The sequence below is a fragment of the Simochromis diagramma genome, unplaced genomic scaffold (genome assembly GCF_900408965.1).
Source record: "Simochromis diagramma unplaced genomic scaffold, fSimDia1.1 OVJJ01000293.1, whole genome shotgun sequence".
NCBI classification, from domain to species: domain Eukaryota; kingdom Metazoa; phylum Chordata; class Actinopteri; order Cichliformes; family Cichlidae; genus Simochromis; species Simochromis diagramma.
In genome coordinates, this window is record NW_024386801.1 from 21,443,985 (window position 1) to 21,588,163 (window position 144,179).

The following is a 144,179-nucleotide window of genomic DNA, read 5'->3' on the forward strand; positions in this document are numbered from 1 at the left end:
CATTCATAAAACAGACTCATGAAAACCACCTCATTTGGTTGCTGCACATAGGGAGCACAAATAAAACAGAATGCACTGTTCTACAAAGAGCATTTAAGAAAAAATGAGGTAATCATCCCTATTCTTGTTTCAGTCTTCCTTTACATTGCTGTGTTCTTGTCTTTAAAAAACAATCTATACTAGTGTTGCAAAGATTTTGGTCAAATCCCCTTTTAGATTATCTGAAATCAAATAATAAAATAATTTTATTAAATTATACTATATACTATAGAACCAAAGAGAGCACCAGGCCATCCATGCAGATATCTGCAGAGATCTAATGTTATGTATAATGTCTACATGTGATCTACGGGTTAACTTGCCTTTTTTTAAAAATTGCAAAACATAAATACAAAATGACGATTTTATGTGTTAAAATATTAAGTGCAAAAAAAGCCAAAAAGCCAGCAACTATCATGGGAGGCATTGCTATACGGCTATACATACATACAGTTAAACTCCACATGACAGCAGTTGAGGAGATCTGAGCTTCTTGGTATCCAGCACCACATGGCCTCCTCTCACCTTTCACAGTATCCCAGAAATCTCTCCCCACAAAGAAAAGCAACTGCACGTCAGGAAATGAGTTGAGACACACAAGTTCAGACAGGACCTTTCAGTCTGTAACAGCTGTTTCAGTCCTATATACAAACATAGACAGATACTGTCGCGTTGGTCTGGAGCTTCCCATGCAAGTAAGGCTAAAGTATGGGAGGAATGTGGTAAACACTGAGAAAGGAAGAGGCCCTGAAGCACCGTCAGTAATGACCCTACAGAGCAAAGGATGACGGGATGGTGAGCAGGATAAGAGTAATTATGTGGTTGTTTGTTGGTAATTTGCTGGTTGCTGTGTGACCTTAAGTGAGGAGGCCCCTGTAATTGGGCTCCCATTACAGTTATTACTATCAGAGTCAGGGAAACCTACGTGAGGACTGCGTGCATTTAGAAGTAAGCTCATATGGATTTGAAAAGAAGTCAGAGTTGGAATTTGAAAGCAGATGTTATGCTAGTATGAAATATGCACCTTCAAATTCAACTTTCATTTTAGTTTCTCTTTTTTGCTTATCATAAAGGGTTCCCCAAGCAGCACTCTGAAGACTGTTAGGGTTTGGGCACACCTGTAAGCCTCCATGCACAGCATAAATAAATTCTGTCTCACTTCCTCCTAAGATCAACACTTTTAGAATAGAATAGAATAGAATAGAATTCAACTTTATTGTCATTGCACATGCACAGGTACAGGGCAACGAAATGCAGTTTGCATCCATCCAGAAGTGCTTTAGTGATATAGATATATTACAATATATATTAGCAATAATATAGATATGTGAGTATATTACAGAAATGGGTCTATTATGGAATGTTATAATGTACACGGTATGAAGTATGTTGTGAATATTCTATAACTATAAGTATGTACAGGCTGTAGTGAGTACAAGCTATGAACAGGCTATGAACAGGATATAAATATGAAAAACTATACAGAATATGAAATAAGTAACTTTACAGAATCTGAGATATACAGCTATACAGAAATGGGAACTATGCAAGTTGTAAACAGTTGTAGGATTAAAGATTATCGAATGTACAGAATGATTATTTACACAGAGCTATACAGTAGTGCAGTTAAGATAAGTGAGGGTGTAGATAGTTTCTACAGAGGCTATATAAAGTGCTGGTGGTTGTGAGTGGTGGTTCAGTCCATGTTATTATTGTGTGTTTGAGGGTACAGTTGTCCATTGTGTGTATGTTCAGTCCATGAGTTTAACGTGGGTCAGATGTCAGGAGGCAGAGTTCAGGAGTCTGACAGCTGTGGGGAAGAAGCTGTTCCGGTACCTGGTGGTCTTAGTCCGGAGGCTCCTGTAGCGCCTCCCAGAGGGCAGGAGGGTGAAGAGTCCATGTGATGGGTGACTGGGGTCTTTGATGATTTTCCCAGCCCTTTTCAGACACCGCTTCCTGTAGATGTCTTTTATGGCAGGAAGTGGTGCTCTGGCGATGCGCTGGGCAGTTTTCACGACCCTCTGCAACGCCTTCCGGTCCGAGGCAGAGCAGTTCCCGTACCAGACTGTTATACAGTTGGTCAGGATGCTCTCGATGGTGCAACGATAGAAGTTCACCAGGATGTCTGAGGACAGGTGGTTCTTCCTCAGAGTCCTCAAGAAGAAGAGGCGCTGGTGAGCCTTCTTGACCAGCTTGGAGCAGTTGGTCGTCCAGGTGAGATCCTTGGAGATGTGGACTCCCAGGAACTTGAAGCTGCTCACACGCTCCACAGCCGTCCCCTTAATGTGGATGGGTGGATGTGGGTCAGCATTCCTCCTGTAGTCCACGATGAGCTCCTTGGTCTTCTCGGTGTTAAGCAGCAGGTTGTTTCTGTCGCACCACTCAGCCAGACGATCCACCTCCTCCCTGTAGGCGGCCTCATCGTTGTCACTGATGAGGCCAATCACCGTGGTGTCATCTGCAAACTTAATGATGGTGTTGGAACCATCAGCAGGTCTGCAGTCGTGGGTGAAGAGGGAGTAGAGGAAAGGGCTCATCACACAGCCTTGTGGTACACCGGTGTTCATTGTGATGGTAGATGAGCAGTGGTTATCCAGCCGGACATGTTGGGGGCGGTTGGTCAGGAAGTCCAGTAACCATTTGCAGATGAGGGAACTGATGCCCAGGTCTGTCAGTTTCCTGATGAGTTGTGAGGGGTGGATTGTATTGAATGCTGAACTGAAGTCTATAAACAGCATTCTGGCGTAGGTGTTGTTGTTGTCCAGGTGTGAGAGGACAGAGTGCATTGCGATGGAGACTGCATCCTCTGTGCTCCTGTTCTGGCGGTATGCGAATTGGTGGGGGTCCAGGGTGGGGGGGAGACAGGATTTGAAGTGTGCTAGGACCAGTCGCTCTAAGCACTTAGTGATGATGGGGGTGAGTGCTACTGGGCGGTAATCATTGAGGCAAGATGGGTTGGAGTTTTTGGGTATCGGGACGATGGAGGTGGATTTGAAGCAGGCCGGTACCACAGCGTGGGCCAAGGACAGATTGAATATGTCTGTGAGCACTCCTGCAAGCTCCCCAGAACACGCTCTGAGAACACGCCCGGGGATGCCATCAGGGCCTGCAGCCTTGTGGACATTGATCCTGCTCAGCACCGCTCCTACATCGGTGGGGGAGAGAGTCAGAGGTTGGTGGTCTGGCGTCATGTCTGCTTTGGTTGTGGTTGTGGGGTTCCCTCGCTCAAAACGAGCATAAAAGTTTTAATATTTCAGTCAGCTTGGGATTTTTCAAATCCTATAATTATCATAAACCAGGTGTAACATTGTTTTTAATTTCGGTCTAATTCAATTTTGTTACAATATGAATTAATGTTGAATTTATTTATTTTAAATATTGTTTTATGACTTTCCACTACTGAGTTTGTTACTCAGTTAATTACTTCAACATACTTCTTTCTAATTTTATATGTAACATTTAAGTTACTTAACATAGTCCTTATAGCTGCTACCTGCAAGCTTTAATGGTGGTTAATGTTCTGAGTAACATGTGCATTAAGGAAAGCTGAGCACACACTCAGTGCACACGCACTGTCCTGTCGTGGTGGTGTTTTATTGACCCTTCTATTGTGTTGGACTCATTTTCAGTGTTTATCAAAATAAATTTTTTTTTAAAGATTTATTATTATTTCAGCCTGAGACTCCTTGTCTGTGGCTCTTAAAATAACATGTTGTCACTGACTTCAACCTGTAATGACACTTACCATCTGTCAGCTCCAAAACAAATCCTTAGAGGACAAAAAAGAGGAAAAAACACTATCACCCAGCATCCATAACCAACCACTAGTGACTGGATGTAATCTCCTGGAGCCAGATTAAGTTAGATGTTCAGCAGTTGAATATGGGTGTAATATTCAGGTGTCCACATATTTTGTGTCATGTAGCTTTCACAGAATGTGGATTTGACTTGCAAATCTGTAGTTTTGATTTCATTTTCAGCTCAGGCTCTGAGAAGAATAGTAGGTCTTTTGAAGCTGAATAATGTAAAATTTTCCCATGGCCAGGTTTGTTTTGGGTTTTTTTTAAATTCCTTTTCAGCACTCATCGTATGCCTGTCAGCTACAGGCGAGTGACGTCAAATTATACACAACATAGCCATTTGTTATAGTTTGATTTGCACAAGATCAATAACAAAAATTATGGCCTATTAATACTGGTTCATTGGGCTAAAGTAAGAGAATCGCCACAACAGAGCTGTCAGAATATGTATGCAAGATATGCAAGATATAAAGATCATTAGGAGTGGTGAACTAAACCTCTTTCAACACTACGTCGAGCTCCAGGATATCCAACTTAAAACTAATTTTTTGGACCTTTTGTGTATATGTGTACTCCCCTCTCACCCCTGTGGGCGGTCTATCCTTCAAGCTCGGGTCCTCTACCAGAGGCCTGGAAGCCTGAGGGTCCTGCGCAGTATCTTAGCTGTTCCTGGGACTGCGCTCTTCTGGACAGAGATCTCCGATGTTGTTCCTGGGATCTGCTGGAGCCACTCACCTATCTTGGGAGTCACCGCACCTAGTGCTCCGATTACCACTGGGACCACTGTTACCTTCACCCTCCACATCCTCTCCAGCTCTTCTCTGAGCCCTTGGTATTGGATGTTGCTGTCATTTGGAACTGCTACAATCGATCACTACGGCCGTCTTCTTCGGTTTGTCTACCACCACTATGTCCAGTTGGTTAGCCACCACCATTTTGTCCGTCTGTATCTGGAAGTCCCACAGGATCTCCCAGTTTGACCTCGGGACTTCCACGCTATACTCGGCACAGATGTTTCTGTATACTATGCCGGCCACTTGGTTATGGCGTTCAATTTATGCCCTGCCAGCTAGTATCTTGGACCCTGCTGTTATGTGCTGGATTGTCTCAGGGGTATCTTTACACAGCCTGCACCTGGGGTCTTTCCTGGTCTGATAGACTTCTTTCTTGGGTTTCTGCTGCATGGGGCATTCACTGAGCATGTGGTCGGTTGGGGCCATTTTCCTGATGTATTCGTGGATGTTCGCACCTCATCCTGGACTGTGGTGCTGACACTCACCAGTCTCCAGCCTCCTTCCTTCTGCTTAGCGTACAGCCTCAGGGTGCTGGATTTGGGGTGAAACCCTCCATGCATGATCAGGAGCTTCCTGGTCTTGATGTCAGTGGCTTCTATCTCCTCCTTTGGCCAACTTATTATCCCAGCAGGGTACCTGATCACAGGCAGGGTGTAGGTGTTGATAGCCTGGATCTTGTTCTTACCAAGGCTGTGAGTCTTTGCTTGGGGGTTTCCAGGGCCTCAGGTATGTACAGCTTGCTATATTTGTTAGGTACCTTCTTTTTCGCAACTTTCTGCAGCTCCAATAGTTGGCTAACTCCCTCCGTGCTTCTTTGATCTTGGTGTCTCCTTGTGGCTGTTCAACTTGTTCACAAAAACTGTAACTATTAGAGAATCAGATATTCACAACCTCAGATGTGCCATTAATTACAGCAACTTTAATAACTGCTGTTATTTACTTTTTCCTATTTATCTTTGAGTTAATTTCAATAATGCTTTCGTCTAAATTATCAATGTGCCTTTTAGACCCACTTAACAATTATTGCTTAAAGAAGTTAAAACATTAATTAATGCATCACATTTAAATATGATGAATCTCTCTTCAAACCACATACCACAGGCTTTTAAGGTGCTCATGATTAACCATTACTTAAAAAGCTCTTACTTGATCAGAAAGACAGAAAGAGAAAGAGCAAGCATGTGAATGTCTTAAGGCAGAGAGAGCAGGTAAATGGCCTGTATTTGTATAGCGCTTTTCTAGTCCCCAAGGACCCCAAAGCGTTTTAAACATCCAGTCATCCACCCATACATTCACACACTGGTGATGGCAAGCTACATTGTAGCCACAGCCACCCTGGGGCGCACTGACAGACACTGGCGACCAGTGTTGGTCAAGTTACTTGAAAAAAGTAATCAGTAACTAATTACTGATTACTTCCCCAAAAAAGTAATCCCGTTACTTTACTGATTACTTATTTTCAAAAGTAATTAATTACTTAGTTACTTAGTTACTTCTTAAAAACACGATTTACAACCTGAATAGGTGATAAAGCGATAGATCTTTCAGCCCAATTCTACTTTTTCTACATAATCCATCATACAAAATGTAATCAAATGGAAAAGTCCTCTTTTAAAACTTGTTTTATTAGTTTTAATCTTTTAACTTTATGCATCAAGCAAAAATTTAATTATATGCAACATTCTCTGACTGGAAGAAATTTGTTTAATATTTAAACCTATTTTCTGCACATTCCAGCACATAAAATAAAATATGTTTTGTGTTTACACTCAGTCTTTCAAATAGATGCAAGTAAAACACAGCAGAAAATAAATAAAGTCAAAGACTCAGCGGTCCTGTTGCTCTATTTTCACCTGTAAAGCAGGAGTACGGTAGGCGGAGATTTACCCTGGTGCAGGTGTGCCGCAGCGGTCAGTGGAAGAATCCGCTAGGTTTCTCTGTGAGTTTCCCATTATGTCGTAGCGCACTCAGTGCTTGCTTGGAAGTTTAGGGGTTTTTCTTTGGTGTAAAAAGAAGTTTTCTTCCCATGCACAACGGACACTAATGTTTTTGTCACTTTTTATGGAATCAAACTCAAAGTAAGGTCAGTACTTCTATGCTTTAAACGCAGCATGCTCATACTCTCTCCGCACTCGATATATTATCCATTGTTGATCTGCACACAGCTGTTGTCACCAATGTGGCACTGGCTTACGTCACTGTCATGAGACGTTCTCGCAAAAAAAATCACGGTTTTAGTAACGCAGCGTTCCTACGGGAAAGTAACGGTAATCTAATTACCGTTTTTGCAATAGTAATCCCTTACTTTACTTGAAAAAAGAAATCGGATTACAGTAACGCGTTACTGCCCATCTCTGCTGGCGACACCGGGCCCTCTGACCACCACCACCAGTAGGCTACAGGTGAAGTGTCTTGCCCAAGGACACAACGACCGAGACTGTCCAAGCCGGGGCTCAAACCGGCAATCTTCCGATTACAAGGCGAACACCCAACTCTTGAGCCACGATCGCCCGTGACTCAGCTGACATGAAGGTGAGTGAGAAAAGGAAATCATTGTTAAAAGCTGCATACAGTAAAACAAGAAGAGATCAGTTAGTCAAGGGCAACCCCAAAGCCCAGACACTCAAATATATGGTCTTGGTAGATTATACCAAGGCCATATATTCTATACTAGCATATGTGTTTTCACAACTAGTATGTGAAAAATCTTACACATGCTTCATATTTATATATTTCACAGTTGGCAAACTCCAGAGTGCACTCAACTGTCCAGTGACCCTTGACAAGAGTCTCAGGATGGTATTGGGTACTCTGCAAATATTAGCAAAAAAAGCAGGGGACTGCTCTGCAGACCAAAACAAGAACACACACACACCACCACCACCACCACCCACCCTTCCAGTGTAGTGCGGCTGTGGACCACCCAGACTGTCACACACACAGACATACACATACACTGGCTCACTATTGTTCAGATGTCTGGAGTCGATCCAGGAAAACAGGCCTCGCTCCACTCCACCTCCTTTGGAATAATTAGCACAAGGAATGGCCTTTGACCCACTGAGCAATAGGGAAGAACTGACCTTTGAGGGACACACAGGATCACGAAGCCCTGAATTGTACATGCTTCTGAAGATAAACAATAACTCGGGTTTTAAAGAAAGTGGTTAATTAGCTTCTGAAAAGTAAATGACTGATCTCCATTTAACTATATCAAAGAAGGCATTGGAATATTTTTAGTGAGAAGCTGAACTTTGAACAACTTGTTTTGGGAAATCTTTGTTCAAAAGACAGCAGTACTGTCAACAACTTTATTTATGAGGGTTATCATAAACTGTTCTTCGCTGTCATTTTGTGGTGGTATTAGTCTGCTGGTATGTTTAAGTTATTAACTACACGTTCTCAGTTAAATAATGTTTGAATGAAATAACACAAATTGTGAAAGTTTTTCATGAGTAATGTGAAGACTGCAATCTAAGATACTGAATAGTTTAAGTAAATAAATTGACCTTTGTCATTCTTTGCATAATATAATGTGGATTATCACACATATCAAGCATGAAAAGAGGAATTTAAAGAAACTTCACATTTGAAAACTATTTTAAAAATTAGGTTGGGTTCACCTTAGGCTGCACTTTCTATCACAGCTTGATAATGTGGAAATTAAAAACAAAACAAAACGGTAATAATATGGAAGTTTATCAGTGATGGATAAACCATTTTACTGGCAAAATGTATCTATTTTAAAAAAGCACCTTATGTGCTCAAGTGCTCTGGCTTAAAGATTCACCAGTTTGGCTTTGCGTCATTTTATCAGCTGAGACCTGCAGTATGGTCAGTTAAAATCAGCTGACAGGTTTTCTTTCAGTGCTTCACCAGCTGTGACAGTGACACAGAGTGACAGTGAGCAGACGGACGCTTTACGCAAAGAGCAGATAGCTGTTAGCCAACAGCCTGGGATACAGCGATTACCGCTGTCACTGCTCCACAACCTGGGCCACCAACTGTCACTATATTGAGCTACATCACACACAAGGCAAGGCGGCACGTGCCTAGTTACACATGCCAATCTGCAAAGACCTATGATATACAGCCCCTCGTTACATTCTTTACATTAAACCCAAACAGAGCATTTTTTCATATATTGTACCATATGGATGGAGAACATGTACCATATTCTTTAATCCAAGGACAGCCATGTACTTGATTTCCTCTCTACATCTTTTGATAAACACACTCCCACTCCTGTCCTCATCTGTGGTGCCGTCTGACCCAGCCATTCTTGATAATGATGATATAAACATGGAGCAAGTCAGTGTTGGTAATGCTGACAGACCAAGTCAGCACCCACACATCCAGTTGCTCACTTTACTCTCCACTTCGCAAATCCCAATACAAACTAACCCCCACCATAGCCAGCACTCCCTGGCTCCCTCAATCCCATCATCCCTGCGTAGGGCCGGCTGCCCACAGGTCTCGTGCATGGCTGTGCCGTCTTAAAGGATCTCCCTACCGTTAATGCCACTTAAGCACAAAGCACTTCAGCTGAGGAAGGCTCAGCGCCGACAGTGCCTCCCTGTAGATCAAACATCACCATCCCACAGCCGGCTGTGTGCTGGCTGGCCCTTTTCCGGCTCAGCATGCTACAGCAAGCTGCTGGAACAGGAAGGGTGGGGGTTACTGTACCACAGCCTGCAATGACTGTAAGGGCTGTGGGAGTTTGCCAGCAGGAGAAAGAACAAGGGAAAGACTGAAAGTTATTGGGATTTGATGTGACCACACAGAGATCACACAGAGGTCCACCTGCTTCTTTTGACTGATGTATATGCAACTTTAGACATTTCTGGAAATCACGTTAAATGCTGATTTAAGAATATGGTGGCTATGTAGTATTCGTTGTGACAGTGTTACACACAATGTCAGGTAATGCAGCCCAAGTAACTAGACATGTTACACAGAATATCAACTTAAAACAAATTTAAACGATATTATAAATAACCTGTAATATTACTCTGTTCTATTACAATACAATGGCAGATTAAGCCAGATATCCGCTGACTGGCTGATACCTCAGAGTTAGGTGTTAAATATTACTGTATGGCAGCTATCTAGCTGACATAATGTCAACATATCATGCATGTGCACTGTTTTAAAGCTAACAGCTTTCCAAGGTTTGTGCCATTGCTGCTCTGATTCAGTACAGCGATAAACGGGAGGAACAACTGGCTCACTGAGGTGGGAGAAGTGGACTGTCTGGAACAGCAAAGCAACTGTGTGGTTGCAAATGGCAGTGCCAGTCACACAGGAGCGCCTGCAAGTCACCATAGCAACAGGAACTGCATCTCTGAGGTATATCTGTGTACTGATTTTCAGTCATTACATTTTGTTAAATTTGGTTCATAAACTGGTGACATGATATTTAGCACCCTCCTTCAAACAGTTAAAAATGCTGTGTTCAAATGAAATTAGTGATTACAACATGTGGAATCTTGTACGCTAGCACTCAAATAAAAATTCTAAATTGTGAAGAGCTCAATAAATCAAAACCTAATGTTATAGCATAAGGAGCTTAATTTTAAAATGAATGTAGGTATTATTATATGTTCCTCTCCCAAAGTGATTTTGAGCAGTTGGTCCACGCTTTTATGCCAAGTAGACTACAGAATCACTATTCCTTCCGTTAGTTCATAAAGCTGATTCTGTCCCCAGAATTGAGGGAGTTTTCAATTACTGTGGATTCTCTGGAACAAGCTGTCTGCTGACCTGAGGTCAGATACAACAGTGTCTACATTCAAAAACAGACATGAAACCTTTTGAATCTCATAAGCCTACACTTATTTGCTAAGTGTGTATGTTATCTTGTATTTATTTGAAAAGTTTTTCCATTTTCATTATAAACCTAAATATGTTTTTGTCATCTGTGTTAAGCACATTAAACACACAGAGTTTGAGTACAATGAAATGTGCTATGTAAATAAAATTGCCATTGCAATGAGGTGGTAAAATAATTGTCCTCAGGTAAGCTAAGCTAAAAAAACAAACAAAAACAAATGGCCTGTATTTGTATAGCGCTTTTCTAGTCCCCAGGGACCCCAAAGCGCTTCACACAACCAGTCATCCACCCATTCACACACACATTCACACACTGGTGATGGCAAGCTACATTGTAGCCACAGCCACCCTGGGGCGCACTGACAGAGGCGATAGGCAAACTGTCCAGCTGCATGTCCATTAACCTGTCTTTTTGTTAGTGCCACTGTCTCCAAACAATACATCATAGCAGATCTGACTAACGTCTTATAAACTTTCCCTTTTCACACTTGCTGCTGTCTTTTTGTCACAAATCACCCCTTGTCTCCACCCACTCTACTCTGGCTGTACTCCCTTTTTCTTGGGTGGTTGACCCCAGGTATTTAAAGTCATCAACTACCTCTCTTCCTTGCAGCTTCACCGTTACACCTTTCTCTCATTCACATGCATGTATTCTGGCTTGCTTCTGCTGAGTTTTAATGCTGCTGTTTTTTTCCAACATGACAGCTGCACCTTCAAACTCCAAATGTTTTGACAAATTTCAAAGGTTACTCAGTGTTCCTCTGTGTTTTCAGGTCTGACACTTTCTCACAGCATGATAAAGAAGATATGGAAATCACTTCAGTTTGTCATCCAGTAAAAGTGAAATTCACTTCACTGACTGAATAAGAAATTTTACTGATACACAGCAAAAGAAGAGCAGCTGATCAGTTTTCTAATCTGTCTTCTAGTAGCAGCAATTTCATTAATATCAAACATTAGGAGCAAACATAAAAATGTTTATTTACATATATATTACACATAACATTATGAGTACTGATGTGTGAAGTGAAAAACAATGATTATCTCTTCAACATGGCACCTGTTAGTGGGTGGAATAGAATAACATGGAGGAAGTGAACATTTTGTCCTTAAAGTTGACGTGTTAAAAGCAGGACAATGGACAAGTAAAAGGTTTTCAGCAAGTTTGACAAGTTTCAAATTGTGATGGCTAGATGACATGTTTAGAATACCACCAAAATTGCAGCTCTTGTGGAGTGTACCCAGTCTGCAGTGGTCAGCATCTAATAAAAGTGATCCAAGGAAGAAACAGTGGTGAACCAACAACCGGTGGTGGGTGGCCAAAGCTCACTAATGCACGCGGACAGTGAAGGCTGGATCTTGTGGTCCAGTCCAACAGATTGGTTACTGTAGCTCAAATTGAAAAGGTTCATACTGGTTCTGGTAGAAAGGTGTCAGAAGACACAGTGCATCACAGTTTGTTGTGCATGGGGCTGCATAGCTGGAGACCATTCAAGGCCCCTGTGCTGACCACTGTCATGAATAAGGCGTGATCTGATGAATCATGTTTTATACCACGTCGTTGGCCGGGTGCGTTCATTGCTTACTTGGGGAACGCATGGCACCAGGAAGCACTATGGAAAGAAAGCAAGCCAGCGGAGATACTGAGACGCTTTGGGACAATCTTCTCTATTTCCATTTATTTAGTTGCGCTGCAGGCTGCATGATGTAACTTTGAAGATAAAGTTTGGGGCTTGGGTGGATATTCACAGTGACTAGAGCTCATCAGAACTGCTGTGAAAATTATTGTTACATGCTTGTCTTTATTTTTTTTGCCTCTTTATTTCGTTTATGTGAGCAAGCAGTTGTACAACTTGCTTCAAAAGTACAGAATCTTTAGTGTTTATGTAAAAAAAAACACTTCCTGCCTTCCTGGCGCCTGCTCCTGACTTAGCCACAACACAGCCCCCCCCCCTCACTGCTTAGGAAAACCGTCTGTGAGGTCATGGGGCTACAGTGTGTTTAGCAGAGGGGCAGTCCACAGAGACTTAACTGAGCACTTCTGATAGAGCATGACAAATTTTTCACAAGTTTAGATCCAATACTGCAAGCTAAAAATGAAAAATGAAAACTCTTATATGGACATAAAACAAGATTCCAAGAAAGAAGAACAATGTTGAACCACCTCTGAGTTCACAAAACAAGAAAATAATGACAATTTTAAAAGGTAAAAGGTGAAAGGTAAGGGGCGAGGCACAGCTGTTGATGGAATGGAGAGCAGACTTAATGAAATCAATCAGTTTACCAAAGAGGGATTCCCCTCTTTTAGTCACTACACTGATAGCTTTCCAAATGGGTGGAATCTGTTTTGTGCTATTAATCTCTGATTGATCTGTGGACCAGCTCTTTGAACTAAAGAACAAAGGCTTCCTATGGGGTTACACAGGTCAAGATTAATGATGCGTGAAATCAAGGCTTCAAAGCGGTAAACCAGGAGAAGACACTTATTATCCCATGGGAAGATTGATGTTTCTCCAATACATATCTGTCTACAAAATTTCTGTGGAATTTTGACAACCTTTTTGTCTAAAAATAATAGAAAATAATCAGGTAAAAACTGAACTTCAACGCAGAGTCCAAGGTTTAGGTTCCTCTGTTGTTGACTAAGCAAGAACAAAGGTTTTTCCTGCATATTTAGGGCACCTGACATTTACAACTTCAGTCATTAATCAGTACAGGAATTATACAGTAATATTTCTGACAACACAATTTGCTCCTTGCTTTCTGTTGTCTGTGACCACTTTCTTCTTGGTCACAGACAACAGAGGAGAGACACTGACAAATGGATGGAGAATAATTGGACGTAGAAGAGGGAGGGAAACAGGAGTGCAGAGTGGAGAGAGAAAGATGGACCCAGAGGGAAGGAAGCCACAAAAGAGACTATTTCAATTCAATTCAATTTATATAACACAAAATTGTAACTAAACAACCCTCACTTCCAGGCTGTTTAAATTGTATATTGTATGGTAAAGTCCATAATAATATTAGCATAAAACCCCAGTAGTCAGACGACTGCCTACATGCAAGAAAAAGGGGAAGGGAAAAACTCCCATTTAACAGGAAGAAACGTATTGAGGAGCAGCCATCTGCTGTAACCATCTCGGGGTTAGGGGAAAGTTAAGAGAGCAAAGAGAGACCGGACAAATATACATATATGGGAGAAAGCCAGAGTTTAATGTTAATTACAAATGATAAAATAGTGGTGTAAAAACATAAAGAAGGAATAGAGGTGAGTGAAGAAGAAAAACCCATAAGCTTCTTGGATAGATGAAGCTGTGTATCATCTGCATAGCAATGAAAATATACGCTTGGTTAAGTAAAGGCCTTTTAAGTGGTGGTTTAAACACTGCCACCTTAAAACCCTGTGGTACGTAGCCAAATATGTTGATGGAATTACTGAATACAAGTTAACTCAGAAAGATCAATTGGAGATAAAGAGTCTACATAAATATAAGTGGTTTTAAAGGTTGATGTGCATAATGGTGTGTTTGAGGAATGGCTGTGAAATTTTTTTCCACTCCTCTTAAAATTTTATTAAGGACGTCATTTAACTTCTTTAAAAAAAAATTAAACTAGTTATTGCTAGTTTAGGTTAAACTCAGCTCAACAGAGGTTTGACTCGATTCAGTGTGGCTACGGTGTTGAATTACACCCAGAGAAAATTATAAACTTTGACATTGTTTGGCAAAATTGCAAACTGACTCAACTGTGTGTCGTTACTGCTCAGATGAATTATGATCTTACCAAATCCACATTTATCCCTAGCCACCAGTTTCAGACCAGTGTCACCTGCTCTGGCCCCAGCAATATAATTAACTAGACAGATACCCTAGAGACACCCACTGGTGATATCTCTAGTTTCAGTTTTTTTGAGTCACCGGTGACCAGATTTTTGTCCTTGTAAGTAGTGTCACAAATGTGAACATATCAGTGGTGTATCGGGCACTTCAGTTTCAGTCAAGCCTCCTTTCACCAAGCTAGGTCTGGCTTCCCAGCTGCTTTCAAACATCTACAAGGGCCTAGCTACCTAGAGGGTTATTTTCAAAGGTGTGGAGCTGTGTCTCCAAAGAACTAAGCCTGGCCTCCAAATCTATAACCTGGCAACATTTATCACAAGTTCCATTAACATTAAAGGAGACAGAGGAGTAACTAAACATTTGACAACCTGAGCAGGAACATGCCGGTGAGACAGTTGCTTGTGCAATGCTGCGGGTGTTTCGATTAGGATCTAAGCTAATAGCTACGCTAAGCTAGTGAATCCCTAAAGACAAAATGAGTGAGTATGTATATAATTTGCTGGGGACTTAAAATAAAGTGAGCACTATTTAAAAGTTAGCAAGTTGTTTAGCAAGCTACACAAATTTCACTATTAAAGTAAAGTGTTTCCTACCGCATCAGGAAACACTTCCAATATAGTAGCGCAGTTAGAGCACCACCGAGCCACATTAGCAACTAAAAATGAAAATAGTGTTTCTTCTTGCAGGCAGTAGGGTAGTCTGCAGTGTGTGGGCCTTCACCAACACCTGGTAGGGATTAGATGAAGGATGATGGGTGGGACTAAAGGAAAGACTCTATTGTTTTGGCAGGTTGCAGATAAGTGTTTGTGGGGAAGAAGGGTTTTTCCAAAACACTTGCTTTGAAGTTTCTGTTTCTTAAATAAGATTTTCTTAACTTACTAAACCCCAAATGAACAAACACACTCACACCTATATCTATATGTGGGACTTAAACTTGAGTTTTATAGGGTTTAAGATATTTAGAAGAGAAAACCTTTCAAGTTTAAGCAGAAAATTAGGAGCAACTTTGCTATTTGACATTTAGTGAAAAGGTAAAAAGAAAACAGTGGCATGACACTAGGGCTTGCTTATTAAAATCTTTCCCTTGAGTATTTAACTCTGGCAAGCTAAATCACAGGGTGAAAAAACATGTATGGTGAGCTATAAAATTGTGTCCAACACTTGCATTTTTGCTTTTGTGCAGATGGTTTGTTATTCATGTGCAGCTGTTTCTCTAAGTTTTGTGCAATAGGGGAAAGGCTTTAATTGCAGGGCTGACAGCTAGTACGACAGGATTAAACTGCCTTATTCATTATTATAATAATTATTATTATTATTATTATTAATATTGTTGTTGTTATTGTTCTTGTTGTATTTTTAGTCATTATGAACTGTCAGCCTGAGTTTTACATTATGTAAAGTTCCCCAACATTGTGGGTTTTTGTTTGCCGTATTAACACACGTGAATCACATCCAGACCTTTTAAGAGAAAAGCTCTGACTGAGCAACGATGTCTATTTTCTTGGTTATGACAGTGTCAGGGATGTTTATAAATGTAAATCACTTCACCCTTATTTTTGTGTTAACCCATATTTATACTGTATGTAAGAGTATAGTGTAAGTGTAACAATGAACAGTAGCAAAAGTGGTGCATCAACAGCAGGTTGAAAGGCAGGCAGGTGCTCTGTAAATCCGGTGAGTAAATATAACGAGGATGGAAGGATAAGATAGGGTGAAAGGGATCAGAGGAGGAATGGAGTCAGGAGACACTATTGTCACGTACTAGGAAGTGGGCAACACAGTGGTGCATTGTGGGAGTTGACACAGAGGCTCAAAAACGCTGAATAAAGAGCTTTGGTTTGGTGCTGTGTTGAAAGCACTAGAATGTAAAAACAGGCCAGAAGCATCCATTCAGAATAAAAAAAAACTTTTACTCTGTCCTATTAAATGCTTTAATTTTGCACTCTTAAATCTTATTGACTGATTTTTCTGCCACTAAGTAAGCATGGAAATTTAAATAAAAGTGCATACATTACGATTATTTTGTTAATTATTGATGGTCTAAGATGATAACTTGCTAAAGTCTTAGCTGCTTCTCAAGATTGCTGAAAAACTGTATTTTTCTTAAAAGTTTTAGTGTAATTTGGGGGATATTTTTGAACATGTTTTCTACTGAGGATTTACATTTTGTACTGCAACCTTTTAGGTGATGTGTTTATGTATAATCACACTATCACTGTATGTTTAAATCAAAAATGATTGCCATTATACAGGAAACATTTGGCCTTAAATTTATTACAGGTTGGTACTATAGTAAATTTCCCCCACAAAATGTATTCCATTAGCTTTGATAAGAAACTTGTTGTAAATGATGAAATTTTAATTTCACCAAGCCACTTCAGTTGAAAGGTTTAAGTTGTGTTTTTCATGTACTTTCTTGCACTGTTTTGTCATGCCTCATGTTAACTTTCACACACTGAATCAAATGTGAAGCTTGAGAGAACTTGACCCAGTGTGACAGGGAATGTGGGATGTCCTGGCATCTTCAGGGCCCGGCTGTGACAACAGGCTTAGAGAAAACACTATTAACCAGGAAAGGATTCTTGAGTCGCGAGCCAAACACATGACTAAAGAGACACATGGAGAGCTGATGGGAAAGGAATAGTGACACAGTTACCACATGAAGAGAGCGTATCACACTTTCAGGATCTGCTAAGCTGTCTGTCAATCTCAAAGATAAAGACAACATGTGAGCTGTTTGCTTAAAAACTTAAAACAAGAAGCTTTTAATTACACTGGCAGTGTTAAAAATCTTGTCCTTTAACTTGTAATTCACAAGGTAATTAACTGCATAAGCATTGCTTCTACTATTCAGTTATGTCTGCCATATAAATAAATAAATATTACACTACCAAATCAGGAGTAACACAGACTGTGTTTTCTCTGGAAGATAGTAGCTAGCTGAAATGGCAAAGGGTGGAACAACCAAAATAATTGTAGAAACTCTGTGTGGTAAAACAATAGGGAAAAGATGAAGGAGGAGAGACCAAGTAAATCAAGAGTAAACCTCAGACAAGTATTCATTTGGAAGGAGCTTCAGATTCAAAAGCAACATTTGGTTTCTTATATTTAAATGTAACTCAGCCTACCTAGATAACTACAACTGGGTAACCGTCACAACTTTCTGTATTTGGCAGTGTTACAAGTACCAGCATGTTTGAGATTATCAATGGCAAGCTGCTAAGCATGTCTACCTGACCCGTTAAGCTTCTTATGACATCTGTCAGCTAACAGAAAGTGTTCCTGGAGTGCTGTAAATCACTAGTTTAGGGCTGCATGTGGGGATTCTTTTAACTATTAATATAATACGTCTTTCTTTCTTTTTTTAAGTAAAGCAAAAGTCAGAAAATCCTGAAAAATCCAGAACTAAAGATATATATACATATATATATATATATAGTTAGTCGCTGCTTAAGTGTGCTCACCTTCAAGAAAACTGCAAATCTGGCGATAAGTATAAGGTCTTTGAATATTCTTCTGAAACACTGACAAAGTGCAGTGCTTTTCAATAGGTGTGTTTTTCCTCATCAAAAACATCAATGTAGAGGTTGAGATATGAAAAAATTCCTGCCAGGAGGCTGAAAAAGTCAATCAATGTTGCATTTTTAAATCACTTTTATTAGTTTAGACATATGAGACGAGAAAGGGAGGAAGAAAAATCTACTACAGCTACAGTGTTGTTTCACTGAGATCAAACTGACATCAGCAGAATACATCATGGTGGAAATAAACTGTTACACTTGGCCACAGCAGCACTGGTAGATATTGGCAGGTATTATAGACATTTCAGGCTAATGATTCATGCAGAGAGGCAACATTGCCCATTTATGGTAAGATTGTGAGAGAGATTGTGTAAATTGAGTTTTGGCCCAGTCTGTGTTGGTCCCTTACATTGTGGTGTATCTAAATCAGCCTGTAAAAGACTAAACTCCTAATATACTGTATGGACCATTCCTCGCAAGGTGAATAACACAGCCAGAAAATTATTGTATTTAGTGTGTGTGTGAGTGTGTGTGTGTGAGTGTGTGTGTGTGTGTGTGTGTGTGTGTGAGAGAGAGAGAGAGAGAGAGAGAGAGAGAGAGAGAGAGAGAGAGAGGGGTTAATAGGATATAGCAGTCAGAGCTGCTACCCACAGCCCAGATGGCACTTCCCATAAATCTGTGTTCCTCTGCATGCGTGCGTACACACACACACACACACACACACACACACACACACACACACACACACACACACACACACACACACACACAGTTTGGAGCAAGTCGCTGCTTAAGTGTGCTCACCAGAACGATAAATAGTAAGTCAAAAGTCAAAGTGGTTTCAGATCAAATGTACTCTGGAGGCTCACCAAGTCGGTTGAGGCAAAGCAGGAAGGATGTGTGTCCCACTAGAATGACCTTCAACCCACATGGCCCAGGAGCAATAACACCCCATGATGTCAGGAAGTCCACCGCTTCCTTATCTGAGGAACTGAGACAACCTGTTCCCACATTGTGTCCCTTACTCCAAAGAAAAAAGAACCGGGGAAAAAAACCGCTGAAACGGAGCCACATCGGAAGTCCAGCAGGATTTGTGGGAAGGGAGTTAGAGAGATTTATATTCTGTTTTGTTTTATGTTTTTTTTTTCTTTTCGTTTTCTGGGAAGTCAAAAAAAAAAAAAGCTGAGTATGAGATTATCCTGATAAGGCAACTGTGAGGTATTCAGAGTCTTCATCTCAAATTATGATTCCTGTACTTTACAATGTTGAAAAAAACTTCCTTCGCACTGCCAGAAAGTAGATCTAACAAAATGATGTTAGTCCCGTGTTTTTACAGTCATGCACACACAATATTGAGATTAAGGTTGCATTTGGAAGTCATAGCTTTTTTTTTAATAGATGAAAACAAACGTTCTAAGCTGAAATATTCCTATAAAGTTTACTTCTTTTAATTTTGCATTATCAGCTATTTAAGAGAGCTGTTCCTCTTTTTAGCTGCACAATGTGTTTACAGGCAGAAAAAAAAGAAGGCAACTCCTGTTTAGCAGTTAAATTGAAAGTCTTAACCCAATCTGTGCAAGCAGGAAGCCTTAGGAAGTGCTTAAGACTTGATTATTATGTTTTTCTCTCAAAAACAGCCATAAGAGCTTTCATTATAATTGCATTATAAAAGCACTGTTGAAATAGTCACCTGTATTAAATATGGGATAAAAATATGTCATGTAAGCACAACTATTTAGGATTCGATACACGCTGTGCCCAGGATACAGGAAGTCTGAGGAGAAACAAATTCCATTTTATTGGCACACAAAGGGATGGAAAAGGCTGAACCTTGTGTACATGCATCTGCGCTTCTCGTAAGTGAAAAAGAGGAACAGGAAGGCTAAAGACAGACGGAGAGAAACTTAGCTTAGGGATCAAATGACAACAAACAGATCTACCAGGGCTACAGGTTGCTTTGAACCTTCTCAGTGCGGAAGTAAACTGTTTCTTTTTTTTCTTCTGAGCTCTCTTTTTTCATTACGTTTCTTTTTGCCCCCCTTTCTACCGGAGATAAGCTTTAACATGCTAAACCCTGTAAAAACAGGCCTAAGTGTTTAAGCTGAGACCATTCTGCAAAGGTATCCTAATTTGTGATGCTGCATAAAGCTGCTGTAGTGTGTGGCACAGGGGGGAGATTCCTAGTTGCATGGCAGATATAGACTGCAAATACATATGGCCTTGTTTTAAAAGATGACGGCCCCAAAGGTTGGAGCTCACACTGGAATTGCTATTATAATCAAATTTTACTTGTGGCTTTATTTCCATCATTCCAATGTCTCTGTTGTGACCTCCAGCGTAAGCAACCACTTAAGATAACTTCTTTGCGTATCTGTATTGCCAAGACGTATTCCCAAATATTTATGATTCCTTATAAATAAAATAATGAAAATAAACAATTAGTTAAGGTCAGTTCAGAGAATCTTTTCAACACTGTTTTTAAAAACATTTTTTTCATCTTCCTACCAGCAACATGTGTCCTCATTTTTAGATGCTGAACCAAAGGCAGTGATTAAGGGCTGTACAAGTGTCACATCATACAGTAAATGAAGTAGCATGAATATCTTTCTGTACATGTGCATCTTAAATAAAGTACAATCAGTAACTGTTAAAGCCATATGCTGAGACCAGTGAGAGCCAGTACTATACTGCAACTTAATAGGCGTGGGTGGAGGGCCCCCTTCTCCCCCGCAGTCTTTCTTCTTTTTCCCCTCCTTTCTCTTTTTTTTCTGGCCTCCATTTATCACCTCATCCACCTCGCGTGGGTTACCATGGAATGTCTGAAAAGACAATCCCATGTTTTTTTTTAGAAATGGTGTAGGAGCAGTAAAATAATAAGAGAAGTTGTTCAGTTGGGCACTAAAGGCGTTTGCTTTCCAGCTTGTGCTGGGTTTGGGGCAACAAGCAGGTTTACCAGGTGAAATAATATTACATGAAAAAAGGTTTGTGGCCAAGATTAGCATCTGAAAACAGAAGAGTTATTATAACAGCAGGGCATATTTTAAAGCAAAAACAGAATTATCTTCTTGACATTCTTGAAAAACCTGTGAAACACAGGTTTTCACACATTTGATCTGTTAAACTGCAGGAGAATTTTAAAAACTTTGTTCAACTTTGTGTTTTATTGTTTTTTCTTAATGTTAAAGAAAACAAGTGCAGTGAAAACTGTATGTTAGATGTTTCTTAATGTCAGCTTTCAGTGCTGTAAACCTAACGCCTCTGTTGTGCTGGGGTTGACAGTTTATCTCTTAAATTCTGCACAAATAAAGACACCAGCTTTTTTCTATTTTTCTTTTGGGGATTTGGGTTGACAGAACCTTAAAAAGATCAAATCTGAAGGATAAAGATTTACATCCCCGTTTTAAATGAGCTTTACATACTTTTTTTTTCTTGACCGGCCACCGTATTTACAGCAGACAAAGAAGAGCAGATAAGGCTCATTTAATAATATAGTCAATACTGGTTTGACAAGTCCTTCAAATAGGCATCAGAGCATTGCTTCCGCAAATAATTCCATGTTTAATTAACTGAAGGACATATGCGTACACACACACAATCATCATTCAGTAGTAAACTGTGACCGTGCAATTGCCTGGTGGTAAGTCCGGTTGTTACAGCTCCTTCCTCAATATAAACAGGAAGCCCCTCCTCTAGGAAGCTATTAACATGTTATGGGATCATGTTCACAATGCACTAACAACACACACAGCGCTTATGCTCACTCTAAAGCAAGTTCTGTGTGCACTTAACGAGATCTAAGTGGAAGTGAAGGGGGAAGCTGGTCATTAAATGTTTGCATGTGAGTCTCCTGCTTCAGTGCACAAAAGATTTTGTGACTGCGTTTGTTGGTTTGTGTGTTTTCACTTATACAAAGTAATGAGAGTTGCAGGCTGTGAGAGCAAATTTTAGCAAAGTGAAGTCATTTTCATCAGCCCTCTGGTTCAGTTTAGAGTTACATTCAGTGTTAGGCATCTGTTTAAGACCTAATGCATTTCAAAGGAATCACCACTCAAGAGCCACTTTCTTGCAGTTCAGGAGCTCTTGATCATATTTCACCGTCTTCATTTTCCATTTTTAGCCGTCATGAAACTGAAGATTATTTTAAAGGACTTAAACATTCATCTTCTTGATGAATCACACACTTTTCACAAATGTGTCAGTGAAGGAGATCGGTGAGTGTATAAATAGGGATTTTTACTGGTGAGTGCAAAAGGACATTTGAGAAATTTACAGGTGGATAAGTACTGAGCAAAACTGGAAGATTTTTCATGTAGAAGTCATTTTACTTCAGATTTCATCAGCACCTATGATACAACAGGATTGAACAACAGGATTTTGACCACTGCAACACTTCACTGTGCTTCAGGTAAAGTGGACCTGGGTTTCTCAGCAGCCTGAACCACGTTATGTAACTGGAAAGGAGAACAAGGAGCAGGAGGATGGACACCAATGAAGCCAAAGAGGAAGCCAAGGATGTGGTGGAGGGAGCAAATGGCAGCCTCTGATAGCTCCCTCTTTGTGTGGCTTTTTTTTTTTTTTTTTTTTTTTTTTACTGCTTCCTCCCGTCCCAGCCGCATCGCTCACCGCATGGCCTCCACTGGAACAACATAAACAGCTAGAGACCATAGACTGGGCGAGAGCAAGCCAGAACATTTCAGGCACAGTGGCACATAGAAACAAAATACAGGAAGGGCTTGCTGAACTGAAAGTAAATTATTTTTCAGATATAATTAATCAATTTTAACCTTGTAAGTATATAAATTCAAAAACTTTCAATAGTAAGAAAATATTAATATAAAAATCTTACTGGTTACATATAAATTATTGCTATTTAATATTTGGTAGTACTACGAATGCATGTAGTTGACGAGCCGGAAAGTTCTTAAGTGGCATACTTTTTGAGTAGTATGACTGTGTACAGTCTATAGCTGGTAAATATACATTTTAGTCAAGCTGTTAAAGATGTCTTGTGAAATTATATACTAATCCACCAATAGGCCAAATATCCCAGCTTTCCACTAACAATTGAATGCACCATGCATTTGAGGACTTGTTGCTAAGACAGTAAAGAATCAGCACAAATGTATCATCCATAGAGACATATCAAGTGCACCTACATTTCATGATGAAAACGAGAGGAACGATTAAAAAAAAAAAAAAAAAAAGTATGCACGGGAAGCATTTTTGAAAGTGAAACAATCAGTTTCTTTGACACATTTAAAATGTGCATCTAAACATTTATAGACTTTTATTTGCCTATGGAAAACAGTTTAACACATATCCCAACTGTCGGATATTTGAGTAGAGATTCAACTCAAAATTGAGCACATCATGTTATATTTTGGTCATCTCAGTTTTTATTTTTGACCATTTTGAGGTTCTCTCAGTACAAGGCTGTCTCCTTTTGTCTGGATACAGTAAGTAATAACCAATTAGTACACCCTGTTGCACTATCTATTCATAAAATTTAAATTTATATTACATGTATTTTAGGAAAAATGCACACAGCTTGGGGTTTAAAATGGCATGGCATAGCATTTACAATCAAAACAGATGTTATTCTTGAAGCAGTGAACTGCTAAAACACCTGCAAATGAACAGGGAAACACACACAGGCAGCGGTCATATAGCAGACAAGCACTTTTTTTTTTTTTTTTTTTAAATACATATATATATATTCAGCTGCAGCTCTTCTGTGCAGCTGGATGTCTTTAAGAGGTACCGAAAGGCATGGAAAAACTATGTTGGTACTACACACGTACAAGCACGCAGTCAGACACAAACTCACTGCAACCACTGATCGAATCCTGATTGACCCATGAGAAAGACCACCATGGAGGGCATTTAAATTGACACACACATCTGGCAGTCTGGGGGCTTAGCAGAACAACACACTTCATGTCTTTGTGCTGCTGTCTGAGACGAGGCAAAGTTGTCCTCAAGTGGAATGAACAGAAGATTCATCTGTCCCTTCACTCTCTGTCCTCCGCCTCGTTCTAGATGCTCGCAGGTCTTTCAGAATCTGAGACTGATGGCTTAGACACTCCTTCAACTTGTCCTCAGTCAGGGTGAGACGCTCTTCCAGCACTGAAACAGTCTGCATGAGGTGAAGCAATGGGGGTGGGAAAGCATGATAATTACAGAGAAGTCAGAGAATAATTATACATGTAGAAACTAAGCAGAGCAAAGTTCAGTCTGAAATCAATCCTTTCCCAATGTAGAAAAAAACAAAACAAAACACAAAAGTAAATGAGAAATCGTCATGGCTTTCAAATTATCATCATTATTATTATTATTATTCATTTTGGCCTTGATGCATGAGATAGTCGAGATAGTAGAGACGGCAGAAGTGATTTAAAATTAAATATTTATATTACAAAGATTATTTAATAGTTCATTAGGTGTCATTTGTTTCTGGGAATCAGAAAATGCACCAAATATTTCTTATAGATGATAATGTCTGTGAAACAAAGTACATTCAGCAGCACATTTTTTATTTCTGGAGACAATTCTCATAAAACTGCAGAACTGAAAATGTGTTCAATTTTTTTCTTCTCTGTCTGCAAATGTCATAAAACATAAAATGAGGAAATGTCTCTGTTCATCTAATGGTGACATTTCTCAAACAGACAAAGAAGCGGGCAGCTAAATCAAATATTCTCACTCCACCGTTTGCTTTTCTTTACCTTTTATTAGACCTGTGCAACATAGCAATGTTGAATAGTAAACAACCTGATGCTGGGCTTAAACACTTCAGAGGGAAAAAAATTGTCCTCCTTCAATGTTTTTCCACTGCTGTCGATATTGTGAGTTGATATATATAAGCTTTGCCTGATAACTGACCTGTGTGAGAATATCCAGCTGTTGAACAATGTGCCGCAGGGTAGAGCTCACACTTGATGGATGACCAGAGAGAACTTCCAGTGGGTGTGTCTGCGACATCTCTACTTCTTCCTCTCGTCTTCCTTTTCCTTCTTTTCTGTTAGCCCTCGTTTCATTCTCAGCAGTCGATTCTGCCCTACTTGCACTTCCACCCTCGACCCATCCGTCCAGTCTTGAATTGGCAACATGACATGCTGGCAAACCGTTATAGTGGTGACTGTTAGCAGCAGCAGACTGCATGGGTGTCAAGCGGGGCCAACTGTTTAAGAGCTGGAGATGAAAGCAGGAGAAAACGCAAACTGTGTGGATATTGTTTTGTTCCATTTATGTTCCAAATGCACTGTATCACACGAGAAACCCATATTAAATCAAATCACTCATTGTGACTCTCTGACATTTCATTCAGAACAGGCCACTGAAAACAAAGAACTCTTAAAAAAATTACAAGGTGTTTCCAAGTGCTTGCTTCAGCATCCTGCTGGAAAAGCAAAGGAGTCAGAAAGAAATAGAAAACAGTAGAAGAAACATCTGAATGACGTTAAATGTCAAACTGTTAAAGGAATTAAAGTTTCAGTTTGCAGTGAAATGACTGATTAAGTCACTTTTATTTTTAAGTCTGACATGTAAGCTGAAATCTACCCGATTTAAAAAAATAAAAAATAAAAAATAGGTTCAGGCTGAAATGAAAGTCTTGAAAAATAAAGGCTCGGCCTCCTGGAACTAATTTCATGTGGGAAATTAATTTTTAAGTTGAGAGTTGATAAGATACCTTTGTATCACTCAATCCTCATAGTAAGAATAAAGTTCAACCAGACAAACGTTTGTGGCACAGGGGATGGTTTAACATTAATTACAGTGGGCCTTATCTGGGATGCATCAGCGCACTCAAAGAATACTGTAAATCATGTCAGAATTACATTCTCTTCCATTATCTGACATCATACACAACGTGCCAAAAGGAGTGCTCTTTCAAGCAAATTAACATTTGGTCTTCGTTAGTCTTGGCAGTCCATGGAGCAGCTTCCCCTCCCTTATTTTTGTCTTTTCCAAACACTGTTGGTACCTGGCATCTTCTTAATGACGCTGAACTCATGACAAAAATCAACTGGAATATGAATTGAAGTATTGGATGTTACCAAAGTATCAACTGGAGTTTAATTGTAACTACTTTTTGAACTTAAAGTTCTACTATACTAGTAGATTACCGTGTTTGAAATATACATGTATCAAACAGTGACAGAAAGAATACATCAGAGGCTTTCATGATCCTGGATGATATGCAATCATAATACATAACACTATGCAGAGATAGCCAACATGCTTGCTATCTCACTGTTCTGTCAGTGAAGGAGGCCTTGAGCCTGTTGCAACTTGGCAGACTGAAGTAGGTGGATGACTCACACTACTGGATTACTGACTGAAAGGCAGACTTTGTGACCGCCTGACTACCTTGCTAGCTAAAGACAAGTTCATAGCCTGTTTGCACTGAAGAGCTAGAGACACAGAGCAAAGCAGAAAAAAAACGATTTTGTATTTAATGCGACCTTTGATTTTGTATGTAATGTTTGTTTTGTTTTTTCCTTTCACAAGAAGAACATAACAAGGGAAAGTGAACAATGGAACAATGAGAGAGAGAAAAGAAGGGGGGGGGGTCATTATATTCAGTGTAATCAGAGTTAGAGACAGTGCATTCATTACAGCAGAGGCATTTAACAAAGTAGCTATACAGCAGATAAATATCTATTCTAAAGAACCAATCATTGCTCAAGGACAACTATCCTAACTTTTAGGAGGTCGGGATTCAAACTAGCATGTTTTAGTTTTCAAAAACTTTTGCTTAAAAACCACCATAGCTCCGTAACCTCTTTCCAAACATTACTGTAATTCTGCAGATCACATGCCTTAAGGGGCTAGCAGTGACATTTAGTAACATCAAGTGATGACAGGCAAAATAGCCTGAAGTGAAGTGGGCAGGTCCCTAGTTACAAAATTCAGACGCAAACAACTGAAGCAAATACCAATTAGAACGAAGGATTATGTTAATTTGCCTCGTAACAATGAACCATCAGTGACCCGGGGCAAGCAAATCGTTTCCTGTTTGGATGATTATTCCATTATTTTTCAATAAATCAACTAATTTTAAATAAAATGTCCATACCTCAATCCATATTCTGAATCACTTATCTAGTTCAAGGTCACAGGGGGAATGAAGCCTATCCTACAAGTCATCAAGAAGAGGCTGATGTTACACCGTCAACAAGTTGCCAGTCTAACACAGGGCTTTAAAAAACAAACAAACAAACACAACACAACACCAACACCAACAACAACAAAAACCAATAGTTAAAGTTAAGTTCACTCCACAACTAAAACTACAGCAGTGGCATCTTAAAACTGTTTGGTCTTGACAACCAACAGCTTTGGCTAAATAAATATATGAACTGATTTGTTGTTGGTCCAAACAGTTATGTTGTAGAATGGTTATTGCTTAGCCAATCACATTATAATAAAAGAAAAACAATAATCCAGACAAAATGATGAGAAGTTAAATTGTACTCAATAATAATGTGATGCATGGGTTGCACCAAAGAGAACAAAAGGAGGGGGACGGGGAAGGCAAAGGGATAAATGAGAGATGTTTGAGGAAGATCAAGGCAGGCAGGAAGAGGAGGGTTAAGAGGAGGAGGAGGATGTCACACATTCCTAGCCTAATGCATGGAGCAATCGATTCCGGCTTACTTCCTGCATACTGTCCTCACTTCAAAGAGAGTATGGGGACGCAGGAGAGGGTGGAGGGAAGAGAGGAAGAATATACCAGGATGTCTAAAGAAAGAGAGGGTGGGTTAGGATCGACTGCTGGGAGGAGGTGAACATAGCTGTCAGTGTGTGGATGGTGAGTCTCGTGGAGTCTTGAACACCTTTTCACTCCTCGTTGATACATCTTGTCAACATCTGCTCAGCTCATTTACAGTTAACATCCCTCCACCCCCTCACCCACCAGGCAGTTTGGATACAATTAACGTTTAACAGGCAAGGCACTCCAGTGTGCCAGTCAAAACACACACACACACACACACACACACACACACACACACACACACACACACACACACAGGAAATTTCTTCTAACTATAATTTGTTAGAAGCATGTTAAAAGATGGTGCACGGCATTATCAGGTATATAAAAGATATACAAAATCACGGAAACATGGATTGTTTAATGTAGAGGGGTCAGTGGAGCTAAAAACTCACAGTTTACGATAAGGATAATTTCAGAGATTAAATCGTGTCTACTACGCTTTATGTCAGAGGTCAGTCATGGCAGGAATGTTGCAACAGTTCTGCTGGCAGTGTTTTTTGTTTGATAGGAGTAGCTGGTTGGGTTTGGTTGGTCAAGCCAAGCAGAGCAGGGGAAAAACTAGACACTATGATAATGAGGTGGCAGACTGTGTGAGCTGAGTGTGCTCAAGTGTCGATAGGAAGGCAAGAATATCAACGCAGCCTGTACTCAAAGTACATGTGCTTGTCCAATCTATGAAGTGCTTCCTAATTTGGCCACAGTTTACTCCACAAGTAATGAGATGCAATATAAAAGACACAAATGTGAGTGTCTAATGGCAAACCAGCACTATTAAATGCTAATCATTGATTATTCAACGATATTGTTGATAACTTGACTGCAGCAGATTTACTTAAAAAGGGAAGATCATTAAAACCACAATCCAGGTTAAAATGCTAACGGCGGCTGTGATGTTTACGATCAAAAGGATCCCCAGGAGAAAACAGATCACAAATAGCCTCACCTCCGCTTCTAAATCAAATCACAGATGTCTGATCAAAAACATCATTTCCATGAGCACCAGAATTAGCTGCGCTCTCTATTGTTGGCAGGAAACCTCGGGCATTGTGACCCTTGTATAACAAGCCATTTGATCTTAATTGGAGGGCCTCTCTGATGTTCCTGCCCTTACCACTTGTGAAGCCACACACGCATCTTCAAAACCTGCCTGATGTTTATTAATTAACATGGAAAATCCTCCTTATGAAGTAGGTAGGCAAAGGGTTCTCCAAAGCGGCACTGTAATTGTTTTACCAATATTCAATCCACCAGACAGTTTCATAATAGCTGGAAAAGCACTAGCTAACCTCTTCCTCATTAAGGCTCACCGCTGCATCGTCATCACACAGATGCAGGCATTTACACCTGCTGTTAAGGCGCAAGAAGCCGCTGCGTTATTCTCCTAAACGATAAGTGAAGCCACTCAGATAATATCGCAGCAAACGCCCGGATACGGAGGAGAAGACAAAACCAGAAGCCAAGACACTGAAAACATGATTTTTTTTTAAAGAACTTTGGAAATACAAAACAAAAAAAAAACAAAAAAAAAACAAACACTTGACAAACAGTTGCAACATCTCCCTCTGTGTCTGTGTCTGTCTCTAAGATGGTGGTAAAAACTGGCATAATCTTACACTCGTGTCTTCAATCCAGGTATGACAGGGGTTGCCGCAAAAATCCCCCCCCCAAAAAAACCAAGGAGGCGCACAACTGGCTGACGTGCCATAAAGATTGTGTCTCATGACACATGGATGTGAAAATTGTCAGGCAAGACCAGCGATGGACGAGCATAAAAACAACATTAGGATCCCGTTTAAGGCTCCATTCTTCAAATTTGCCAAGCATGACACATTCACTGGCATTAGTGCGCCTAACATCAATGCTGAATTTGTTGCACACGCATCAAGTTTTACAAGAGTTTCAACATCATCTGCATCTCTCTCATTAGTTTACGACTGCTGTTTTGCATGTACACACTCTCGTACTATATATATAGCATAACATGTGAAGTTGGGTTTTAAACTGACTGTACATTTGTAGTTATTAAAGCTTTTATCACCAAGCTGAGAAATTTTAGGAAAATTGTAGACAATGGGGAAAAGTTAAACTATACACAAAGCTTTTTGTCAGCCTTTACAAATCTTAAAGAAAAAAATACAAAGTCTTACTACGTGACATCCCACAGAGTACATCAGTACCCATCATGTAACATTGGCACGCCTTTCCTGTATCACACAGTTTATGCACCACCGATATTTTTCCTGTAATGGGAAGAGAACATTCTGTAGTCACAGGATGCCATGTAATGCAGTTAATAAAGCAGACTCCATGGCAGGAGGAAATCCTTAACCCCCCTCTTACCGTCCTCCACTCTGGTTTCACTTTTTTCACTTTCACACACAAGCAAATGTTTTGCCTCTGGATGCATTATAGGTGGCACGTACGCACATGTAGGCCAGCAACTGTTACCAACTCACGAAGATACAGTCACTCTCCAGAAGTCTTCCCTTGACTGTTAACGTTCCTGAAATCCTTGAAATGCAGTGGAGTTGGCACATTGCTATATGTAATCAGAATCCTGATTATGGTTTGATATACTCAAGACAGCTAAAAACAACACTATATATTGGGACCAAAGCCAAAACAAATGTACATCTTTTATTGTAGAATGATAAATGTTAATTGTGGTACAAATCCATGATTCAATGGACCGACTCAGTTTAAACGAAGAGGCTTTGTTTATTTTATCTTTTATTTTTTTGTGTCAGATTGCTGCTGGCCTGCATGTGGCCTTAGCCCTGTGTGAAAATCTCATCTTCTTCATTTGAATGAGGCCAGCACATTGACACAGTGAATGCCAAGGATGATTAGCTTTTTCAATAATGACGTGAAAATACACACACAAAATAACTCAGTGAAAGGGCGCTGAACTAGCTAATCAAATATGTGGAATTACTACAATTTTGGTTGTTCTTTAATGTGAAGGCTATATGAGTCCAAGACAACTGTGAAACCTCTTTCCAGTGATTTGGTTTCTAACAAGCCTTTAAAGTCAGACTAACGATAGTTATTGCATCAGATTTAGTACTGATTGCTGAAAGTGATATGAAATTATTGATTTTTTTCCCCCTCACAAAAAAGAAAACCACTTTTTTAGAGATTCCTCTAAAACTCTTCCCATCTGCCCCTAACATTTAACCTGGCAGGTCATCTGAAGCCTCCATTTCATGTTGGTCCTGCCAAGACACCACAGCAGACGACTCATTGTCCTTTCATCTCTGTCACCCCTAACTGTCATCTGACAAGGTGCTCTATACCACACCCACAAAACAAAATTGTGCCTCCTCAAACAAAATTAATGAAATGAATGAATGAAAAAAGAAAAAGAAAAAAACCCCACAACAGTTAAGTACGTTCACATCCATCTATGAACACACAGTGACGTGTCAAAAAACACACAGAGAAAATAGGCAAAGCACACAGTCACATGAATTAGCACAGATGTTTGTCAAAGGTGTGGCGACACTGATGTTTTTAAAGCACAGATGAGCAGGAAACAAGAGGACGTTCATGTGGCTTTGAGGAAGTGCATATATCCACTTGATTTCTCACCCTCCCCTCTCTCTCTCGCTCCTCTGTCTGCCTCGAACATCCGCACAGAAGCCACCCACACACAAACGAAAATATCCTGCTTGCCATTAGATGCAGTGTTTTCTGTCCACATCACACACGCATAAATGGAACTGTAAACACCTCAACCACAGCTAATAGAAAAACCGTAGCTTCCTGCCATGTTTCAGTGGCAGATGACCCAGACACAGAGAAGCTAAAAGCACTTGAACACACAAAGCGGGGTAATGTGAAGAAAAAAAGGAATAGTTATGCTGTTACAAATGAAAGCATAGTCATTCTCAGAAGACCACACACACAGAATAACATGGTTAGACCCATAACACCACACATAATGCACTAAACAGCAGCTTGAAACCTGCCTCACACCAACACATATCTTAAATAGAAATGTGTGATATACACACGGAAGTGATTCTTACAAGAAATGCTCCATGTCACAGCTCAAGCATACAGTACAAGAAACACACACACACACACACACACACACACACACACACACACACACACACACACACAGTGTTATTAAAACTGGTGCTGAAATGAATGTGTGCTGCTTTTAAATAAGGTGTGCAGTCCCTTCAAATGCAGAAGTGAGAAAAAAAAAAAAGGAAAGAAAAAAAACATCAGTAAGAGAAAAGGAAATAAAGTGAAACACACAAAAAAGGTGAACAGTTCTGGCTGAATGCTCCTGATAAAGAATAAACAGTTTAAGAGTAACCAGTATAAATAAAATGCTAGACTGGCTGAATTTATGATGTATTATTTATGGAATAGCAGAGTCCTTAATAGAGCTATCAAGATCTTTGAAGCTGCACAGACAGAACTGACATGGAGCAAGCAGTTCTGGGATCAGATTTCTCTCAGAACTTGATAGAGATCAAAACTGAACAAAAAAGGAGGATGGAAAAAAAAAAAAAAAGTAAAGGAGGATGAAAGGATCTCAGAAACATGGCACGACGTGTTGATATTGCTTCACTTCAGCTTACATACTCACAAAACCGTTAATAAGGCAATATTACAAAAACATTGCAACGAAAATGTATTGCAATGCCCACAGTGGACAAGAAAAACAAAAACAAAAACAGAGTTGAGCTAATTAAGAAAAAAACAAACAAACAAAAAAAAAAAAAAACTAACCTCACCAGCTCATGAAAATCTCACAAATATTATGCAATCCAAACCTTCTGTCACTTATAAGTTGTGGATAGGGTTTGAATAGGGTTCGAGAAGTTTTAGCTTTGTTAAATGTGAAATATGTAGGAGTTGCTTAATGGGTAAAGCACAGCACTCACATGAATAGTGTTTATAGGTTACCACTCATGCTAAAAGTGGATACAGTGGTATCAGAGGACTTTTCATGAAAGCCTCTACCAAAAAAGGTTGTTCAGTGTTCATTAAATATGGTCAAGCACTTGCAGCGTAGGTGTGGAAACAGGCTTTGCACATCATGAAGCAGATGGGTTTTTTTTTTTAAACCACAGCACAACAGCAGCTTTGTCACCTGATGTCTTCATTTTTAAGGGTAATGAGTCACACAGTAAAGCCCTCATTATCATTATCATTAGTCGTGTGGTTCGAACATAAATAACTAATTACTTGATGAATGGACTAAAAACCCTTGACTGGCTTTATTAAAGATGTGTCACAGCAGCAACTCAGAGACAACCTGCAATTTTGTGTTTCAGTGGCAATGGTTACATGTAATCCTTTGTCTGCCATGTTTTTAAAATATAGTGCTCAAAAACATATACATAGAGTAGCAAATGGGATTGTAAATCAGTTAATTACATTAACAGGTACACTAGAAAGGCAATGAGACAAGGAATGGTTTTACAGGAAGAGGCCACTGAGATTTTTTTCCTCTCCTCATTTTTTCTGATTGCTTTTTCCCCCCCCCACTAGTTTTACATTTGGCTAGGATCAGTATCACTACTGGCAGCGTAAGGCAATACTTGGAACCTACAGAAGTGTAAAAAACAGTCTAACTCATCCAGGATGGCACATCAATACATGCCATTGCCAGAAGGTTTGTCATGTGTCCCAGGAAAGTCTTCAGACCATGGAGATTGAAAGAGACAGACAGTTACTGTAGGAGAGTCTGACCAGGTCATTGAAGGATGAGCACAGCCAGATCCCATAAAAATGACCTCCAGCAGCCCACTGGTGTCAATGTTCCTGAACAAGCAGTAAGAACATGAGGGTGGCCTGAAGACCCGACATCCTCTAGTGGGCTCTGTCCTCACTGCGGAGCACCATTAAGGTTGACTGGCATTTGCCATAGATTACCAGAGTTGACATGTCTACCATTTGCGCACTGTGCTTTTTACAGGTGAGAATTTAATCTGACGTGAGACAGATGTGAAAGGGCCTGAAGAAGCCATGGCCACGTCACTGCTAGCTCCTTCCTGTGTGGGTCCTGTATGATTTTACAGTCACCATAATGTTCTTCTTGGCTTCTCCAGACCCTTTCACATCTGTTACATCTGCTCAGGGTGAACCTGCTATCATCAGTGAAAAACAAAGTGCGCCAGTAGTAGGTTTTGATGGTCTGGGAAAGCATATCCATACAGCGATGCTAAGACCTCTACAGGCTACGCAATGGTACCCTGCTTGACATTAGGGTTCAGGATGAAATCTTTGGACCCACTGTGGGACCCATTATGAGACTCAAGGCAGGCAGTTCCTGGAGGATGAATTAACTCATTCCACTGACTAACCCCAATGTTCACCTGACCTAAATCAAATACACACCTCTTGGACTGATCCCTGACTGTCTGGACATGGAACTACATCTCTCTGGTGGGGAAGGAACTCGGGCTAGTGTGTGAGATTAAGAGATACGAACTAGATATAGTCAATCTTACCTCAATGCGCATGTTGGGTAATGGGACCAGTGTCCTGGACAGGGGCTAGACTCTGTTCCAGTCTGGAGTTGCCCTCAGTAAGAGGCTGCGAGCAGGGGTGAGTATTATATCACCTCTGTTTGCTTCCTGTAAAACGACGCGTTTGCAGCTGAACCTGAGTGGTATTCTGTTACTGGATTTCTATGCAAACACTTTGTCCATAACAAACACCATGTTCGAATATAAGGATCTCCATAAGTGCACGTGGCACGAGGACACCCTAGGTTGTAGGATGATGATCAGTTTTGTAATTGTATCTTTGGATCTGTGGTTCTGGACATTTGGGTGACAAGTGGAGCTACAGGGAGTGCAGAATTATTAGGCAAGTTGTATTTTTGAGGAATAATTTTATTATTGAACAACAACCATGTTCTCAATGAACCCAAAAAACTCATTAATAACAAAACTGAATGTTTTTGGAAGTAGTTTTTAGTTTTAGCTATTTTAAGGGGATATCTGTGTGTGCAGCTGACTATTACTGTGCATAATTATTAGGCAACTTAACAAAAAACAAATATATACCCATTTCAATTATTTATTTTTACCAGTGAAACCAATATAACATCTCCACATTCACAAATATACATTTCTGACATTCAAAAACAAAACAAAAACAAATCAGCGACCAATATAGCCACCTTTCTTTGCAAAAGAAAAAGCCTCAAAAGCCTGCCATCCATGGATTCTGTCAGTGTTTTGATCTGTTCACCATCAACATTGCGTGCAGCAGCAACCACAGCCTCCCAGACACTGTTCAGAGAGGTGTACTGTTTTCCCTCCTTGTAAATCTCACATTTGATGATGGACCACAGGTTCTCAATGGGGTTCAGATCAGGTGAACAAGGTGGCCATGTCATTAGTTTTTCTTCTTTTATACCCTTTCTTGCCAGCCACACTGTGGAGTACTTGGACGCGTGTGATGGAGCATTGTCCTGCATGAAAATCACGTTTTTCTTGAAGGATGCAGACTTCTTCCTGTACCACTGCTTGAAGAAGGTGTCTTCCAGAAACTGGCAGTAGGACTGGGAGTTGAGCTTGACTCCATCCTCAACCTGAAAAGGCCCCACAAGCTCATCTTTGATGATACCAGCCCAAACCAGTACTCCACCTCCACCTTGCTGGCGTCTGAGTCGGACTGGAGCTCTCTGCCCTTTACCAATCCAGCCACGGGCCCATCCATCTGGCCCATCAAGACTCACTCTCATTTCATCAGTCCATAAAACCTTAGAAAAATCAGTCTTGAGATATTTCTTGGCCCAGTCTTGACGTTTCAGCTTGTGTGTCTTGTTCAGTGGTGGTCGTCTTTCAGCCTTTCTTACCTTGGCCATGTCTCTGAGTATTGCACACCTTGTGCTTTTGGGCACTCCAGTGATGTTGCAGCTCTGAAATATGGCCAAACTGGTGGCAAGTGGCATCTTGGCAGCTGCACGCTTGACTTTTCTCAGTTCATGGGCAGTTATTTTGCGCCTTGTTTTTTCCACACGCTTCTTGCGACCCTGTTGACTATTTTGAATGAAACGCTTGATTGTTCGATGATCACTCTTCAGAAGCTTTGCAATTTTGAGACTGCTGCATCCCTCTGCAAGATATCTCACTATTTTTGACTTTTCTGAGCCTGTCAAGTCCTTCTTTTGACCCATTTTGCCAAAGGAAAGGACGTTGCCTAATAATTATGCACACCTGATATAGGGTGTTGATGTCATTAGACCACACCCCTTCTCATTACAGAGATGCACATCACCTAATATGCTTAATTGGTAGTAGGCTTTCGAGCCTATAAAGCTTGGAGTAAGACAACATGCATGAAGAGGATGATGTGGACAAAATACTCATTTGCCTAATAATTCTGCACTCCCTGTATGCTGTCAACTGATCACCAGGTGGTGGGGATTTTGATCAGGTGGCACGATGAAGGATGCCAGACAGCCCTGGCACACCAAAATGTATTGTGAGGGTGTGCTGCAAAGCTCAGCCAATCTATCTCTCCCCTCTCCTCTGGTCATGAGCTCTGGGTAGTGACTGAAAGAATGAAATTACAACTACAAACAAATGAGCTTTCTCCAAAGAGTAGCTGGCATCTCCCTTAAAGATAAGGTGAGGAGCTCAGCACCTGAGAGGGGCTCAGAGTAGAGTCACTACTCCTCTACATCAAAAGGAGCTGGCTGACGTGGTTCAGGCATTTCATAAAAGCGACTCCTGGATGAGTTTTATCAGGCATGTCCCACTGGGGAAGACCCACGACAAGCTGTAGAGATGACATCTCTGGCTGGCCTGATAATGCCTTGGTGTTTCCAAGGCATTATCTGGACGAGGTGGCTGGGGAAAGGGAGGTCTGTGTCTTTGGTTAGGCTACAACACCTGTAGTAGCAGCCTCAGATAGGCTGAAGGATGGATGGACGGACGGAAGGATCTAGACAGTTTTGGTCATTGGTCATATTAGCTGTGGAACTTTAAACCATTAGTGACGCCATAGAATCATGCTGAAAGAAGCTGGTACTTATTCAGAGGCTGCCCATGAGCTGAAGCAATCCAAGTACCCTGACCTGGCAGCTGAGTGCAGGTAGGCCGGCTGTAATGCTGTAGTATTCCCAGTGGAACTGCGGTGTCGGGCTTCGTCAGCTTCTCAACTTCAAATCTACTCCACTTCACAGAAGCAGGACACAGAAGAGTAACCAAGGAACTGGCGGAGGAAGCAGGAAAAGCTAGTTTCTGGTTGTGTTTAAAGAGATGTGGGTACCAAAAAACCCCTAAGGCAGCAACAAGGGGTGCCAGGAAAAGATCCTGGTCATCACTCTACCACCAGGAGATGTACTGAGGTTAAAGCAAATCGTAATCGACTGGTGGTCCTCAGCTGATGACCCAATCAAGGCCCTATAGGTCTTTACCATGGCTCCCCCAGGGTAGTCCCGTCAAAGAGCACTGTTGGAGGTGCATCAGGTAGAAATGTCCAGCAGGCGTGACACCATCTTGTGTGTTGATCTGTTTGTATTTTCTATCTAGATATAAACAGCGATGTACCCAAATTTTGTCCTGTAATTAAAGGGTTTTTTTTGTTTTAATTGGTCTCATCTAATCAAAGTACACTGTTGTAGAGGTTTTGCGATTTGTTCAGAAGAAAATTTGAAATGCTAAGCCATGCTGTTCTATTTGGAGAGTGGCAGCTTTCTCCTGGATTTTTTTCACCTGGATTTTCCTGCAGTTTCTCCAAGCAATGTATGGTCTGACCTTGGGGTGAATTTCACACGACTGTATACAGTCGGTTATTTAATGAATGTATTTCAAAGATGAATGTATTCACCTGTCAAAGGAAAGAAATTCTTGTCATGTAACTGGTGTATGTGTGTGTTTGTCTGTGTCCATATTCTTGTCACCCATGTACCAGTAATACAAGGGTGGCATGCTGTGGCGGAAATAGACAAGCACGAGTGGCAGCCTGGCTACAATGCATGCGAGCAGGAAGCTATTAACATGGCATTACAAGACAACCAAGGGGCAGGAAATTAAATTTTGCTGCCTCTGAGAAGGTCATGTCCAAGCCCTCCCTTACTGTGGATAACTGATTATTAGTTAGTTTTCTATCCACAGCTGTTCTACCTCTATGTGTTTTTATGCATTCCTTTGAACATTCCAAGTTCCCTACATTTTTAATAAAATACCTATTCATCCTCAAGTTTTTAGTATAAAACAACTCTCGCTCTGTTTATGGTCTGTATTAAAAGGTTTCTACAAATTGAACAGTTAGCAAGCAGATAGTGTTAGTGTTACAGGTGTTACAGTGTAAATAATTTCACTTTCTAGTTGAATAGAGGTTTAAAAAAAATGTGTAAAAAGGAAAAAATATATAAGTGTAACATTAAATAGCACCACACTGCCCTAAAAACTGCTGGTCGAGTGGGCCTAATGGTTTCCCTGATGAAAACCCTTCCTACTGAGTAAATAATGTTTAACATGAATCTTGTTAATCATTAATGCCGAACACCATTTGGTTCCTGCCACGACTTTCTTCACACTAAGATAAGACGACAAAGTCAACATGTCCTCCACTCAACTGAATTATGACGGCAACAACAGAAGGGCACTAAAGGTTTTACACCAAACAGTGTTGATTTTAATCTACTGAGTCAAGGTCATAACAACATAAAAAACACTGGGTCTGTTTTGGTTTTGCGCTTGTGGAGACGACCTCCAATTTATGCTATGATAAAGGCAGGCAGGAACATGTTTTCTTGACATGGCTGTAATTCACTCTCAAATGCCCACACAGTAAACATGAATCTGAAATGAGCAGGACTCGCGCACCATTTGTGATGCTTTCAAAATTGAGGCATCAATGGACAGAATCATAAATGATCGCACCCATGCAAATACGCCCACACAGCATTTCAGTTCTTGTCTTCATGCCAGCAATTGTTGTTGCTGTCGGATATGAAGGCACTTTTTCACTTAATAAGTCCGTTTTTTTGTAATGGCTGAATAAGCTCACCCATTACATAACACCTGTAAACATGGTTGAGAGAATTTTTGTCAGTCCATGCATTGCCACTTGATGATGAGCAAACTAATCAGAGACTAAATATCAAATTAAGAGACCGACTGATAGCTATAATACAAAAAAAAACAAAAAAAACCTCCAAAATTGACAAGACAAGATAACAGTTTTAAGAAATAGAGTCACTGAGAGTTTAAATATATTAGTTGTATGAGCCCAAGTTTTCTATGAATCCCAATGAACCACAACTGAAGCTTCTAGATTACAACTGACGCTCAGTCAGTGGCCTTTCCGAGACCTCAATATTCATCTCTATTAATTCACCAAAGATCAATTAGTAATAAGTCGTTTTTTTTGTTTTCCCTAGCCGTTGCATACTGTTCTCATTTATGTCAATTTGAAAAGCAATCCTTTTTTGAAACTGCTTCCCCTCAGGAGATTTGAAGTAAGAGCACACAGCAGTACCCATGGGGGAAAAAAAATTTAAAAAAATAAAAATCACCACTTGGCTTAAGGACACTTCTGGAGGATGTTTACCATCATGAGGGCCTGAACATGAAACATAGCTCTCTGGGTTCACTTGTAGACAGACTTAATCAATGCTGCACATGCGGATATCATTAAACAGAGATCTTTTTGCCAAAACCTGAGCTAACAATGCATTGCCGGGCTGAACAGGAGGTACCAACATAACCCGAGGCACACTCATTTAACTAAATCAAATTACAAAAAACCCAAAAAAACCCCAAAACTATTTACGTCATTGATGTCGATGCCAGGGAACAAAGTCAGTTTTCTACTTTTGTTTTACTCCCAGTTCCTTACTTTTCATTGGGTCTTGTAGATCCTATGTATGGGGTGGAGGTGGGGGGGTTGTGTTGTTTTTCTTTCTTTTTTAAACTGGATTTCCTCTTTATACTTCCACTTTTCTCTCTGTTACGTGCCAAATGGCAGAGTCTCTGCTATCTGATTATATTGGTACACCCTGTACAAAGATCTGACTAAACAGTGCAGACACTAAAAAGGACCACAAACAGAAATAGTGAGCGCTGTCTGTTTTGACAGTTTCATTGCAGCAGTCAATGGTATCTTGAAAAATCTTTGTATGCTATGATTCATCACCATCTTAAGTTTTGAGTTTAGTCTAAACCTATATTATTTTAATGCCAAAAATAACATTAGATAAAAATAAAATAACAGATCTAGGAAAATCTCTTTGCAAACCAATCTGAAAACTTTCCATCCTGATGACATACACCTGCAGCTTTCATTTAAATGGCTTTGAATAGGTATACATCACAGCAAAGGTTCCTAAGAAAGACTCTTGTTAGAGAGGAAATTAGCCTTTCACTGAGAAGTTTAGAAACTCATATCCTAACCAGAGGATTGCCTTTGGTTTCTTTCCCACCAAAGTCTCAAGAGGAGGCGAGTGCTTTCACAGTGAGGAAGTGAATGAGCGTCATTGTGGCTTTGCTCAGGATTAGCCCATTTTAAAGCCCCTTAGTAAGATTTAACCACATTATTCACATTTTAATGGCCATTCCCACCCACACATACACATGCCGGCTAAAATCACAAATCCATAGGAATGAAATAAGAGCAGAGGTGTAATGCAAAGGAGGAAATACCAATGTTCATTGATCTTACTCAAGTGTAAGTATTGTGCAATTGAAATTAGAGCAGTGAAATTATCAAAATGGAGAGGTGTATAAATATTGCAACTACTTTAATCAGAAAGCATAACCATAACAAATGCAGAGTAAACACCAGAGCAATCATTCAGGAAGTGAGCGCAAATAAGGTCCTTGGTTAAACTGAATGACCTTCTACAATGGCAGACACCCTCCCCACATGCAGATGGCCTTTCCACAGAAATTCAAAGGATGTGACGTTCATGCTCTTGGCGCTCTTCTGCTCCCTTACAGTAATCCATTAACAGTCACAAATGACTGGCTGACGGCACAACAGAGATTCCACTCAAGAGTAAAAAGGACAAAAACTTAAACTGAATGTGGCTTCAAATAATACTGACAATAAAGTGTATTGTACTGGCAACAAAAAAATAAATAAAACAATAAAAATTTCATTAAAAATGCATCATGTTGAAAAACAGTTATTTAAAAAACCCTGACTTTAAGAAGTATAAAGCTCTGAGTTTATTTGTACATCCATGCTACATGGAACAGCTGCTGAACAGAAAAAAAAAAATCCTGCCCATTACCAGTAATGCAACTGATTACAGTTGCTTCAGTTACAATCACAGATGACAAAGCACAGGACAGTATTCAACAAGGCTATGCAAAGACTTGACATTCACCTGAAGTACTGCTATACTTCACTGAAGCAGCAGTGTTAGGTGAGGATATAAAATTTAATGGTGCTGTGAAAATAAAACCTAACGTAATCTAATATAGTTCAAAATATTGGGCTTGCTTATTGAAATGTCAACAATAATTCACATACAGCTCTAACACTATCTACACCCTCCAAAATGCCAACCTGTGGGAAACACTCATAGCAGGTGGCTAAATGAATGACAAGAAAGGCCAGCTGATTGTGCTGGAGAGGTCCTCAAAGAGGAAGCAGCTAGTGCTTCCATCAATGTGGAGCAACAGAGGGAGCACTCAAAGAAGGTGGTAGAGCTAGACTGTTTGACTGACTGCTGCAGCAGCAGGGGGTTAGAGGCCGTGCTGTGCCTCTGCCCTTAACGGTACAGGCAGGAGGGAGCAGAGCACTTCCCCCAGGCACCGGCAGCCACAGGTGGGCATTGTGGTTTGTCTTCATGAGCCCTGTAGCACCCAGCTGCCTGTCAACCCTCTATCAAAGAGACAAACAACAAGCAGGCCTTTTCTGTCCACACATGTGTCCATGTATTAGTCAGTGTGTGCATCTTCACAGCAGTCTTTCTTTAAAGATTAAAATTAGCTTCAGTTTTTAGGTAGATGCTCAATTTTTTGACAGTGCACCAGAAGATCAGCAGCTTTAAGACAACAAACCAGGATTTGAAAAGGTGGAGGAGGGACACATTAAGGTGAACACAGTAAGCAAATAGTGTATGTGTAAATTTGCCGTACATCTTCAGCTGTCTTTTCAGGCTAAAGTCCTTTGTAGACATATTTAGGCTGATTTTTGGCTCACACAAAAGCTACATGTTCCATACTGTTTCACTATTCATGTACAGTATATGGACTTATACAGGATCCTGTTCTAACCCTAACCCAATATGCTATACAAACATTAGCTATCTCATACAGCCATTCAGCTAACACAACGTTTAATAGGGAAAATGATTTTTGATTGTTTTAAAACCAACAACATTTGAAAGTAAACTGTGTTAGTTTGTAACATTTTCTATGTTCTTCAGCTTTAAGAACTTTTTACTAAAGTACTAAAACATTCAAGGTTTTTATTATTTAAAACAAGTTTAACAAAAAGTTATCAGACACCCTGTGACCTAAAATAAATAAATACTCACTTCCTGGAAAATATTAAACTTCAGATCCCAGTTCAAATAAAACTTCCTCCTCTTTAACAATATTTAATCTGATTAATTTGTCTGTAGTTTTTTAATGAAGCTCTGTCTGCCAGCTGGTAAGCCTGCATTATATGTGTTTTAAAAGGTTGCCAAATCACAGATTAGTAACTTGGTAGTGTTCCCAAAGCTGATTAAATTCAACAGCAAACATACTGCCTATTTTTCTAAGTAGAACATCGCTTCCGATTCCTCCAGCTACTCCAGACAAACTGAATGATATAAAACTCAAAACTTCCCAAGAAGTGAGCTATGTATTAATTTCTCAAAAGCAGGAGCAGTATCACAATTGTGTAGACAAATGTATAGGTGTGCTCCGAGTCGAACGGACCTTAATGTGGGTGGAGGAGGTGGGTGAGCAATAAGAATGTGCTTCTTGAATTTCTGAAGATGTGACAGGATTTGTTGGCAGCAGACATGCTTATTTAGTAACCCCAATGACATTCCTGGGTTCACCCAACTCCTCTTAACATCAAAGCCAGGTTTTTATGTAGGCGTCCAGTCTAAATACCAGAGCGGATGGTTACATCAGATTCTGTGTGTATTGCTAAAATGTCTCGTCCACTTCTGCCTATAAGGCCAGAACAAAAGGTTCTCAGGGTTAGCCTGGTTCTCTGCAAATTTAAGCCTTGGCAATTTCTAAATCACTATTTGATGAGAAATTAATCATTTGACCATTTAAAGTGTGAGTTTGTGAGTAATAATAACAATGTAATTTTTTTATTTTAGGAGGTACCAGTTATTCTGCCAGAAGGTACGCAAATGTAGGGCTTCATCCATTGCAGAGGAGTTAAATGACTCCAGAGGTAGGAACAGTAGGGACAAGGAAAAATTGTAGACAGTTGATCCTTTCTTGTGATTTTATTGTACCACCTCCACATGGGTCAAATGTTAATGTCAAACTAGCCAAACCTTTCAGCCCACTCTCTCCTGCGAAAGGTGATTGTGGAGACCATCAAGTGTTTCCTCCTGTGCAATCCCAAACACCAAAGCTATTGTGTTCTGCAGTGAGTGGTAGGAACAAAGGAAACATGGTGTATTGCCAAGTTAAAAAAAATAAAATCAAACAAAATCAAACTGCGTCAGGCAACGAAAAGCAGGAGAGATATTTTCAGAGAAGAAAAGGACAGGAGCAACGAATGGACTGATTTCTGCACTGCTGAGAGTGAACCCAAACGTGCCACAATTTCTCCATCCGTACAGTTTGTCCAGTCTAACTACGTAAAGCAGTTACTACAGTAAGAAGCCTGGATACCTTTACACAAATAACTCACAGCTATACTAGATAGTTTAACTTTGTAGTTTTGACTGAAGCAAAACCACAAAATCATTTTTCAAAAACAGTTAATCTTCTAACTGTAGATTAACAGACTTTATTCACAACCCCATCAATCCAACTACCCACGCTGCTGCCACTGTACCAGGCAGCAGTACTGACACCATAATTACTATCACTGCAACTGTGGTGCTGCTCAAAGATGGAGCGCACAAGTCACCAGATGTGTCTATACTGCATAAGTTTACCTGCTGCTGATGGTAGTTAACAAGCCTTAGAACATAAAACACACAACCCTACACAAATTCAAGCGAATTTGTAAAGCATTTTGTTTTTGAGGAGACTTCTTGTCAATTGGCTTCACATGAGCTTTTCCAAACATAGCTCCTGATGTGTGTCACAAGATGTTCTTGACAAGGGTCCTGGATGTCAGTTTAGACTGGGGCCTTTGAAGTGGTGCAGCATTGGGACTTTCTAAGAATAACTAACTGTGGAGAGGAAATAAATGGGCAACTTCCCTTCATTAGGCTCACTTATGAGTCCATATATAGCTGGTCACAAGGGGACTTGCAGCCAAAAAGGTGACATGTGGACAAAGTGAGGACATCTATGCTTTTGCTCAAATTAAACAGTTTTATAGACTCTTTTTAATACAGCATTTGTTCATAGATTATGAATTCTATGACACTGGAAGGATAAATTTGAGGATGTTATAAAAGCACACTGAAAAGCAGTTTTAAATTACTGCTATAAAAATGTGGAAACCATGACTCCATGAGTAATTTTAGATCCCAATTTTGTTGAATAACACACACTAAAAATAAATTATAGTTTGGATGTGCCTGCTGTTATGTCACAGAACCTGATTTCAACTATAAGACCACCTCACCATCCCAAGAGATTTTCATTTCTTCTCTCCCTTGCATTACTGAATCTCAGCAACAACAAAATCCCTGAAATATCACAGAAGGCAACTAAGTTGTCCCATTAATTTTGAACTTCTGAAAAAAAGGGGGGGGGGGGCACTTTTAAGAATTATAACAATGTTTGGACAAACAGTTTATGCAAACTTTTTGTAAAACCCCTTGAAATGATGCCCCAAAATCTGCACTTTAATCGCATATTGATTGTTTAATTTGGAATCTGCTGGAGCACAGAGAAAAACCAAAAACATTGGTACTGTGTCCCATAATTGCACTATAGACTATAATTTCAACAAGCAGCTCAGCAAGCAGTTAATTTAACATCTGTGTTATAGCTGAGAACATCAAACACTGGAATCTGAAAACACCAAAATGGATGAAAAGCCAAGTAAAAAGAAATATGAGAAAACTAAGAAACATTTTCTAAGACGCTTCATAGCATCACTTAAACTTCAGCAGTTACATATTGCTTGCATGTAATCATGACACATATCCCACTATATATCCTTTTACATCTTAGAAAGTCAACTATGCAGTTGAAAGTTAGAAACCCTGGAGCACTGAATGCTAAAAGCATCATACTGCTAAACACAATTCACACAACTATTACAACTGCCGTTTCAAAAGCTACAACTCTCACAGAAACAGCCTAAGCAGATGGATGTCCACGAGAAAGATTTGATTGAACTGCCTTGCCACATAAATGCCTGCTAATCAGCTTTAGCTCTTAAGCTAATACCAAAAGGACTGCAAAGCACCTGTGGGAAAGGCATTCGCCATTCAGAACAACCTCACAGCTAATTGCTCATAGTCTCGTTGTAAAACAATGCAACCTCTCAGACTATAGTGGCGACCTAACCTTTCCTATGTTCCCACACATACTGTGTGCTAAGCCTCCACAAAATACTTAAGCGTCTTTAACCAAAATCCCTGCATCTAAACTGTGGCAAACAATTAAAGAAAAATAATAAGATAAATAATACAGTAAAACACACAATTCAACAATATCACTAATAATCACTCTAAAGAAACCACACAGTCACAGCTTTTAGCACAAAAGCTTCATTATGTTTCCTTGCTGTTTGGGTTTAAATTTGATTAAGACATGACTTTCTCAAAGGATCAAACAGGTATCCCCCCAAAGTCTGGAGACAAAGAGCCAAACAATCATGTGCAACGTGACTGCTGCGAGTGAAAAATTTGTAGCAAAACGTGACCGGAACGGACGGCAGCAAAAGTTGAGTTAGAATCATCCTGATTACTGGACAAATCCCTGAACCATTTGTCTCTCTGAGGTTTTAATGGAAGTCTAATCCATTTCCATTTTTTTAACATGTTTTCTGAGTGAATTCTGGAGTCAGTGCTTGTTTTCCTAAAAACACCCACTATTTTGCACTGTAGTGTGCATGATTAAAGACATTCTACCTCACATTATTTGATTAGACAGAAGTGGGGAAAATAAATTAAATGTATAATGTGCGTGAAGATGACTTAAGAGGAAACTGGATTTACGCAACAGATGTGAATGCTCAATATATGAAATGTCCATGGAAGACTGAGAAAAAAACCGACATGTGCAGAACAGTAGTACATGGAATAGTTTATAACAGAAGTATTAAGATCTGAGATTAGGTCTGGAAAAGAAAGAGGAAGAGAAGGGTTACATCAAACAATAAAAGCCCATTATTGGCATCAGGGCAACTGTGGTCAGAGTAGGGGGATCCACTTATCCCTCTCCTGGGAGCAGAGAGATGAATGACTTCCTCACAGGTGGACTATGAGCTTAACAGGAGGGGGGTAGCAGTGAGAGATGGTGGGGTTTAACCTGGGAGTGACGAGGTATTGGGTTACAGCTGCACCTCCGGAGAGAAACCGTGACCAGTGGCTTTCTCATCTCACAGGAAATGGATTTATTTTCGGAGCCCTTTCCATTAATCCTCCCTTGCAGACATATGCATGGGTGTGCAAACAATTGCACAGGGGTTCGCACATACAGAGTAATGCGCATACACACCCATGTGTGAATAAAAGACTGGCGCACAGCCACTTTTACAAACATGTCATTCCAAGTTTTAGAACGTTTCCGAAGAACTAGTGACGTTTGTTAGGAATCACTACATTTCCACTGCAGGGATCAAGTTCCAGGTGAATTATTTTTTCCACCAAAAAGTCCTGAACTGAAAGTCCTTATGTGTAGGGCTGATTCTGAGTCGTGAAGTAGCCAGCTTACAACATTTTAGTCATTTCTGCAATAGCTGGTGAACACCAGTTTACTTACTGAGGTATACTGCATAATTGTCAGTTATTTTTTGTAAACACGGGATTCAAACTTGGGATGTCATATCAATGTATGTGTGTGAGAGAAACAGAGAGAAAGTTATAGTAGTAGAATGAGCAACTAAGTGATCTAAGGATGAGGCATTAATGAAAACAGAAAGGTACATAAGAAAATGTTCTACTGGTATATTTTATAAACCACCCTAGAAGGTACATTTGCTTTGAGATGGTTGTAAACAAAATCAGGCTTCACAAAAACACACCATACTGATTCAGTTAGAGCATTATTATTGGGTTTTATCTAAGCAGCCAGTGCCTAACACATTTAAAACTCAATTTCTTAGTCCATTCAAAGCACAGTCCTGTTTTAGCTAACCTTGCCCCTAGTCACTCAAGGTCGGCAGGTAGATGCCTCTCAATGGGAAGAAGGAAAAAAAAAAAAAAAAAAAAAAAAAAAAAAAGAATATAAAAAACGGTTCAGGAGAAGAAAAAAAAAAAAAAAAAAAATCAATGTCCACTTTTTCTGCAAGCCTAGATGAGTTATACAGAAATAGACTCGGCCAGCAGCAGAGCCATGAGGCGTCTGATCTGCCTACACAGTTCACCAGGCCACATCCTCTCTGCCTCCACTCAGGGAGAAAATAGCATCAACGTGCAACACAGCCAAACATTAAGGTAGCCTGTTATTTCCACAGACATATGCACTGGTTCTCTTGCTGCAGTTGAGTCCACCACTGTTAGATGAACTTAAATATATTAGATACATTTGTAGCCTGTATTTTCAGTTAAAGCAAATGTGTGAGTGCACATTAGATTCAAGTCAAAGTATATTTCCTTCCTTCTAAAAATCAGAAATTATTAAACTTTAAATCAATTTTAAATCAAAATACCGATACAATAATCACCTACAACATTAAAACTACCCACTTGATACATCTAGTGAAAAAACATTTTTCACTAGTCTGTGCATCAGCACATTGGTAGTGGATTGCTTGTTCCTCGCATTCCAGGGACACCTGACCGGATCAAGTGACAGCTGTATAGATTCCAGTTCATGGCCTTAAGTTTTTGTTAATTTCCCTAAAGCTGTTTTACAATGTCTTGCTGCTGCCATAGACAGTGTGCTGGTCAAAGCAATACCCGTGTCAAGGAAAATCCACATGAATGCCTGGACCCAAGGTTTCCCAGCAAAACACTGCACTGCAATGAAATATATTCAACAAACTGTGAATGAATCCTTCCTTATTTAGAATTAGCAAGTTTGGAATTATTAAAAAACAAACAAAAAATAAACATAAAGCCTAATAAAAAGTGTAATTAAAGTGCAACTAATGTTTCATGTTGTGTTTCCTTCTCCCTTCTGGCCAGATTCTCATTGGAAGGATGACATCATTATCAAATTTGTCCTTCTTTGTCTCATCCAAGTTCTATTTTTATCTCTCACCTTAGCCTCCATTTAATTCTCACAACAAGCAGGAAAATAAAATGCAACACATCTTTGCCTTTCAGGTGTCCTGGTAATACTTGTAATAGACCTCACAGTCTATTCTTAGCTTACTGCAAGGACCGACTGTCAGCACATTCCTACCAGTGGCACCTAAGGATACTGGTGTAACCTTCAGAGAGCATTAAGAGAGCAGAGAGTTAGTCAAACGTGAAGAACTGTTTGAGGTAGGTGGCAGAAAATAAGACGTTTCAAATGACAAAAATGAAAGTTCAGAAACAGTTGTATTGTCCTTGTGGAAAAATGACAATTATAGAATTACAGTTAATTTAATAATAGCAATTTGTACTACATGGATTCTACACAAAATCACCCTTGAAAACGATTATAGTGAGAGCAGATATAAACTAGCAATTTACAGATGTTGGCATTGGAAGTAACAGGTTTGTGCAGGGAGTCATCTTTTTAAAAATGGATCTATATCCAGGATGTAGTTGTGCTGTATTGGTATCATACCTTCATCATACAAATTCATCTTGAACAAAATTAGCCGCATAACACGGTGCACAACCATATTATGAGTTGTTTCATAGTTTGTCCACCAGAGGGCACTCTGCAATGTTCGTGTTGGCAAAAGGTTAAGAAAGCCACAAACAAAACAACCAGCTGATCCAAACAGTGTTGGCAAGTCACTGCCGTATGAGTCAACCCAGCGGTTACATTTCTTTGGAGGTGAACCTCAGGTTACGTAGAAGACAACGGCGTAGGGTACAGTGTTCCGGTTATAGTGCAAGTTACAACGTAGATCTGACACAGAAGTGAAAAAAATCCAATCAGAAGGACACCTTATTTAATTCAGATGATAAATAAATGATCTATAAGAAAAACCTTTTGCCCTGGTAAGAATCTGAAAAGTCAGTGCCTTGAAAAACAAAGAGAAACTGTCAATAAAATAAACCTAAAGTAAGTCTAAATACCAAGTAATCGATAATGTCCCAAGCAATATCTAACAATGAAATATCTTATGCAATTAGTAAGGCAGATATCAAACTTACTCACTAAACTCCAATGACACATACCGCAACTAAATGACCCATCCAATCAATGAAAAGCACACAGAGCTGAAAATTATCTGACGTAAGAGTACAAAGACATATATTTAAAAAAAAAGAAAAAAAAAAAAGAATGTCGATTTCTTCATCGAAACCTACAGGAGGCAAAGTGTCAAAAAAGTTCACATTGTAAGAGTAAAGTGTTAATGTCTGTACATGCTCCGCCACATAGACAGTGATTCACATAGTGCCACACTATCTGTCAAACTGTTCATGTTGGAAAACAACTGTTTGACAAACAGCAGTAAACTGATCATTACATAAGTAGACAGGTTTTAGAGAACGTCAAGCTAAAGCGTGAGCAGACCGTTTACACAGTGGCCTTTTTGACAAACGCATGTAAATGCTATCCGTAATTGTGGTTATGAAACATATTTAATCTAAGAAACAGAGAAGCAACACCATTTTTATACACAGCAATCAAGAGTTACAAAAAAATGTTTCTTTGTTTGGAGGACACCACAAAGTGCTTCCTGTAAGTCGGTGTTGCGCAAGGTTGAGATTAAAGGCAAGCAGAAAAAGGAAAGAGGGAGGAGGGAAAGAGGAGAGGAGGGGAAAAAGACAGATGTGAACCTGAAGAGAGAACCTTGTGAATTAGTAATAAGGCTTGCCCTTCTCTTGTATTTTTGATGAGGAGGATCAAGTTTTGGGACACTTACATGCAAGCATCGGATAGACTGGAAGCGCCATGGGGAGTCTCGCAGCATTATGTGACGTGTACAGTGTCTGAAGAAGGGGTTCCGCTGTGACTGCATGGAGTCGTCATATGCTCAGGAAGCCTTAAGTAATATTTCACTTGCACAGACTGTGCTCCACTCTGTGAGCTGCATTAGGGAAACTGCTGCCCATATTTGGCCTCTCAAGGCTAAATATGTGACTCCTTAATTTTATGACTATTAATGGTTTACTGACTAGAAGACAGAACAGCATTTAAAAACAAAACATAAAATTAATAAATAAAATAAATAAAAATTAATAAACACAAAACAGGTCAGTATACGATTTTAAATCTTTTTAGCTCATCTCTTAAGAGGAATGCTCCTGTATACATTATGTATTTAAAAACACTGGACACTGGTTTCATTTTAAACACAGTGCTAGTTTACATATCAATATTGCTTTGTAAAAATGTGAAAACTGCAACCTAAGGGGCAAAAATTTGCACACCTGTAAAGTTCTTAAATTACATAAAATCACACAAATCAAATAATCATTACATGTAAATTTATATTAGGTGCATAAATGTTCTATATTCCTGCATTTTTATCAGTATATCCCTTCATAACCATGTGAGTAAAAGACAGTGTGAACCAAACAGACTATGGGAGGATATAGTATGAATGAAAGTGCTTGGACCAAGTGTACAAGAGCACGTTTGCCCAAGTGCAGCAGTGTGTATTTGTGTGTGGGTATGTGTGAATGTGAGGCTGTTATGCAGCCTCTGGGAGTCTGTGTCCTGGTGGAAAGTGAACCCCTCCTCCACCCATTACTATCTTTAGCTCATTTCCGTCGTGTCTTGTCACTCGTGTTCTCCTCTACAGCACTTAAATCTGGTATCTAAACCTCCGGGCCATCCAATATCCTGTACTTCCCCTGCACAGAAAGCCAGAGAGGACTGTAGAGAGGCGGGGTCTTCTGTGTTCTATGCAATCACACAAATGCACATGGCCAACATGTTGAGAATTGACAGATGTTCCTTATAAATTAACATACTATCAATACTGCACACTTATTCACATAGAAGTGTACCATACATGGCTACAAAAGAGGCACATTCCCACACAGATGGTAGGAGGCCTGTTAGTAGAGGACACCTTGTCTGTTTAAACTGGTATTGCTAACGTCTGCAGGAACACTAGAATTGGCACAAGTAACCAAATCAAACCTTCTTCTTTTGATTAACTAATAATAGGGGTGGGGGGAAAAAATCGATACTGTGTAGTATCGTGATATTTTGTTTGCTAATAATGTATCGATACAGGGACAGCAGAAATCGATATTTTGTTACAAAAAAAGTTTTTGTGCTCTGACTTCAGAGCATGTTGATCAGCTCCTTTTTCTGAGCAAGAATCCTGACATTCCTTCACTGTCCAAATGTGTAACTTTTTTTTGGCAGCAATAAACATGACAGTTTACTTATTTTAATTTAAGACATGTTTTATTTTAATTAAGTTTAAAACTTTTTTATTTAATGTAAAATTAAATTTTGTTTTAATTTACTTTCAAATTCTTCAGTTGCTGAATGGGCTGCATAGTTTTCATAAATTGCATAGTTCAGAATAGCTATAATTGTACCAGATGGTTGCACTCAGTTAAGTTGGACTAGACTGTAATACAAACCGTTCAGTTTGTCAACAATAAAACTGACTGAAATGAGAGAAAGACTGAGTGCGAGACTTTGATATTAGATAAAATGAATATTGATAAAGTTTACCTTTATGTACAGAATCTGAATATCGCAGATATTTAAAAAAAAAAAAAAAAAAAAAAAAAAAAAAAATCGCAATAATATCGTATCGTGCATTAAGTATTGTGATAATATCGTATTGTGGGATGTATGGTGATTCCCACCTCTAACTAATAAAACATTTGCCATTCATTGTATTTCTTTTACTGCTGACTGGAATCTGTTCAATGGGATGGTAAAACTCTCCATGTAATATCTTGCGCTGTATTTCCACTTAACTATAAGAGACGCAAGGAGGGACTGTGCTACATTTAAAGAAACGTAGAAATATACAGCTGCACCATGCAAGGTAGTTGCAAGAGAAGTTCAAATAAACTGACAAGAATGGATAGCACAAATGAGTGGTTTTATTCAGCTGCATCATTCAGTTTCATTAGAGTTTCTAACTCCCACAGAGATGTTGTCACATTAACAAACAAGAGGCCATTAACAAACAAAACCAGAGGCCTCTTAGTGACCTCTGTGGTTTCCAGACAAATATGAGACCCAGTCCCTGAACAAATTCCACGTTTAGTCGGAAACGTAATGGATAAAGTTACCATGTTAGAAACAGAACTTTGAAACAAGATGTTCATACTTATAGCCTCCTCAATCATACAGAGACAACCAGCAGATGGCAGCTGATGGTGATTAGATACATCATTTTGTGAAACTGGTGTGTCTATCAAAGTTTTTTAATGTCAGCTGATAGTTGCTACAAAACAGAGAATGGCCCAGATTCTGACTGAATTTTTGCTCAAAACCTTATCCTGCTAGTGCTGCTAGCTCAGCGCTCAGAATTAGTCATGTAAAAGAGGAAGACGAAACAGCTGATGCCCCAGGAGAGTCATCATGTCATTACTGACACCTGCACTTCCATACAAACATCCTGAAGGTAATCATGCAGAATTGTATAGTTTTGTAAGCACTTTTGCAAAACTACAAACATTTTCACCAGTTAAAAAAAATATTTCGAAAGAGGGGAAAACAACAAAGTTATTCACACTTGAATGTTTGCAGCTCAGTCAGATTCTCTCCAGGGAACTAATACACACTCAGAATAAAAGCAAACCAAAGTGAATACTAGCAGGTTTAAAGGCCATTAGTCAAAAAAGCTAATAAAGCATAAGTGATAAGAGGAGATGGCCCTAAATTATAGACAGGGAGGTTACCAATGGCAGCAGGAAGGCCAGAGTATAGCAACCTTCCCATGGGGCCACCCATGTAGCCACCTCAGGCAACTTGCATGTCCCAGTCGTTTTCTCTCACTCTCTCTCTCTCGTTCTCTCTATTTTCGTTTTTACTTGGGCCCATTAGGGCGATGAAGGGGAAACATGGACACAGAGCGGAAGGGAAATCTCTCTGAGGACATCTACAACAGTGAGAGACCAAAGAAACTAACCAGAAGGGAAGACAAGAGGAAAAGAGGACAAGGCAGAGGGGGAGGAAAGATGAGGTTTCTAAGAGATGGCTATCAGGAGATGAGAGCTGACAGGAGGAGTAGCACTGAGGGCTCCCTGCTCTGAACCAATTTAAACAGGAATGACCCTCACACACATTACACACACACACACACACACACACACACACACACAGTACTAGTGACTCATGTCATGTACAAACCCCTGGAGCACGACCACAAACACACACAAACGACTGGGAAATCACTAGCACATTCACACACTGTAAATGCTCATTCAATGCTCATAAATATGCACATGCATTCATGCAAAGACAACCTGCAGAAGCCACTGAAAAGTGATGATATATTATAATAAGTCAGAAGCTGTGTCTGTGTGTGACATTCATTCATCTTGCCATTTTTGGCAACAATAAAACTGACGTACATGTATAAATTTTGGGTGACATCATGGTGCAGTGATTAAAACTAGTGCATAATAATGCATGCAATGGATTCTAGTCTAGAAATTAAATTTCCTGCCTTTAAACTATTCTGTTTGAAATCCACATCCAATTCTCACAATAATCTAAAGCCTCGATTTAAAATCAAGCACTGTGCAGTCTTTGACGTAACAGTGGATGAGGTATTTTGCCGCACAATCAAATCAAAATCAGTCGATATCAGTTCTCAGTGCATTACTACTCATCTTCATTAACATTTCTTGTTTATGAAGTAAGTGGATACCTTGATACATGATTTTCTACTCTAGTTCAAGGCTTGGTCAATGACCCACATGAGCCTCGAAACAACAATATATCACAGGACTAAAAACATGAAAAAATGAAGTGGGATTAACAAGAGAGGGGAAAAAAAACAAAACAAACACAAACAGGACAGCTGAAAAAGGTGGAGCGATACATATATGGTGGCAAAAAGTGCCCTGCAGTGGACAAAAATGTATCCACGTATCTGACAGAACCACTGAATGGCAAACACAGCTAGTGGCTGTATGTTATTAATGACAAAAATCCAAATTTGGATAACATTATTCTATTTTAAAGTCCCATCATTTATGAAGCAAACAGAATTGAGGAATCCTAAGACAAACATTAAAGAGGAGACTTTGGCCCATGATTTTCACGCTTATCAAACTGGTATGCATCCATCACAATCAGGAAGCCTCCATCTAATCTACAGTTTATTTTTAATCATGATATTAACCTACTTTGTCTACTTACAGTATTTGTGTACACTGCACCATTATACTACAGCCTGTTTATGAACAGTTTACAGTCATTCTAATCGTAAACACAAAGCAAAAATAAATAAAACAATGATATACATCACAGCATCCTTAACATCCGCTGAAGCAAGTTTTAGAAAAGTTTCAGGATTTCAAAACTAAACACTGGTCTGCACTGCCACCTGGTGGTGATATGCGCATCCCCTCCAAATGATACAAGTATGAATTAGTTTAAGTCGTCTATAAAATATTCTCATAGACACTATAAGAACATTTTTCATCAGTATCTTGAGTAGTAGTTAAATATTGTTGTTTCTGTATTTCAATATTTTTGCGTTTCAAGTCATTTTTATGCACACACTAAATAATAATCTACATAGACACCCGACTAAATATCCTACGGTTTAGATGTGTTGAAATCTGCATTAGCTTACCATGTTGCCATGGACAGACTGTCCCAGCTGTATGACATGTGGCTCAGTTGATCTGGTGTCTTTTACTGCTGGACTGACCTGGCAACAAAACAAGTAATTAAGCAGCAAGCACTGTGCCTTCCAAACAAAGTACGATCTTTAAATGTTTACATCTGCTGTTTATATCGAAATGGCAAATGCCTAAAAAAATGTTTAATAGCACAGAGTTTTGATGGTCTGTTAGTATTAATGAAGTGAAACAAGACTGACCTGAATGGCTGTAGGCTGTGGGTGATGCAGGTGTGGTCCCCTGGGATGAATGTCAGACAGGTGGGGTGGGGGATCTGGTGTCGACCTCTGGCTGTGTTGAAGTAAGACATCCTGATATGACCTGCTGTCAAAGTTAGTCTTCCACAGCAGCACCTAAGCAACCAAGATGCAACCACATGACCCAAATTCAGCACATTTTCCAACAGTGAAGATATGACCTCGAATGATTTGGGTAATTCATTGTTCAGTCATTGTGCAGAACCTGACTGTCAGCTCCTCCTGAGGCAAAGACATCTCCAGCCCTGGAAAAGGCCACAGTGATCACAGCACCCTAATAAAATATATTAAAGAATGTCAAAGACTACAATCAAACACTATGAAGAACTAATAAAATGGACATTTCTTTAAGCATCACCTTGTGCCCATGAAGAGTGTAGATCAGACGCCCTTCCAACAGGTCCAATATCTTAATAGTGCCATCATTCGAACCACTTATCACATAGTTGTTGGATGGGTGGAAGGAAAAACTGTTGATTCCTGCACTATGAACTGATCCAATTGTACAAAAAATAAGCCACAATCACAAAAATACACATATAAAATTGAATTTTAAATGAAAACCTAAATTAGGTGAATTAATTGTATACCTAGTAATCTAGGAATGCAATTAAAGTCTTAACTGTAGGATATTTTAGACACTTGTTTATACAAGATGAAAAAAAAAAAAAAAAGCATTATCGTACCACGATAATGCTGAATAAGCTTGTTGGTCCGTAAATCCCAGATTTTCAAAGTACTGTCAGCTCCTGACGATGCAATACAGGTACCACTGGAGTTGAAATCAACAAATGTCACTGATCTGGGGTTTAAAAAACAAAAACAAAAAAAGAAGTCAATCAGTGGCCATGAATAGGAGAGCAAAAATAGGCGAGTTAGTTTTCACATCAAATTACATTTAATGATGTTCTGGCCTTTCACCACTTTACAATCCAGCTTCTAAATTTTCAAACACAACCAGTATCCTCAAATCGGGATATCTCTTCATTAAGAAAAATATGCAGCTTAATACATTTTTGAAAAGTGTATGCGCAAAATTCGTCAAAGAGAAAATGTGACTGTATTAAAACAACAAATTGAATTTTGAATTTCAAGTAACTGATGCACAAAACTTATATGAAAAATACTGAGGAAAAAAGAACACTAGATCAGTTTTTGGAGAGATTTTACCCTCCACAGTCGGTCAAACAGTTGATGCAGTGTTTGGTAGATGTGTCCCAAAGCCGGACAGTCCGGTCATCCCCACAGGAAGCTATGATTCTGCCATCCGGAGAAAATCTACAGGAAATAAACACACAACGATAATACAGAAAAAGTCCAAATCCACTTTTTGCAGTACTGTGCTGTTTCACACTCATATAGTTACAAACACTCAGTTGATCAGTGAGTTGTTTATACAGTTATGATCAGACGTTTGCTCAATGTTTTTCCTCAATACTCTCAATTCTGGGTTTTTAATGTCTGCTTTGAACTATTCTTTTTCCAGGGTGGAATGATTGTACAGCAAACAGATTAAATTAAGGCAAAAAAAACAGAACTGGGTATACATTTATTTTGGATTCATTTTTAAGTGTACAGAAGTACACATACAGGCTTAAATATATACACCCAATCACTTAAATATTTTAATAAGGGGATGCTGAAGGTTCTACAATGTTTTCTAACTTAAAAAGACCAAAACCTATTAACTTACCTATTAACTACAACTGGACTTTTTTGACAGCACTTATTGAACTGATCAATATTAAGAACAATGGGAAAAGTCCAAGTTAAGATCCAATGAGAATGTCATGGATCCATTTCTACACAACTGCAGATTCCAAAATCCTCAGTTCAAACAATTTTGCACAAGCATGGTGGTGGTATCATCCTGCTATGGGGCCGTTTTGCTGCCGGTTGTACTCTTGGACTGCAAAAAGTAGATAAAAGTAAAAAATGAAGAAGGAGGGCTACCTCCAATTTCTGCAACTCCGCAATTAGGAATACCTAATTGCAACAAACATCAACAAACATCTTTGTTGATGACTACCAAAAATATCTGGTTGATGTGCAACTTTCTGAATGACATTCAAATAAATATTGGTCTTCTCTAACCCTGAGTGGATTGGGAAAAAGAACAGTTCAAAGAAATCACTAAAAGACTAAAAGGTTTGCTGAGATTTATGCCAATGAGCTGTATGTAAACTTTTAATCACAACTCTATGTAACATATTAACTTCTTTGACTATATTGGAAATTCAAACGAGCTCAAACATACAAACCAAATGTCAAGTAAGTTATAACACAACTGCATGAAAATAGACTATAGGGATTTATGTGCTCTTTGGTACCTAGCACAGCGCACCCAGTTAGTGTGCTGATTGAGGGAGTAGATGAAGCACTGCCGGTGAACACTCCACACTTTAACAGACTTGTCATCTGATGCTGTCACCAGTCTCTGGCCATCATGGGAGAAGGCAACACTGCGTACAGCAGCTGTGTGGGCTTTGAACACTGTCGACTCGCCTTTCCTATGAGATGCACAGAAAATAACTAAATACAGCCATTTTATTTTTGTTGCCAAATCTCTGCAAGACATTAATTTATACACCAAACTGCATGTTATTGGACCGAGTTTTAATTCACAGGTTAAACATGTCTTGGATAAAGTGACTGATGCTTACATTGAAGGTGTCCACAGTCTGACTGTTCTGTCCTTGGAAGAAGAAGCCACCAGATTGCCAGATGGAGAGAATTGCACCCCAGTGATCACATCCTGGTGCCCAACAAATTGAAAGGCCCTCGCTTTGGGAGCCAAATTCCATATCATCAAGTTTTTATCTAATGACCCTGAGGCTGGAGGGACAAAAGGTAACAAAGACACATGGAGACATTTCAAACAAAAAATAGATCATAAAACTCCCGTCAGTACAATCAGTACAGATGGCCTTTGTTAGAGAAATAATGCAAAAACATTGGAAAAATTGGACCCTTTCAGGTTAAACGTCCACCCATTAAAACAGCCCTTTTTGGAACACAGGATAGGTGGTTTCAGTATTACTTGCCTAGTTCTAAAAATAGCTTAAATCTGTTCATTTTAGTTCAAATATTATCAATAAAAATTTGAAATACCTAGCAATGTCAACATGCTCTTTCTCTTTTTTATAACGTTATTTCAAGGTCAAAAGAATGACACAAGACTAGAGCAAATATATGCATGATGTTAAAAGCATGTCTGCATTTGAAAAGTAAGGGTTACCCAGTTGTTTGCGGTTCGGATTGAAGTCTGCACAAGTGACAGCATCTTTGTGTCCCTTAAAGTGCCTCTCCAACGTAGGATCCTCCTTCAATTACAAAGCTCAATTAGTGTAGAAAAATCTGCGTGCAATGTTTAAAAAAATAATCTTGACAGGAAAGTAGGCTGTGTAAACAATAAATCAATTCTAACTTCTTCGAACTAGGAAAACTCAGCGATTATAGTAAAACATTTGACTTTGATTTTCGAATGACACTCTGGCGTTGCTCTGCTTCATGAACACTTTCACTCTTTTCGTGTCGTTAGGGACAACTTGCTCAGACTCAAGTCTACTGCTGGATAAGCGTGGTAGTCTTTTCTTCCCTGCTTTGCTGCGTGGTCGTCTAACACTACAAACATTACGCTTGGCGAAGCTGAAGAAAGGCAGGTGTAAGCGATGCTTTAATAAGTTAATATAGAGGACCCCGTGTGACAGCCCAATCAGTAAATCCTCTTAGCAGACGTAGCTAAAAGAAACTTGCCGACTCGGCTAATATTAGCGCCATATGACGTTATGTACACAAAGTTTCGCACATTTATTTTAACGCAAGTTTTAAAACAAATATACTTACCATAACAGACGCCATTGTGTGTGTTGAGTAAAAGTGCTAAAGTTGTCTGAAGGAAATTTGAACTAACCCGCTCATCTGCACCTCCATGACTGTCAACACAGCACTGCGCGTCCAGCAACTCGTTCAGACCTGGCTTATCGAACTCAGATATAATAGCGCAACACTTTTTTTCAGTAAGCTGAATTCACGTCGTACTTTATGGTTTCCGAGGTCAAAAATAAACAATGAGTTTCGTTAAACGCATAACAGAATTGCACCTTTCATCTGCAGCGTGAAACTAAAACGAAAACAAAAAACAACCCGTGTTCTGTAGCAAAGACTGGTGTTGCATTCATGACACATGTTAAAATGGTAAACGTAAACATCTTCACTGGAAACCATCTTTACAAGATAATACTTAAGCACAGAAACCATTCACAAATACAGAAAAATCACTCAAAGTGAACAAATGGTATTGCTATTATTACTGAATTATTCTATTCAAGCTCTGGTGTCATATTAAGGATTTAAGGGCTTACTGTAATTATGTGTCGTACAAATATAAAAAACGAGCATAGCATATTGTGTTAAACAACAAAGAGTAAAGACTGCGTAAAAATATCGGGTAGAACATACCAAATTCACAAACCACGGAAATATTCTGCAAACTGTAATTGTGTTGCGCTTTTAACCTAAAAAAAAAACGAGACCCGAACGCGCCATGTCATGGGTGGAGCGTCTTTGGCTGCTAAGCAACTAGCCAAACCACTATGTCGACAGAGCGCCAGAGTATAACCTTACCTGATTGGTCGGGGAAAAAACATTGACGAATCAAAACTGAGATTGTTAACCTTGAAACTGGACTTTTGATATTGCGGTTTAAAAAGATGTCGCTGAATCGGAGCATCGGCAACGCAGAGGTAATGTTGGGGAAGAAAAACAGCACTAGTTATTTTATTTACACGCTAAGTGGCATTACTGCACTGTCGAAAAATCCATTAACTTAATGCGGCTACAGCATGAGCAACAAAAACTAATGTGGCCCTTCCAAAGAGGTAGCTAGTCGGCTATATTGGTGTCAGTGTTACCATATCAACGGTAGCGCACCTGTTAAAATGACAGCATTAGCTAGATTTCTCACTACTATTGAAAAGGTGCTCTTTATTCTAGACTGTACGATTTGCGTTTAAGCTATCACAGCTAACGCTAACGTGTCGTTCTTTTCTCCCTGCAGTACATGAAGAAAAAGATACCGAAAAACGCAAAGTATGAGCATGTGAAAACGAGGCTTGACACAGGTACATGTGCAAGATTTACGTGACTGTGTGGCTTATTTTGACACACAGTTTGAATGCTCTTTAACTTCCTTATACATGTTAATGTCACGGTTTATTTCCCAGGATGTAGTCTCACGAAGTATATGGAAAGACTGGAGGAGATTAAAAAAAGTGAGTAACCTGTCTTTAAGAATTTCGTGCTTGCAGTATCCTTATAAGCGTTCTCATAACAGCAGTGTGCATCAATATTAAAAGCACTCTGAATGATTCCATATCAAAAGTGAAAACGTGGCTCAAATAAAACACCTTGGTAGAACTCTAAGATCCATGCACTTTCCTTAAGTGCACAAGACCTGTTTACTGTACATTCAAGGCAAGATTTCCCAACCTGGCATTCCCAATTTCTTAATGATCAATGGGTGTCTCCTTACTCTCTGTGTACTGTCAAAAGGTAAAAGAGTGAGCTGCTAACCTATTGATATATCCCAGTTTAATAAATCAAATTTGTAAATGGTAAATAAATGGTAAATGGCCTGCATTTGTATAGCGCTTTTCTAGTCCCTAAGGACCCCAAAGCGCTTCACACTACATTCAGTCATTCACCCATTCACACACTGGCGATGGCAAGCTACATTGTAGCCACAGCTGCCCTGGGGCGCACTGACAGAGGCGAGGCTGCCGGACACTGGCGCCACCGGGCCCTCTGACCACCACCAGTAGGCAAACACGGGGTTAGTATCTTGCCCAAGGATATTTGGCATGCAGCCAGGAGGCAGCCTGGGATCGAACCACCGACCTTCTGATTAGTGGCTGACCTGCTCTGCCACCTGAGCTACAGCCAGGTGGCAGAGCATTTTTTCCTTCTGATTTCTCAGGGATAAGAGACACTGATCCCTCCATTCTCTGAAGCAGATTGTACCACTGTTCACATTTTTTCCTCTGCGGGACTGAACCCAGTCTTAAGGGACATACTGGCAAGGTGCCAGCAAGGGTCTTTTGTCAGAGTGTGAATTACTGAGGTCTGAATGCTAATAATACCAGCATTAGCTGCACTGATAAAAACAGACTGAGCAGTTTGATTTGAGCGCTGGGGTGGTAGCTTTAGTGGTAAGGTAGAATGGGAACAGACGCGTTAGAGTTGTGGCTCTGGCTACGTCCACACTAATGCGTTTTTTTTTTTCATTTGAAAACGCATCATTTTCTCTCGTTTTGGCTTCCCGTCCACACTGAGACGGCGTTTTCGCTGAAGGAAAATGCAGCATTTTGAAAACGCTCTCGAAAACTCATACATTTGAAGACGGTGCTTTCGCGTCACAGCAAAAACGAAGACTTTTTGAAAACGATGACACATTTTAGTCATGTGATGCAGTCATGTGACCAATTAAACTAAGATAGCGGAGGGCAGATGCTTTGTTTGCTCTCAATTTTGACAGCCCTATTAAAGATTAATATCAGTCTGTACATGCTCCAGATAGCTTTTCTTCAAATTCTTTAACTCTCACTGGCTTTTACAACTTTGTACTTTTGTGTTACGCACAGCAACAACTCCACCTCATTGTTAGTCCATTGCTTTTCCTCAACATTTTGCCGCAACATTTCAAAGAGCCGCAAAGTAAATAAATGACAAACAGAAATGAGGCAGGCTGAATCGTCTTGCGTTTCACGCATGCGCAATACTGGAACGTAAGCGTTTTCGGCCGTTTCAATGTGGACGCACAACTCTGTGAAAACGACTGAAAACGCTAGTGTGGATGCGGGGCGTTTTCAAATCTATCCGGTCCAGTGTGGACATAGCCTCTGTGAAGCAATGGAAGGGGATAAAGAAATACAGGACCTGATAGACCCAGGTGAATTTGATCTACTAAGGCTGCACGCAGTGGCTAACTATTATACTCTTTGGTTCACACTTATCAATTACATTAGACTTCACAGGAAGCATTTACGTTCATCTTCAAGGGTTATTCAAAAAAAGCAGCTATCATCAAGACTGATGGTTTTCAGCGTTGCATATATATATTAGATTCATGCATTTGTTTTCTTTCCATTTAAGATTACAGGTATCGAAAAGATGAAATCTTCAAACGATTAAAAGTGACAACATTTGCACAACTGGTAAGCATGAAAATTGACTTTTTCCAGAACTGTAACATTCTGTAAGTTTGGTGTTGCAATCAGTGGAAAGTCTACCGACCAACTTGATCATAGATGGTGATTAAACAAATGGCTCTCTTTTTATTGAGATTTCTTCTTTTATTTTCCACAAGCTTCAGGATGTGTATTTCTTTTGTTACACTTTCATTTATAATTTTGTTTAAAAAAATTTCTTCTCCTTTATCTTCAAAATGTTCTTTTCCACACCAGATATTGCAGGTGGCCTCTGTTTCCGACCTGAATGAAAATGAAAAAGATAGTGAATCTCACAGTCCAGAAGGTAATACTTGCAGTCAGAATTACTTGTTCACTTAGCATGACTTACTGACAGTAGCTGACAGTGTATTGTAATGTATGGTTATTGATTTGTAGATGGTCTGCGGTTGGAGTCTGGAGGAGACTCAGAGTTCGCGTCTGAACACACCAATGGCTCTTTGCTGACATCAGTCCTGTCAGACTGTCAGGAGACAGGAGATGCCAATGAAGTCTGCTACACTGCTAGGTCAACTCTTCTAAGGTCATTTACAGCACTCCGTAAACCTTTACAGAGTATACCATACTATTTGTATTTGGACAGACAAACTTTATTATGACAAAATTTACTATTATTATTACTGTTTATATTAAAATGTATCCTAAGGCAACAGTAAATATCATTACATTGTATTTCCTTTTTAAAGATTTTGAAACTTTCTCGATGCAGTATCTGACTTCTATATGAAGTCAATTTTCTTTTTCCAGGAGTCTAATTTGTATTTGCAACTGCACTAGCAGATAGATCAGATCTGGATGGGTATTACATTGTGAGTTCACCCATTTCAAGATGTCTTTTGATATCTACCCACATGTATTTCATGGTTAATAGATGGCTTATAAAGTCTTGAGAATTGAACTTTCTATGGTGGCCTTGAGAGGTCAAATGGACTGCAACAAAACATTGAAAAAGCACACAAAACACAACATAAGTTGAATAAAACACAACGGAAGTAGAAAAAAAACCCAGCAAAAGTTGAATGAAACAACAGAAATAAAAAGAAAAATGCATCGAAAGCTAAAACATTCCAAAATAAAACTGATGTGTTTCTGGGGACACAATAAGGTGACGGATGAGATACAGAAATAGCAGAAACAAAAACATGCAAAGGATTACACTGACACATTTTTTTTAAAGTGATAGGTTTGTTGTCCTTGGATGCCTCCATTTTTTTTCTAAGTGATTTAAATATTGACTTATGTCGTTGTTTACATTTTGCACAACATCCCAAATTTTTCTTCTGGGAAGTGTTTTGTAGAACGATACAAAGAGAGTTTGTTGACAGCCAACCTGCGTTACATTATCAGCCTCTGTCACACCCAGCACATAACAATCGCTACATTAACCCCAAGCACACCTGAAATTTACACCCACTGTTCATTATCTGTTTACATACAACATGCTTTTTGCATCTAAGGGCATCTGTTTGTCCGAAAACCCTACATCCCTGTTTATTTCACACTTAATGACCTCCCTCACTCTGTTCTTAGCATCCTATACTCTCCAATCATTATCATCATTATCATCATCGTGCACTTTAAATAGGAATCCCACAGGTGTAATTCTATCGGTGGCCTCTCTGAAGGGGACAGACTGCCATTGTAATGGGAACCCTTTGGTGCATACGTCACCCTGTGCTTGGGGACAGATGGAGACAGAAATAAGGGCAGCACTGGGTTAAACTTGTGATGCGCTGTTTGACAAACTTTCATTAGGCCTTCTGTCCTTTATGAGACAAAGTGACTACTCTACTATATTGACTCAACACTGCTGTCACCAGGCTTTTATAGTCATATGTCAGGAGAAGTTAAATGAGTGGAAATGATTTGTAGCCCGTGTTAGACTAAAATTAACTGTAGAGGGTGTCGAGTGGGTGAACTGGGTGAATCGCATCAGGAAAAAAGTATAGTGTCAGTATCAGGTTTTAGTCTTTGCCTCAGTGTACAGATAATAATGTGCTCTGTCCGCACAATATATACCTCCGATCTTACAATTAAATTATCCGTTATTTTCATATGTTGGATACTCAGTTCTTTAGCATCCCTGAGTTATAAATGTGACAGTTGCCAGACTCAGAAAAACTACAATATAAAATGCAAGAAGCTGCAGACAGTCTGAGGCTCTCCAATCTTTGACCTTTCAGTGTCATTAGTGGTGTGGGAGAGCTGAATATAGACAGGAACAATCAAAAGATGGCAAGTGAGTTGGTGTCCAGCCCAGAGCCAACTGACAGGCCCTACACCGATTGCCCCTACCTGCTGCTGGATGTGAGAGATCGTGACGAGTATGACTGCTGCCACATCATTAGCGGTAGGTAAACATGAAGCTGGATCATTGAACTCCTTGTACAAAAAAATGACATTTTTAATTTCAATTGTCTGTCTTTCATGCAGCACACAGTTTTCCCATTGCCATGCTATCTCGGACAATGAACCCCTACACCAAAGAAGTGCTGGAATACGTATCCTTTTATAGTCACATCACAAATTTGGCAGCTGTTAATCTTTCATGTTACAAATGTGAATAGCAACACTTAACTACTGACTGTACCTTAACCCACCAGCGGTGTAGAAAAATGCCCCAGGGAAGATCATCATTGTATATGATGAGGATGAGAGAATAGCTAGCCAGGCAGCTACCACCATGTGTGAACGAGGGTTTGAGAATCTGTTTATGCTCAGTGGAGGTAAGCTCTAATATCACTGGAGCCTTTTAAAGTACTTTCTCTAGAAGTAATCTGTTTCATAGCGAACATGTGATATGTGTCCAGGTGTGAACCTGCCAAGCATATATGTTTTCCAATGAACTCAGAGACTGTGGCCAAAATGCACCGTTGCCCCTTTCTGCAGCAGCTCTGGGATGTAAACACTAACGTTTACAATTATTAAAAATAAGTTTTGTAAAACCAAGCCTTTGTCTTCATGTGTCTTGCCTTGCCAGGTCTCAGAGTAATCGCTCAGAAATTTCCAAGCGGTATGACAACAGGCTCCATCCCTGCCTCATGCCTGTCCTCTCCTACATCATCAAAAGGGAAAAAATGCAACGCGTCACATCATCCGGCACGAGCAGCAGAGAAGAGGTGGCGGTTCACATCAGACGAGCTGGCCAAGATCCAGGAACAGCTGGAGGAAATACTCATCCCCAGTAACTCTAACAGTAAGAAGACACTGTTAAAGATTTAAAATCCAACTGGAAATCCAATTTGTAGAACACAGCAGTTGGCAGTCACTTGCTGCATTTCCAGAATTTTCTCCTTTTAAACTATTAAAACAACGGCCTTTGTTCCTGTATTACAGTATTTAAAACCTTATGTCCCATATGCAGTATTTTCTATTTCATAGACTACTGAGGTTGAAGCTAAATACTTATTTGATTGTTCCAGTTGTTGTTGTTGTTGTTGTTGTTGTTGTTATTAATATCATTATTATTATTATTATTATTATTAACAATAAAAATAATACTATTACCATATTGCTTCCATAAAGTGATGCTATGGCCCATGTTTACTGCAGGTCGAATGTCCAGCCGAATGTCAACCAGCAGTGCCCGATCTACTGCATCAAGTCGTTACAGTTCGTCTACAAGTGGTAGAGGCACTGCGCGAGTTCAGAGCAGTAGATCCTGGAAATAACCCCACTCCTTTCTTAACCACAGATGTTAACAAATATACCTCTAAATAACAGTCCATGTCTTTCAGTTCAATCTAGCATTCAGCTGGATCCAGTATCATTTGTGGAAGAAACTAAATAACTAAATAAAAAGTCAGCTTTCCTCCAGAATGTTCTCTGAATGCTAACATTTCCCTTAAATATATTTCTGTATGTTGGAAATATCATGCTAATCACTTTACAACCAGCACACTAGTAAGACGTTCAAATCTAGATAGTTGTGTGACTCTGCATATGAAAAATATGTTAGGAACAACACAGATGTTTTATTTGAGACTCTGAACGGTTTCCAATTGATTTCTTAACAGTGCTTCAAAGGGAACCTGAGATCAAAGGACTTTTCTCACACGTATAACACTATTCATCAGTTTTCACCAGCTAATAAATCTGCACAAATAAATCTGTGCATGGTCTGGTCATATTTTGGTATTTCGGCTGGAGCCAGGAAAAAAAATAAATGTTAATATGACATGAAGCATATGCTGGAAATCTCTTTATGAAATGAAGTGTAATGTATTGCACAAGTGATGTTATAGAGTTTAATCCAGTTTGTTAGGTTTTGAAAAGTTGTGCTGTATTTTTGTAACTTTTGTCTTTCTATTATGACAGTTCACCAACAGTCTTTAACTGCAGTTTCAGCATTTTAGTGTATTTTTTTAATCTAAAGTACTGTGAAATGTTCACATTGTGTGATTAATGGAAACCTTCACACTGACATGCATGACACAGATCAGTCACTAAAGAAAATATATGAACGTGTTTGTCGTGGCCAGAGCATATTTATTACAAGCATTGCCTACATCTTAAGAGCAATATTGTGATTTGTGGCCTGTTGTTTGCATGTTAGTGACTTTACATGTGCTTTCCCTGTCAAGTGCATTTTTTCTAACCATCTTTTCATCATCTGTCTTAAATTGTTTACATGATTTTATTTGTAATGAATATCAAATAAAGGGTAAAATGGTTTTCCTGTATCTTTTTTGTTTGTTTTATTTGACCCACCACCTACTTTCACATAGGTACTTCTGTGGTTTCATCTGAGATGCATAAAATTACCTTTTGTATTTAAAATGTCACATACATTATATGTACTACTGCAGTGGTGAATGTTTATATTAAATATGGCCAAATGGCAATGACAACAAGGTTCAAGCGAGTCTTATTCCACACAGACAATAATGCATTCTTCACTTCAGCTTAATGCAATGTGTTCTTCTTGTGAATCTTCATGATGCCGGTGATTTCAGTGTTTGATATGACCATTTCAGGCACATGTCTGAACTTGAGCATAGTTTCTATTTGCAGCTGGTAGCCAATAACAAACAAAAGAAGTGATCCCACAGGTCCTACCTTGTAGGAATCCCTTGGGTAGAGCCTCGAGGGCAAGCATTAGGTGTTTGGGCCTTGGCCCATGGGGCCTGGCCGAGCTGAGCCTGAAGAAACTACTTGGGTCAGTCCTGCTGTGAGTCAACTACCCCAGAAGAGTGGACATAGGGGATCAGTGATTTGTGAATGGGGCGGCAGTCAGAGGTGGAAGTCCTGGGCCTCTGATCCCCAGTTTCCAAAATTGGCATGTGGCACATGGAACATCACCTCATACAACTAGCCTAGGTGACGTATTCTATTTTAACCTCGGGATTTCCAGGCCATACTCCTCACCGATGTTTCTGTGTACTATGCTAACCACTTGGCTAAAGTGCCTCATGTATGTCCTGCCTGCTAGCATCTTGCACCCTGCTGTTATGTGTTAAATTGTGTCCGGGCCATTGTTGCACACCCTGCACTCGGGGTCTTGGCCGATGTGGTAGAGCACAAACTCTATTCATCTTGTGCTTAGAGTTTGTTGCTGTGCTGCTATGATTAGTGCCTCTGTGTTGTCTTTCAGTCCAGCTTTGTCCAGCCACTGGTAGGAATGTCAACCACTCCTCCTATCTGACAGTGGTGCATACCGTGCAGGGTATGTACTCCTATCTGACTGTATTTTTGTGCCAAAAACTCTGACCAAGTAAAGATGATTATTTCTGTCTGAAATTGCAAAATGTGAACATGACCTTGCAAATATTAATTGCGATCATATTACATCAATAGATAATTTGGATCTGTGTTGTTATTCCACGATGACGTTTTGAGTGAAATAACAACTAAATATATACAAACAAAAAACATCAAATGCAAGCAAAGGGAGACAGCTTTACCATGGTTGAATAGTGAAGTACACAAATTTAAACAGAAACAAGATTTTGCTTTAAAAACAGCATTGATTACCGAAATCAACACTGATCACATGATATATAAAAGCCTGAGAAATAAAGTAGTCCTGAAATTATGTAAAGCTAAAGCTTTATATTGCACTACTCTTATAGAAAAAGCTAAAGATCATAATATTTCACTTTGGAATCACTTAAATAAGTTAATAAATAGATCATCGAGTCGGAAGGAAATTAAGGAAATAAATTTAAATGGTACAGTTATTACAGATAAAGGTTGTTTCATTAAAAGATACAGGAATTTACTGACATTTACAGCTTGAAAATTTGTCAGTTAGAAATAGAAGATGAAAATGAATGGAAAGGGGTATTAATTACTCCAGTTTTTAAAGGAGAGGACAATGATTTGATATGCAACTATGATCCAATTTCCATACTTCCTGTTCCGTCGAAGGTACTTGAGAAAAGTGTCGCTACATACAGTTGATCAATTAGAGACTAAGCGACATCTTCATCCAGTATAGTTTGGTTTTAGACTAAAATGTTTTACAGAAACTGCAAATTTCTACTTTGTTGAAAATGTTAAATAATTTTTAGATGATGATAGCGTTGTGGGGGCAGCGTTTCTTGACCTAAAAAGGCATCTGACGCTGTCAGCTATGACATACTTTTCTCTTAATTGTTTTTAATTTGATTTATCAAAACAAGCAGTTTATTGGATTGTGTAATATCATCACACAGGATAGCAGTGTTTGAAGGTTGACCAAGAGATGTCATCTTTGTTGGGAAATAAAATGGGTCTTCTCCAAGGATCACTCCTGCGCCCACTGGGGTGGGATTGTACTACTAGAAGGCAACATTGCAGACACTGAGGGGAGCTACAAGTATCTGGGAAGCCCACAGGCAAATAGGAACACTAAAGCAGCTATTGGGAAAGCTGCATCCACCAAATACCTCCAGAGAATAAGGGAAGTCCTGAGGAGTCAGTTGCATGCAAAGAACAAATTCTGGGCAATTAACACCTACACCCTGCTTGTCATCAGGTACTCTGCTGGGATGATAAGCTTGCCAAAGGAGGTGATGAAAGACATTTACATCAAGACGAGAAAGTCCTTATCATGTATGGAGGGTTTCACCCCAAATCCAGCATCATGAGACGACACTCACTAAGAACTAATGAGTGTCAGAACCACTGTCCAGGATCAGAAAAAAAAAAAGTACATCAGGAAGTTTGCCACAGCTGACCGTGTGCTTAGTGAACATCACAGGCAGCATAAACCTGAGAAACAAGAGGAGCAAAGGGGGGAACCATCATGGAAGACAGGTCCCTGCACAGTATGTACCACCGTAAGATAGGAGGAATGGCTGAAATCCAGAATTCCTACCAGTGGCTGGACAAAGCTGGACTGAAAGACAACACAGAGGCACTAATTATGGCAGCACAGGAACAAACTCTATAGCACAAGATGAACAGAGTCTGTGCTCTACCACATCGGTGTGCAACAATGGCCCAGAGACAGTTCAGCACATAACAGCAGGGTGCAAGATGCTAGCAGGCAGGACATACATGGACCTCCATAACTGGAGGCTGGCATAATATACAGGAACATCTGTGCCAAGTATGGTCTGGAAATCCCAAGGTCAGAATGGGATATACCCCCTAGCGTTGTTGAGAATGACCGAGCTAAGATCCTGTGGAACTTCCAGTTACAGACAAAATGGTGATGGCTAACTAACCGGACATAGTAGCAGTGCACAAATAATCAGCCTTAGTGATAAACTCGAGTTCAAAGGATATGACTATGTGGATTTTCATTTTTTTCCCCCTTAATATTAAACACCTTCATTTAGAAATTGCATTTTGTCTTTATTTGTGTTAACTTTGTCTAATATTTAAATTTGTTTGATGATCTGAAACAATAACGTGTGACAAACATACAAAAAATAGGAAATTGGAAAGGGGGCAAACACATTTTTTCACACCACTGTGAATGTAAAATGCAGTTTAAAAAAAAGGTTCAATAGTGCCTTTAGTAATTGTAAAAAAAAAAAAGAAGATAAATCTTGCATAAATATTTGTGCAATAGAACCTAAGTTAAATCATAATACATGGAAGTACCAATTTCAATGCATGATCATTTATTTCTTTGTAACTTTCACAATGGCTAAAAATCCACTGAATATAACAACTGTGATTTTAGTCTTGAAGATGATGCTTAAGTGGTTATATTTGTACACAGATCAGTATGGGTTCTTGAGGGTGTGATCCATGATGGTCATCAGAGCCAGCCAAGTCTCCTGAGCGGTGGGGATGATCTCAGATGCAGGGAGGAGGAAGCCATAGCGGCCGGTGTCCCTCAGCTCAAAGGTGTACGAGTACTTGATTCCCTGGTTGTAAGCCCAGTCAATGCTCCCACCACCGGCTTGGTCTACAAACAAGCAGTTTTACCGTAAGTACAAAACAGGGATTTTTTGATGGCTAAGTCACTAGTTTTCAATATCTAATAATTACTTTACATTTTGATTTTGATAGCAGTAGAACACAAGTAGTAGTAGTTTTGATTGGTAAGTGTTTTCCTTTCACCAGTCATATTGTAAGACAAAAGTGAGCAAGAAAAAAACAAATATTCAGTGTGGTCAAACATGTCTCCCTTTTAAGATGTTTTGCAGACACTTACAGATGGCGTTGATGATGCTACCAAATTTGTAGGAAGTACCATACAGGGACGCCAGATCAGTGACAGCCTTTTGTGCCAGGTTATCCTATATCAAGAGACTTCCATCAAACTTTTTCAAATTAATGTTATACATGTTTACATTACAGGCAAACACAAGGTCTAAGAGGTTAAATGACTGGTACTAGACCCAGTTTGATCATGAAAACATTTTTAAGGTTTTCTTTTCTTTATTTATTTTTTTACCAGCTCAGTATAGTCCTTGATCGGAGTCCTGGTGTAGCCATAGGGAAACATGAGCAACTGAGAATAGGAGTGGATGGAGATGAAGGCCTTAATGTTGTGAGAGTTCACAAATCTCACAATGGAATTGACCTCAGACTCAGACTGAGCTCTGGGTCCACGATAGGTCTGTGAACAGGGGTTGCCACTGGAACCAGGTCCTACACATGATGATAAAACAGAAACTATCTTAAAAACGTCTAAATTTGGGTCACATCCCAAGTTTAATGGGCTTTAAAACCTGGTATAGAATACTCTGCAAAAACACCAAAACTTAGACACATTTTCATCCATTAATAAATTCAGTGCCATTTTCATATTATAAATTATTTTAAAAAATGTTTTAATAAAATACTAAAACAAACCAATTGACTAACTAAATAAACAAATAAGTAACTATTCCCCCTGAAAAAAACAACAACAATGACAATGTCATCTCACATATTTTTCCCACAGTCATGAAGGAATTCAAATACATGCACTTCTTGACTCCTTTCCCTTTACTCTCTGGTCCAGCTCATCCCAAAAAGTTTCATATGGATTCACGTTAGGTGTTTTGTAAGGGCTAGCTCACATGATACAGTGCTGTTTCCTGCTGGTACTTTGGTCATAGAATTCAATGTTCAAGGTCTAAGTTTCCATTGGCCTAATTTTCTTTCTTGTATTTTTAGCTTAAGCAGCACTTGGTTCCCTCAGCTAGGATTTATTTGCGTGGCATGAATCACAAAAAGAAACTCTGAAAATCCTTATGTGTGCTCTAATCTGAGCTGGTCGTGCTTTTAATTGTAAAATTCTGGCTGATATTGCCACTGAACTTATCCTTTGCAACAGAGGTCAGCCTTGCCTTTTCCAGGGAGCCCCTCTTCAGAGCCAGTTTCATCATAGCATTCAAATAAGTGATAGGGCTTTACAAAATATATATATATATATTTAAAAAAATCTGATAAACAATATCTGAAACAGGAAGAAATCAAGCAAAGACCTGACATAGGACATGAGAGATGTACTTGACCTTTCAGTTCATAATTCATTAAAATCTCAGCAGAAATGGTCAAATTGGAAAGGTATATTGAAAACCCATTAAAAAATAGAAGCAGGAACTATTCCTCAAGACCACTTAAAGAAATTACAAGAAACTTTGGCTAAGAAATGTCATACTGTGTTAAACAGTGATGGCAGTCATACCAAATATTAATCTTTAAGCTGTTTTTACCATATATACAGTATGTCCGCATAGTGTGTGTTCAATAAATCACTGCACCTATTTCCCACTTTCCTACAAAAATATGAAGAATGAATTGCACAGTACTGTAGTACATACTGAACTATATGTTGTAATTTGCTGCAAAGACATTGTTGTTAATCAAAATAAAGAAAAAATTATATGCATTGTCCAAACATTTACTAGTACTCTATTATTTACGATACTTCATTATTTGTGTGTATTTGCTGATAATTTGTACAAAAAGACAAGAAAGACAAAACTAAGAAATACTTTTTAAAGTCACTTTCTCTTTGTCTGTGGGGTTTTACTAATGTATTGATTGATTTATTTCCATCTTGAGGCTGGAAAACAGATGATGTTACTAAAGTTCAAATTTTTTGAAGAACAATACTGAGGAAGTCAGGAATGCCTCGCTCTAAAATGTATTCACAGTAAAAGTAAAACTGCAATAACCTGTTACATGAAAACATGAATACATGCATATTTAGATAAAAGATATACCTCCAAAACCAGCTTTCCAGTTCCTGTTGGGATCAACACCAACACAAAGGGACCCGGGATTAGGTTTTCTGGTCTTACGCCACATACGGGACTGGAAACATCAAAGCATCCCAATATGTGTGGGTTATTAGTTTAATTGTTAGGTATATTTACGTTAAGCTTTGATTTAACTTTAAATAAACACATCCATTATCCATCCATTATCCATTCAGTCATCAACTACTATGGTGCAGTGGTTAAGACTCTTGCCTCACACACTCTAAAAAGTAATTCAGAGGCTTAGTAAATATCACTATAAATATAAGTTAGATGAGTCTGATAAAATCTATGAATATCCTTTTAGTAATTATTTGAGTTTGATAAGTTGAAATAAATGTCTAAAATGTTAACTTATATGTTTGTGTTAAATTAAGGTATTCATTTACATTTATCTCAGACAAAAATTCAGCATGTGGTTCACAGAATACCTTCTTTGCATGTACTTAATATTTTTGTTTAAAATTGAATCAAAATATGTGAGAAATGGGTATCTATACTCATCAGTATCTTGTACCAAAATCATTAATTATTCAAATCAATATTATTTATTGTCAGCAACTACAACTGAAAGGTGTAAGTAAAACACGATATCGTAGAATAATTGAGTACCATGAGCCTTTTTCATTGTTTTGTTCATTTTGTTTTTTAAATACTCTGAGCTTTTGTGTTTGCTCTCCTGGTTTGCCATTTATCCTTCAAGTATGTAAGGTTTTGAGCTAAAAGGGAAAAGGCTCTTGTCTTTTTAGTGCTTGTTTATTTCGAGTTATTGCCATGTTTATGAAAATTACATTTTCATTTGGAAAAATGTTTAACATGTGGTCATTTTTCATACATGTATTATGAAAAACACAACTACATATTAGGTTGTTTGGTTTTTTTTAGACTTAGACTACCAGTGAAATACAATAACATTCAAATATGAATGTTAGGGGGTGATCAAGAGTCGTCAAGAGATCGTGGCTCAAGAGTTGGCAGTTCGTCTTGTAATAGGAAGGTTGCCGGTTCAAGCCCTAGCACCGACAGTCTCGGTTGCCTACTGGTTGCCTACTGGTGGTGGTCAGAGGGCCTGGTGGCGCCACTGTCCGGCAGCCTCGCCTCTGTCAGTGTGCCCAGGGCAGCTGTAGCTGCAATGTAGCTTGCCATCACCAGTGTGTGAATGTGTGTGTGAATGACTGAATGATTCACACACACATTCAGGATGACTGAATGTAGTGTAAAGCGCTTTGGGGTCCATAGGGACTAAGTAAAGCGCTATACAAATACAGGCCATCTACCATATTTAATATTAAGTACAATTTTAATTACGTTCAGTTTACAATATTAAGTAAATGGAACAAAATTTCGGATTAACTGACCATCTCTATTTCAGTTACATTGACCAAGCATGTCAGTGTTATTTACTCAATTTTTTCATGTTTGTGTAACAACTACAATTATTCATTTCAACTTAACATGTTTAAGCTTTAGTTATTCAATTGATCAAGTATATTGAACAGATTTGACTGGTTTCGCAACTACTCGGTATTTTTAAGTGCAAAAGTGTTGCCTCAAAAATTTTAAGTAAATGTCAGTTTTAGTTTTTAGAGTGCACCAAGGACATTCCTTGTGTGAACTTTACAGGCAATGCTGTGTGGAATTTGTATGATCTCAACTTTCAACTTTTGCTGGTTTCTGCTCCAGTTTCCACCCAAAGACATGTTCATTTGTTTAACTGCAAATTCTAAAATCCTGTATATGTATATGTGGAGTGCGTTAGACAGGTAACACAGTAGCTGAGCCCCTCATGAATGACTGAGCTTCTCAGCCTATCACTAAGATAAATCTGCCCACGGTGGAAACATAGAGTGGCAGCCTCATTTTTAAGCTCAGCTCCTTCTACACCACAACAGATTGCACCAGTTCATATGTAAACCTCCCGCTTCACCCCACATCATAAGACCCCAAGATAGTTAAACTGTCCATATAAATTGTGAACAAAAACTGTGACAGAGGACAGCAGTGCTGGTGTCCAATATTGGCCAGGAATTGTTTTTTTTTTTTTTAAATTATTGCTGTATTACTGTCAATACAGACCAAGCTCTCACTGCGATTGTACAAATATATAGGATATTACACCTTCTGATAGTACAGAGTTAGGGTTAGAATCATTGTGATGTCCTGGACTTTACAGGGTTTAAACAGCTAGTTTTTGTTTGTTTGTTTGTTTCTTCTAATTATTATTTTTTATAGAAGATAATATTGTAAAAATGTAACAAATTCATGTCAGTCCCTGAAAATGAAACTATGATGTGAAAAGTCTAACTATGACAAACTCACATTGGTGTGGGTGAAGGCGTAGCCATCAGGGTTGGTCACAATCTCCAGAAAGATGTCCATCTGATTGAGGACTGCGGTGAGTTTAGGGTCACGTCCAAAATCAGTCACAATCTAACAATAAAAATCAAAAGGACACAATTTTGAGTGTAATCAGTTAGCTATTGGAATTGGAAGAGACATAGAAGATCAAACAACAACAAAAAAAGTATTGATGCTAATAGCCAGACTGCCAAAACACCTCCTGGGCAAACCATAGTCCGCTGGCCTGGGTGACCCATTCTCTTGAGTGGATTCCAGTATCAATCCAGATGGCAGGGCGGTTGGTTCCACCAGTGCTGAACTAAAACATGGGAAAGGAAAGCATGAGGTCCGTCCATCCATCCAGGCACCCAGCTAGCCATTCAATTCAGTTCAGTTCCATTTATATTTATATACTGCCAAAAAAACATCGACAGCAACCTCAAGGCGCTTTATATTATAAGGTAAATGCCCTACAATAATAATCCATCCATTTCTAAAGGCTAATAAATGTAAAGGTACTTGTTGTAATAACAGGGTGTTTGTTCTTTTTAAAGAGCATGCATTCATTGCCATGATGTTCATTCACTTCTTTTTCAATAGCAGGTTTACCTTGAGCACATTAAGGGGACGGTCCTCATAGCTCTGACCAATCACTATCTTGCTCACCAAGTTGGGGTTCTCAGCCACCAGCATGTCCTGAAAGGAGTAGATCTGAAAGACAAGTGAAGTCTTAATAGATAAGCACCAGGTAATTGTTATACAGTGGTCCCTTGTTTATCGCGGGAGATACGTTCTAAAATGACCCGCGAATGATAGGTGAAACCCGCGAAGTAGCCAACTTTATTATTATTATTATTTTATTTTTTTACATTTATTAGATGTTTTAAGGCTGTAAAACATGTCACTAGACACTTTATACACTTTTCTCAGACAGGCGTGAACATTTTCACACTTTTCTCTCCTGTTTAAACACTCTCAAAGTTCAAACCTTCATAGAAAAATAAGTCTAGTATTATAGAATGAAACCAAAGATCAAACCCTGTTTCCAGGTCCAGAACATGGGAATAGAGCAGCTGCGAGAGAATTCAATATTAATGAGTCAATGGTACGGAAGTAGAGGACGCAAGAAGAATGAGTTGAGTAAAGTTTGACTTATCTGACTGTTTGGTTTCGCTTAATTGGCCTTATAATCCGGTGTGCCTTATGGTCCTTCCTTTAGTATGTTCATAAGTCCAACTTTTTGTGCGATGGTTAGCATCTTCCTCTGTCTTTTGGGTGCTACCGCAGGTGCCTTTGACCGTGCAAAACGTTTCGTCGACAGTGTTATGTTTGTTGGGGAGAAAACTTACAAACATACAGTACAGCACTTCAGAGTCACACTGCTAGCGATCGAAGATTTATGCAAATTTGACAAGCTGAACGCATTCTGTACTGTACAGGAGACACGGCAGATTGATTGACAATGGTCTACAGCCGATCAGGATGCAGAACACAATGCACTGTAAAAACAAAACAAAAGCATGCAAAATTGCACAAAAAATCTGCGAAACAGCGAGGCCGCGAAAAGTGAACCACGTTGTAGCGAGGGACCGCTGTACATAGCTCAGCACTCAGAGACTCCACTCTGTGACTTTATGTGGTCTTTCACTTTGTGGCTGAGTTGCTATGGGTCCTAAATGCTTCCTCTTTACAATATTATCACTTATCACAACAGAGAATATCTAGGAGGAAAGACATTTTACAAACCCACAAATGTTTTAAAGGCAGACTGCACAGCTAGGCACTTGATTTAATACACTGGTGACCAGAGATGGGCAGTAACGCGTTACTGTAATCCGATTACTTTTTTCAAGTAACAAGTAAAGTAAGGGATTACTATTGCAAAAACGGTAATTAGATTACCGTTACTTTCCCGTAGGAACGCTGCGTTACTAAAACCGCGATTTTTTTTTTTTTTGCGAGAACGTCTCATGACAGTGACGTAAGCGAGTGCGACATTGGTGACAACAGCTGTGTGCAGATCAACAATGGATAATATATGAGTGCGGGAGCAGGCCCGGCCCTAACCAATCTGGCGCCCTAGGCAAGATTTTAGGTGGCGCCCCCCTACATCAGCAGTGTAGTGTATGTACTCACAAGAAACCGAATAGCTTTGTCTATGGCCTTTTTTTTTTTTTTTTTTTTTTTTTTTAACTTAAAGAAAGCAAATTCACAATCAGAATAATTAACAAGATAAAAAAAAATATATGAATAAATAAATGAATACAAAAAATAAAAAATGAATATATGAAATACAATAAATTTTACATACATAAACACAATAAAACGTGTCAACAAGTTGGATAAAATAAATTAAAAATACAATATAAATAAGGCAACAGGAACACCGCTTGATGCTGCTGCATCACTGGTGGGTTGTGCTGCTGATGCTGCATCACTGGTGGGTTGTGCTGCTGATGCTGCATCACTGGTGGGTTGTGCTGCTGATGCTGCATCACTGGTGGGTTGTGCTGCTGATGCTGCATCACTGGTGGGTTGTGCTGCTGATGCTGCATCACTGGTGGGTTGTGCTGCTAAAGTGGAGGCAGCAGCGGTAGATGTGGTAGATGGCCCAGGGGTGGGATTTAGAAACTTCAACAGTGCATCTGAAGAGAGGAGTATGTGACACCACTGAGTATTAAAGTCTAATAATAAAAACATATGATTCCAGGAATAAAATGAAATGATATAATATAAATGAAAAACCAAAGAGATATAGGTATTGTTACGACCCGGCTCAAAAGCCGCAACATAAAAAAAGGAGATGAACAACAGAGTGTGGGTGAGAAGAGGTTTCATCCTAAAATGGAAAACCAGGTTGGCTAAAATGGCTGGTGCCACCAAGGCAAAGACTAGTGCACTGCCGGAAAGCTTGCCTCAGGTATGCTTTTAATCCACACCTGACTAGGTGTGGCCAATTAGCACCAGCTGAAAACACTGAGATGATTAGAAGCTGCAGAGGGACGTAACACCTCCTCCCTTAAAAGGGTTCCTCTAGGACCCTTAAATTTATTAAAAGCCCCTCTGAAGCCTTCAGTTCCTTGACCCACAAACCTGGAATAAAAGTTAAAGCTAACAGAAGCACAGTGTTCACATTGTAGTTGGCATCTCTAAGCATGGATGGGCATGAGGATTTGAAGTTGCCACACTGAACAGACAAAAAGTAACATGTGACCAACACAAAGGAGCACAACAGTCAAACCCAAAATGATTACCTGATCTGCTACAACACAAAACCACAAGTAGCAACAAATGATCACAAGTGATCTGTTGTCTCCACCACACAAACAGTCACATTCAAGTGGCCCTATACCACAACAAGTTACTTTAATCCAAAAAGTTCAGTAAATCAAGCACACTAGTGACCAACCACAAAACTGGAGAGCTATGGCCACACAATGATCACATCAAGGGTGGCTCAGCACCCCACAGTGTTATTTCCATCACCTGGCCAACAACACTCACAAGTGATCCAACAAAATAGCCATATTCCCCACAACACTAAAAGGTCACATCACAAAACACTCACCTCACAAGGATCTCATTAGCATCCATCAACACTGACATATGCACACACATGGTGTACACACAATGCCAACTTAAAAACAGCCTACCTGCCTCAACTACAGACCATAATCATGAATGGTCTCAAACCTCCTACCGAGTTTGGTGCCACAGATTTACTATGTGCAACTCCCAGCCTAAAACACTAAAAACAACAAAACCCTTACTTTTCCTAGCCTAGTCTTCAGTGGTGTACCAGGCTCGAGGCAACTTTAAACGCGAACTCGAGAGCAGGCAGCAGACCAGAGATATAGTCTCCTACCAAACTCTGAAGCGTACCCCCACCCAGGATAGCCACCAAACACAATAAACTAAAACAATAAAGCAAAACAACAAACAAGTGCTTCGATGGAAGGGCAGCACAGCCACCCAGCTGAAACACACTTACTAAAGGGAGTTTGCTCAATTACAGTGAACACCATCACTCACCCACTTAAAAGCAAAACAAACTGACATTCAGTCTCCACTAAAATGTCCAAATATCCCGGACGAGCCCCCACTTATGTTACGACCTGGCTCAAAAGCCGCAACATTAAAAAAAGGAGATGAACAACAGAGTGTGGGTGAGAAGAGGTTTCATCCTAAAATGGAAAACCAGGTTGGCTAAAATGGCTGGTGCCACCAAGGCAAAAACTAGTGCACTGCCGGAAAGCTTGCCTCAGGTATGCTTTTAATCCACACCTGACTAGGTGTGGCCAATTAGCACCAGCTGAAAACACTGAGACGATTAGAAGCTGCAGAGGGACGTAACAGGTATGTATGATGTTAACTGATATGCAAATTAGATTAGATTCAATTTATTGTCATCATTACAGTGAAATGCTGAATAGCAGAATGCAAAGTAACAGTATAATATCATATGAGAATGTTATGTTATGATTATCTTTGACCGAATCACAGCAGTGCTCATATTAAAAAACAGCATTCCCTCTCATGTGATATTGCTTAATTAACATTAATGATGTGCACTTTAACAACTAGGCTTACAACTATAATATATACAGGGGTGGAAAAGTGACTATTACCTGCAGGGTAAACGTTAGCTAACCAGAAGGCAATAACAATGTAAACAAAAAACACCTGCTTAAAAGATGAATACAAATGAGGAATGGTGGGAAAGGTGGGAGTACTGTAATTACCTAACGTTACATTATTATTTTCCATAACAATTTAGCCCCCTCCACAATATTAACTGGCGTTAAAACAGTTAACTAGCTATTTATTGATTAGCAATTAGCGAATCATGTAACATTAGCTTAATGCTAAAAATTTAGGTTACTATCACATTCAGACAAATAATTTCATGTAGGCTAACGTTACCTACCTCTGTCTTTTTCTCGTTTCTCCTCCTCTTCTTTTCTCTTTTTTCTTCCCTGGGCACCTGACAGTTTTGGCCGTTTTGACATTTTGTGTTGATTTTTTGATGTGGTGACGTCCAAAAGGAACCATGATACAGGAAGGGAGGGGGCGCACTGTGTGGGGAGGGGGGGCGTAATGTTGTAACAAATAATATTTCTATTAAATAAGCTTTACTTTGCATTTTAATTAACGTGGGATTATTTTTTGTATTTAGAAATAATAGTACCAACTTTTTTTTTTTTTTTTCAACATTTGTGGCACTGGCGTGGCGCCCCCTGATGGACGGCGCCCTTAGCATTTGCCTATACGGCCTATGCCACGGGCTGGCCCTGTGCGGGAGAGAGTATGAGCATGCCGAGCGTTTAAAGCATGGAAGTACTGACCTTATTTTGAGTTTGATTCCATAAAAAGTGACAAAAACATTAGTGTCCGTTGTGCGTGGGAAGAAAACTTCTTTTTACACCAGAAAAACCCCTAAACTTCTGAGCAAGCACTGAGTGCGGTACCAGGTAATGCGAAATTCACAGAGAAACTCGCGGATTCTTCCACTGACCGCTGCGGCACACCTGCACCAGGGTAAACCTCCGCCTACCCTACTCCTGCTATACAGGTGAAAATAGAGCAACAGGACCGCTAGTCTTTGATGTTATTTATTTTCTGCTGTGTTTTACTTGCATCTATTTGAAGACTGAGTGTAAACACAAAACATATTTTATTTTATGTGCTGGAATGTGCAGAAAATAGGTTTAAATATTAAACAAATTTCTTCCAGTCAGAGAATGTTGCATATAATTTAATTTTTGCTTGATGCATAAAGTTGAAAGATTAAAACTAATAAAACAAGTTTTAAAAGGGGACTTTTCCATTTGATTACATTTTGTATGATGGATTATGTAGAAAAAGTAGAATTGGGCTGAAAGATCTATCGCTTTATTACCTATTCAGGTTGTAAATCGTGTTTTTAAGAAGTAACTAAGTAATTAATTACTTTTGAAAATAAGTAATCAGTAAAGTAACGGGATTACTTTTTGGGGGAAGTAATCAGTAATTAGTTACTGATTACTTTTTTCAAGTAACTTGACCAACACTGCTGGTGACAGTTGGAATGAAAATGCCTGAACTCAACTATTGAGCGAAATGGCCAAATATTTTTGTCCATATAGTGTATATGTTGAGAAAAATATGGTAAACATAAGTGAGTAACAAAGTTATTTGCAAGTCTGAAAAAAATCATACTACAATAATAAGCAGTTAACGTCACCTTTTCAAAAATCACTGGGCTCCAATACCTGTTATTCTCAGACATAGTACTCAGTTAAGAATATATTGCATATGTTATTGTATATAACCAAGAAAAAAAAACAATATTCATCACCTTTAGTGCCAAGACTAAGGTCAAAATTATTTTTAAAAAGTTGCTGTCTCAAAATATTTGTAATTATCCTTTACTTTTTACTTATGAAAAGGAAAAGTGTTTGCTGACCTCATTGAGGTTGTGGTAGCTAGAAAAGTCAAAGTTATCAGTGTTTCTGGGCTCAGGGACACGGGCTAAAGCAGACTCCATTGCTTTTTGCTCCTCATCCAGCAACACCTGCAGGACAGTAGCATAGTTATATGACCTCTATCAGAGAGGTACTCTCAATCTCAAATCCAGGTGCATGAGTCAGTCCAGGTTGATTCCAGGTGTCATACGCTACCTGCAAGTCTTTAATCATGGTGGAGAACTGTATATTGTAGGCTTTCAGGTAACGTTTGACCATCTTTAATTGATGTACTGGAACTCTGATATCCACAGGAAAGCCCACATCACTCACTTCCCTCCAGATGTCAAGCTAAAAGAACAAACAGTCATTATTCCCCAAACTGAGTTGAATTGCAATCAGTTTATTAGAAAAAAAGGTTCGGCATAAAAAAAATGGCGTGTCATGTGACATAACTGAATCTGTTCTTTCCATTTAAATTTTTTTTAGATTTGTCTTGACAGTGATGTCATGGGTGATAAATAACCTCCAGCTCTATCATGTTGTGCAGGTCCTTGATGAGAGACAGATGGCCATCACTCTTTGGAACGAGTCGAAGGACCTGATGCCTGCAAAAAGAGAATCACACTGTTTTACCGTTTTTTACTCAACTCAAGCATTTGCTAAGAAATTGGTACAGAGAGGGTGAAATAATGGTTTCTCAAGCTTGGTGGGTGCTGCTTCTTCAAAAGTTGAACTGTGAGAAATTGTCGTTTGTTGTTGTTGTTGTTGTTGCTGTTAGTGTTTTCCAATGTCCTAGGCTCTTTCAAGCTGCCATTTTGTATGAAAGGTGCTCTTTAAATAAAACTATACTGCTTTGAATGGGAATTCATGACTTCCCAGTGTTCAGCTGATTGCATTAGGTTATCAAAGGGGAAGCATTACACTTTAAATAATTAAAATGTACAAATATACATGTAATATAGCGACAGTACTCTATTAAAGTTTTCAAACGCAAAAATTGCACAAGTGCACCCAGGAGATATGTTGCTGTTTTAAATGCAGTGACTAGTCAGGGTGGTTTAAATCAAAAAATGTTGCTGTCATTATTTTTTAACACGTCCTTACTTTACTTCTAATGCTCACAGCTTTTACACATTCCTATGTATACAGCTGACTTTCACCCTACTCCAACAGCAGTGAGAGGTTCGGGCTGGCCCACTTACCCATTAAACGTTTCTTTTCCAAGAACAGCCACAAAGAGCACAGCGAATGCGAGGAGCTTCCTCATCGTGGCCAGCATTGTGCGACCAGTTCAGGGTTTAACACCATCTTTTTAAGTGTGCAGGGTCATGTGATCAAGCCACAGCCTTGTTGAAGTTCATGGTTATACATGTTTATCTTTGGCTGACTCACAAGAACGATTGCACCATGGATTTTGACACAGTGAAGTTCTGACCAGTTTGAAAAAAAGGGAAGATTACTCTGTTGCTTTTTTCATTTTATTTTTTTACAGACAGCTTGTGACGTACTACATGGATTATGTGGAAGTCAATCATTACTGATTAATCTGTGGATAAATCGATCATTAATCAGCATCCTGAAATTGCTCATATGTACATCTAATAAAAAATATCTGACATATCTTGTCATATCTGACAAGCTTGACCCCAAGATAAGCTTTTTCAGTAGAAGGCTATCTAGTTATACGATTAACTAAATAATTAACAGAAAGATCTGCATTCTTTTTAAAGGCCTCTTCATTGCATTGACATGTGGAACAATTTGCAACTCAATTAATAGATTTTGTTACATGTTTCATTATCATTGTTGTTGCTTTAATAGAATTTATCAAGGGGATAAATGTATTTAAATGCTTTCTTTCATGTGTCAGAATGTATTAACAGGCGGCATTCACGGGCCTGCCATAAAAAAAAGCAACAGTTTTCGTAGTTCAGAATTTGAAAATATTCTGTCTGGAGCTCAAAATGTAAATAAACTGCTGACCACAAAAGTTCCTGTATATGTCTAATGTTTCAGCTTCCTTTTTGCAATGATCACGGTGGCGCTGCAGTTTTGTGTGAGTGGCATAAAGTGCATGAAATACTCTTGTGTATGGGTTGGATGGTGGTGTGTGGTGGTGTCTCAGCTGCAGAGGGAGAGGTGGAGTGGAAGGTTCGGGGGGCTGTGGAGAGCCTGGCTGGCACAGGTGGGATATGTTTTCTAATTCTGCCTCTCCTATTTATGCAGTAGTGCCCTGGGACCAAGGCGATACAGCATGCTGAGCAGCTGGCAATGATGCTGCAGCTACGCTTTGCAACGTCTGAAAAGTCACATTACATTGAGAAAAATAATAAAAGAAGCACGCAACCCAACACACAGTGTAGGGACACTCCTGAGGCCTGAATGTGCTACAGTGCAAGCAGGATCACAAAGAAATTCAGCTTTGATTTTGGATTGTGTTTATTTGTCTTGTGGTTTTGAGAAAGTTTGAACAGCCCTCGATTGTGATGGGTTTGAATTACTCTTAGGATGGAAAAAAGGGGGCACATTTTCCAAATGTAGGATTTCCACTTTTATACACGCACACAGATCAGTATGGGTTCTTGGAGGTGTGATCCATGATGGACATCAGAGCCAGCCAAGTCTCCTGAGCGGTGGGGATGATCTGAGATGCAGGAAGGAGGAAGCCATAGCGACCCTCATCCCTCAGCTCAAAGGTGTACGAGTACTTGATGCCCTGTTCGTAGGTCCAGTCAATGGTGTTACCACTGGCTTGGTCTAAAATTAAAACAGGCATTGTTAAAACAATGAAACGGTACTGTAAAAAAAAGAGAAAGAAAAAAATGGAGATCCTGAAAAAGCTTTTAATTTCAAGGCAATAATGTTTAAATAAAAAAAAAAAAAACTTGCACCATTTGTACATTTAATTTTAGCACAGTTTATACTTATGCATGAGTGGTGGTTGGTTGGTTTGTTGGTTCATAAACACCAAAAAACTGTCTGAAGTACAGACCTGTGTCGTTTTACTTTTATACAAATGGCTACAATTTAAAGCAAGTTTGAGATCCCTGCCACAACTTTTTTTGTATACACTATTTAATACCACTATATTTGCATTTGAAGAAATTAAAGTTATAGGAAAAGAAGAGAAATATTCATATATCTGGTCATTATTAGACAAAATAATGTAAAAGAAGTCTGTACTGGTAAGCAGTGTTGCTTAAACTTACAGATAGTATCAATGATGCTGCCGTATGTGTATTTGGTACCATACAGGGAGGTTAGATCACTGATGGCCTTTTGAGCCACCTTGTGCTGTAGAAAGAATATTATCATACTTTTTAATAAGGACTTTTGACAGAGCCCAAAGAAGATATAAGAACTATCATAAAAATAAGAATTCTAAAGAAAGAAGTTAAATCAGAAAGATCTTTTTTATACCAGTTCTGCCGCGTCATTGGTAGGAGTTCTTTTGTAGCCATAGGGATACAGGAGCATCTGAGAGTAGGAATGGATGGAGATGAAGGCCTTGATGTTGCCATGAGACTTCACGAAGTCCACAATAGACTTGACCTCAGACTCAGAGTGTGCACTGGGTCCACGATAGGTTTCTGAACAGGGGCTGCTGCTGGCACCAGGTTCTATTTATTAATATAAAGAAAACCAGACAAACAGACACTGTGGTAAAGCATTAGAATGTAAAAATATGAAAGACATAAGCAATACACACACACACACACACACACACACACACACACACACACACACACACACACACACACACATATGATCATTATTACCTCATACAGTGGCTGTTAGAAGCTTTAAATACAAGTGAATGGCAGGGGAAAATATTACCTCCAAAACCAGCATCCCAGTTCCTATTGGGATCAACTCCCACACAAGAAGAACCAGGATTGGGCTTCCTGGTCTTACGCCACATACGATTCTGAAACAGTAATGTTAGTCTTTGCTTAAAGAAAGATATTTTATCCTATATGACTCTCAAAATTTTATTCATTGTGCAAAACCGACTAAATACACCATTACTAATTCATCTGTATCATCTTGTCAGCTTAAGCTAATTGGGATAAGCCCTGAAAAAAATGTTTAAACGTAAAATGAAGGTTATAAACAGACATTTGGTTGTACAGCAAATTACTCTAAAACAAATCAGACAGTAGACAATATGAAAGACTCACACTGCTGTGGGTGAAGGCGTATCCATCAGGGTTGGTGGCAATCTCCAGGAAGATGTCCATTTGACTGAGGATTGCAGTGAGGGCGGGATCCGTTCCATAATCAGTCACAATCTAATGACAGAAAAGCAGAGGACACAATATTCAGTGCAACCTGTAAGTTGTGAGAAGTGGCAGAGACACAGACAAAAGCAACAAATGTTAATAATATTATTAAAGAAAATGAAAAAAAAAAAAAAAAACCACCTTCTTAGCAAACCATAGCCCGCTGGCCTGAGTGACCCACTCTCTGGAGTGGATTCCAGTGTCGATCCAGATGGCAGGACGGTTGGTTCCACCAGTGCTGAACTACAAGACAGGAAAGGAAAGTAGCAAACTTCATTACAAATAAAAAATGAAGAGCAGCATGAGGGTGAAAACTCTTGCCAGAAGAGTTCGTTCAGCTCTATTGTGCAGTTGTAGTTTTGCTTGTTTTTTTGTTTTTTTTTTACCTTGAGCACATTAAGAGGACGGCCTTCGTAGCTCTGCCCAATCACTATCTTGCTGACAAAGTTGGGATTCTCAGCCACCAGCATGTCCTGGAAGCTGTAGATCTTAATGAAAGACACAATAATGCATAAGCATCAGTTGAGTGCGACATGATTCTGTACCACTGTCTGGCCTCAAATGTCATGGGGATTGCAACATGATGTAGATCAATAGGGAAATGCTAAATGCTAGGATTGCTATTAACATTCAGTTTAAATGTCACTGAAATATTGAGCACCTAATTTCCAGTGTTGGCACATTACACACTGTACATGGCCCCATACTTTTAGAAATAAATGTCCTTTGTTGTTCTTCAAAAATGTAATTGACATTGTTCACATGAACAGATAGAGTACAAGTAAGTTCCTCCCACAGTGATTGGTGCAGTAGTTAGTACTGTCGCTGCACAGCAATAAGGTTCTTGCTTTGAACCCCAACTGGGGTGTCTGCACGGCCTCCCTATAGATATTCTCGATATGCTCTCTATATGTTAGGTAAATTGATGATTCTAAATTGGCCATGAATGAGAGGTACAATGGTTCTTAAAATGTATAAGGCATTGTATTAACGCATGGTTAAATGTGGCTTGTAATCTTAAATACTCTCAGTGGTCTCTAAGACCAGAGAATTGCTATAAAAATGCAAATCCATTTCCTTGCCCTTCCTTGTCAGTCATGCCACTCGCTAGCAAAAACACTGCACTGTGATAGAATGAAGCATCAGGTTAAGCTGCTTAGCCAAAGATGATAGCTTTTAATCAGACAAAAGGAGATACTGGTAATAGTGTGTGAAGCATCAGAAAGAAAAATGTCACAGCTGAGGGATCCTGACACTCAGTATGCCCAAAGCGTTCATGTAGCTATATTTTATTACAAATTTAGCACATTTGAAAAACTTTCAAAGAGTTTATTTGCTTTTTCTTACTGCTTTGCATGGGTTAGTGAAAGAAAATACACAGTTGGCTACAATCTATTCACTGGATAACAGTAGCCAGAGGAGTTTTGTGTACTTACCTCTTCAAGGGTGTGGTAGTTAGCGAAGTCGAAACTATCAGTGTTTTTGGGCTGAGGTACACGAGCAGCAGCCATCTCCTTCTGCTCCTTATCCAGAATCATCTGCAGTACAATGATAGATTTTATAATATTAGAGTTACTGAGCAAAACTATTAACAGAAAAAACTCCAGGGTGTATTCTGATCTTATAAGCAACCTGGAGGTCTTCAATCATGGCGGAGTAGTCAATGTTCTGTGTCTCAAGGTAATCTTTGACTGACTTCAAGACATGGAAGGGAACTCTGACATCCACGGGATTAGACACAGTAGTCACCCCCCTCCAAAAATCCAGCTGAAAGAAAAAAATATATTAACCAAAGCATACAAAAGAAGTTTCTACTCAATTTAGAAAACTTATAAAGATAAAAAAAAAAATAGAGCTATTAAGGCATTTTTAAAAATTTGTGGTTTTGTTTGTTTTCTTCTTTCTTCTTCTTTTTAAAGTTTATTTTAAACAGTGGTGGCTGGTGATGTCATTTAGTGGCTGATAAATTACCTCAAACTCCATCATTTCCTCCAGATCCTTGATAAGAGACAGCTGGACTTCATCCTTGGGAACAATTCGAAGCACTTTGTGCCTGCAAACAGCAAACAGCTAAGTTTTACAGCCTTCTACTCAGCGTATCTTGCTTGTGCAGAAAAAAGTCATTTATTGTGAAACCAGAGTTATCAGTTTAGGTATCTCAACCAGTTCTCATCGAAAGGCATCAACTGGATGCAGGAACAGTCCAGGTTTTCTAGGCACTGCATATTAGCTATTTCACATACTATGTATATATACTATGTAAAACTGCAAGCAAATTTAGATTTTAGGGTTTTATTCATGCTGTAGCAACAGAGGGGTGTCGGATAAATTACATACATACAGCACTATTTTAAATAACAGGAAGTGAGAAGCCTTAAGCTTCATAAGGTTGGAGGTTATAAAAGACTGCTTGCCAGTGTTTCCTCTATAAACTATTTTTCAGTTTGAGAAAAAAACTGTTTGTCATTCCACACATTGCTGGGACTGATAGCATAAACCCGAATTCTGTTCTCTGATCCACACTTCAATCTGTGTGAGTTTGCAGGCTGAAAAATTGGTTTTTGGATCTCTACACATGCATAACTGTGTGTCCTTATCAAAAAATGTATGATGCAGCCTTTTTTTTTTTTTCTTCAATCGGGAGTGTCCGAAAGTGAAAAAAGGGAAAAAGGAGGAAGTTGAAAGTAAAGCGCTTGGTCTTTCACAGGGACAGCAGCTAGCCACAGCTACAGATACATAGATGACACCTGGGTCAATATCAAAACCCAAGAAGTAGAAGCATTGCTAATGACTGTTTAATTCAATATTGACTAATTCATAACTCTTCTTAAGGAAACTGATGATAGTGCCAACGTTTGCTCAAAAACACTGATTTACTTTAGTCTTTACTTAGTAGATAGTCTTAGATTTAGTCGACAGGTCCACTTACCCCTCAAACGTCACTTTGCCAAAAACTGCCACAAGCAGCGCAGCGAACACGAGCAGCCCCCTCATCATGACCAACAGTGTGAACGTTGGGCCAGAAACAGACTTTTATGGCTGCCTCTGCCACCTGATATACGCCCAAAGGTTGACCTTGCCAGAGTTCAGAGAGCTCTGTCACCGGCTGGTCCTTTTCCCACACCAGCCTAGAGATACCAGAACCAGAAGTTGCACCATACACACATATTTTGAACAAACTGAATTTATGTTTAGTTTACAAAATAAAAGCACTGGTGCTAAATTCAATCTTAGTCTGACTGAAAACACTTTTTTTAACATGGGTCCTCATATGGGGACATTACATTTAGGCTGTTCTGCAACTCCTCCTTCATTCTGCTCAACGAAGTGTTTAATACTTTGTTACACAATTGTCCCCATGATTTTTAAAACAAACAAACAAACAAACAAACAAACAAACAAACAAACAAACAAAAAACTTGGAAAGAAATGCTTACCTTTGGTACTTATCAGGTCCATCTAATCCCAAATCGGTAGGAGAAATTACAAATGCATCACAAACAACAACTTAGGTCACAGGAGGAAAAAATCCAATGCATTTCCTTTGCTTTGCTTCATTATGAATGCGTCCAGTGTAGAAAGAGCTCATTAAAACACCAGAGAGAAATACACAGCTTAATCATTTCATGCCTAAATTTGTCACTCTGTAAACCTTCTTTTTTATTATTATTATTATTATTATTATTATAAAAATACTCATGTAAAAAATGCTCTAACATCTTCAAACCGTTTATGTTCTCACAAATGCTAGCAATACACAAACACAAACACAAACACACACACATATACTGTATATATATGTATATATACAGTATATATACTGTATATATACTGTATATATACAGTATATATACTGTATATGTATGTATATATACACACACACACACACACATATATATATACTGTATACAGTTATACAATTGTATATATATATATAATTGTATAACACCCAGCACGCCCCTGCGGGCGGTTTATCCTTCAAGCTCGGGTCCTCTACCAGAGGCCTGGGAGCTTGAGGGTCCTGCGCAGTATCTTAGCTGTTCCCAGGACTGCGCTCTTCTGGACAGAGATCTCCGATGTTATTCCCGGGATCTGCTGGAGCCACTCGCCTAGCTTGGGAGTCACCGCACCTAGTGCTCCGATTACCACGGGGACCACCGTTACCTTCACCCTCCACATCCTCTCGAGCTCTTCTCTGAGCCCTTGGTATTTCTCCAGCTTCTCGTGTTCCTTCTTCCTGATATTGCTGTCATTCGGAACCGCTACATCGATCACTACGGCCGTCTTCTTCTGTTTGTCTACCACCACTATGTCCGGTTGGTTAGCCACCACCATTTTGTCCGTCTGTATCTGGAAGTCCCACAGGATCTTAGCTCGGTCATTCTCCACCACCCTTGGGGGCATCTCCCATTTTGACCTCGGGACTTCCAGGTTATACTCGGCACAGATGTTCCTGTACACTATGCCAGCCACCTGGTTATGGCGTTCCATGTATGCCTTGCCTGCTAGCATCTTGCACCCTGCTGTTATGTGTTGGATTGTCTCTGGGGCATCTTTACACAGCCTGCACCTGGGGTCTTGCCTGGTGTGATAGACCCCAGCCTCTATGGATCTTGTACTCAGAGCTTGTTCTTGTGCTGCCATGATTAGTGCCTCTGTGCTGTCTTTCAGTCCAGCTTTGTTCAGCCACTGGTAGGATTTCTGGATATCAGCCACCTCCTCTATCTGCCGGTGGTACATACCGTGCAGGGGCCTGTCCTTCCATGATGGTTCCTCGTCTCCCTCCTCTTTATTGGGTTTCTGCTGCCTGAGGTATTCACTGAGCACTCGGTCAGTTGGGGCCATCTTCCCAATGTATTCTTGGATGTTCCTTGTCTCATCCTGGACTGTGGTGCTGACACTCACCAGTCCCCGGCCCCCTTCCTTCCGCTTAGCGTACAGCCTCAGGGTGCTGGACTTGGGGTGAAACCCTCCATGCATGGTAAGGAGCTTTCTTGTCTTTATGTCAGTGGCTTCTATCTCCTCCTTTGGCCAGCCTATTACCCCAGCAGGGTACCTGATCACGGGCAGGGCGTACGTGTTGATGGCCCGGATCTTGTTCTTACCATTCAGCTGACTCCTCAGGACTTGCCTGACCCTCTGCAGGTACTTGGTGGTTGCAGCCTTTCTAGCGGCCTCTTCATGGTTCCCATTTGCCTGCGGGATCCCCAGGTACTTGTAACTGTCCTCTATGTCTGCAATGTTGCCTTCTGGTAGTTCAATCCCCTCAGTTCTGACTACCTTCCCTCTCTTTGTTACCATCCGACTACACTTCTCCAGTCCGAACGACATTCCAATGTCATTGCTGTATAGCCTGGTAGTGTGGATCAGTGAATCGATGTCTCATTCACTCTTGGCATACAGCTTGATGTCATCCATGTACAGGAGGTGGCTGACAACTGCTCCGTTCCGTAGTCGGTATCCGTAGCCAGTCTTGTTAATGATCTCACTGAGGGGGTTCAGGCCTATGCAGAACAGCAGTGGGGACAGAGCATCTCCTTGGTAGATCCCGCACTTGATGGTGACTTGTGCTATGGGCTTGGAGTTGGCCTCTAGTGTTGTACGCCACATCCCCATTGAGTTCCTGATGAAGGCTCTTAGGGTCCCATTGATCTTGTACAATTCTAGGCATTCCAGTATCCAGCTGTGGGGCATTGAGTCATAGGCCTTCTTGTAATCAATCCAGGCCGTGCACAGGTTGGTCAGTCTGGTCTTGCAGTCTCGGCTGACTGTTCTGTCTACCAGTAGCTGGTGTTTTGCGCCTCTGGTATTCTTGCCAATTCCTTTCTGTGTCCCGCTCATGTATTGACTCATGTGCCTGTTCATCTTAGCCGATATGATGCCTGACAGGAGCTTCCATGTGGTGCTGAGGCAGGTTATTGGTCGGTAGTTGGAGGGGACCAGTCCCTTCTTGGGGTCCTTGGGGATCAGGACCGTCCGACCTTCGGTTAGCCATTCCGGGTGTCTCTCGTTAACTAGCAGCTATATATATATATATATAATTGTATAACTCAAGAACTCAAGAAGTTTATTGGCATTTCGTATAGTGTTACCCTGCCTGAAACAGAATACTGTTTCTCACCAGCCTCTGCAGCTTAAAAAGCAAAAAGCATGATAAGAAAAGCAAATAGCAAATCCTCAAGAATTTTGTTTGATGGCTTAGTCGATGTATTAGTTGCTTAAAGATAAAACAAAAAAAAACCTGTCACAGTTTTCTTTAAGAGATTTTAACAAGATATTTGGGAAATAAGATAACTTGCTTCCTCATGAGAAGCAGTGAAGCTAGCCAGCTTAGCTCCTCCCATAGTTGCTATAATGTTGTCATGCAATAATTGGGAACTATGTGCACACACTGCATACGGTCAATGTGCTTTTTTAACTTCCTGTTCAGTTTCCTGCATGGCCTATTTATGCTCTGGTTTTGTTCATAATATGCAAATAGAGGTGATGCTCAGCAGATTTTGCTAACTTTTGATGGAGCGAGGATAGCTGTTTCCACAGATTTATTTAACCTGTGGGTGTTTATGATATAAACTGGCAAAAATTGATTTCATCAAACACTAAGACATCATCATCAGAATACATGGCTTTAATTTTGCTATGAAATTTTTTTTATTTATGACTTTATTGTTGAATAATATATTTATACAACCATATTTAGTCACTGCATCCTCATTGCTTTTCCCCATTTTATTGTTTGAAAAACAAAAACGGTACTTTATGTGAAACAGACAGATTATTTGGACGAAAAAACAATGAAACATTAATAAATCATAAATAAATCCACTATTAGCTGGTATTAAATGGCTGGCTTAAATGCTGTTTACAGCTCAGGAAGGAATCTCATTGTTCAACACAACGCAGTGTTCTGAGCTTCCTCTCTCTTACTGGTGGAGCAGCTCCACAGATGGACTGCATCAATGAGCTAAATTCAAACCAGCTGCCTGGACACATGTACTGTGAACCCTGCATGTCAATAAAAATATTTCCAGACATGAGATAATTTGTTTTGTAATGGTACAAAAACTTTACATCTGGCGTTTTAGCAGGTGTGAGGCATTAAGAAAAAGACACCTACCAAATGTTAGTTGAATTTTCCCTGTGAAGACAGGAGGCATCAAAATCATTTTTTTAATATGCTGGGCATCAATACCCAGCTTTTGTCTTGTTTCCTTCCCTTACAACGGTCACCTTTAGTGGATGTAGTTCTTGGGAATGTTGACCTATTGAGGAGTAAGTATTGAACAGCTAAGACATTTAGCAATTTGAAATGCCTTTAAAATTCCAGCATTCTAGCATCTTGGATTCCTTCTTAATGGCTGATTTAAAAGATATCTATGACATACTTGGGAATATAAGAATTGAAAGGAAATTTACAAGGTAGAAAAGTAATGTTACTCACTAATGCCACCTCCCTCCATTGGCTGTCTTCTGTCTGCTATCTACAAGTTTTTCTTATGCAACCAAGCTGATAAGCTCAGTGCAGAGGAAAAATAAACAGTAAAAAGCATCTGCAGAATTCACAGAGACTTACAAAAACAAAGCAGGCAGTATCTTTGATCTATGTGTCTGTTAAAGTTTCCTTGAGCTGAACTTAGCCCCTACCAAAGTTTAGAGAGATAATAAGTGCATGAAATGTGAACTATACAAAAGAGTGTAAAATCTGTTGAGGTCACAGTGATGCAGCACTTTGAGAGTGTACAGCTTCCTTATTCTTGTATGTTTGGGTGGGGGTGCTGAAAATCAGCATGGGAGGGTAAGTCCTTCCATGCATCCATATAGTTATCCGTAGTGTGAAAGGTGGGGCACACTCATTTGAACTTTTTAACTTTAGTTACTCTCTCATTTTATGTGTGTGATTTTTTAAAAGTATTATAGTTGGTGTATTCTGGTTCAGGGTCACTTTTAAGTGACCCACTTCCCATCTTGGAGTCACACATTTAACAGCATGTCTTCGGACATGATGCGATTTTATTAGGGTTTGGATGCAGCGATTGAATGACGACATCCACTAAAACAGTTGCCTGAGAGTTTACAGGCATACCAGAAAGCATAGATCAGACATCACAGGGAATGAGAGCATCGGCGAAAAAGCTGCATCAAAACACGGTTCTTTAACAGTTAACACGACAGATCAACTGGCCGGGTGTGACAGTGCTGCTTCCACTAAACCAACACACAGGAAGTTGATAACGACTATTGTTTCCTGTCACTGAGTCAAAACTGCAGCTGTTTCGGTTCAAACCACAAACATTAGTTCAAAACACAGACCAGCTGTAAGTCTGCGGACAACGAGTCCTAAGATTATTTCAGTTGCTATATGTGATTAAAAATGAATTTTCTTGTCTTGTCTTCTCTTGTCACAAACAAATTACCACACCGTTATCAGTGTATAATTAGATAATTTAATAATTTAGAATGTATTTACACATAAAGATGAGGGTCGGAGGAGGGAGAAAAAGGTTCGGAGGAAAAACCGCAACTGCAGCAGGTTGAATGTGTCAAATACACTCACATCCTTTGTTAGGTAAAGACACGCCCCTGTTGTTTCCTGGTTGGCTACCCTGTCCTCCAGTGCCTTTTTTTGTACTCTTATTGGTTAAGACGGAAAAATCTGTCAAAACGGAAGTCCCGCCCTGTTCAAACATCAATGAAAAGTGTACGGGACCTCCTGAGTGAAAGTAAAGTCAAGCTAGAAAGGAAAGAAAGAAGACGTGAGGCAAGACCGGAAGTAATGAAAGTTTCTTTTCACAGTAAAAGCGCCAGACGAGCCCAAATTGTTGGAAAAGATTTAATAACTGCAGTGTCGTGACTAGTTAACACCAGGCTCCAAGTAAGATAGTTAAAGCAGGTCTTTCCATCACAGTGTATCTTTTATGTCTTTGAGGATTATAAATTGATAGACATACTGATTTTGACCAATAATAAGCATACCTAAGTGTTTACAGGTGTTTACAATAAATACTGTTTTGGTTAATTAATGTGATTACTGTGCCCATGTTTACTATTTCATGCCAAAATAAATATATAGTCAACAGAACCAATTATTATTTGTCCAATACCTCATTTTCTTTTTTTTTTCTTCTTTTTTTTTTGTGTCCCGTTTGGATCTTTAGCCATCAGAACTGTTGTCTTAAGGCCTAGAAAGATGCCAAGCGGATTTATTTTACCAAGTGGATCATCATGGCCTTGCCATATTGGTCCATTTGACTGACCTTTATTATAATTATGAATTTATTTTATTTTCAGTTGCTACAAACGGGACAGACATGACTGGGGGATAGGACAGGGAGAAAGAATGAAAGAAAGAGAGGGAGAGAAAGAAAACCAAAGGGGAGAAGAGACGGTGAGAAGGGGGGGAGGAAAGAAAAAACAAACAAACAAAAAAACAAAACACCTGGGTCACCTGTATGGAGAAAAAAAAACAGAAGAGAAAGCAAACAACAAAGAGCAACATAATAAAAAAAACGGCACCATCACAATAAACTAGCTAGCAGTAGATATCAGTAGATACTAAATAATAAACGATATTGTGCAGCATGCAAGATAGACAGCGCACAATGTGCTTTGAGGCAGCAGCCAATACCTCATTTTCACTATCTTGGGTTCTGTGATGAAGCAGCCTCATCAATCTTTAAAAGTAAATATTTTTGTTGTGTTTTCCTTTTAAAGTCCTTTCTGAGACCACTTTTTTTGGTTTTACTTCTTTGTTGCGTCACAGTTACTGCTGGCTCAGCCCAGATCTCGACTTAAGACTAGAGGTGATCGATCGTTTGCTCTTGTCGCACCTGTGCTGTGGAACAATCTCCCGATTGGCATCCGGGCATCTGATTCTATTCATTCTTTTAAATCTCAGCTTAAAACATATCTTTTTAAACTTGCCTTCTCCACCTTTTAATTGCTGGTTTGTTTGTTTGTTTGTTTGTTTGTTTGGTTGGTTGCTGTGACCTATTGACCTCTTGTATTAATTCCCTCTTATCTTTCTATTGGTGTCTTTTATTATGGTGGTACAGCTTTTATCTTGCTATTACCATGTGCTGTAGTCATTCTTATTGGTAGCTTTTATCTATGAACATAACTCGTTATTTTTATTTATCCGTTATCAATGTTTGAACCTTTTATTGTTTTATGTAAAGCACTTTGGTATGCCCAAGGCTTTTAAATGTGCTCTATAAATAAAGATTGTTGTTGTTGTTGTTGTTTGCTTTGGAGTGCCAGGAGTGCCAGAATGAAATTAATATATACATTGTTAAATAATTATCTGAATGTGTCATTAATTCATTAAGATGGAACTGTCACTTCAGCAGTTGAGCGCAGTGACAGTTTGATTTGTTTGTCTAAAAACACAGATCCCCAGGCTAATTTTAAAATTTCAGATCACATCTTAATATTTTCACATGGAAAACTAGTGAATGGACGACATTGCTTACTTCAGACCAGCACTGGCCACGCCCCAAAATTAGGTAATAATTTTAATAAACATGAGCGCAAGAGAGAGGAAGACACTCTACAATGAGCTGAAACATTCGCTTCTTATTAATTCCTGCATATACAATTTTTATCATTCATATTGTGTCATTTTGTATGTCCCTCGTGATTTCATCGCCCCCTTCACTCTGGCGTGTGCCACTGCAGTAATTTTAGTGGCCACCCCTATGAAAAAATCCTAGAGGCTCCCCTAGAGTTTAAAACAAAAAGTCAATTTGTAATTTATCACATAGATTTTGAAAATACATGCACAAGTATTTAAATACTTCATCATACTGACACAAATAAGACCCGACTCATTAGTGGGCAACGTACGTTTTATTTTGAAATGCCCAAACGGAAACTATCGACTTGATTCCGGCGAAGTTATCACCTGTGCGGAGTAGAAGCAGGACCCCCAAAGGGAAATCAGTGAGGGCAGCAGGATTTGTTTTACATTTTTCCGGCACATTCTCCCTGTTGTCTGTGTTTGGATTCGACAGTTGTGTTTTTTTTACGAGAAGCACGTCTGGAAAGAGAAAACGGTGAACACAAAAATGGAAATAGAGAGGGAGCTAAAGAAGGTAAGCTTTGCCCCCGTGTTCTTCGTAGATATCTCGCACAGTTTGGGGAACGCCCTTAAGGTGTGCAGAGCAAGGGACAGGTGGCAGAAAAGTTACAGTACTGTAGGTTATTTTACAGTTTAAGTTTCGGTTTTAATTTCGAGATATTAATGGTCTTTATTTATTTATTTTTTTTCAATTAAAAATTTACTTAGTTCGCTTAAATACGCTTATTTCACATCCTTGGGTAGTTGATATTGCTGGAACAAACTCACGTCGATCGGTTTACAAACTTGGAAAACATAGGTCGCGCCCTTTTTAGTTACTTCCCTTTCAGAATAAGTTCCGATGTAAGAAACTGCGTTTGAAATGTGACAAAGTCTCACTCTGCGTATCAACCAAACCCCCAACCTCTGTAACTTAATAGCGGAACAGCTTGACCCATTAACTGACCCATTTTACGTACAAAGTCGTCCTCCTTGTTCAGGGTTTTGATACTGTATTAATCCGCGGTGCTCAGCGTCCTCGGCTCTCTATAAAGTAGAACAAATCACTATGACAGTAAAATGCAAACCAGCTGTGATAGTTAATTTGTCCATAAGTAAATGTTGCCGTTACAGCTGCCGAATTGAGTGTTGAACTGTCAGCAGGGTTTCAAGAATATTAAGGCTCATGTCACTCATAATGCACTTGAGACTGTAAGCCAGATGCATCAAAATCTAATGTTTTATAAATAGAGTTTGGGCATCCAAGGGAGAAGACAAAAGTTAAGAGTCAGGACAGGCAGGAAACCTTTTTACAGTACACGCTTTGTCTAGTGAATAGTCATTCATTCATCATCATGGATCACTGTAGATACTCGTTGTTGGCATTCACTAGATTCCTCTTATGCCCCCCTTCTCCTTAGTTTACTTATGGTCCATAGATAATCTGTATAAATAATTCTGTTCGAGGAATCCAGGTTTATGTAGTGAATACACATGAATATCAACCAGTCAGCATTTTCCATAGAAGCTATTATAACCTCTTAAGTAGTTTAGGAAAAGAAAAATGCATTTTAACATCTGTTAAAGCTTTTGTAGTTATCAGAATCAAACTGTATGGATTATTATTATTATTGTTGTTGTTGTTGTTGTTGTTGTTGTTGTTGTTGTTATTTATTATGGTTATTGACAAGTTTGTACACAAACAAGGATTGTGTTTTGGTGGCATGGTGCAAAAACATTGGTACTGTACTGTTAATTTATGCTACTAAGTTAATTTGAGCTTTGGGGGATCTTTGCACAGACCTGCAGAGATTTGGTAGCAGTGAAGGTGGTTACACAGACTGGTGGTTTGTTTTGTATGAGTTATTAAGCTGCAATTTAATGTCTTCAGCCACTTGTAAAAATATGGTTTACATTTTTCCTGCATTAAATTTCAGAGCTTTCAGCTTCACTCTGAAAAATTGACTAAGAGTGAGAATTTTACAGGGACAAACTGTTTCAGTGAAGATGAGGGAATCCTCTCCTTAAATAGGTCTGAGCAGCTGGATAACCCAGACAGACAGTCTGACATCTGCCTGTAATCCCTGGGGGAGATCAGCCTGCCACAGCTGCAGGATTTCTGTCTGCAGGAGGCTGCAAGTTCACAGAGATGCTGCTGTGATCTGTGTTGCGCTTGTTCAGGAAACGTTACCATTGTGTTTAGGTGATATTATACTCAATTAAGGTGCTGCATTCTACTTAACAGAACGTCTGACGTAATAGGCTGTGACTATAGGGTCGTGGCGTACAGCATTGCCATTCTGCTGACTCTTAGAAGTCTGTGGAGGTCTGGCTAGGTTTATTTCTTACCTAAACACCTAAACCATCATTAAAGCTTTCATATGACTTTGTGGTAGAAATAGAACCACACCAAAGGATTTCTCTATTTGTTTAAATCCTGCAGTGATTACAGTGTTATGAACTGAATTTCAGTTCAAGTGAATCATGAAACCAATTAAATCTTTGTCTAAAACAACAGTAAGCGAACTGAAAAATAGTAATATTTTTTATGACCGTATTCCACCTTTACAGAGGAAAGTTTGCCTTAAAAATAGAAAAAGTTGTTCATAAATTTAAGGGTGGTTTGACTGAAACTTCCTTGACACCGTCTGTTATTTAAAGCATTAGAAACAAGATGTATACATGTAAGTAATTGAACATTCTTTTTAAAAATATGTGTTTTACATATTTTACATCATCTTGATGATGTTACAGAAACTGTGTCCAGCGTCTGAAAGTAGCTGGCCAGCTCCAGCTAAAGCGACTTCTTCCTTGCCACTGGCCTGCAGCTCTGCCCTTCTCCAGTAAAGTGACTCATGAACTATGAGTCACTGGACCTGAATCATAGACTTTGTGTCTAAGCTGGCTTGTAGCAAAAGTGTTGTCATCAAAATTAATCACCCCACAGGCTTAGTCATGAAACAAAGTCATTGATTAACTTGAAGTGTGAATCCAGATGGTGCAGCTGCCTTCCAGGGAAGCATGCATACATGCTGAATGAGCTCTGCCAAAAACAGTCGTCCTCCCTATGCTTGAGATAAATATTTAGGCTTCAACCACTTAGCCTGTCCGCCCTTAAAGCATACCAATAAATGTTTGCATTTGCAAAGTTGAAAATGATGTTTTAGTTGGTAGTGTAAAATGACATTTTAAATAATTTGTTCTTTTGTCTCAAAGTTCAAGTACTTTCTGCAAGAGCCTGAACATCTTTGTAGTACCATCTGAAACCCCCTGAGAATCAAGGACTGGAAGTTAGCAATGGATGCCTGCACACCTTTGTAATCTTGTTTACTTTTTCATAATTCAGGTTAAACTTTTTATTTAGACAACACTGCCTTCCACAAATATTTCTGCATCAGTATTAAAATGCAAGTAAAATCATACACAGTCCTACCCCAAAAGAATCATGCTTAATTACACAGAAACTCTCATCTTCCCTCGTTCCCTGTGACAGGCTACTCCAGGCTGCTCCTTAAGTTCTGTTTAAGCTGCTCATTGCAAAAGACACAGGAGGCGAGTACATCTTACAGTTTAACTAAGATTTACTGATGTGTTTGGTACTTTCTAGGACCATGCTGGAACAACTTATAATTGGGCTTCTTAACATCTCCCAGAGGACAAATGTCTCATTCTGGAAATTGTGGTGAATGTTAAAAGTCTGGCATCAAAGCTTCACTTTTAAACACGAGCCACTCTCTGTCTGCATTTCTCACTCATGTACACATTAAGCCATTAGGATGGTTTGCGACCATATATAGGCAACTATTCAGTAACACTAAGAGGCTGGTGGGATCCCATCAGACACCCTGCTGTCAAGAGATGTTTTTGACCCAAAAAGACATTCTCTGCTGAGGAATGCAGACAGACAGTGACTGCTGTTTAAAAGTGAAACTTGCAACAATTTCCAGAGTGAGACTTAATTCCCCTGGGAGATTTTAAAAAGCCCAATTTAAGTTGTTCCAACATGATTTATGGTGGTACCAAAGTAGCAAAACGTAAATCTCATTTAAGCTGCTCCTGCTCTGTCTTCAGTAGGAATCCCTCTGCAGTGGGATCTACAATCTTCCAAGACCTGAAGTGGGCGTCCAACATAGACAAAATGATCAAAAGGCCCAATAGAGGATGTATTTCCTGTGTTAGTTCAGGAAGTTCAATCTGCCTCAGGCACTGTTGATCAAAATGTACTCTGCAATACTTAAGTCTATTCTTTGCACATCAATCATCAAACGGACAGTTGGGACTGCAGAAAAAAAAAAAAAGATTGGCGCAGATTTTCTCTCCATTCAGGATTTCAAGACAAATTCAGAATCAGACAAACATCATACCCTGGACACAACAGGTTCCAACTCCTCCCCTCTGATAGGCATTACAGAGCACTGTACACCAAAACAACCCATTTGTTGTAAATATCTATGTACTTTATTTATTCATATAATATGCTGTCACATTCCCATATAAGTAGACACTTATTTGTTTCTTATTCTTTCACAAGTTGTTCCAACATCGTTGCACTCTGATCTCTTTGCAACAATGCAAATATAAATATGTTAAACATGTTATTGTCTCTGTCATGTTGCTATTGTCTGTTTGTCTGTCCTGTTATTTAAATAATAAATGTATGTGTACATATACTTGGCCAGTGAAGCTTATTCTGATTCTTCTCCCACAAGTATCATCATAAACGTTTTCCCTCATTTAAATACCGTGTTCTGCTCAATAGAAAACAAAACACTGACAGTATGTGTCATTTCCTTTGTGTGCTTTATTTACAGGTGACGCTTGGCCATGAGTTTGGTGCTGGAGCTGCCTGTTTAAAATGCAAGGACAAGTGTGAGGGCTTTGAGCTGCATTTCTGGAGGTTTGAACAGTTCCTCTGCACATCATCACAGTTTCACAAGTTTCCTTTTCTTTGCTTCCTGTGTCTAAATTGCTGATTAAAGAGTGAGTCGCTGTTGTCTTGAGCAAAGCTGTGAACTCTTCAGTACGACTTTAGTTTAACAAAAATAAACAAACAAAAAATAGTGTTTAGTAAGGTTCAGTCAACAAACACCATATTTTAGTGCTTTTGGGCTGAATGATAATAAACAAAATATACCTAAGATGTCTTAGGCAGTAGGCTGCCATTTTCAGTAAACTTGGCAGGAGTATATCTCTTGTATGTCTCTTTCTGATAATTATTCTTTCTGATAATAATAATTCTGATAATTAGTGTTTGACTTCTGAAATGCTTTTCTTGCATTGAAGGATAATATATTTCCTTTGAAATGGAGTTGTTTCACCCTTGAGAACTGCAGGCAGCGTATTATTTATAGTGGATGGTAGGTGACACGCCTGCTAACAGACAGGAGTAAGAGCCTGCGCTGAAGATAAGCGCTGGTGTGGTCATGGTCAGCATTTTAGTCATCTACAAGAAATAATTACTGCTTTAGCTGTATCCCATGTTTGCAACATTTTCAGTGCTTTATGTGCTGTTGGAAAACAATGAAAGCAGCATTGCTCCTGTAAAAGCTGCCAAAGTTCTTTGATAAAACACTTTTACCTCATAACAACAAAGAACTTGCTGATTATTTTTGTTGTTGGTTTACTTTGGCATTTATTAAATTCTCTCAGATCCAAACTAACATGTTAAACACATCGGCACACCAAAAACTCCAGAAACTATTCTTTGTAATGTAGAATCTACTGTTTTAGTCAAATGAGATGGGTGGCTTTGGAAATGAGCAGTTTCTTTCTTTGTTTGACTTATATAGTATAAATGACATACTGTTTGTTAGCTGTTGAAATACTGGTAATTATAATATTTACTCAGAGCTTAACTTTGAAGCTTAGTTTATTGTTGAGCTTGCGGTGCAGGAGGGCAGTAAATAGAGATGGAGCTGCATGAGATGGTAATTGTAGTAAGAGGAGAAATGCAGACTCTTTACAAAAGTTTTGATGCAATATTAAGCTATATTTATATAAAATATTTACTTTCCTCCTGTATCTTATGTAGAAATATATCACTATATATTTTAAAACTCAACTCAGTAATGTTGAATACCATTATGAATCAGAGCAGTCATTTAAAAAAGCATGCTTATTCTGCATGACAACAACATTTCACTCATTGACCCAGTCTGCCAACTTCCCAGCTTGCTTAATTAAAAGGATTCCTATAGCAGCAGGAGCCATCGGCCTAATGGGAACATGCTGTTCTTGAGAATAGAATGTAGTCTAATGCGGCTGGGGCTGAATTTTCAGGCAAAGTTTTTATCATAATTCTATGAAGACGCTATAATTAAAGGTTGTCACCTGCCCTCTAAAGCCACAAGTTAGAGTTTTGATTGTAGAGCCTGTCATAATCATTTATTATAGTTATACAGTGTTTTTGTAAATATAAAGTTAATGGGTCTTAAACAATCAAGCTAGGTAAACATAATCTAAACAAAACAAAACTCGATTGTAAGTCATTTCACTTTATGTGTGTCAGAGGACTGCTGTATTTTTTTTTTTGTTGCAACACTGATGAAAATACCTTTCATTTTCTTTAAAATATGTTATTTATCCCAAAGTTGAGAAGCTCTTTTTCTTCATCAGTTTTAAAATGAAGTTAAAAAAACATAAAGAAAAGAGAAGATATTTTTCTATTTCAGTGTTACAGAGTTTTCATCTGGTTACCTATGAGTATTGCTATAAAGTATTGCCTATTCCACTAAAATTCTGAAGGCCTGTTTGGGCTGGAGCATGCCTTATAGTTACAAATTATGTCATAGTTATATCAAAAGATGTGTTGAGGCATGATAAAAATGCCAGTAGTTCAGTTTTAACACAGAACTTATTATGTTGGTATAATGGTGTAGGAGTTTTTATTTAATATTCTAAAAATAGAGGGAGGTGAATGAAGTGAGGATTTATTCAAATTTATCAAATATAGCAGCTATAAAGAAGAATATGTAGTAAAAAAAACTGAGACATTGCTTGTTTAGTTTGAATAAAGCAATGGTAATTTATTAGTATCAAGGTTTAAAAAGTCAAAGTCCTGAACATTTTGTTAAATTCTTCTTTGCAGAAAGATATGCCGAAACTGCAAATGTGGCCTCACAGAGCATGATGTGGCGATGAACTCGGAGGAGAACAAGAAGGTAGGCAAGCTGTTTGAGGACACGAAGTACACCGGCCTCATCGCCAAGCTGAAGACGGATGGGATCCCCAGCTACCAGGGCAACATGGTGACCATCACTTTGCCTAGCCCTGCCACTGCTTACACGGTATCACCCAGTGCGACCTCTACTGTTGTGCCCCCTTCTGCCAGAGCCGGCTCTGTGTCGTCGTCTGCCACAGCTAGTCCTGTATCCCCGTCTGCCACAGCTGGTTCTGTGTCCCCGTCTGCCACAGCTGGTTCTGTACCCTCAGCTGGAGCCTCTGCAGGTTCGACAGGCATTGGGGTTCAGGGTCATGCTCGGGTTCAGCCTGTACCAGCCAGTGCCACACCAGTCAGGGCTAGCAAAGTGCCAGTCACTGTCAGTGCCACATCAGCCAACGTAGTGCCAGTTCCTAAAGATGTACCAATGAAGACTGTCACCTATGAGTGGGCACCACCAGTGGCTAACAAGTACCTGGTAAGAGTTCATATCAGAGGTGGGACCAAGTCATTGTTTTGCAGGTCTCAAGTAAGTCTCAAGTCTTTATCCTCAAGTCTCAAGTCAAGTCTCAAGTAATGTCAGGCAAGTCAGAGTCGAGTCTCAAGTCACTGGTGTAAAAGTCCAAGTAAAGTCACAAGTCTGAAATTTTGAATTTCAAGTCCTTTCGAGTCTTTAAAAAAAAAAAAACGAAAAAAAAGCATGTTGCAGTTATATGCTAAATGTAAATATTAGACCATGTAATTTTTAAATCTGTGTTTTTCTCAACACATGACAAAATAGTGAACTTAGAAAATATACACAAATTGTGAAATTGCACCTCTTTAAAATGCAGCTCAATTAAACCTAGCTCCAAGAATAATTTTCACCGACAGTTCTGAGATAAGCTGCATGTTATTCTTGGATGCGCTTGTAGGACCGGCTTTAAAATCGCATGACAAAAATATCATACATAAATAAATGATATTTTTAAAAAAAAAAATCATTTAAAAAAAAAAAAACTGCATCACCAACGTAGCCTGGAAAACATTTGCTAGTTAGATGAAGTCAGCTATCTCATCGTAGCATATTTATAATCATACGGTTCTTGGAGTGAGTGCATACACTCGTGAAGTTTAGTAACTTCCGGTCACTGCAACAAGCCCAGGTACAGTTTACCGACGGATGGGTACAGGACCTTGAAATGCACCGTGTAGAAAGTAAAGACCATCGTACGTATCATAAGTTTACCAGTCTCACAAATCGTCGTCATAAATACACATTCGTTAACCGTTTAGGACATTTGAGCTCAACGGTAATTAATTAGCAGTGGAAATAATTTCTGGTAGCATCACAGAAATGTAGCAGTGACAATAATATTGTATGCTGTAATCGCACTGGGCGATTGGTGATACAAAACAACTGTTTTACCCTGTGAATGAAAGTATATGTTTTTGTCAATGTACCATAATAAAAGAAGCGAAACGCAATATTGTGTCAGGACAATTCACTATTTATGCACAATAAATAAAGGAGCATAGCCCGACAATTTCTGTTCAGCGCCAGACTTGCTTGTAACCTATATCACCAATTATGTTATGAAAAATGACGCATTAACTACAACAGCAGACTGACCTGTGTGGAAATGCTTGGAGCAGACTAACCTGTGAGCTGGAGTGTTCTGGGACGTTATATTTGGTCTTTGAATGGCTGCAATCCAGGCCACCCGTCGCCTCTTTGTTACTTCGGAAACATGGCTGAACAATTTCTCTTCAACGACATAATCCGATAACAACCGATCTCTTTACCCGTCGGCTTCCCGTGGCTGTCATGCGACCGGCTATTGCAGTTAATAATACAACAGCTTCTTGCCATTTTTTGTGTTTCTTTTTATCGCTGTATAACTGATTTTAATTGAAAGCCTGCGTGCGCTAGTACCGCTTGCCACGAGTTCCCAGAATCCTTTGCGGTTCTACCCGTGAATGACGTCACATTTTCAATCTCTATATAATATGCATGTTAAATTTTATATTTGGGGTAAAATATCAAGTCTTTTCAAGTAAACCGGTTCAAGTCCAATTCAAGTCCCAAGTCATTGGTGTAAAAGTCCAAGTCAAGTCACAAGTCTTAGAACATTTTTTCAAGTCAAGTCTAAAGTCATAAAATTAATGACTCGAGTCTGACTCGAGTCCAAGTCATGTGACTCGAGTCCACACCTCTGGTTCATATTAGTTAGAAAATAACTTTTCAAGTCTAAATTGAGTTGGGTTTTTTTGTTTTTTCATTCCCCACCCTCCTAAAACCCCCAAAAAGCATTTAAGCATTATCATATGGTAAAGGATTCATTGGTATAAAAAAATTAACATATTAATAGATAATATTCCTGCCTTGATCAGGAAGTATTGGTGGTATTGCATCATTTAAGATTTGGTAATAGGCAAAAACACATGAACCATAGATCGATGTAGGTGTAGTCAACTAAAAAAGTCAACCTCTTCCTTTATGACACTTTCCTGTAACCTTGTGCTTGTCTCCAAAGTGAAATTTAAGGCAAGATGTTACCATTTTAACACACTGGAGGAGTGTAGATGGTTAGAATTAGACTTCCTGGCATTGTTCAGGTGCACAGAGAAAGACGGCCTTGAAGGGGAGATTAGCCGAATCATTTTTGTTTGTTTATGTCTCCTAAAGTTCAAGGTATTAGAAAACCCTTGGCTAGCTACTGCAGAACAGAAGGTCTGCACATTTGATGTCACTGAATCAACAGTTTTTTGTTTGTTTGTTTTGTTTAGGTCTTTTTTTGTTTAAAAGGTCTGTTTCTTCTCAGTGGCAATTTCTTTCAGAAATATGTTACAAAATGTTGTTTTATTCAGTTGTCTTAAATGTGTGGCGGGGACTTTTGAAGCACTGGTGATTACAGTAAAGCGGATGTCATTTTTAATGCCAGCATCTCTCACCACCACATTAATCTTATGTTTGACATTAACTCAACTTTCTCGTCTTTTGTTTAGTCTGTTTTTGTATCTGTCCCATGTATTCCTTGTCTTCTCACTAAAAAACAAAACTTCACTTTCTTTCTGGTTAGTCTATATCTAATCTGTCTCTCTGATCTTCTTCTGGTTGTCCTTCGCATTTTTCTTCATTCCCTCTGAGGTGACTCTTTTATTGTCTGTCTCTCTGTAGGCTGTGCGTTATATTGAGTTGCTCCCACCAGAGAAACGCCCAGTGGTTGGTACAGAGGGAGCTGCTTACCGTCGGCAGCAGATGGCCCGACAGCTACCTGAACACGACCAGGACCCGTCCAGGTGTCATGAGCTGAGCCCTGCTGAGGTCAAGCTGATGCAGCAATACGTTCGCAAGTACAAGGATGAAGCCCTGGGGGTTGGAGATGTCATGCTGCCTGAAGAGATGGCTCTGGTTCAGGCAGGAGGGCTGGGTGGATCTAGTGTTGGGGTTGGAGGGGCACCTAGTGCAGGAGGGGCTGAGTTTGGACCTAGAGGTGGTGGTGCTGCTGGGAGTATTGGTGGGGGTGGAGGTGCTGGCTATAAACCAAAGGCTGGGGTTGCTGGAGTTGGATTTGGTTCAGGGCCTGGAGCTGCAGGACCTGGTGTTGGGGCTGGAGCTGGTGGTGGTTTTGGACCTGCAGCTGGTGGAGTTGGAGCTGGTGGTAGTTTTGGACCTGCAGCTGGTGGAGTTGGAGCTGGTGGTGGTTTTGGACCTGCAGCTGGTGGAGTTGGAGCTGGTGGTGGACCACTTTCAGGGCCTGGCGTTGGACCATCTGCAGGCTTTGGACCAGCTGGAGGAGCCATGGGTACTACTGCCACCGCTGGAGCCATGAGTGTCCCTGGAGCTCAGCAAGCTGGACTACCACAACAGAACTTTGTAAGTTTTTTTCCCCCCTCAGTTCACTGACCATCTGCACTAAAGTTAAATTAAATAAAAATGTATATGGTAAACACATGACATGTCACACTATAACAGATGGGAGGAAAACATACAAAGCAAAAAAGAAAAAAATCCTCACTCACAGTTTTGCATAATACAAGATGAAAGTCTTTACCAATAGAACAAATTCCAAGAACACAATAATATGTTTGACATCTAGTTAATAGATGGAGACAATAATTTTAAGAGGAACTTTATTTAAAAAAAATATATATATTATTATAATATCATGAATAAAATAAAACATGGTCAGAATACCTGTTCCCCTCCTATCTTCTAGTGTATCCTCAAACGGGGGAATTACACATGTTGTAGTTTCATTTAGTGGTTTTCTAGTTTATTTTCTGTGTGTAAGTCAAACTTAGTTTCATAATATATTTTTCCTTTGGTCAGCCACAATCCTCTTACAGTTGCCCTAGGGCTCATCGGGAAGCCCGATCAACAAACAATAAACCCTTGAAATTACATAGCGTCTACTTGTGACCTTCACATCTCATAAGAGTTGGACCCACTCCACCCTGCAATACAAATCACCTATATACACACCTTTATAATATAATGTTTCTATAATTTCACATTTCCTTCCCTTTCTGCTCATCCCATTCATCTGGAAACCCTTTGATGTCTTAAGCTTAGAAATCATGCACAAAATGTTTCTTTAAAGATGTGATGAATTGCTGGTAATATATGAAAAATAGATTTTTAATAGAATATGTAAATAGCCATAGTTCAAGTTAATACATTTGACTAAGTTCAAATCTTAACTTTTGTATGACTTGGTTTATTTATTAGTTTTCAGTCATTTCCAAACTTAACACTAGGTGGAGCCATAGACCAACCATCCCATTTGAGGATGCTGGGATCTTATTTAATGCAGTACTGCATGAGTCACGGCTCAAGTTTTTCTTATCATTACCATGTGCAGTTAATTCTTTTTGTGGATTTTTATTTCATCCTGCTTTCAATTTTACTACAATTCATGTAAAATAAAAACAAACCCAATAACATTCAAAGAGCAAAGTTACCATTGATGGAAACTTGTTATGAAATACTGTGCAGTGATAGTTTGATCAAATCAAATGGGTTGTAATGAAAGCTATTTAGGAGAGGATGTAACAAACTATTCTGATTTTTTTTTTCTCCTATATAATAAAATATCAATAGAATATATTTTCATAATGAACTATACAGCTGTACCAATGTACTGTACTTTCCCTTAAAGTCATGCCATCAGTGCCAGCAGCCCATGCGTAAGGGTGAGCCCGCTGTCTATGCTGAGCGGGCCGGTTATGACAAGATGTGGCACCCAGCATGCTTCGTCTGCTGTACCTGTAACGAACTTGTGGTGGACATGATCTACTTCTGGAAGAAAGGCAAGATGTACTGTGGACGGCACTATGGAGACAGCGAGAAGCCACGATGTGGAGGCTGTGATGAGGTGAGATGAGGATATGATCATTTGCTTCTCTTTTGATTTTGGTTTAAAAAAATTGCATTACATACACATCTGTGTGACCATTCATAGCTGAGAGTTTGTTAGCACCGTTGATGCTACATTCTGACGCATGTCTGTTTACAGCTGATCTTCAGTAACGAGTACACTCAGGCTGAGGGCCAGAACTGGCATCTGAAGCATTTCTGCTGTTTTGAATGTGACTGCATTCTGGCTGGAGAGACGTATGTTATGGAGAATGACAAGCCTGTCTGCAAGCCCTGCTACATGACGACTATGCTGTGGTAAGTCTTGTTGCTCTGGGTTTCTTTCTTTAATTGGCTCATTGGTTTAAATACACCAATGATCCCATAACATTATGACCTCTCAGAGATGCATATGATGGCCTGGGATACAGTAGAACATAAGTGGGTAGTCTGTTTGCGTAATCAACATTTTGAATATGGCCAATAGTCAGCAAGTCTGATATGCAGAGGCTACAGCTCATTATATACAATTACTATAAGAATAATTATGGTGCTGATGTCTTGGGGTACCTTTGAAGTTCTAGAGCAGTGAGCTGTTTTGTTGCACACAAATGAGCACACCAGGTAGAACGTCATATTGTTTTGGCTGATTAGTGCAATTGAACTTGAAGGATTTGTAGCAGGGAGCTGTAGCCATACCAAAATTCAGATTCTTGAGTGCATATTTTTGGCCTTAAACACCCTAATGAGCTCTAACAAGAACAACAACATCTTATATTGGACGCCACAGTGGAATGTTATGGTTTGATCTAAAAAGCAAATGTTTAAAATAGAAGATTGTCACATTTCACTCTGATCACTTTCTTTTGGAGGCATTATAACACACCAACAATGATTATAGCATTTTACTTGTTACCAAAGCAAATTACTTAGGGATTCTTAGGGCTTCGTGCAAAATCGTCTCACCCAAGTCAAACTTTGTGAAAAATTGATAGGGGAATATGCTGGCCACCCTAAGCCAAGAATGTGAAGCGCTCGGTGTGTGTTTACTGTGTTTTTTTCCAACATAATCCACAGCAAAGCTTATGTTGTCATATAACCAAATACTTGCCTTTGCTTGTAAGAGTTGAGGAATCTCTTTTTTGTTTGAGATAGTAATTACACTGTGCTGCCAAGCATTTTTTAAAAGTTTTTAAACGAAACATATTTCAACGTGTCAGGTATTAATTAGGCACCATGAGGACACCTTATAGTTTAAACCACATACATACATAGTTTGACTGCAGTGGAGGGCTAAAGCTGTTAGGGGAAGAAACTACATAGAAATAATATAGGAACTTGAAGAGTTTGAATAATAATTTTAAAATGAATTGTGGAAACCTAGATATCTGAAACTTAACTTAAAAACTTGACATCATTATTTCCTACCTCTTGTCAGAAATGCTCATCTTGCCAGAATGCAGTAGAGCCTGAGGCCCAGAGGGGTTTCCTATGGTGATTATCACTGGCATGCCGAGCCACAGTGCTTCAAGTGCTCCGGCTGCTCCAAATGCCTGATTGGCCAGCGCTTCATGGCAGTGAAGAACTTCCTGTTCTGCTCTGTGGAGTGCAAGAAGAAAATCATGGCTTAAAGGGCCAAGACAAGTCCTTCATCTTCTTCATGATCACTTGCAAAACCAGGAATCGTACAGAGAGAACACTGGTACAGCTACAATAGTCTGTTATGGTTCTTTTAACAGAAATGGTGCCTGATCTCTGTAGTATGGAGATCTACTGTAACAGTTGAAACGGTTTGAATTCAGGTACTTATTGTAAGTCCAGAAAGGATCGCAGCACTGATATATCTTGTAGTCTCAGATAGTTTTAAAAAAAGGGGGTTTCCACTTTTTTCCAGCCTTAAATTTCTTGTTTGCTTTTCTTGCACTGTTATTATTTACAGATGAGATTTCTTTCTTGTTAACCTGTGACCCACTAACCTATGCTGGGTTTTGTTTGTTTTGTTGTTGTTTTTTTGCCACCTTTTTACTACTTTATATAAAAACTACTGACATTCCCTTTCCATGCAAGCAACGTTACTGTCAGTGTTAGCCAGATTTGAGGGCTGGTTGAAAGTACATATTCAATGTAATATCAAACTTGCAGTCTGTAGCTAAATTTGAAGTTTTGATGAATTAAATTTGTGCTTTCAATGAGACATTAAAAGTAAATTCTTCCATCTCTGTCTACAAATGGCATATACTGTCTTGTTTTATTGTCAGCCAGCAATGTTATATCATAGTATTTTCATACTTATATCAAGGCACAATGTGTTGCAATAGCTCCTTGTTAGTTTATTTGTGGTATTAAAAACTGGTTTTTCTAAAATTACTTCTCTCACATACAACAAAATGCTAAAATGGTTAAATTCCTGCCTTTCAAGGTCTTAATAGGATCTCTAAAAATATAGTTACAGCTTTAGCCTTTGATTGTTCTGCTGTTTCTTCTATTTGGATGACCTTGGATTACAAAACTATTGGATGACAACAATTGAAGAGCACTTTGTTGTTACGGAGTTTAGACTTTAATGTGGCTCTTTCAGATTATCCATCTGTTCCATGCTCTTGATCACAGTATCTCAGGAGCACCTTGAAGGAGGTTTTGTCACATTTAATACAATGCTTCCTTGGATACAAGGAATGTTGAGGCAACTTGCATCTATCTCAATAGTTTATGAGAAATGAAAATCCCACAAATGTCTCAAAGGATACAGTAATAAAGTGTTTACACAAATGAACTGCAACTTGACTGGTTGTCAGAGGCATTAAGCTTTTAGGAGATAAAAATATCTCCAGAAACTCTCGTTTGGAGTGACTTCATACCTTACACTGAATCTCAGATGTGCTTTGTTTGTTCACCTCCTACTGTTATAGGAAAAAAAACAGTTTAACCAAAGTATCCAGGCTGCAATACCCAGAGGTTTTTGCATTATACTTATGGAAGGGACCTCAGCACCAGGGATTAAAGTGGGCTGAAACTATCTGGAATGACATTGTGACACCTTCAATTAACCAGCAATTAAATCAGATAGGCAGGGTACTGTCAAACTAGTTCATTTTAATGTGCTGCTGCCTGGTGTTTCTTCCAGTGTTGGCATGGAGACGCTTGCTCAGGAATGAGAATATAATAACATCATTTGTTATCACTGTGATGCATTCGTAGTATAGAACGTTGCAGTACTTCAGCCATCTAGCGGCACAGAAGAACAGCATGCATAAATGGAGTAAAGTATTTTTAAGTTGCAGATAACAAATATCAAAAAACACAAACTGTTTCTTGTCACACAATGTGTATGCTAGATTATGTACTGTTGCTGTTTTGCCTACATTGAGGGGAAAAAATGTTAATGTTAAAGATGAGATACAACGTTCAAAGGTAAGGGCTGCTCTCCAAGTAGAATTTTACACAATGGAATTTTAAAGCCTACATGCAAAGGCCCATTTTTAGAGCTTTTATGTCAGATGTTGGATCTATGTGTTACTGAATTATGTTTTTGTGAGAGGTCTTGCGAAACTATGTGATGTATAATAATTATACGTTATTTAAAGAATGCAGGAAAATGTACTAGGCAGTTTGGTACAGCTTAGTGTAGGCTAAACTGGTTAGGGTGACGCTGACCGTGATGTTGGACTGGTGCAGAGCAGGGTGTGTTGTTCAGTGTTACATTAACCAGTAGCAGACATAAATTTATCTTTAAGGTTATGTTTATTAGATTTACTCACCAAATGCTTCCTTTTATACTAGTTTTAAAGTCTGGGGGTTGGAAATCAGCTATATAGCTTGTTAAACATCTGCTTATTGTTGAACTGGGAACCAGGGAGAAAAGAATAGTGTATGACTATATGACTGACCTGGACTGAAAATCGGTGGCAGCAGGTCTTCAGAGTGGTCGATCCAAATTTTAAACTTTTGGTTCAAATCATTGATGACACGTATGGAGGAGGTCAGGAGATGGTGCTTACATGTTGAACTGGGAACCAGGGAGAAAAGAATAGTGTATGACTATATGACTGACCTGGACTGAAAATCGGTGGCAGCAGGTCTTCAGAGTGGTCGATCCAAATTTTAAACTTTTGGTTCAAATCATTGATGACACGTATGGAGGAGGTCAGGAGATGGTGCTTACAGCTATTTGTAAATGTCTAGTACTGCATTTTAACGAGTGGGATCTTGTCAAAATTGATGGGATTATGAACACAGAAAAGAACAGTCAGAGTTCACTGGAAAGCCTCTGATTGACAATAGGTTCATTTTTCAGTGTGACAATGATCCCTAACACACTGCAAATGCAGTAAAAGCATATCTCAGTCATGGGTTGGTCTCCCCATGAGCATGGACCTCAACAGTATAAAGTAGACATGGGTGGCTCAAGACTTTCACACACTCCTGTTTCTCAGCACTTGTCAAAGGTGCATGCAAATGTCCTGTGTCAGTCAGATGAGACATTGATCAGTGTGTTCAGTTTTATGTTTGTGAGCGGCTCTAAAGCTGTATCCCAACTGCATTACAATACATTTTCTGAAATTCATGTGTGAAAATAGCTTCGTACAGCCACATTCTCAAAATTACAGGTTGACCTTTGAAACGTTAAATCATCACAGTGACTCACTAAATGTATCATTAATGCTGCTTACCATAAATTGTCAACTACAGTGATGCTTTTTCTGTGTGAAAAGGATCTTTTAGATTTATTGTCTTGGCCTCGTGTAACTTCCAGCATGGTTTCAAGTACCTGTGGATGCAGAATTACTCCTGATGAAGATACTGTAAAGGTGTTGTCACTATTCCACACCACACTGTGCTGTACACTAAATGCTACAGTATGCAGAGCGTGATCAGTGTACACAAACATTTAGGAACAGTATTTATCTGCTGTAGGAGAACCAGTATGCAATCCAAATACAGCTCACTTTAACTCCTACAGGACCTATGTTGCTCTCTCTGATGGATCACCTGTTACTCTCTGGGAAGTCAGTGGTAGGTTGGCCATGATGGAAAAAACACCACTGAGGGGCTTGTATTTTCATTTACAATATGGAAAGTGTGCACAATTCAAGGAAGTGCCATTTCTGAGGAGGCCCATTGTCTTAAATGGCAGTCGGCCCAGAACTGTGCTGTTATTTCCCCCCTTTCAGCCACAACTCTACCAGTCTTCATGTGACTGAATTGCCTGGCCAGGGTCACACATTCATTACCTCTTTCCAACATCTTCCCGTGACCTTGTTCTGATTTTCTCATTTCAGAGATTCCTTCCATGGCCACTTCTTCTGTCATAGGAAGTCAGGTCATTGTTGGCATTTCACTGAAGTGTTGATCAAGTTTTGTTTTACGTGGTATCTTGAGTAAGGAAACAGTTAAAACTGTAAGAAGCAGAAAAAAAGGGGACAAGTCACCTTCCTGTAATACGTACAGGATGGAACTTGAATGTGATTTTTTTTATTTTTTTTTATTTTTAAATAAATAACTGAATTTACATGGTGCTGTCACCAGAATTTGTATTAGTCAGTCTGTGTATAGAACCAGCTGCAGTATGCTTTAATAAAAACGTTTGTGTCTCTATAATAACACATTTGTGTGTTGGAGTATATGTTTAAAAGCTGTTGTCTAGTTGAAGAAAAGTTTTGACTCAGGTCTGATTTCCATAATTCAGACTGATTGCTTACAGATCATAAATCCTCAAATGCATGAATGTAGGGCAGCATCTATGTCTATCCAATATGCAAACAGTGAGTCATATTCATATGAAGAGAGATACAAGATTGAATCAAGATGAGATTTTATGAGCTTCTTGGAATTGGAGTTTTCTGTTTGTGTAGTTTTTCACCATAGTAGAGCAGTGAGGAGAAACACATGGAAAGTACCAGAGACTGTTTGCAACGGAGTCTATGCATAGATTACATTTCTTCAGTTTCACAAATCGGCATTCTGTAGAATATACTCTCGAGTAATGCTTGAGTCCAGTGGCAAATGCAAATAAGCGGGCTCAAGTTTAACATCTCTAATTACTGTAAGGAAGCACCTGCAGTATTTCCATGGAGCCACTTCCATAGCTTATCACAAGCCTTCAAATGGAGCTCTTGTAAATGTTTTTCTTAGCTCAGTTGGATAACCCATACTCACTCTGTTTTTGTTCTCCAGAAAAATTATTCGGAGATATATTCAGATGAAATCTTCCTGATTACATCCATATTTTTAATTTCACACCTCAGCTGCACTGGCAACAAACCTTGAAGTCAAATCCAAGTTACACTGCCTCATAAACTAAAATTAAGGGAGGAACTATATGAAATGTCAATGAGAAAAAAACAAAAAGAAAAAATAAGTGCCTTAAACACAACGCAGGATCTAGACTAACTGTGTAGTTTCACAGATGCCCATCTGGATGAATACCACATCTCAGACAAGTGCTGCTTCTCGTGAGTTTTTTCTTTGAGAGCTAACTGGGACTGCCCCAAATGCGCTGAGGTGAGAGCACCTGAAGATCATCTGATCTCACATTCTTTAGTTCATGTCGTGACTGCAAAATAAAAACCAGTCATTAAACTTAAGGATATGTTTGAGGTAGCAGTTTCTGTATGCAAAACATTTGTTATAACTATGATAAAGAATTTGAGAAGATGTGGAAAGAAGAGATATGCAGAGATACACTTTGACACTTTTTTTTTCACTGAACTTGTGGAAAAAATATTGCGAGGATATTAAAAATGAGAACGTGAGACCTTCATACTTCCTATTTAAAAAAGAACATCCAGTTGTGAATAATTCAGGTTGAACCCAGACATACTGCACACAGGAATCCTAAAGCTGAAGATGAGCAGAAAAAGCAGCCAGGGCAGGCATTTTAACCCAGATGGTATAAATGCCAGATACATGAAACTTCGATAACTCACCACCCACATTCCTCCTATGAGGAGGGAGCCAGTGAGCAAGAGTGATTCAGTTTAATGGAATGTCATTATAAAGCAGGCCTGGCATTACAGGCTAACAGCAGCCAACAGGAGCAGTCATGTTTAATCGTAGCATCAGACAAGTTATGTTCATGTGTGGCTCACAAACTCAGACTTCAGTTGAGATTCATTTCACCTTTGCCATTATTGTAGTACAAAAACACAAGATTAAAGGATAACAGGAAATCTGCTTATCCACAAAGGTTATGAGATATCTGCCATTATCCTTGCTAATATGCGTAATAAATAAATCTCATTTAAAAGAAACTATGTTCCATTAAACTAACAAAACAGCACTGATCCTGAATAGGGATTATTTCCATATAATCCATCCAATCCATTTGAGAAAGTAGGTCAAATAATTGGGGAATTGTCAAGCCTGAGTATTTAGTGGCTCGTTGAAGCTAAGACATCCATCTTATTTTTATTTTCCATCCCCAGTTATAGTCATTGCTCTCTTATCTGATCATCCAACCTACAAATCTTTAGTATCTTTGCCACCTTCCATCTTCCCTCTCCATATCCATCCTTCTTTTTAACCTCTCTCCTATGGTCTATCTGAATATTATACAGATCATTACCATCTTCTCCATAACACATTTTGTAATCAACTTTCAACGTCTTCCTCATGCTAGAAGCCTCACAGGGTTATTTTGGTGTGAATTACACATGCACAGATACTTCCAGATACACAAGTTATATGTGTGGCTCACATGGTTCTTCTTCATGCTAAAATCATCCTTAGCAGAGATCCCACTTGTGATCAGTCTCACTGAACCTGTTCACCAGGGTGTCAACATTCTGACACTATATGAAGGTAATGCAAACAAAGGTAAACAAAAAACAACCATTCAGCTCCAATATGCTTTCTTTGTATAGCTGCTTAGCTATGTTTTGTAGTTACATATTGTTAAGCATTGTGACTTACATGATTTTATCTATGAATGCAATTAAAATTGAAGTAGAATATAGAGTTCACTGGTACTACTGAACATTTTAGAAGCTCTTACAAACAATAGAAAGAAAGACAGGAAAGGGGGAAAAGAAGAAAAGGATGCCTAGGTGAGAAGGAACAAAGATAAACGTCTAAACCATTCCTACAATTAGGCATTTTTCTCCCAAAGGACATTTTAAGAGACATTTATGGGCTAACATTAGAACCAGTCAGTTTTTTGTTGTTTCCAGCAGGAGTCACTCTTCCCTATAGGCTTGTGCTTTATAATTTGGAGTTTCTCTGTTGGACTAACTTTTTGTGTTGGAAATCCTTTCTTCAGGGAAGGATTTCAAGACTTCAAAGAATGTCTGACAATGTAGGAGCACCTTTTTAGAAAGCGCTTTCTCTTCACAGCTTGTAACATTATCTCCATTATCTCACCTGCTCATCCTTTTTTTTCTACAGTGCTGCTCTACCTGACAAGCTTTGCTTTTTGTCTCTAAGATAACAAGTAATTAATTTATTCTTTTGTAGAAAAATAGCGAGTGGAAAGAGCCCTGCTTGTTTTAGCAGGATTATTGGCTCTCAGCTACTTCACATTGAGTCTGGGTTGCTTGGTTACTGTTTGCATTTCACGATAAGTCACCAGTTAATGATTGTGTCTTACAGCTGGCAATATTTGTTTCAGTTACACATGCTGATAAGGTGTGTTTAGAGCCATTCGAAATATGATTTGCTCTGCGAGGACTCGCATGTCTGTGTTCAAGTGAGTTCATTTTTCAAAATTCAGAGGTTTCTTAGAGTTGGGTGCTCCCTGGCGCCTTCTGTTTCATATTTAGATAAGATCCGTCATTTATTAAGTCAAATGTCATGGGACTGTTACACATTGTAAGAGGGAGTAAAACTGATACTAGTGAGAAAGCAGTAATTCGAGTTACTGGTGGAAATACTTCAGACAGCAGTATGGTATACAGTGCATCCAGAAAGTATTCAAAGTATTCATAGCACTTCACCTGTTCCACATTGTGTCATGTTCCTCATTTCAAAATGTTTTAAATAGATTTTTCACCTTGAAGTTCTTCACACAATAATACTCCATGATGACAAACTGACAAAATGTTTGCTTAAAATTCTTGCAAAATGAAGACATAGTGCCTGTTAATATTTATGTACGTAAGTATTCACAGGCATTGCTATGACGCACAACAACTGTTTCCACTGACCTGTCTGATTGAAGTGACTGGAGTCCACCTGTGCACACAGCTGTCTATGTAGGGTCGCATAGTTGACAGTGAGCACAAACAAAGCCATGCAGTCCAAGGAATTGTTTGTAGACCTCAGAGACAGTCGTATTGAGGCACAGATCTGATAAAGAAAAAAATTCTGCAATGAGCACAGTGGCCTCCATCGTCCATAAATGGACGAAGTTTGAACACCAAGAGTTGCCTGCCTGGATTATGGGGTACTGCATAGAGAGTTTTGAGGTGAAAAATGAATCCAATCCATTTTGGAACAAGGTTGTAACATGACACAATGTGGAACAAGTGAAATGCTGTGAATACTTTCCGGATGCACTGTAACTGAGTGGGTTTGTACTGCAAAACAAAGTTAAGCTGTGCATTTTTTCCACCCTCAGGATAAAGTATAATTAAAACTTTAAGTTATGACCAATTTGATTTACATCTACTTAGATGCCTACAAGAATGAGATTAAGGGAACAAAATACTAAAAATATAATGAGACATCAAAGTATAGGTTTGCTACCGACACCACATTACAACCAAGAAGTTAACATTTACAGTGTCTCCAATTATTTTAAGCCTGCACTGCCATTAATGTGCCAAGCTTCTCAAAACAAGTTTCCCTTTCCTGCCATTGTTAACCACAGACTTCCTCCTTTCCATTCTGCAAGCTCGAAAAGGCTGGAGCTAAATTCTCACAGAGGTAATCAGAATACCACTCAAGGTTATAGTGCACCATGATGATGGTGATAGTCTTTCAGGATTACAGGGCATTAATCAAAACGATGATTTAAAAATGTTAAATTGAGGGCCATTATGTATTTTCTTTTAATTTCTCTCAACAGGTCCTTATGGGTTTGGCTTTCACATATGCATCAATTTTCTGTCTTTGCTAAATGGCATTTTGGAATTTTTAATTTACTGTTGGATAACAGCAGCATTTTGAGAACAAAGGAAGCAGTATCACATCCTGACTGCATCATTACTTTATGTGCATGACTCATTTCAACCTTATACACATGCCCCTCCCCCCCTTAACACTGACTTTTCATTTAGTTCAAAGAAAGGAGAAGGAAAAGTTGACAATCTGCAACCCTTACTTAATAATACCTGCAAAAGTAGTTTCATCTACATTATTTATCTGCAATTTTAAGGCCACGTCTTCCAGTGGGCTGGGGTTGGGAATTTTTCTGTTGATTCCCCAAAAAACTGTAATCATATTAGAGAGAATAGGAAGAATAGCAAAAATTATGTTTTACTTATTTACCGATTCGGACCAGTAAAAGCTGTACAGCAGTGTGAAAGACACTTGCCTCTAGCATATTAACTATAAAGTAGTAAGGCCTTACAGGATTTCATCCCTGCATTTTGCAGATGATGTGATTCTGTTGTTTAATTGAGTGCTGATCGTGTACCGACAGTTTGTGGTTTGCAGCTGGGATAGGAATTGGCAACCCTAATTAGTACTCTGCCAGGAAAAGTGAGAAGTGCTCTCATTTAAAGACAGGATGAGCTTAACTTAACCTGGGTGTTTGTTGTCTTGTGTAGTCTGGGAGATGATTGAATGTTGGGGTGGGTACAGTTTCCTCTGCGGTGGGGTAGGGTGGGCTGCCCCGGGTCCTGTGGGGCTTGGCAGTGCTGCTACCGTAGGCCCCGGTCTGGATGGACCTGGGCTCCCTTGCCTTGGTGGGTACCAGAGGACGGGGGTGCCTACTGGGGTCAGCGGGGGAGCTGGCCCTAGGGAGGGGCATCCTCCCCTCCCTCCTTTTCCTTCCCATCCCCGGCTACCTCCATAGCTGGACTGGCCATCGGGCATACCGGGCATTTGCCCGGTGGGCCGCTAGCGATTTTTTGTTTTTATGGGCCGATCATTTTTTTTTTTTTTTTTTTTTTGAAAGGTTATAAATAATGAAAGGTGTTGGATTGGCCAATTGGTCATGATCGACTCTGGGCTGGACCAATTACAGCCGAGGAGGTCGGATGCACCCTCCCCCTTGTTTAGCAATCTTATAGACGAACTAAAGAAAATGGAGAACAAAAAAAGGAAAGGAGGTGCAGAAAAAATTAGGGCCAAAAAGAAACAAGCCCTTCAGGCAGACGCTGCCAAATGTGTAAAAATAACTGAATTGTTTGGTGGTAGCTATGGCATAGCTTCCACAGATTTAGCAACATCAGCAAGTGGTGGAGGCCAGCAGGTGGATAAGGGAAAGGGGAGGCAAGAGGAGGAGAGACCCGAGGCGGCCGCCGGTCATAGTGGCAGAGGAACTGAACTTCAGGTAAGAAGTTATGACCTGCTGTCTATCTGTGTCAGATATAAACCAAGTTTAGTTGTAGTTTGTTTTCGTTGTGCTGACTTTTTACAGTCGCTTAGAATAACTGGTACTGCGTACTAGCTAGCAAGACGGAGTTTTTATACTGCTGGGCGGGTGCTATGAAGTTACTGATAGTAAATTTTATTTTATGCTTAAGGTTAGTTTCTCAAACTCCTCAAAATCTTAACAAATTGTGCCAATCCTTACATGTTGCACCAGCTGATTTATCATCAAAAGTGGAGAAGTCTGTGACAGAGGAGACAGAAGAGCAGCAGAGAGAGATGGAGCAAGAGAGAGAAATAAAAGAGCAGGGGACAGAGATGGAGATGGAGAGATGACTTTATGTCATCCATGAGGGATGCATTTGACATATGTTTCACATATTATAGCCCAACAAGTTACTTATAGCAATTTAAATACGAGCAATCAGTTTTTGGCAAATACCGGAAATCAGTTTTTGGCAGACAATCACTTTTTGGCACAACACCGGCTATTGCAGTTAATAATACAACAGCTTCTTGCCATTTTTTGTGTTTCTTTTTATCTCTGTGTAACTGAGTTCAATTGAAAGCCTGCATGCGCTAGTACCTCTTGCCACAAGTTCCCAGAATCCTTTGCGGTTTTACCCCTGAATGACGTCACATTTTTGGTGGGCCGGTCTCTAGTCAAAATGCCCGGGCCGATTTTTTGTCCCAGTCCAGCCCTGGCTACCTCCCTCTTCCCGCTCCACCACACTCACCCACACAGGTAGGGCCTTGGGGTGCGGGTGTGTCACCAGGGTGCAGGGGAGACATTCCCCCTCCCTCTGTCCCCTTCTGGCCACCTGTGCCTCAATTTTATCTCACAACTTAGACATCCACATTACTTACACTCTCATAACACACACACATATATATAGGGCCTTGAGGGTGGGCACATTAACGGCGTCCAGTGGACGGTCTGTGTATTCAAACCTACCTCTGGCGCCGGTGCCCACCTCTCAATTTTAAATCCATGTAGACATTGAGGGTTCTCGGGAGGGGCCGTGCTAACACCTGCTGCTCTCTGGCAGCAGCACCATGCTCTCCCTTGTTTTAAATGCACTTTAGAGCAACACGCAGCAACACTACACATGAGCAGGAGGAGGGAGGTATGGGGTCTTCACACACCCCCGTTCTCTACTAGCCATCGGGGCGGGGGGGCTGGGAGGAGATGTTGGCTGTCCGATTGGCCTCCCTGCTGCTGCGGAGCCTGGGACGGTCTGCTTGCCTCCACCCCGGGGGGGAAGGGTAACATCTCTTGGGTCTGGGTTCTGTTTCCCCCTCTGGGGGCGAGGGTACCTGGACCCGGGGTATAGAGTATGTTTGGGGAGTGTGATTGTGTGTACATGTCCATTTATGTCAATCCTTACGTTGGGTGAGTGCTGAGTGTTTGTATATGTGTGCATGAGGGTGGGAATGCATGTTTGTGTCTGTGTGTGCCTGTTTGTCTGTGTCTATATGTCAGGTCGGGTCTTAGACTCCACCTCTCTGGGGACTCCCAGGCCCTCCAAGGCCTATCTCCCCTCACCACACTCCCTGCCGGTGACTGATGCCCTCAGGCCTCCGGCCTCTGGGCCTTCGGCTCGGTTCACTCTGGCACAGCTGGCTCCCGGCAGAGCCGGCGGGCACGCCGGTGCAGCCCCCTCTAGCTTCTGCTCGGTGGCTACTGGGTGACGCCTCGTCTGGGGATCCTCAGCCCTTCCCATGAGGGTGGCACGGATGCCCCTCCGGTGGTCCTCCTTGGACTCTCACACTCTGAGGCCTCTGGATGTCTGGGGCCTGGATCTCCTCCATGCCTGCTTCATGCCCTGGGGGACAGGGCTATGGCTCGCTACATCCTCTTGCAGACCATTACATGTGGAAACCATTTGAATACAAGCGCGCTGATCCACACAGGTGTGCACATGGGTGTTTACTGTTCGTAGACTTAAATTACACCTTTCTTGGCTGCTACTTCAAAGCACATTGTGCGCTGTCTGTCCTGCTGCACAACAACATTGAATATTTAGTATTTACTGCTGTTTACACTTAGCTAGATTAATAGAAGAAAGAAAAAAAAAAGACAGGATGAGCAGCTCAGTGTAGAGCTGTTACTCCCCCACATTGAAAGAAGCCGGATGGATAGGTAGTTGGACGTTCGGCTCATCCATCCATCCTCTGCCGCTTATCCTTGTCAGGGTCACAGCCTATCAATTCAATTGAGGCAGGGTACACCTGGGACAGGTCACCAGTCTGTCACAGGGCTAACACATAGAGACAGACAGCCATTCAGACCATGTCTCTGGACTGCGGGGGAACGCCAGACTACCCAGAGAGAAGCCACACAAACAGGTAGAACATGCAAATACAACAAAGAAAGGCTCTGGCCTGCTGGTGGAATCTAACTCAGGACACTCAGGACACTCAGCCCACTTGACCAAAATACAGTATAAGGGCAACATTTACTTTTGTTCCACTGATTTTGGTCTCCACAACAACTGTTGTCTGCCTGGTACTAACTGGTGCTAAGTAGAGAACATTTGAAATTGTTGCTGGTTTCTGAAGCTGGAAATAGCAACGATGAGAACTCCAAGAAGCAAGTTATAAATAATGATGAAAAAAGTGTATAATCTGTCAATACATATTTACAACAAAGATGTTTAACTTTAAAGCCCACACACTCACACACTCACAGATGAAATGTTGTGCCAGTGTGTGGGTGTTAGTTGACAGTCTGGTATCTCTTCCTAGACTAGCATGGATTAACCTAATGACCTGCTACAGCATTTGAAATTATTACTTCTTGCACATAATTTAAAATTAAACAAATACTGGTGATGATTAATGATACGCACAGACTGATTGATGATAAAAATATTGAGTACAGACATTTGTGGTCAAGTTTCTTTTACGCATGCATTGAAAACAGGTTTTCCTCAGTATGAAATATGAAGCAAATTTTTAAATATAGAAAATGAAGACACTTTAATAAAAAATTTCCCTGTTTTTGTCTATAAGCATTTTCAGCTACACACAGTACTGGATATTATGAAAGTGTAATAGAACCCTCAGGCAAGGAAATTTTTCATTTTAGACCAAGATTCCCATTAGTCTATTTGATCCCATTTTGTCTCCACAATTATTTGTTCTTGTTAACCTTTAATATAAACTTACTCTTTCTTCCACTACTCATCATGCTCCCATAACTCCCTCCATATACTATGAAAATACTGATAAGAATTCCTCTCTTCACTTTTGGCAAGCACCAGGCCCCAGTTTAAGAGCCTGTAAATGTCCGAGGCAGGAATGTGGCTGCCTTGTATGGTCATAAAAGTTGACTGCTAGTTCTTTTTTTATACTCATGTCTTTTTTTCCCTCCTCACTGAGGATGGGCTAGTTCTGTTTCACTTTCATGAAGAAGTGGGCCCACATGGGAGGTAAACGAATGCAAAGCAAAGAGGTGTCACCTGACCATTCCCATCACTTTTTCTGGTTATTATATTTATATTTCAAATGAACAGTTAGGCTACCATAAGAAAGTTTTTTTTCCCTGCTATTCCAGTTATAAATTCAATAGCTCTTGCAGTTACACGTATAGGTCTTACAGATTGATATATTTTCTTATTACTTTTCCCATTTTTTTCCCTTCAGCATTCTTCAGCATCTATTAATCCCCTCTGCACAAGTCCAAACCATCTTAGCCTGCACCCTCTTCTTCACCTCTCTTGAGCGTTGCGCATTGCTTTGGTTGATAGTTGATCTCAGGCGTTTAAACTCATCCACCTTCACTACCTCAGCTCCTTACAGCTTTGCTGTTACACCTGTTTCCCTCTCATTCACACACATGTATTCTGTCCTGCTTCTACTGACTTTACCACCACCCTCGAAGGCTTTCTTTATACTGCTCTCCATGATGGTTTCACTACAAATCACATTGCCATCTGCAAACATCAAAGTGCACAGACACTCTTATGTCTACCTGTCCATCACCCCTGCAAACAGGAAGGAGCTCAGAGCCGGTCCCTTATGTAATCTCACCATCACTTATTTCTCCAACCACACACTATCTATATTCTATATTACTCCCTCATGCAGTACCACAGCTCCTGTCTTAGCACCTTATTGTATGCTTGGTCCAGATAAACAAAGACACAGTGTTACTCCTTTTGACCGTCTTTGTACTTTGGTGTCTTTTTCATACAGTTGGGAAAAAGATTTGTATAATAAGGAGAACATAAAATAACAAGATACCACATAAAGAATGTCTAGGACTTATACTATCCCCATGTAACTAAGCTTTATTTATATAGTCGTAATTCACAACAACTGTTGCCTCAAGTCACTTTATATTGCAAGGTAAAAATCCTACAGTATTGGAAAGAAACCCCAACAATCACATGACCACCTGAAAAAAAAACTCCTGCTGCAAGGGGTAGTTGAGGGGAAAAAGAAAAAGCAGAAAGAGACTGGACAAAAAGACATGTCGCAGGCTTTAAATAACACTCACTTTGAACTGGTGTGATGTTGGGGATTCCTAAACTGAAGTGCGGGCCTGTTACTTTAATTCTCAGGTGATTGCCCCTCAAAATTATGTCTATTAAAACCTTCCAAAGCATATTCTAACCAATCAAACTGCATCATGCAAACATTACATTGTGGTAGGTGCAGCCAGTCATTCAGTATCAAAACTAAAAACACATTCTCATTTCCAGCTCGTTTTATACTTTTATAAATGTTGCTGGAAACTCACAGATTTGAACAAGATTACTAACACTTGTAAAAGACCCCTTTGTGTCACATTCAAACTCCCTGGGTAAGTATCATTTTAACATTTTAACATTCAGAGCTGCTGTTTTGAGCTAAGCCTAACTAAGCATTTAACACTTTTTATTTACATGTTTCTTATTAATTGGCAAACTCTTGGAGATTAAGTATCAGAATTTCAGGAGCGAGAAACACGCTCCTTCTGGTTCTCATCTATACGTGTCCCACCTTGAATTGAATTGAATTGAATACAGTAGCAAATAGGGATTGGTTACAGTCGGTGCCTGATTTAGATTAAAACAACAACAGCAACATGTTTAATATTGTCAATCATAAGAATGCATTTATAGAAACAAACCCTCTTTCTGTCTAACTCTCTCTAAAATATTCTGTCCAATTCTTCATCGTTGTCTGGCCAATCCTTTTACCCAGCACATAATGTGTCATTTATACATATAAGTTAGATGGTAATGAGTGTGAGATGTTTACAGATAACTCTAAGATCATGGCTCCATAACACCTACTTCTCTTCTACTGTCACTATTTACTTTGTCCCCTCCCAGTGCCACGCATGCACTAAATATTCTGTTCCCTAAAGTGAAGACTTAACACTGTGGAGACTTTCCAGTCCCACCAATTAATCATATCTCACTGTGACTGGCCAGTATATTTAGCCTCACCACAGTGAGATATATATACTAGATCAATAGCTCTTGATATGGTTCTTGCACAGAATACAGAGCATGTTATACCTGAATCAATGGTGCTATGGATATAGCCATAGAATTTTTACTCCACCTACTTCTGTTTATCCGTTTCCAGATTCAGATGTGTTACCAGAATACCTCAGAAATTTAAGAATGCATTAGGTTCCACAGGCTTAGTCAGGCCAACTGTGTTAATTACACCCATGGAAAACCCCCACCTGAATCCTAACAAGTACAACCATTGCTACAGGCATAAAAGTAACAATATGATCCCTTACACTGTCATCCTGATCGGCAGTGAGAGAGAAGAATACATTTTTGTTGTCTCTGCCCGTAAAGGTACAAACTTGCCAGACTAAGATACAGCTGAGAATGGCAACTTAAAAAAAAAACTTTTCTAAATCAGTTTCTATTAAACAAGCAAATGAGATGATACCATGCATCTTAACAGGAAAGCAGTAGTTGAAAATAAACTTGTAGAATCTGACCTACAGCTTCTGTGTATATGAGTTTGTTAAGCCTGTGTAGGCTCCCGTCTACTTATCAGATTGTATTGCAAAGACAGTGGAAACCAGTGTACTATTACATTGCTGATTTTTTTTCTGTTTTCTTTCACGTAACTCCACCATATAAACAGATTCACATAGATTTGTAGAGCAGTTCTGCAATAATCAGGTGCAATAATTTGTTTAAAGGTTATCCCTGCATTTGACTTTACTTTTACTCTAAAGTGTGTTTGCAATGGCTTATCCCTCTTCACTCGCTGCTTTCACAGGGAGTGGGCCCAGCACTCGCCTTCTGACCTTTGACTACACACACTACTACTTGCTTCTAACCAATGCCAAAATCTTTGCTGCTAGATTTAATCAGCTCCGCTCTTTGACCCAACCCACACTAACCCAATCCTTCTCCACCAATCATTACAAAGCATCCCCTGCAAACCTCCTCCGGCTGATGCAGTTTTGCACTGACCTGCCAAAATCAGACATCTCCTGTTTGAGTGAGTGAAGATTTCCATGGGCAGCCCTGTGCTACTTTCTTCATGAATAGCTGGAGGAAAGCCCACATGCACACTGAGTGAAAGGGAACAAATGAGCCATTCTGTGTGCACTTATCAGCTGTTTGTTGGCAAGTGAAGAGAAATGTAGACGCGGATAAGAAGACATAGATTGAACACTTAGCAATGTAATTGCTTCATATATCTCTGTGGAGCAGCTCATTTTCCTGGCACAAGTAGTGTCTAAAGTCATATCTCTGTAAGAGATTGGTTTTTCATAATTACAGGACTTGCTGAACAGCTTGCAGATGTAGGTGACGTTATCAAAATGATCGACTTGTTTTAACACTGCTTATATTCACGCTTTCCAATGAACAGTGTCTAGATCTGACTTATACTATATGTTTCATGTGTACCAGTCTGAATATATTGTAAGAATGTTTTCATGGGATCTTAGCGAACACATCAGGTATAAATAACATTGCTTAAGTCAAAAACAGCATCTAGGATGTGGGTTGCAAAGTGGCTTGCAGATACTGCAGCGACTCCACACAGTCTAAAGCAATTTACATACCACACTCTGAGATTCAACTGAGAAGATGTTTACAACTGCAAAACATTCCCATGAAGCTTTAGTTGTTTATGGGCATACTGTTGCCCTCAAACCTTTAAAACCTGAAACATGAAATAACTCTCAGAAATCTTTAATTTTTTGATAATGGAGTGTTTGTTGAACCTTTAGATAAAATATATAAAAATACTTCAAATTTTAATCAGCATATATGAGTTTTAATTTGTATCACATTTGCTACATAAGCTATATTTTTGCATTTTAGTCATTGAAAATTTGTCATGCAATTTATATTATTTTTTAGGGTGAAACAAAGTAACGCTGATGATGTAGAAGTCTCAAAAACTCAAAAAACACGTATCAAATACGATACTCCTGGCTTTACGCAAGTTCTCTTGCGTAAGGAGCATGTGAAAAGATTACTGTTGCTCCCATAAAAGACTCTATGGAATGTGTTCCATTATAATGTACAAATTGATATCAAGTCTGTATTACAAGTAGAGGGGCCTGAGGTGCTTTTTTTTTCACTTCACATCTTTTAAATGTTTCTTCAGTTTTATAAACCGCTGTCACATTGTGGTATTATCTGTTTTGGCACAGATTAGGCTGTTTTGCTAAATACAACAGAAGCTGAATGCTGTACGGCATGAGTCAAACCTACAGTCTCCCAGATACCAATCCTGCTTTATGAGAGCTCCGTAATCTAAATCAACTCTCACACAGGAAATTATTAGATACAGATGTTAATTTTGAATAACAACTGAATTATTAGAGTTATGATTAAAATAAAAAACACAGGTAAAACGCAGATTATCCTCCAAAGCTATTTTATTAAAGTTACCAGATGCATCTGAAATTGAACAAGATAACAGTTCACTCTATGTTTTAATTTAATCACTTCAACTTTTACCTCAACTGTCCGGCTCCTGTCAGTTCTACAACTGCATGTTTCCATTCAAATAATTATCAGCTAAGCTCCATAGCCAGAAAGTTTTGTAATATGAAAATCTGACAAGGTCGTGTATAGGTGCAACATATACGCACACAAACACGCACACACAAGTATGACAAAGAACTAAACATAAAGCTTTGAACTGGTAAACCTAACTATGCTGCAGTTGTTGTCTCACATTCTTATAATTCTCGTCATGTTTATCCGGTGCTTTATAAATCCATGTGTTTAACACTGGCTGTCTGCATCTGGGCCAACCTGCTCTGCATCATCTGTCAGTGCTTCTTTTTGCATAACATTCATACTCAGCAGGTAAAGAAAGCACTCTAGAGGTCATTGACGTAAACACCACATTTTATATTTTATATTTTATATTTGGACTTGTTACCTTTCAGAAAGGAGAGGCATACGGAGAAAGTATATTTACAAAAAACACAGATGTCAGATGGCAGTGAAATTCTTAATCTCTGCTGTTTCTTGGCCTGCGCTGATCTCTCGAACAGTTAAGTGTTATGTTTCTGATAAAACTGAGACACATCAAAAGAGTTCCTTTGGCAGCATTTGTCATTTTTCCTCTCGTTCTTTGGAAGTTAGGTAATAGTTAGGACACATTCAGGCTTGATGGGCAGACCTGAGCATGTCTTTGGCATTGGGAGTAGACAGACATCAGCTTTAAGTACTCATTTAGCAACATAGCTGTTGCAGGGAAGGAAAAGACATCATACCTTAAGAAAATTCAGAGTTTTGGTGTGGTGTAACACTCTGAAACTCACAAGAACATCCAGTACAGTACGTTTTATGGTCCCACTTTCTAGGTACATTTGATGTTGCAAACATGTCACAATTTATATGTAGAAAAATCCATTGTCTTTTACTACTTGGGCTTATTGGCCTTGGGCTTGTTGTATGACTTGAAGGAAAACATAACAAGCTGTCAGGCTTTAAAGTAAAGTAAAAGTTAAAAACACTGTGAGTCTTTTGAAGATTAAGAAACATAATCTATAAAATGATGACCTGGACTGTCTAATAAAAGCAAGATTTGTTTAAGTTTGTTTAGTTTGTAGCTTCTAGCTTTTATTGTCTACCTTTCTGAATTTTGTGCTTTTGTAAAATTGTGGACTTTCTTTATTTTCCTATTAAATCTTCATCTTGGAGACTTTGTAACAGCCTTAAATAGACAGCTTGTTTTTCATTCCTGCACTCTGCTTCTCTGCACTTGGGTCCTCACCTCAGCTACACTCCAAGTCATGACAGTGGAAGAAGTGTTATGGTTAGAGTTAGATATGGAATATAAATAAAAGTTAGAACTACACCAGTTAGATATAAAAACAAAACCATAATTTGTTTGCACTCGGCTGTATTTATATCCTTGATTGCTTAAGTGATTTCCCCTTTCTAAATAGATCTCACTCAACATGACAGATTGCTTCACATGTTGATCTGGAGCTCAGATCAGCATCGAGGCAGCCCAGGCAGACTGCTGTGCTGACTGAGCTATGTGTTTCCCTGTGTTGTCCCTGAAAACAAGCATCTATTGAGCCAGCCAACTCATTTTCCACAACTAATTCAAGTCGAAGTGAGACTCTGTCTCCATGATTGGACTCAATTAAAGTCACTGAGGTATGAAAGCACAGCAGCAGGAGAATGAGAATCACACATGTAGCATAATCTGTAGTGCATTACACAAATGCACAAACACAGACAAGGCAGTCATTGTTGAATTTCCAGCTTTCGCTGTATGCCTGGTGAGTTACTGTTGTACTTTGGCACCATTCCCAAGAAAGAATGTTAGGAAAACGTGTTTACCTCTTTCTGTGATTGTTCATTACACACATTGGTCTTGCAGCTGGTGATTAAAAGATAAGAAGTGTTCAGTGTAATACACAGGTCACTGGAAAATCCTGTGCAATCTCGCTAACTTTTTAAGAAAGGTATTCCCCAGCCCTACTCGTGCTTTCAAAACCCAGCACACCCTAATCCAAACACGTGCAGAATACCTCTCCCTTTGGGTTCCTCCTTTCTTCTTCTGTCTCCTGGTGGTACTGTGTTTTCTTTGCCCTGGTTTAGGGATTGTGTGAGCAGCTGAGTAAGACACTAACATATCTTTATCAGCAAGTAAACAACTGTATGACAAAATGCAACCGTTAAGTCCAGATGAATAAAAGCTGTCTTTCTAATGGCCAGCAGGAGGCAACTTCTCTGACTGCAAAAGTTTTAAATCATCTGTGGATTATTTTGTCTTATTTATCTGCTACCGGTTCACAACATCAAGAATGTAACACCAAAAAGTCTCGTCTCTAGCTTCACAAAACGGGTTGTATATAACCAGTGGATGATGTCACAGTGGCTGTATTCATCTTTTATTTACAGTTTGTGTGTCGCCTGGAGATTCTGTAAATAAATTACACCAAAAGATAGATAACCTTCATTTTCGCTTCTCTTTCTGTGCAACATACTGTCAGCTTTTACCATTTGCCATAATGTTTTCACTGGCAATGCAGAGATTTATGCCATGAGCTATATCTAAAAGATGAGCATAGGCACCATAGCATTACCGATTAGGTCCCACTTTGAAGCCTTCTTTAGATAAGAAGGATGATCTCTTAGTTAGCGACTTTAACAAGAAGAAACCTCCTGCAGAACTGGGCTCAGGGAGGGGAAACAATCTGCCATGACAGACTGAGAGTGAAAGGTACAAGAAGAGGGTTTGCAAAGGGAGACAGGACAGTTATTATCCCAACTGTAAAGCCCTTACCATTTCTCTTCAGGCAGTGAGTGGAGCCTCAATATTTCTCTGTGTGGCTGTTGGAGAATACACTTGGCTCCGCTCACTGTAATAAATCCTATCTACTAACAATGTGAAGTACCATGGAGCCATGGAAGGAATTAGTGCTTTAGCTCTTCCTGTGGTCACTGTGGCCACACATGTCTCTGTATTTAGCACTCAGTCCAAGTAGATTGTGAACAATGTGTTACTGTGTGTGGACCTGTTCACAATAGTGGTAAATAGTGTTGCGTTGTTTCTGCTCACATAAAGTGCACATTAATGTTTGAACCACCTTAGGCTATGTGTGTGTACAACCTTCACACAGATTGTGTATGTGTGGGGTTTTTTTTGACCCAGCTTGCTCTCCACCATTTCCAGATGAACTCAGCAGACTGAATACAAATGTGTATTCCATGATATTATCTGCACTATTGCTCCAGCTGTTTATTTTTGTCTGTTGAAGTTACTCTCCAAAACCATCGCACAGGATACATGTCAAAGAATTTTTTTACATGGAAAGTTTATGCTGTGTGACAGCTCCTCCACTAATTCCACCTATTGGCCTACAGGGGTCTACTTGTATGTTTATAATAGTGTCATAACATATCATAGTGGCATGAAGAAAAGTAGTTATTACCACCGCCAATGTTTTTGGTAGCCTTTGCGTGTGTGTGTGTGTGTGTGTGTGTGTGTGTGTGTGTGTGTGTGTGTGTGTGTGTGTGTGTGTGTGTGTGTGTGTAAGCTCAAAGTTTTGAATGAATGCTGATACAGTTTTGTAGAGTGGTAGAGTGGGGTCATGTTAACGATCCATTACAATTTGCCTGATATCCTCCAAGGTTTTCAAGGTCCACTTAATGATTTATTGGTCAAAGATTGACAAAAGAAAAAAAGCCTTAGAAACTTCAAGGTCAGCAAATTAATCTCAAGGTCAAAGTGATAATAATACAGCATCGAGCTATTTAAAATGACAACATGTCCTTTTCCACACAAAAGGCACGTTTGACGTGTATGATTTCCTGTTGCTTTACAGATGCTGCCCTGAACTAGATAATGCCGTTTATGGTTTAATATCTGGTTACAGAAGTTCATGGTTCGCTCTCTCTCTATCTTTATCCCTCTGTCTCTCTCTCGCTGTCTTTTTTTCCTGTTCCTTTAGTCTGAACTTACACAAAAGAAAAAGCAGACGTTACCCAGCAGTGGAAACCTCCAAATTAACTCCAGATGCTTCATCGCTAGCTATTAAACAGTATTTGGCAAAAAGGAAGGTCAGCTAGGGACGGCAGGCTGAACTTTGATCATGAGCAGAACAAGATTAACCCCTTAAATTAATTAGAAACCTTGGTTGATATGGGCCTGAGGCCAGCTCCCCCAGTTACAAGAGAGAAGACCCAGAGCAGATGTGGGCATACTCTTGTCCAACACTGCCAGTATCACAAACTTTCTCATTTACAACTGCAACTGCTCACTGTACAAGTAATTTACAGAGACGCCCTACTGACACAAACTCAAGTATTTCTTAATATGTGAGTGTGTTTGGTATAATCAGTGCCCTGGTGTAAAACATACTGGTCTAAAGCCTCGTATGTCTGCTATTTATCGTAAATTTAAATTTAATTTAAATTTTGATTGTTAAAAGTAGCAATGCTAATGTTGCAAAAAACGTTAAAAAAAGTTTCTTCCACGCATGTATGCTTGTTTACCTAACAAACATACTTTTAGCTAAATGCAGCATTAATTACTGAATGACTGCACTAAAATAGAGGCACAGATGTGGGGACCAAGTAAACAGGCTGGCCTGTTTTCTGGTTGGTTGTACTTCTACAGAGCCCTTCAGAGGATTCCCTGTTTTCAGGCACAAGAAAAGCTTGTCCAATCACATCAAAGCTTTTCTTGGTAATCTGTGACATGTCTTCCCATGTCAGCTCAAAGGAAAAAGTATACAGTACGGTTTACACCCTCTGGGATCATCTCCTCTATTGTGTTTTCATATTTTCCCTCCTGATTAAGTTGTTAGAAAGAATCCATTAGAGGAGTCTCTGCCAAGTCCCTCCACTGCAGCCACCTCCCCTCCTTCTCCCCCCTGTGGTGACAATACATGGAAGCAGTCAGCAGAGGCCTACTTAGGTAACACAAGAACACTCTCTGGGGTATCATTTTCACATCCAACGCTCCAAAACATTCCGTCATATCCTCACTGCTACGAGGCAGCAGACAATACTCTGACATGGGACAAAGTGAGCCAGAGGATAAGGGTGTATGCCTGCACGGCCGGGCTTATGGACAGATTTACACACATCAAGTAAAAGCCCCATTAGCAAAGAAGTGTTCCACTAACAGACTGAGGAAATCCCTGCTCCTGGCCAAAACGTGGTCATGCACACAAATTGTATTCCATCACGTAGTTCGTGCAGCCATCTGGTTGAAGGGTTGTCCTCAGAAATGCAGGGACTGTGAAGTTCCCAATCTAGACTCTGTTTGGGTTTTTTTGTTTGTTTTCTTTCCTGGGCTTTCCCCTTTAGGTCCACGATTGAGCATGAGGCTGTGTTGGATTCCAGTGTGAGAGCGCATGTGAGGTCACAGGAATGCATATGTTAGAACATTGCGTTTGTCTGTGTGTGTGTGTGTCTGACTGAGTGAGGGTGTGGTAAGAGGCTGTGGAAGGAATTTCGTGAGATGATAGGGTTTCCCTGTCAGGCTTTTGACCAAATGTACTACATCCCACGGAGTTCCTTTAGATGTGGCAGACAACATTTCTAGTCTTTCTGGCCACTTGTTTTTTTTTCTGATTGTGAGTTAGTTGTGACAAAGCTATGATACTGCAGCCCATCACCGTGGCTCTGAGCTATAAAGACACTGCAATCATTCTCATACTGAATTAGACTTCAGCTATTTATGGAGCTAAAACTTGTAGTTCCAGCATCCACACTACCCTGTGATATCCTACAGTTTGCATCAGAAAAAAACCTTTTTCTTGCCAAATTTTAAAGATACATTCACAATTTTTAAACAAATGCATAAACTGTCAGAGGCTGTCAATTTATTCTGTGGGGTTTTATTTGATGGCTCATTTATAAAGTCGCATTTTTCTTCCTTTATAACAATCCATCTTTCTTTAGTTTTGCAGCTCATTTTCAGTGTGTGTTTTCTATTGCTAAAGTCAGAACTAAGATTTGGGGTTTCCATGCATGGCAACATTTCTATTCATTTGAAATTTAAATGATCAAAGTAAAGAAACTCATCAAAATTGACTAAAAACCCACTGAAGTTTGTAAACTGCTGCTACAGTAAAACTGTTGCAGTATTTTTCCTAAAAGCATATGTTGAATCCTGCTCTGGTTAAAATTTGAGCCAATTTGAATCACGGTCACAACTATTAAAAAAAAAAAAGCAGCAGTTCATTCATGCTTTCTCTCTACAGAACATTTTTTGTGTCTGATGTCTTATTTGTTGCCCGTGTTGTCCTAGAGCCCAGTACAGTATCCAAACTTGTCCTGCCCCCATCCAAAATGTAATCTCCTTACCAAAGCAACCTTTTCTGTCATAGGAACCACTGCTGATGACAGAAAAGGAGAAAGGCAAGAGGCAGAGCAGGGCAGGATGTACGTCAGCTGCAGAGTATTCTGACTGGCTGCATTGTGGTTTCACTGACTGTGAGCATGTGTGTACATGAGCTAGTGAGTGCATACATGTGTATCTGGGTTACTCATTGAGTAATTCTGTTTATTTCTAAAGAGATTGGCAACGTGTGTTAGCGCACATTTTTCCCTGGTTTTCGTTGTAGAGAATGTGTGTAGGCATGCTCGTACACACGTAGCCTACTTACCACCCAAGACTCCATAGTGTGGGGATGAGGATTCCCAGTTGGCACAAGTTGGTGAGGGATGAGGGGAAGGAGCTACACATGGCCACTGCTGCTGCATGCTTTGTTGAAGGGTCCGTCCATTAACTAGCACTGTCACCTCCATAAAGTTTTTTGTTTAGATTGTAATGATCCTGTGGATAGTTATTTCACCAAATTACATACATGTTGTTAAGTTAATCAGTTTTAAATGTTTTTTTAATGGTACGACAAGCACACAAAACACTGGTCAGTCATACAGAGAGAAAGAAGGGAACTTTGTTACTCAAAGGCAAGAATGAGTCAACCCAACTGAGGAGCACCAGAGAAGAAATATGCATTTTTCTTTTACCGCCTAAAATGGCAACACCGAGATGTGTTTAGAGGAAAATGAAGGGGGAACGCTGACGCTATCTCGCTCTATTTCTGTTATTAAGAATTTAAGACATGTATATTGTTATATCAAAGTAAATTTGTTTTCCTCATATTAACTGTCAGGTCAACAAAATCTTATCAAAAAGTTAAATGACGATCACTTCATCTTAATGCTTTTAGCTCAAGAATAGTGAGACTTTAGGTTAAGTGGCAACAGAGAACTGTTGCAATTAAGAAATAGGGAGATTGATGAAGCGAGAGAAGGGAAAGCATCCCTGCTGATCAAAATTTGTATTAGTTGCTTGGGTTGAGTATAAACTTTATCTCTGTGTGAGAAATAAAAACACAACTTCTTGTGTTTCTTTGATGGGATACTTAACATTGTAGCTCTGTATATGCAAACATTTTTACACCTCTATTACAGAAGCTGTTGAACTCCCAACAAATATTTAGTTAGAGAATACAAATCTGAAAAGTTGGGAAAGAAAAGTGATGGAATGGAGAAACGCGAGGACTGGAGAAGAGAGCAAGTGTAGTGCAAGACAGAGTGAAGAAGAGAGAAGTGAGGAACACCTCCAGAATGCTGCCTTTCCTTCTCTTGATCATTCAAGTATCTCTGTGTTCTCACATTATGTCCTGATAACAGAGACGTCGAGGCAGCTTATAAAGGCGTGTGTATTTCCTCTCCTTCAATCTCTGAATGTCTGCGTGTGGTTGTGTGACTGTGTGTTTGCGTGTGTTTTATTATTGTATCCAAGGCAAAGAAGCCGTCTCTAAGTTTCCATCCTCCTCTTCCTCCTCCTCCTTCTCCTCCTCCTTCTTTGGAGCGGCAATTTCCTGAACCAAAGCCAGGAAACTCTGCGTCGGTCAGTTGGGTTGAGAGGCACAGAGGATTGTGGGAAGGGCAAAGGATGGGCGAGGGAGGCTTTATATAGACACTTCTTTGCTGATGTTAGTGGCTAAGCCCTGCAGAAAGAGGGAAAAGGGGAGAAAGGCAAAGGATGATAGAGAAATAAACAGCAAGGAAAACAGAGCATGATGAGAAGCAAGTGAGCTAGAAGTGCTCTGAAAGAGTGAGGAAATAAAGAAGTGAAAGGTTGATGAATAGAGCAATGGGTGTTAAAAATTGCAAAAGAACAAAACGGCAGCAGAGACAGATTGGCAACTAATGAAGCAAAAGGTGACAGGCTACCCGAAGAAAAACACGGAGAGCTATTAGTGTCCATCAGCTACCAGGCTGAACGAGACTGCCTGACCCCACAACTAATACCCTAAGCATTACTGATGAGAGCGCTTGATTTATCCACCTCCATCACTGAAGAGCTAATGTTTTTTTTCTCCTGCTGTGTAAGCAAAAAAAAAGCATTTATATTGTTTTTAGACACACAAATTATCAGAGAGATGCAAAGTCAAATGCATTATATGATTTATAATCATTTCAAGTTGCCTTTGTATATTTGGTTATTTGTGGCACTGTTGTTACCTAGCTAAGAGGGGTGATAATGCTCCCTCTCTTTTACCAAAGCTGCATACAGCTGAAATGAGAACGTTTTAATTCCTTGACAAAATTAGGATATCATTATAATACTGTTTTCTCTTCCTTTAGTTAGTGCAAGCCAGTATTAGTGAGGTGACCTTCAGAAGACCTTTACGGCTCTACAGTTGCCTGACCTCTGACCTATGCAGCTCAATTAGAAAATCCCATCAAATCTTGGCAGACATGGAGACCGGGGAGCTGAGAGGCCAAGATAACGCCTGTGACTTCATGTTCAGCTGCACAAAGAAAACAAACCTTGCACTTCCTGGTTGTTATTAATTAGCCTGAACTTAGCCGCTTGTATTTAGTTCATGGCTAATTTGTGTACAGATACAAATACGTGAACATTTGATCTGTACGATGCTCCCTCTTCCCGTTGCCTCCTTATCTGCCTTACACCACTTCCTGAGTGGGATGTTGACGAGGGCTTGTCTCAGTCTGGCACAGTGTTTACATCTCTGGCAGAACAAGATACTGTGTTTGAGTGGTAACTTTCTGTTTCGTCAGAGCTTTTTAAATGGAAGTGCCTAATTAATATGTAGCAAATACTGATTTTACTGAGACAGAAATTGACTATATCACAGTCTGGAGGACATATCAGAGCACTGTGAGGGAACTATTTATTGTATGGTATATGTGAGGTCCTTGATAGTTGGAAGTGCATTTTAAATGTAGTATTAAGAATAGTTTTAAAGTAACTTAAAGTGTTATAATCTGGTTGTGTGTCACATACATTCATACACCATTCAGGCATGACCGCCTTCCTGATATTGTGTTGGTCCCCTGTTTGCTGCCAAAACAGCACTGACCCATTGAGGCATGGACTCCACTAGACCTCTGAAGGTGCTGTGGTATCTGGCACCAAGATGTTAGCAACAGATCCTTTAAGTCTTGTAAGTTGCGAGGTGGAGCCCTCCAAGGATCAGACTTGTTTGATCAGCTCATACCACAGATGTTGGATTGAATTGAAATCTAGAGAATTTGCAGACCAAGTCAGCACCTCAGAATCATTGTTGTGCTCCTCAAAGTACTCCTGAACCTTTTTTGCTTTGTGGCACATAGTCCTACTGAAAGAGGCCACAGCCAGAAAGAATGTTCACTTTTTCACTAACAGGTGAACTGATGAAGAGAAAATCATTGTTATTCACTTCACCTGTCAGTGGTCATCATGTTATGCGTGATCGGTGTAAAACCCACTGTAAATTTAACTTGTAAACTTCACTTGCACCATGCACCACAGGGTGCCCATTTCCTGCTTTCATCAGGATACCGCACCATGTCACAGATTTCAGATCATGTCAAACTAGTTTCTTGAGTATGACAGTACATTTAATCCCAGATCTCAATGCAAGAGAGCACGTGTGTGATGTGGTCACATCATGGATGAGACAAATTTGCAACAACTATGGGATGCTATCATGTCAGCATGCACCAAAGTCTCCGAGGAATGATTGCAGCACCATGTTGAATCACGTTGATGGTATTTCTGAAGGCAAACAGGGATCTAACCCAGTGTTAGCGAAGTGTGGCCTGTGAGCACAGCAAGGATGCAAAATGCTTTCAGTCACTGAAGCTACTGTACTCTTTTCCCCATCTGGCACTGTTCTGTGTAGTTCTGATCATAAATTTCCTTCTCTTTTCTCTGCAGACCTGGGAGTTAGATTACTGGGAATGAGGGTGGGCACAATAAATCAGTGACCTGACTTACACCGAGTGTCAGTATATAATAGGGTTTAAACACAGATCTGCACCTGCAGAATGGACTAAAATTGGAAAACAAAAGTTTTTGCATGACAGATGTTCAATAAATATCAGTCCTCTGTGTTCCTTCGGAGGACCCCTTACCGAAATGAACTTTAAACGAGTTAAATAAATTATAAATTTAATTCAGCACTGTCTGACTGACTTGATTTAGTAGTCTTGCAGAAATAACACACCACAAGGTGTGCTGATAAAAAGTAATAAACTCAGCAGAAACATCCACATGGTCCATGATGAATTATTAAGCTCAAGAGGTTCACAGGGGAGTCTCATCTACAAATAATCTCTCTGGAAATGAGAACATCAACGGCCAAAAGTGAATTGAGTAATTTGAGATGCAAAGCTCAGACATTTGCTCTAAAATGAACAGAAACTGAAAATAAACATGCGATCAGACACAATTTGATGCACAATGTCAGAGTCCATGTGCACAGTGTCTGCTGGAGTAATTTTCTTATGACAAAGTCATAAAGAATGTCTTCTATAAAAGGAGCTGAATGTTCCAGTTTGCAGCCATTTTACATCTGCTTGCAAGTGCAATAATCCCTTTAAATAATGACTCTCTAACCAGTTAAACTAAACATTCACTGGAGCGAATTAGAAGCCAGATGTTAAGTCTGTGATTGATGTTTGGGGATGATGTAGATGTGCAACAAATTTTAAATAACACAACACCATCCATCCATCCATCCATTCGCTTCCGCTTATCCTTTTCAGGGTCACGGGGGGCGCTGGAGCCCATCCCAGCTGTCATAGGGCGAAAGGCGGGGTACACCCTGGACAGGTCGCCAGTCTGTCGCAGGGCTAATAACACAACACATTTACTAAAAATATATTCTTTCATTTTTTGTCAGGGAAACTTTACTTTTTTTGCCAGACAAGTTTTTTTGAGTGAAAATAAAATATCCTGTGGTCAGAAATGACCCCCAGGACAACACGAGGGTTTAAGATGAATTAACAAAAACTCAGTGTCACTGTTTCTGCTCCAGCAGACAGACAAGAATTGAAGAAGTTCATATCTGACAAGGTCTCGGCAATGAGATGTAATCACTAGAGCTAATTAAGGTTAATGTGGATTATTATTATCAGTAAAATTTTGATAAGCAGTTACCGATCATAAATTCTTCTTTGGTGCTGTTGCATTTTTTAAAAAAGCACTAACACTATCAGAAATCATACTGGGAGATAAATAATGGTTGTAAACTTAGGTATTATTGCAATGATGTAGCGTGGGAAAACTTTATTACATGTTAGTTTATTAAAATTATAAAGGTTCAAAAGACCACATAGATGATGTGAGAGCTCCGGTTCAGTAACTTAGTTTGGTTCTTTAGTGGAGAAGCAGCCAAGGAGTGATCAACTTCAAATCCCCATGTGGGTAAACCTTTTAGTTAAAGCAACCTAGTTTCTAACTTGAAGCCTTAAAACTATTCCCCTTCATCCCTCAGCATCGCTGTTATCAAGGAGAAAATTAGTTATAAACCATTATTTTAAAACTAAGCTGCAAAGCTCTAACCCTAACACATAATTTCATTGTGCATGTACAGCGACAATAAAGGGCTATTCTAGTCTATTCTAAAATACTCAGCTTCATCATTCTTCTGTCACCAACGACCATTGCAGGAACTGCAGTTTTTGCCACTTTCATTTTTCAGATCTGGAGGTTGCTGGTTGTCATATCATGTACCCTACGATGGGTGGGCCGCTATGAAGGATGGTAAGAAAGGGATTTGTAAACTTAATTTGGTAATATATTTATTTATAAGCACCTCTTTGTACTTTGAAAAAATAATAACTATACTTGCAAAAAGAAGTTGTCTTTTGCTCTGTTAGTTCACTGCCAGGATCCACTCTCACCTGAAAGTGAACCCAGGAGGTCAAATGCAGTTAAAATAAAAATAGCAACACACATAAACTCACACATGGAATCATAAAATGTCAACAAGGAAAATCATTTCTTCATGTTTGATATCCTTGTGTACTTTTTTTTGGGACAAATTGGTGCATCCAATGAATTTGACAATAATCAGGCATCGGTGATGCACCCCAGTGAGGCACTCTGTAGTTCTCCCGTAAACACAGACCTGTGTTTTGGCTAATACGCAGGTAAGTCAACTCCTTCACATGGGAAAAAGTTCAGTAAATGCCCAAGTACGTTCAAGGCAGAAGAAACACACATTGCTTGTGTGTTGTGGGTTATTTCTGCCCAATAATGTGCAATATTTTTTTAATGGCTATTTGCTTATTTTATGATACTCATCATCTTAATTCCTGCCAAAATGATTGTGCTAAAATCCCATCATTCACCTTTCAGTCTGATCTGATCCACTGATTGTTTGTAAGACTGAACCAAGTCTTGAGTTCTCTTTTGAAGTATGACAGAATTGCCCATGTCCTTCTTATTTATTCCCTCATAAGCTTTAACTAATATATCATTCCTTTATTCAACACTGATGAAACATGCAGAGACAACAAACTGGTGTGTCAACAGCTGCAGCAAAAAAAGATGTAATACTTCCTAAAGGCACTCTTTTCATCAGTATCTTCCCACCATTCCAGATGAACAAAATTTATTGTTACAGCTTTTATGAAATGTGTACGGATTTATAGTCTTTCATTTTACATTCTTCCTCTTTTTTTATCTCCACCCTCTGTCTCTTGTCACCTTTCACACCCCTGAAAGGCTGCTGCTTGATGGCTCCCTCTTCTCTTCCTCTGAGTTATTCTCACCACATGTAATCTTTAAAAATGAGTCAAACACATTCAGTTGCACTCTGCAGGTTGTGGTGTGTGGTCTCTCTTTCTTACACTCCTTTTTTCTGAGAATGTTCCTTGGCTGCACACATGTGACGATGAGACCCAAAAGAACACAGTCCAGCCCTCTAATACAAAGCCTGGCTGACCTGTGAATAGTGACTGACATTTAATGGATGTAATAATAATGTCACCGAGCAGTTCCAGAAACCTTGTTAAGGTTTCTCTGGCAGATTTAGCATTTACTTACAGTTTTAGATAAAATCCCATTGCTTCCGTTACTTCAGAGGAAAATAAGATAAGGATTAAAGTGAATAGGATAGCCACTAGGACAAGATATTCCTAAAAGAAAACAAAAATCTGATTCTTGAAGTTGTCGTTAAACAGCATTTAATGTAGTTTGACATATATTTGGTGGTAATTTGGGATAAATAAATATGTAGAATTTATGATGGACGATAATTTTTTGCTTCCACGTGTTTCTGGCATTAGATTCCTCACATTATCCAGCAGGCACTCCAACTGGCATTCTGAAATGAGGCTCAAATTCAGTCCAAATGGTGGCAGATTTCTAACGGCTCTCCGCTGCTCTGATCTGGTCTTCATCTCATCGTCTGTTGATGAAGAAAGCAAAGCAAACAGCTGCACATGGTCAGTAGGCTGAACTATGCATGCCAGATGAGGCCGTAATGAGTGAGTCAATTGAGTTTTCCTCCTCCAGAAGGGGAGTGGACTGCTTATTTGTGGAGCAAGGTGGAAAGAAAATGGGAGGGGGTGACCCCCTAAAAATATCATCCAGAAGCTATTTTGTCAAGCCTATCTGATGGTGAAGAGAGAGCAGCTAGGGTAAGGAAGAAGGTAACAGAGGGGGCAGTGTCTGGGCTTGGATGATGTGAGATTACAGGGGAACTGAATGTAAGCGAGCGAGAAATCAGGCGTAATTACATACGAGTCAAGTTTAGGAAGGGAACTCCGTGCACTAGTGAGAGGATGGGGGGGAGGTGGCCTGTGACTCAGAGAAGGGATGTTTGTTTGACTGGCCCTGTGGTTGCTTCCCAACATAGCAACCGTCTGTTTGCAGCATAGTAACCACTCAAACCAGTTCACCACAGGGAGATTCCTCAGCAGAACGTACCATTGGGATTAAATGGGAACCAGACACTTGTCCTTATCATTCGCATCACCCTGGCAGTGAGCTCAGCTTCCCAGGCTATTTAAATATACAAAACCTAGATGTAAATGACACGATAGCAAACAAACTGTACCCTGCATGGTACTTTTGTCCTGTATATTCAAATTCTGGATATATGATGGTTTTCAGAAACATTGCCAACTTCACACAAACCATCTCTTTTACTGATCATTTGTAAATTGCTACTGAATGTCATGGTGTTATTCCTATGCAGAAAAATTGAGTCAGCACGTGAACTCAACACGTAAGACTGCAGCTCTTCAAGTGTCCACTTGAGGCTGTCTCAGAAAGCAGATACCTAATGGCTTTTTTATCAGACTTGAGGGGCCTTTCTGTTGTTTTTAGTGCAGTCATTTCCCTCGTTGCCGGGTTTCAAAAATGGTGGTTTTGATTTTTGTGAAGGCAACGCTCTCATGAGTCATTGAGTGAGCCCACTGACGAGTCACTCGGTGCTATGCAGTCTGTTGACCTCGAATCGCCTCAGGTCGCTTGGAATCCCGGCCGAGTAGACACTAAAAAAGTATCTGGTACCGGGTACTAACACCTTATGCAAAACCCTGAAAACGCGAGGGGCGGAGCCAACCCAAGTAGGGACTAGTGGAAAAAAGCTATAATTGTGATAAATTTATTTGCAATTTTTTTGTAAGCTGAGCAAGTACAAGTCTTAGGTGTACTCTATACTACATACGGTTTACAGAAAAATGTAACTATTTAAAACAACAAACTGGAAATAAGCTAAATTCAAGTTGCTCCATGTGCTTTCATGGAGCAGATGTCAAAGTTGCCAAGCTAGTACAGAGGAGGGAGCTAGTACAGATAAGCTAATGCAGAAGAGAAAGAAGGCCACTGAAAAAAAAAAAACCTTTTCTTAGGTAATGCATTTGTTTCTCTGAATTCTGATTTTAATCTTAGAATTAGTGCTGTCAGCATTAACCTCGTTAAAATGACGTTAACGCCATAACCGCATTAACGCGGCAAATCTCTGTTAGCGAGTTAACGCGGATATCCCAATGCGTGGGGCTGCACGGAGTCAGCACGTTAGCACTGTTAGCTCGTTAGCGCGGATAGCTCGTTAACGCATTAGCGCTGTGCAGCCCACACACACAGGGCGATCCACGTTAACTCGCTAACGGAGATTTGCCGCTTTAATGCGGTTATGGCGTTAACGTCATTTTAACAAGATTAACGCTGACAGCACTACTTAGAATTTATTTTTCTTTCTTTTTTTTGTCAAACGTTGAACTTTAAATCGGACATGGCAATTTAAAGGGTGCTGACACAGGTGTCTGCAGCCCATAGCTGTTTGCCAGGTATCTTCTTGGATAATTCCAGTCAGAGAAATGAACGCCTCATTTGCAATTTCGTTGCCTTAAGGGTAATTTGAATTAAATTATCTCACAAATATAATGGTAACCACTCCAAGAGGTTTATGCTCCAGTCTTAGAGTGGGAAATTCTAGTCTTTATACTGAAGTTTTCCTCAATTAGC

General features: G+C 39.6%; 5 protein-coding genes and 1 long non-coding RNA gene across 8 annotated transcripts; 3 read left to right on the forward strand and 3 right to left on the reverse strand.

The window, feature by feature from the left end:
* Positions 1–19,481: 19,481 nt before the first annotated feature.
* Positions 19,482–59,184, reverse strand: poc1b (POC1 centriolar protein B). Of its 2 annotated transcripts, XM_040026522.1 has the most exons (12): positions 58,849–59,179; positions 58,241–58,325; positions 57,666–57,837; positions 57,333–57,512; positions 56,173–56,280; positions 55,689–55,804; positions 55,361–55,494; positions 55,208–55,276; positions 54,946–55,098; positions 54,697–54,774; positions 24,705–25,013; positions 22,372–23,958 (listed from the first exon to the last, which is right to left on the reverse strand). In XM_040026522.1, the coding sequence occupies exons 1-12, from the start codon at positions 58,861–58,863 to the stop codon at positions 23,800–23,802; spliced, it is 1,578 nt and encodes a 525-aa protein (XP_039882456.1). In that variant the 5' UTR covers positions 58,864–59,179; the 3' UTR covers positions 22,372–23,799. The 2 variants fall into 2 exon arrangements, with proteins under 2 accessions (XP_039882457.1, XP_039882456.1); XM_040026523.1 differs by lacking the exons at positions 22,372–23,958; positions 24,705–25,013 and adding an exon at positions 19,482–20,641 and having other exon boundaries at positions 58,849–59,184.
* On the forward strand, positions 33,749–49,386 carry LOC120730256. Its single transcript, XR_005695076.1, has 3 exons — positions 33,749–33,761; positions 39,963–39,964; positions 49,276–49,386. It is a non-coding gene; the product is annotated as an uncharacterized LOC120730256 (long non-coding RNA).
* Positions 59,185–59,603: 419 nt separating the features above from the next.
* cep41 (centrosomal protein 41) lies at positions 59,604–67,099 on the forward strand. 2 transcript variants are annotated; one of them, XM_040026527.1, is made up of 11 exons: positions 59,604–59,747; positions 60,062–60,125; positions 60,228–60,275; positions 62,155–62,216; positions 62,466–62,535; positions 62,628–62,772; positions 64,433–64,599; positions 64,683–64,750; positions 64,861–64,975; positions 65,230–65,445; positions 65,802–67,099. In XM_040026527.1, exons 1-11 carry the CDS (start codon positions 59,715–59,717, stop codon positions 65,918–65,920), a joined length of 1,107 nt encoding a protein of 368 aa, XP_039882461.1. In that variant the 5' UTR covers positions 59,604–59,714; the 3' UTR covers positions 65,921–67,099. The 2 variants fall into 2 exon arrangements, with proteins under 2 accessions (XP_039882461.1, XP_039882460.1); XM_040026526.1 differs by lacking the exon at positions 59,604–59,747 and adding an exon at positions 59,765–59,981.
* Positions 67,100–70,286: 3,187 nt separating this feature from the next.
* On the reverse strand, positions 70,287–83,000 carry LOC120730253 (carboxypeptidase A1-like). Its single transcript, XM_040026524.1, has 11 exons — positions 82,872–83,000; positions 82,193–82,274; positions 81,883–82,017; positions 81,669–81,776; positions 75,833–75,934; positions 75,441–75,542; positions 75,203–75,313; positions 72,848–72,938; positions 71,086–71,282; positions 70,843–70,927; positions 70,287–70,593 (listed from the first exon to the last, which is right to left on the reverse strand). The coding sequence occupies exons 1-11, from the start codon at positions 82,946–82,948 to the stop codon at positions 70,406–70,408; spliced, it is 1,278 nt and encodes a 425-aa protein (XP_039882458.1). The 5' UTR covers positions 82,949–83,000; the 3' UTR covers positions 70,287–70,405.
* A 1,090-nt stretch (positions 83,001–84,090) lies between these two features.
* On the reverse strand, positions 84,091–89,010 carry cpa5 (carboxypeptidase A5). The gene is made up of 11 exons (XM_040026525.1): positions 88,882–89,010; positions 87,924–88,005; positions 87,585–87,719; positions 87,389–87,490; positions 86,339–86,440; positions 86,094–86,195; positions 85,851–85,961; positions 85,507–85,597; positions 85,090–85,289; positions 84,879–84,963; positions 84,091–84,426 (listed from the first exon to the last, which is right to left on the reverse strand). The coding sequence occupies exons 1-11, from the start codon at positions 88,947–88,949 to the stop codon at positions 84,239–84,241; spliced, it is 1,266 nt and encodes a 421-aa protein (XP_039882459.1). The 5' UTR covers positions 88,950–89,010; the 3' UTR covers positions 84,091–84,238.
* A 7,818-nt stretch (positions 89,011–96,828) lies between these two features.
* On the forward strand, positions 96,829–111,777 carry tes (testis derived transcript (3 LIM domains)). The gene is given in 9 exon segments (XM_040026529.1): positions 96,829–97,042; positions 101,319–101,404; positions 103,595–104,144; positions 106,827–107,525; positions 108,811–109,026; positions 109,168–109,309; positions 109,312–109,325; positions 110,446–110,490; positions 110,492–111,777. Coding segments are annotated over 9 exon segments (1,926 nt in total). The 5' UTR covers positions 96,829–97,015; the 3' UTR covers positions 110,639–111,777.
* The last annotated feature ends 32,402 nt before the right edge of the window (positions 111,778–144,179 follow it).

Bases quoted from the DNA above. Each gene is read 5' to 3' on its own strand.
- cpa5 (XM_040026525.1), bottom strand. From the start codon at position 88,949: ATGATGAGGGGGCTGCTCGTGTTCGCTGCGCTGCTTGTGGCAGTTTTT. The intron at 87,720-87,923 runs GTAATTTATCAG...TTTTTCTTTCAG, and splicing joins AGGAAATGATGGAGTTTGAG to CTGGATTTTTGGAGGGGGGT. The intron at 87,491-87,584 runs GTTGCTTATAAG...ATTGTACTGCAG, and splicing joins CCATGATTGAAGACCTCCAG to ATGATTCTGGATAAGGAGCA.
- LOC120730253 (XM_040026524.1), bottom strand. From the start codon at position 82,948: ATGCTGGCCACGATGAGGAAGCTCCTCGCATTCGCTGTGCTCTTTGTG. The intron at 82,018-82,192 runs GTTATTTATCAC...TTGTTCTTTTAG, and splicing joins ACAACATGATAGAGCTGGAG to CTTGACATCTGGAGGGAAGT. The intron at 75,935-81,668 runs GTCAGCAAACAC...CTTGTCTTTCAG, and splicing joins GCTACCACAACCTCAATGAG to ATCTACTCCTTTCAGGACAT.
- poc1b (XM_040026522.1), bottom strand. The intron at 55,277-55,360 runs GTGATGCTTAAA...ATATTTTATTAG, and splicing joins ACACTCTTCATGGGCACAAG to GGTGCTGTGATCACTGTGGC. The intron at 55,099-55,207 runs GTTCTGCACAAT...TTGGTTGCTTAG, and splicing joins CAGGAGGAGCTGACAGTCAG to GTGCTGCTGTGGAAGACTAA.
- cep41 (XM_040026526.1), top strand. From the start codon at position 59,943: ATGACAGCATTAGCTAGATTTCTCACTACTATTGAAAAG. The intron at 60,276-62,154 runs GTGAGTAACCTG...TTTCCATTTAAG, and splicing joins ACTGGAGGAGATTAAAAAAA to ATTACAGGTATCGAAAAGAT. The intron at 62,536-62,627 runs GTAATACTTGCA...ATTGATTTGTAG, and splicing joins TGAATCTCACAGTCCAGAAG to ATGGTCTGCGGTTGGAGTCT.